This window comes from Sinohyriopsis cumingii, chromosome 16 (assembly GCF_028554795.1).
Source record: "Sinohyriopsis cumingii isolate HCF-2022 chromosome 16, ASM2855479v2, whole genome shotgun sequence".
In the NCBI taxonomy this organism is placed as follows: domain Eukaryota; kingdom Metazoa; phylum Mollusca; class Bivalvia; order Unionida; family Unionidae; genus Sinohyriopsis; species Sinohyriopsis cumingii.
The window spans coordinates 63,592,435-63,726,851 of record NC_142976.1 but is presented as its reverse complement, the minus strand read 5'-3'; the positions used below and the strand labels follow the sequence as shown (position 1 = coordinate 63,726,851).

General features: G+C 35.3%; 2 protein-coding genes across 3 annotated transcripts; one reads left to right on the top strand and one right to left on the bottom strand.

Moving 5' to 3' along the window:
- The first annotated feature begins 14,118 nt into the window (after positions 1-14,118).
- Positions 14,119-57,497, top strand: LOC149780584 (sodium-coupled monocarboxylate transporter 1-like). The gene is made up of 14 exons (XM_089936399.1): positions 14,119-14,463; positions 19,041-19,106; positions 19,710-19,761; positions 20,959-21,026; positions 21,647-21,801; positions 31,309-31,449; positions 35,734-35,863; positions 36,229-36,317; positions 39,697-39,824; positions 44,621-44,778; positions 45,766-45,971; positions 46,842-46,945; positions 55,112-55,287; positions 55,794-57,497. Exons 1-14 carry the CDS (start codon positions 14,119-14,121, stop codon positions 55,848-55,850), a joined length of 1,875 nt encoding a protein of 624 aa, XP_089792525.1. The 3' UTR covers positions 55,851-57,497.
- Positions 57,498-58,675: 1,178 nt separating this feature from the next.
- On the bottom strand, positions 58,676-78,464 carry LOC149780583 (uncharacterized). 2 transcript variants are annotated; one of them, XM_089937699.1, is made up of 5 exons: positions 78,368-78,464; positions 70,855-71,042; positions 65,011-65,087; positions 63,508-63,619; positions 58,676-62,310 (listed from the first exon to the last, which is right to left on the bottom strand). In XM_089937699.1, exons 3-5 carry the CDS (start codon positions 65,068-65,070, stop codon positions 61,913-61,915), a joined length of 570 nt encoding a protein of 189 aa, XP_089793825.1. In that variant the 5' UTR covers positions 65,071-65,087; positions 70,855-71,042; positions 78,368-78,464; the 3' UTR covers positions 58,676-61,912. The 2 variants fall into 2 exon arrangements, with proteins under 2 accessions (XP_089793825.1, XP_089793824.1); XM_089937698.1 differs by lacking the exons at positions 70,855-71,042; positions 78,368-78,464 and having other exon boundaries at positions 65,011-65,270.
- Between the last annotated feature and the right edge of the window lie 55,953 nt (positions 78,465-134,417).

Here is a 134,417-nt window from a genome sequence, read left to right as displayed (position 1 = left end):
AATTTTCTCGTGACACTTATAAAGTGAAGAGCCTGTGCAAGTGTCAAAAGCCAAAGTCATATTAGTTTTGTATTTTGTACGGCTTGTAAAGATTTCCACTTTAGAAAATGTGAAGTATCACAAGTTATTATCACAAACAGGAGTGGAACATTGGGGCTTGCAAGAAAGAAAATAACCCAGACAGTTGGTGTCATCAAGAGTGCTAGAGACGGTACCCGAACATGCTTGCTTGCTTACTTGAATTAAAGTGATTTTCGCTCTAATGGAGCATATATCACTGGTTTAATAACGCACCGCGTGATTTTTAATTACTCCTGGGGAAGGAAAGAGAGCCTCATCCCCCAGGCTTTTATGTACTCACAGACTACTTTTAAATTTAGCCACTAAGGTGTAGGACTAACTAGTCCTTAACAACCTGACTGAAAGGCTTTAAACATGAGTGGGAATAGTCTCACCACACACTCATTTTTCTGTCCGAGCGTGGTAAAGGAGGGAAAAGGTGCTCAGCAAGACAGCCATGGGTGTTAAGTACTCAACAAAACGCTATCCCGTACTTATTTCAAATCAAGTCCCGTTTTTGCTAATGGACACTAAAAAGTACCAATAATGTGTTAACCACTTGTGCAATTAGTTCAAATCTAACGATTCTGTTAAATTTCCTACTTCCTAACATATCTATCTAATATTAGTACTTAGTGTACATAAAAATAGCCATACTGATCTTATTTAAATTATTATGTCTAAGCGACATATACCAGTTTGGTCACTGTTAGGTTTAAAAAGTTAAGTTTGTTGCGGTGTTCCAATGGGTCAAGTTTGTTTCGAGAATAGTTTAGTCAAGGAGGGATACCAAGTCAAATATGGTTCCCTAGTTAATAAAAAGCAATCTTTTGGAGCCCTAAAAATAGGCTGTTTTTTCTGTTAGAAGGTAACACGTCTCTCTTTTGCTTTCACGTTCTTTCCCGCACTTCTAGTCTCATGATTCTTGATATCAGGAAATGCGTAGCCATGATGGGCGGCAATGTAGGCAGCGGCTTCTACCAGTTGACTGAGGGGGTATCCAGTGTAGGTTTGTCTGTAGAATTGGGGAAGAACTCTGACCCTAATCCCCATTGAGAAGGTCTTGGTTTAAAGGTGTCTAGAGATTTGTAGGCAACGTATTGTATGGCTCTAATAAACTACCCTGCTTTGTTGACGTCATACAATGCTTGATCTAGTCCCATTTCGGTGTACTTCTCAACGAGTGTCAGCGTCCCCCTCCTCCTCCTCCTCAACCGCCTCAATTTCCTCTTCTGGTTCTGATACTAATTCTTTAGTTGAGGTAGATAGTTTCAAATCCGCTGTTATGGTGTCTGTCGCTGTTATTGTTGCTGTGGTTGTTCTTTCAGCTGAGATTGCCTGTAGTATCGGAGTGAGAAAAGAACGTTGTTGTTGTTGTAGGGTTTAACGCCATTTTTCAGCACGCGATAGGCTATACATGGCGGCCAGTATTAATGGTGGAGGAAGAACCCGGGAAAAACCCGGAAAGAACCACCGACCCACGAGAAGCTACTGGCAAGCTTTCTCACATACCCACATTAGCCGAATCCGAGACTCGAACCCACGCAGACAAAGGTGAGATGACAGTGATCCGTAACGGAGAGCGCTTTAGACCACTCGGCCACTCGGGGCCCCAGAAAAGAACGTAGTGCCTCCGATAATTACATTTGAGTTTGCCATACCGTTTGTCTAACATAATTGGCCCTTTGTTTTGCCACCACTCTTTCCGGGGCAGGTTGTTTGTTAGGTATAGTCGGATGTTGACTAGATGTTATTTGTGTTCTCGAGGTGGGTGGAGTGCTAACTGGCTAGGTCTGCATTTCTCGCTCCCGCTACTGTTGCGTATATTTCTTCCCTCCACACCGAGTTCTGGGCCTAATTCTTTTAATTTCGTTGTACCCGAACTTACATTATCCATATTATCACCAACAAAAAAAAAACGCACAAACCTAAAAGAAACACTCACTTTTTTTACAGAACATTACTATTTTTAAAATTTTGATAAGCGACGGAAACGAAGGACTTAGAGTCGCACTTTCTAACCAAGATAAAGAAATCATGTGCTGATAGACTCACTTCTGTATTTTTTCTTCTAACTGACTAACATATCATAGGCAATGGAATGTTATTTCTTTTCGAGAGTATGGGGTAGCCCTGAATATTTTTTTTTGGAACTTGAAGCTATGGCGGTCGCTTAGGTTATAAGATGGCGACCTCCTCTGACGACAGGCTTTCTCACAGGATAAGGTCTGCTTCTTCGGAAAAGAGAAGAAGAACTCTTTGGTGTCGATACAACTGTTGACAAAGCCTCTGTCAGGTTCATGCTGCTGCTGTTGCTGCTCTCTCTCTCTGCTGTTTATGAAGTCTGTACTTCTCCATCCATTCTTCTTTCTCCTTCTTGAATTCCTCCTTGAAGAGCTCTTCTTTCAGGTCTTCAGTGACTTTTAGCATTCTCACATTTTCTATCTCTTCTGGCTTCGGTATCAGACTGTGTCTGACCCTATGCAAATTCACGTAGGCTTCGTTTAGCTTAGCTAGTTTGGAGCACATCTTCGTAGGAGGATGAGTTAACAAGGATGGGCAGACTGGAAACTTCCCCGGTTCTTAAAGTCAAAGCGCGGACGTGAAGGAAAACATTACTACACGGTTTTCTAGCCGGAACGTTCAAATAGTGTTATGGGAGGGATAGAGAGAAGTCAAAGAGCTTGAATCAACATTTCTATAGCCAAACAAACCACAAAGGCATTTTTTTCTTCAAAACACAACATTTTTTTATTCATACTAACAAACAACTCTAACATTTTTTTTAACAATAATCCAACACTATAACATCAAACATTTTTTTCAAATACCAAACATTTTTTTTCAATTCATACTCTACTTTAAACAGGGCTGACAACGTTGTGAATGAAATTGTGATTTCCACTGTTGGAAGTCATTAGGCCATTGATGGACACTACGTTTCCTAGTTAGAGACAAAAGATAAGCATACTGGTCACAAAACCATCGATCTACTTTCACATCGTTTCTAGAAGAATGACGAGGATCAAAATGAGTCACTAAATGTTCTAAAGAATAGCCCAGGCTGCAATGATGCAGAAAATACACACAGTACTGTCCACACACCAAGGAATATGTGCCTTGTTATTTCACATTATTGAATCGTGTGGTCTGAGCATTTCTTCTCATAAAGTCAATGATATCGTCTTCCAAAGGGGGCAGTCCATAGGAATCAAAATATTCCACACATACTTCTTGAGGAAAGTAGACGGCTACCCAGTGGGTTCCCGGGAGATGACTGTCGTCCGTGTTGATCACATAAGCTTGATGGATTTGAGGTGTGCAATGAGGGAGTTCATCTTTAGCACAGACGACAGGATTCCAAGAAGCAGTGTACAAACTGTGGTTCAAAAGGTAATAAAGTTCTCAGGTATCCATTTTTTGTTTTTTTTTCTTCTTCACAGGTAATGATAAGTCATCAATTCGATCCTGACTTTTTGCTTGAAAATGTCTGACAAGTAACCGTTTCTTCACCTTGTCTCCTCACTCTGATCCAACAGAGCTTCGATGCGATGGATCTCTTGAGTTGTTAATGGAGGACAATAATGTTCACGCAAGCCTTTATACCACTGTTGTAACACGTCTTCTTCCGAGATGAGACTCCAAGCTTCGTCCAGATATTCGTCCAATTTTTCTTCTTGACTCAGCATCAGGCATTTATCGTGTTGAATTTCACTGGGATGATCGTTATGACATCCATAGCAATCTTTCTTGATCAATTCCTTAATTTTTTTTCTGTCAAGACTATAGCATAACAGGAAACTAAATGTGATTCTTGTTCTGGCCATCTAGACTTCATCATGACGACTTCTTCGTCTTTGTCGTGGGGTTCTCCTTCCTCAGGACCTTCACATTCCATGTCCAAAGAATCCCTACTATACAAACATTGATAAAAGTCTTCCATGACTTCTAATAGTCTGGAATGACTTCTCTCAAACTGTTGGTTTATATCGTATTGTCCAATTCAGCATACAGGATGACGTTCACCCAATTATCTGCGCGTAGATTTTCTGCAAACTGAAATTCCACACGCATCTGGCCGGATTTTATAGGGTGAAAATGTCACTCGTCGCTGTCTTGACTTACAATTCGTTAGAGAACAGTTTTCGAAAATGGAGTTTCACTGTAACTTTCCCTTTGGAGAAGGGAATATTTTGTCCCAGATCTCCTTTTATAGCAATGTTGACAGTGTCTAAATACAACTTACTGACGGACAAATAGTGAGGATGTACAAATTCACGGTGTACGTGATAGGTGTTTGCACCTTCCTGGTCATTGTTTGTAGTACTATCCACTTTGAAAGGAATGACACGCAGTAACGGAATAGAGGTGTGTCCCACCACGTTGTACTCCACCACATGGGAATACACAAAGATCAAATTAAGTCCTTGGTTCAGTTCTACCGGGTTTCCAAAAGCTCTGTAAAAATCCATATTACTTTTGATCTTGGGGCTCATATTGTTTGCGACCATTTCTGCATGTCCACCCAAAATTTCAAACAAACTACCATTGAACCTGAGGGACAATGTGTCCGTATCTTGAAATTTGATCACGAGACGATGAACCACTTTATGGTACTCAATCTTCACACTTTTTTTTCGCTCTGTTCAGTGCTTTGCCAAAGGCTAAGTTGAACCTGTCCGCAATAGTGTCCACCAAATGTTCACCACTAAAATAATAACCTGAAGGAATTTTCAAGGTGTAGATAATGAAGGCTGGATTGCTGGCTGGTCTTGTGTCCCCTAAAAACCCGATTTGTTGATTTCTTCCTCCAATTGGGCATTCAGGATTTCCACCTCGAAAGTGTTTTGCTTTTCGGTGATGTTTTTGATTTGTGTTGGGTGAATGATTTCCACTAAAGCCACTTCCCAATGGGCTTCATGATCTAAATGGATGGTCTGAGGTAATTTGACCGTGTAACAGCACAACGTGTTCTTGGGAAACACCTCCATGGAACTGTGACTGGGTAAGGTTAAGTAAAATTGGTTGTTATTGCTCATACTTCCAGAGTTTTGTGGCTCTCCGAGGCGATACTGGAAGTTAGAGGAGTGTCTCCGCCCAAAATGGGGTTGTTGTTGTTGTTGTGGTTGTTGTTGTTCGACTGGTGACTGGCACTGGCACTGGACACTAGGTTCCCGTGGTTCCCGTTCGAGGAGAATTTCAGGGAGGGATTAGGAAGCAGGTAACCGATGTAACTGCTCAATACAATGGTCCACAAGTGTTTGTCTCCTTGTTGCAAACTCAAATTGGCAATGGATGCACCGATGACACAATACACCACGAAGGTTTGGCAGAAAAAGACGATTTGCGTTTTAGGCACACGTTTTCCATACCACACCCACAAGGGTTGTGTTTGTAAATCTTGCAGAGAAGACTTGGGTGAAGGAGTGATCGCAGTAGCTGAATCTGTGTGAAAGGGCATGATGGTCACTTCTTTTTAAAGTGCGAAGCGTCGATGCAAGAATCAAAACGGTGGATATCCTTTCCAACGTACTTTGACTTCTTTGACACGTCGTTTGCCCACTTTACGGTTTCTGCGTTTGACAATGCCTTTGATGTCGTACACGTCGTCTTTTTTGGTGACACGACTTGATTTGAAATAAGTACGGGATAGCGTTTTGTTGAGTACTTAACACCCATGGCTGTCTTGCTGAGCACCTTTTCCCTCCTTTACCACGCTCGGACAGAAAAATGAGTGTGTGGTGAGACTATTCCCACTCATGTTTAAAGCCTTTCAGTCAGGTTGTTAAGGACTAGTTAGTCCTAGACCTGAGTGGCTAAATTTAAAAGTAGTCTGTGAGTACATAAAAGCCTGGGGGATGAGGCTCTCTTTCCTTCCCCAGGAGTAATTAAAAATCACGCGGTGCGTTATTAAACCAGTGATATATGCTCCATTAGAGCGAAAATCACTTTAATTCAAGTAAGCAAGCAAGCATGTTCGGGTACCGTCTCTAGCACTCTTGATGACACCAACTGTCTGGGTTATTTTCTTTCTTGCAAGCCCCAATGTTCCACTCCTGTTTGTGATAATAACTTGTGATACTTCACATTTTCTAAAGTGGAAATCTTTACAAGCCGTACAAAATACAAAACTTACATGACTTTGGCTTTTGACACTTGCACAGGCTCTTCACTTTATAAGTGTCACGAGAAAATTGTATATCCAATTTTTACCAATTTCAAAAACACGCACACACTTACAGCTTGACCAGAAATATGTACATCTTGTTTTGTGGATAAGTCACAGACAAGTCCAAGCATATATAGGTGGTTATGAACGTTAGGAATATCCCCTCATTTTTTCAGAAATATCAAAGCTTGTATGTGCATTTTCCCTTTTCCACTCTATATTAGTGCTTAGATTTGTTCCAAAAAAGAAAAAAGAAACGAAACAATTTTGAAGAAAAAACATCTGAATTTTGAATTCAGGTTTCTCTCTGTTTATAATTTTTTTCAAGTTGATGGTGCATGACAGAGTACATTCGCCTACCTTTCCAAAGTGAGAGCCATTTCTTCACATGTCACTGCCTTTGTTAAATTCGGTTTCATTGGTTAGTTATCGTTAATCTTTAATTTTTTGATGCATTTCTTTTTGATAGAAGATTTAAAGCTTTCTAGTGTTGTAACGGTATTTATGTTGTTTAGTCTGTTGATAAAATTATCTATAGCAAAGTGCTTAAGATTTTTTCAGGTTTTTTATTATTTCAAGCCCTACAAAAGGAGACCAAGTTTGTCTTCAAAGAGGATTGAAGCTCTAAATTACACGGGCGTGAAGGAAAACATCGTTATGTTCATTCTAATCATGCTTGCCGTATCTCTTTGTGTTTTAGAGGTCATATTTCTTCTTAAGTAAATACACGCATCAATAGACAGACAGATTGGGTCATCATCCTTGAGTTTCACTGTACTTTCGGTTCTTTACTTCATACAAACCCCAAATTTATTAGTTTGAAAAAAAAGATAACATGCCCTCAATACTGTAACACATCTGTTCTGACTCTACCGATGTGAGTGTGAGTGTTTATGTTAAAATGTTTAAGTGAGACATAAAAAAATGGTCAGCTTGAAAACGCGAACCAATACTGTGACGCTCAGTATTTTGATGTGGTAAGAAGAAATGGTACAACACACACACAAAGAGGGCTTGTAAGTTCACATTTCAGTCTGTCTGCACTGTAATGGTAACAACGCAAGAACATAGGGATTATTATGCCACACAGTCCTAGAACAAAACAATGCATCACCCGTTGTAAGCCATTTCATTGGCTATACTTATTTTCTTACCGCGTTCACTTCGAATTGACTTGAGTAGCTATTCAACAGTGACGAGAATGGCCATGCTTTACTGGGTCTATCCTATAGGCGATTTATATAAAAAATATTTTTAAAAATTAAACTACCATGGAAATTGTGTCCGTCTTATTGCAAAATACATCAACATTTAATTTAACCGTGCAGATCGCTAGAACAAACCTCTGATAATATACATTTTGAAAAGTGTTGTGTGACACGGATTGCCATTGTCGCTTGGTGTCTGCTTTCTTGTTCGAAAAGAGATCGTTTCGTCTTGACTATAAAAATTTAATTTGACTAAGTTTTACGCACTACTTGAACTCATACATTTACGTTGTAGGTGTAAGCCGTCGTTCTCAGTTTTCTGGAAGTTCGTTTTTGCGTTTCTCAGAGGTGATACTATTTTTTATGGACCGAACGAAATTTCTTTTGGCGTGAATCAGGACTCGTGGTTTTGTGGCATAATTGGAGAGCATTGATGAAAGCTCAGTTATGTCGTCTTCGAAATTGCTGACACGGATCTGAGCTAACACTTCAGGTTTTGTGTGAGGCGATACGGTACATCATTGCCTTTGCAAAATTACATTTGACTAGGTTTCATACGCAGCAGGTCCCTGTATATAAGGAGAGTGTCTTAGCGTCAGAGTATTCATTCCGCTCTCAAACGATCACGAAGATGGAAGAGTCAGCACAGATAGACCTGCTGGTCAAATATTTGCTAAAAGTCATACGAAAGCATAATTCACAGGCGAAAGTGGCAACAAAACTTACTCTTTTGGTCGTTGATTTGATGAGAGTCATACGAAAGTGTGTGCTAATGAAGTTTGCTATATCTGCAAAGGTAAATGGGTATTTGTCTCCAAAATACCTGCTTCGTCTAAGAAAGAGAGACAAAAGTCAAGATACCTAATATCGTTGTCAGGGGAAAGGACACTGGAATTCAGAGTGCCCTACGAGAAAAGAGAAGAAACAAAAAACAAGGCGAAACAGAGAAGAGGGATTCAGAAGAAGAAAAAGAAGAAGAAATTGAAGATGATGAAGAACTTGTGCCAGTAAAGACATGGAAATGGAAAAATTGACAATGTGAGCCGATGCGTTGGCCCTGATGTGAAATTTCATACTACCTTCTAAAAGAGAATAGACCAGAAAGAAAACGTAAGTGTCTCTTGGTCTTGACATTGTATAATAAGGATGGCGTGTTTTGCCTTTACTCACACTTTATGAAATTGTGCTCTTTCACCTCTCTCTATCCCTCTGGATCATGTTTTAGTTAGAATTGAAATGGAAGGATGTTTTCCTTCACGCACGCTCTTTAGGCATGCAAGTCCGTAAACAATAGTCAGTCTATTCATCCATCATTTTTGTGTCTTGATGTTTCCTAAAGCACACACTGATGCCATAAAATAACGGGTTAAATGGGTTTTGTAGTGTTGGGAGTGGGGGTGGGGTGGGGTGTAGGTGTTTGGCAGAGTTGGTCATTGCAGGTGAGGGCTTAGGTGCTTTCAAAAAACTTTTTCTTCTTCACTCTGTGTTGATGGAATATAATGGGTTATTTTCTTCACTCTCTGTTGATAGTATATATAAAGTGTTATTTCTTCACTCCGTGTGGATAGTGTATAATGGTTTTCTTCTTCTTCCCTCTGTGGTGTGCGCGCGTGTGTGTGTGTGTGTGTGTGTGTGTGTGTGTGTGTGTGTGTGTGTGGTGTGTGTGTGTGTGTGTTAGCGTACGTTGTGTAGATCGTATATTTGGTTGTTTTTTTTCTTCCTCCCGAGTGTGGATAGTATATTTGGGGTTTGTTTTTTCCTCTTCCCTCTGTGTGTGTGTGTGTGTGTGTGTGTGTCTGCGCGCGTATGTTGTGTGTGTGTGTGTGTGTGTGTATTGGTCTCTGTTTGTCCCTATAAAACTCACTTTATCCCTATCAGATACACTCTACCTACCTACCTACAGTAGCGCGTATTCAGGTCAGCCACTTGCAACACTGTTGCCCTTTATCCCCTAGTGTTCAGTACAGTGACGTCACTGACGCTGGAAATTTTGAGACTATAAATATCGACTTGGGGATTTCCACATTTTGTAGCTATACATATATACTAGAATTCATAAACAGGAACGTCACTCAAGCTTAGGCTATAAAAAGATAGTGGGATTTTCCAAAGGAAAAACCCACAAGTTGGAGCTATAAATAGATAGTGGGATTTCATAGGAATTTCAGCTGATTATAGATACATAGGTATTTATCCACGATCGTCACAGAAGTTGATATTGTAAGTAGTTACTAATTTTATCCATTTTAGTCTAAACCATTGTAACTTAATTTTCAGGGATATGTTTATTTTCCTTTAAATTCTGGGACAATTTCGTCATTTTAACGTTACTTTTAGTCACATCCATTTTGTCGTTGAGCATTTCCTTGATTATAGCTATTTATAGCATCATTACAATTATGCAAATTTTTGAACACCCCAGCAAGATTTCAGGTCTTGGTAATGCTTTATATATAAATCCCACGCTTGTACTAGTGTATGTATGTTTCTGTCTCTGTTGTGTTTGACCCTCTACCATCATTGTCCCTAGATAGTCCCACCATGTTCAATTCCCCTTGACGCTATACAGATCCACCATGTTCAATTTCCATATGTTAAATTCCCTTGAGGCTATATCCCCTAGGGGTTTCCGTAATGTTAAATTTCCCATTGTCCCTAGACAGTCCCACGATCTATTCCCCATGTTAAATTTCCCATTGTCCCTAGACAGTCCCACGATCTATTCCCCATGTTAAATTCCCATTGTCCCTAGACAGACCCACACTATAGTCCCCTGTTCCATTCCCCTTGTCCCTAGACAAGCCCAAACTCTATTCCCCATGTTAAATTCCCCTTGTACGTAAAGTGGTCCACGATTTATTCCCATGTTAATTCCCCTTGTACGTAGATTTGCCCACGATTTTTCGCCATGTTAAATTTCCATTGTACGTAGATTTGCCCAGGGGGGGTCTGTAATGCTAATTCCCATTGTACGTAGGGTGCCCCTACATACTACTACTCTACAACGTGTTATATTTGACAGGTATGCGGCGAGGGTTTTATATATTTGTCAATTTCACGTTTTAATAAAAGCAGCCGCTATTACGCTCAGTCGTAAAAGATAGTATTATTTGTAATGTTTATATGGCTACATAGCGTTCATGGTTTACACGAAATAACCTAGAAGGACGAAGCAATGTGAATAACCCGATAGCACTTGCTGATCCCCAACGACATCGAAAGAACTAAAGATAGATCTTGCTAAGTTGTGTATAAAGCAGTCAGATATGGTATAAAAAGAAATTGTTTTAACAAAGCTGAGTAATCTTTTATTTTGTTCAAATTTTTATAAGTGGCTTGTGCAACAAAACAGTGTAGGTTTCCTTCATAAGTAACCGCATACCTGGGACTGACCTGATAATCTTTTTAAAATTTTGCTTAATGTCATTCCTCAAAGTTATTTCTAAGTTGAAATGTTACAATGCACATATACCCAGGGTCACAAAATTGTATTCGACCAGATAATTCTTTTAAAATGGTAAGACTTGTAGTCCTTCCAGTACCGTCTCCTGTACTCTGTCAGTACCCGGAACTCCGCAACTTCAAATGTCCGACTGATTCCTTTTGCATGTTTCGGGTATCTTTCTTTTCTACCCGTTCTTACATACGTTTAGCATGCACGATTTTGTTCTTGACAACGGTATGAAAACGTCTGCAAGGAAATAAAGACTCGAAACAATCAAGTAATACTCAACCCATTCTTTAGTTTGAAAAATAATATTTGTTTTAAAACGTAGTGACAATAGAACACAGAAATGGAAATATTTTTCATTCATAATTGTATTAGCATTAAAAATTACTGCCCAAAGCATGTGTTTCAAATTAACTATCAATGAATTAATTCATTCATTTTAATATGAAATGCACTGACGTTAAATACAATTCATAAAATGGTTCCTAGAAAATATTTATTACTAAATTTGTAAGAATTGTCTTACCAAATGTCTTATGAAAAATCGTACGAAAATGTTGGGCTGATTTCGTAAAAATACGATACATTCCGAAAGACACCGATACACATGATATAATTAGCATTGGTATTTTGTATTGTCGTGGGTATTTATTACTCCGATCGCTTAAGCCGAGGGAATTCTGTAATCACCCCTGCAAAACGTTTTGCATGTGCATCCGCACTTGTGAGAAAAATAACTCTAGTACTGTTTCATGTAATTCAGTCAAAGTTTAAAAGAACATTGAGGAAGATATCCGGACAATATTATAAAATTATCATGCTTGTTTGTGTGCAGCTTCTAGTGCGTTACCATTTTGAAGTTTACAACAATTTTACAGTTGCTTTCGTCACCCGGTTCGCCTCGGCTGTCATTGATATGCAGTAGAAACCAAATACACAAACAGCTTCTGGGCAGTCCGAGACTAGTATCAGTCCCCCAGAAAACACATATGTAAACTCTTGGAAGAGAATCAAGTGTACGTCCTTTATAGTGGATAATGACTCACAAACTATTAATTCTAGCCCTTAAAGGTATGAAATCTTCTCAGACTTTTTGAGGTTATGTATGTGGAAAAACTGGCAAATAGAGTAAGATCTAATGACTAAGATGGGATATGGAGATAACTTACTCGTTCAACATGGAAAAACTAACGCAAATTGAAACAAATGCTAGTATTTTAATCACGTCTTTTCGAACACTTTTAATCCATGTTAAAGGGAGTAGTCTCCTTCGTTATATGCATTTAATAATTTGGCGAAATTGACCGATTGTGGCTTTGCCTCCTGCCTTCGTATTGTACCATGTGAACAAAAGTAGTTCAAACTATAGTTCTCAATGGCGGAGAATTACATTTGAGATTTCTTGTACCACTTCTCGGATAAATCAGGGGTTGTTCCGATAGTAATATCGTAATCCAAATACCATACAAATACATGTATACTCTCGTTATCTTTTGAAGTAGCGGGGTCAACTTTTCTTACAACACTACATCTTACAATGCTATACGGCTGTAATTTTAAAATACAACTCAAATGTTTTTGATCCAGCTGTTAATAAGAAGGTTTATGGATCAAGTCAAAATATGTGAAGATTTGCACGAAAATAATAGACGAGTTCAAAAGCATGTGATAAATTATTTAATGTTAATAATATATGATTTATTAACCGATTTGAATATTGTATGGCTTGTCCTTTTACCGATCTATGTCTTTAACCACGGCATTTACACATTTATGTTCTTTGATGTCGTCATGCGAAAAAATCTGGATAACTGTAAGTAAACTAGATGTCAAGAACTTCACATACCTGTGAATAATACAAATCTGAATAATAAATCTATTCAAGGTAAGCAAAATTGTAGACTTCCTTTAAATGTATATGAGGTGGTTCCTAAGATCAGTAGCATAAAGGCAAGCTAATGAATCTTGTTGTCCCTTCGAATTTATAAAATACGTTTTCTTGACACTCGGCACGCAATTAAAATTTACGAGGATTAGGGTTAACTAAAAACGTATAAATATAGCATAATATTATCATAATTATTTAATGGATTTACTACAACTAAGGTATTTAAAGGTCTTAATCAAATGTTTAAAATTATTTTTGACATTTTTTTATTAATTGCCGCGGTAATCGGACGTTCTTTTTAAATTTCCTCCAGTTAAGGTCATCTCGGCGTATCCAGAACTTTGGTGGTTTCGTTGATTAGAAACTAAATTCATTCACCGCACCACACGTTGATCCCTGATGTAGGAGGATACAAATGAAAAAGGAAGTAAAGTAAAACCTTTCTGGATATGTTTTCTTTATTGCAAGGTGGTAATAGAATACCGGCCCAACGTACGGTATCCAGCGAGTTTCATAAATTTATTATCATATAGCTTCAAAAACGTTATCCATTGTAATCAGTTAATGGTGCTATCTGACGTTTCTTAGCGTTATGCCACAACGTATCACGCTATTTGCAAGATATTAATCGTAAACCAATAAAAACGAATACTTCACAATTTACTTACCGCGTCTGCGTTAAATTGCCTTCCCTTTGCCCAACTTTCCAGACATGTCAGTGCAAATGAGACGTTATCTAGGTGTGTATGTAGAGCAGTTCTGATAATGTTCACAGAGGAGCGTTACGACAGGCGATTGTGCGCAATGAGCTCCTATATATTGTCTGTTAGTTCATGCTTGAAATTCTACGTTAATTTTGAACTGCCCTATTGACTCTAGCCCGCAGTTAAGAGTCAACCGCATTGGAGATATAGAATCATATTTATACAGTTAGATCAGACGTAATTCCATATAAGCATTCTGGCATGGTTGAAAACAATGATAGTTCATAGTTTGAAATTCCAACATTGGACGGACTCTATAGTCAGTGTCGATAAGTGTTAACAATAAACTTATCTAGGTACCGTTTAATTAGGTCACTGACATAGAACCCGATCACATAACCCCAAGTTTAAGAATCTAGGCAGAATTGCTAGATATTCGGATATCTGATTAACCATATATGCTATGAGCTTAGATGATAACAGAGACTAGTCTTAAACGCCCTTTAAATACCCGTTAACATCAGACGATAGTCACACTACGGGTATGCTCGCTGTAGTAAGCGTATATCAAACGATCCTGACATAGAAGTAAACGGACACATACTTTCTTACTTACTGACAAACTGACACGAACATAAATGGCTTCTCCAAGAAACACCTTCCATTGGGCAGATTACCTTATTTTCATATTGACACTGGTCATATCAGCTTTGGTAGGAATATTTTTTGCATGGAAGGATAAACGGGATCAATCCACGGCCAATTTTCTGCTCGGAGGACGACAGATGTCAATCTTGCCAGTCACTCTGTCACTGATGGCCACTTTCCTATCCGCTGTTCTTGTCCTTGGAGTACCAACCGAGATCTTTTACAATGGAACCATGTATTGGCTGATTTGTTTCAGCAACTTTCTCACTTTTCCGATCGCAGCGCATGGCTTTCTTCCGGTATTCCACAAACTGGAGCTTACCAGTGCGTATGAGGTAAGTAAATTTCCAATTCAGTTGAAACGCGTAATATTCAAATGGTGTTTTACGAGGGTCTCCTGGATATAACTTTTTCAAACGCAGCAACTGATGTGCTCAGCTCGAATCAACTACAATAATTTCACATTAGGAAATTTACTATAAACGAACTTGTATCAATTTACTTTTATGAAATTGTTTATTAACTCAGTTAATGTATTGATTTATTTAGTGCTTACATTGTATATTTGTTTCCAAGTACCGTCACATTTCCAATATCGTGTCAAGTTACCATAACCGACGGTTTTTTTAGGCTAATAAATAACCAAGCGCTTTATTAGATTACAGTCTTGCAACAATGACGTCATTTTTCCGTAGTCGAGCCTGCCAAAATGCCGACACTACACAATATTTCTGGACGCAACCGCCAGATCGAATGAAGGTTAATTTTTTTTTACATTATAGCATAGTTACCAGGTTCGAACACGGTTATTCAATAAAAATTCCGGATGTTAATTACACAATTTATCAAGCAGTTGTCAGAAGTCTAGTTTAAATATATGGTTTTGTTTTGTTACAAAATCTTAGATACACAAAGTTTCGCATATTTTTAAAATAGCGTTGAAGGTGCAGCATCAACCATTATACTGTGACATCTTCCCTGCCATTCAACCAATGAAAAACCGCTTTCTGACTCATTCGAGTGACTCGTCTTTGATCCTCTTATGCCATTGAATTTGATTGAAAATAAAATCTTTTCCGGCTGTCATTTTTGTTTTAGAACTAAATATTTGTTGCTAATAACATAATGACACTTCATTCCGAGATTAATTGCCAGAAGTTCTGTGATAACGGAAATGGACAATTTTTAGATATAAAAAAAAGTACGACCCAAGTAAAGCAAATGTTTTCATAAACCGGAAACTGGGGTCTAGTCCATTGTAGCCCGTATACTAAAAATATGAAAACTGGATCATCGGAAGCAAAGCTTTTCTGTAAAGAGGTCAATCAACCAGATTGGCATTAAATATTTAAGTATATAAGTAAATCAATATTAGCATGTTCTGATTACATAATTTTTGGACATCAGTTGTTGAGACTAAATCGAATAATTCCATTTCAGATCATTACAAGTAAAGTTAAACCAGTGGGATAACTTAAATATGTCCCCTCCCCCCAAAATTGAGCCCCTTCTTGACGCCCCCCCCACCCCTCCATCACTCCCGTAATTTATTGATCGCTAAGGCGATATGTATGTCCTTAGGTCAAAGCAATGAAATTTGAGAGAGATTACTTGTATCATCTCCCAAGGAAGTCGCAGTAGCTCAGCTGACAGTGTCGGACTCGCAATCCGAATGTTAAGAATTCGATGCTCGCACACGTCAGCCTGGTTTGGTTGCTTTCGTATGTCCATGGAAAAGGCACTTAGCTCTCCTCTCCTCTCCTCGTCATGATATTGCGAATAATGTGAAAAGGTGCAACACAAAACCACTCAGTAAATCAATAAATTACTCATTGTCATCTACCAACCCACCCACATACATACATACATACATACATACATACATACATACATACATATGTGCATTGTTTTTTTTATGTTTTACTCTCACGTCTTAAATTAAGATTCTGCACGCTTGTTTTCCTAAATAACAGATTGAAAATTTTAGACAAGGCTTTCATCCAACATCGAAATGTGTCTAAATATTTTCTGGATGTGGAGGGATAATTTCAGTGATGGACAATACCAGTGTTATTTATTTTGTATACATATTTACATTTATATCGATGCCTTTGCCATGAAAAGTAGTGGATAGTTTAGTCAACTTTTAGTGTCAATTTTTTTATATATAGTTCTGGACATCTACTGACCAAACATTTGTAGCTTATTACCATAAATTACAAAAGTCCTTTTCCTTGGAAAAAAAATTGCTACAAATTGTTTATCATGTGACGTGGTTTGAGATTAAACTCGTGCCTTGTGTCCATAGTATTGCAACAACTTGCAGGTATATACGAGAAATATCACATGTATATGACGCTGATATCGCAAGAAATCGCGTACGTCGTGTATGATATCATTTCTTGGAAAAAAAATCATAAAATAAAAAATATATAGAATGAATTTAATTTCAGTCTGATTTAGATTTCGGTATATGCGAAATCTACTCTTCATGTCAATTTGACAACCCTTTTAATTTACGTCATTATATATAGAAAGACCAATGTCGAAACTTCTTTTTTTTATTTCAATTTTATGTTTAGCCTGCACTGGCTGTAACGTATTTGTTACACGAGTCTTCCAGCATAACATATTCATATGCAAAAAATTGTGGCATATAAACATTTTCTTATAAGTTCATACGTCTTCTATGATAGAATTTCTTAAATAATAATGCATAAGAATAATGCATTATTTTGCTCTTCAAAATTCAAAAAAAAAAAAATGCCGTTCCACCATTCTTTAAAGCTGAAAAAATTATAAACTGATAGGTCTCAATATTGTCATGATATGTTCATAAACCTAGTTAAACTGCTAATTTGTGGATGAAGTAAATGCACAAAGTTTTTTTTATAGATTAAAATGCATATAAAAAAGACAAAAATTACTAAATTACCTGCACCTGCATTAATTGCATCTTGTGAGGCCACTATATGTTATTGTTATTAGATGGAGATTTGCGATAATTAATACCATCCTGATCATGGATCTGTGGGATATCGACAGCAACGGGCAACTCAGTTGGAGTGTCACACTGCCATGGATAGAAATACCCATATATATTGGGGGCCTGTCCTTAGTATACACGTATGTGAGCGAGTCTATATTTTCAGTATAAGAATGGGTATTTTAGGACTCAAGCACTAATTCAGTTCCCATAGTAAACCAACGCCAACACCATGATATCAAAATTTAATAACTTTAATTTCTCGTGCTCATGATCAAACTTATATTTATCAGTATAAATGGATCCTTGATGGCAGCTTCTGTATAAAGAAAATCATATGAGCCGCGGCATTGTCTGGATCTACATGTGTTTGCACCATCTGCTTTCAATTCCGCACCAAACAGTCAGGTTTTTTTCAGTACTGCACCAAAGAGTCAGGTGCTCATTTCAGTAATGAGTCTTCCAAACTCAAGACTGTTTAAAGACTGAAATTCCGTAAATAAAATATTGTCTCTATTGTTTAAGTTACAACTAGGATAAGCTCTCAAAATATCAATGTTACTATCATTTAACTTTCATTATCAACCAATCATGGACAGCCAAACCCACGTATACTCTATTTAATGTTCCTTAGCATTAGTACCCTAAGTCCTTTTGGGAGCGCGTTGAAATTTAAAATGTCTACTGTAGATCATGAGCTTTTTCGGACCATAGTGAAATTTAAAATAATTTCTATTTACATGCTATTGGGCGACTTTTTTTTACAAAAAAAAATTCTTTTGCAAATTTTTGACAAAAAACAAATAGTAGCGCACTTGTTTTAAGCAATCTGGTTAAATACAAATGGTTTATAATATTTGAGCACATGCGTAGAAAGAAATGAGAAAGCAAAATATAAAGTAAAAGGTGATAAAAGGACTGTGCCTGAAAGCAGATTCGCACACTCGTAGGGGCTGCAGCTTACGTTGTTGTTTGAAATAAAAATGACGACATATATCATTATGCTCGTGGATCTAAACTAAAACTACACGTCGTTTTACAAATGCAAACAAACAACACATTTTTGGGAAAGAGATAAATATGAAAAATGAAAAATTTCCCCCCCAAAAATCTTATTTTACTGTAGAAGTTTTAATGTCGTGTTGCAAATATTATTCTAGGATTACAGTGAATTTATTCAACGGAGTCCTGAACATTGCCATTATGCTAATCAAGTCTGTTGGCACAACAGCACATTCTAGGACGTGGAGTGTATTTGGAACACTCGATTCTTTTGGACTTGTGTATAACTTGTTACGATTATGTTGGATTTAATTCGTAATACAGCAGTTTCTTAAATTTTCACTTAATAACTTACAAAATTAATATTTTTTTAAAGTTTTACCAAACTTGTTGGTTTTGTTTCTTCTATTACTTAGTTTAAGACCCCAAAATTATAATACTAACACATAGTATGTTGCAAAGTTTTGTGGATGGTGTGGAAATACACGCGTTTTACTGCCCTGTGGGACTAACTGGTGCAGGACAACACTGTAATAAAAAAGGCTTACTTAGGGCCACTCCCTCCTGAGAGCGGACGTGGGCATGCATTCAGAGTCAGCCAATGGAGAAGTGGTTGAGCCGAAAAGTCAGCCCTGAAGTAGTTTGGATTATATGAGATCTTAATTTTACATCTACTTTAGTGGGGTGTAAACTCTCTGGTTACCGAGCCGAACTTGAGACCGAAAGGGTGCGAGTTCGAATTCTACCATTGGGTCAGCCCAGACCAGCTATTGTAATGCGTATTTGCGAAAATGCACTTTACTTCAATTGCTTCAGCACTAAATGACATCATTTCGTTGCTATGCCATAAAATTCGCACCAAACCAAGCCGAATGTACTACTGCTTCTTCGTATTATTATTATTATTATTATTATTATTTCTAGTATCTGGCTCTGAGGTTCAGCAAGTCTGTTCAAGTTTTAGGCAGTGTCATCTTCATTCTTCAAATGGTAAATCCACGACTACCATTTTGTTTTCTTGAATCTTGCGTTAACAATTTAATTTATAATGTCTATTTACCATCATTCAGTTTTAGTACTTAACATTTCAAATGTATACTTGCTTTACAGTCTTGTATTGTCTCACCATATGTCTGTGCACATTTTCCTCAACGTCTCGGTTTTCGAACCATTAGGTTTTAGTCAGCCATTTTCATCTATACTTTTGAGCTGTATCCAAACCAGACAACCATATGGGCATGTCAAACTGTCCTTAACAAAATATAAAATATACCTTGCGATAATGTGTCCTTTTTACATGGACCGATACTATCTTTATCAATCAATTTTTATTCTGAATTTTACATTTAAGTTTTATAAAACACGAATGGTCAGAAATGGTACATTCTGCAAATATAATTTAGCAATTTTTTGCATGTATTCTCTATGATTTTTTTTCTCAATTAACGAATGCACAGAAACTTCAACTTATGAACAGATTTTAGCTACAAGAATTAATTCTTCTTTCTTCTTTCTTTTATGTGAGATTAGGCCATTTTAAAATATTGTATTTATGGAAGTTCGAGGAATTACTGAGTTGTATTTTTGTTTCAGATTCTATATATGGCGGTTGTTCTGTATGCGCCAGCAATTGCGTTAAATCAAGGTAAGTTAAACATAGATGGCTGATGCTCTGGTTGACGAAATTTAGCATTTTGATTCCGACCACCGTACTGTTAGTCAGAGATTTCGCAGAATTCGTAGATTACAATATATATCACAATATTGATATCCTTCACATAAACTTGCAAATTAATATTATTCAGTCTATTCGCAACACACATTTATCACGCATCTATATGCAGTAGTTCGTTCGTTAATTCCATATTGCTTTGTTTCTTACTATGAGCTTAAAATTGTTAAGATTTTAATATAATCGCAAATTCGAGAAAACGGTTTGCCCTTGAAAACTGTACGAGTTTCACCATGGAGATCTATTTTTTTTTTTTTGGACCTCGTATATAACAATCGGAGAACGTCAACGAAATATCTTGTCATACACACTGTATGCAAACACCAAAGTTCAGAATTCTTCCTATCTTACATTTATTATTTGCAGATGATCTACTTCCAACACTTGTCTTTGATATTTAAATTTAAATTTGCATATGCAACTCTCTACATTCAATGACGGTATCATTCCAATGCAATAGAAGCTTGCTTATGACTCATGTAGGTCACACATTAATCTTCCGGATGGCGCATGTGAAGCTTTGATCCTTTGGTGCCCTGATTTGGAAATTTGATCATTAGTTTGAGTAAAAACTCCTAACCAGAGATCCTTTGTAGCGAAACAACTACACACACTCTTCACTGATAATTATGCCACTCTTTCTGTGCTAGTGAGACCGCAGAAAACTATTATCCACCATCTTAAGTGCAAGCACCGATGTGAAGTCTCCAGACCAATCACTGCAGTTGAGAGTGAAGTCTCCAAACTAGCTGCAATTGGAATGACATCACCGTTGTGCAAATGACGTCAGTGTATAACCAACCTGGAGACAGATTTAATAGTCACTGGCCTATGATATTAGCTTTCCAATTAAGTCTCGAAATTTACACTCACGCCATCATGCGAAAAACTAGACCATCGAAATACATACTCACGCCATCATGCCCCCCCCCCCCCAGTAATTACCGACTTCCGAGAATCTCGAAACTGCACCATAACGTTATAAAATTTGTAAAAGACCTTCACACTATTTGTTATCACTTCTGTTTTAGTTATGCCTTTTTACTAACAGTGTTAATGAATAGTCCCTGGGTTAATTATAACACAGCTGTCTATAATGTATATTTTCAGTAATGGGAATAGATCTTCTGGTATCTATCCTGGCAATTGGCTTAATATGCACATTCTATACAGCTATTGTGAGTACATTACTAATTACTACTACCACCACTACTACTCCTCCTACTGCTGCTAATACCACTACTACCACTACTACTACTACCATTAATACTACTACTACGACTACTACCACTGCAAATACTGCTACTACGACTACTACTACTAGTACAACTACTGCTACTACCACTTCTACTACGACTACTACTACTACTACCACTACTACTACTGCTAATACTAATACTACCATTACTGCTACTACTACCACTACCACTTCTACTACTTCTACTACTATTACTAGCACTACTTCTACTACTACCACTACTACTACTATCACTAGTACTACTACTACTATCGCTACTAATACTACTGATACTATTACGTGGAAGAAAGATAGGAAGGGAGGGAGGGAGTAAGAGCGAGATCCCATTACTTTATGATCCTGTGTACAAAATTTATCTATCCCGTCCATGTTGATTTGGCTACGAATCACAATTAATACAATCTCGGCATTAATTAGAAAATTCAACTTAATGTAAATATAAATTTACAATTAGTAAATAAATGTTCATAGGAGTATAAAAAAATATATACAGTCATTAGGATGTTGTGTATCTTAATGCATTAAGAAATAATTCTACAGGGTGGACTGAAAGCCGTGATGTGGACCGACGCATTCCAAATGGTGATAGTGTTTGCTGGTGTTCTGGCAGTAGCTGTCAAAGGCATGCAAGAAGTTGGCGGGTTCGATGTTGTCTGGGAAACAGCCAAAAATGGCAGCAAGCTGCACGCCGATAAGTACGTGGGCTTTTCCCATAATATATAATCATTATTTATACCTATTCCAAATAACGCAATAAACGTGCTCGCTTTGCGAATATGTGGTCCTAACTTCGATCCAAATCAAAAGATCGGCGTTACCTATCGCCAATGGAATTTTGGTAAGTTGTTACGTGCTACACATTTCTACTACATTAATGAACGAGTAAGATTCTAGTAGTTCCTTAGTCATACAGCGTAAGACACATCACCTGATATTTTTGTTCTCGGGGGTGGTGGGTCTTATTGCCTAAATAACGGAGTTGTGTAGCGTGTTTTGATGTCGACTAACAGCTGAACGAATGTAAAATTTTCAGAAATATTACACACAACTGGCAATCAATAACAACGGTTTCCTACAAAGAAAAGTTGTAATGTAACTTTACTTACTCTAATAAATTCTCACGAAAGAAATGGACCTGTTTTCAAGTTTCGTTGGCCTACATTTCATTTGGCTGGAAAGCGATGAAAGCCAAGAATGCCAAAATCGGGTTAAATTGAAATATTATCCTTTAACGAAACGAATAAAAGTATATTATGCTTATTGGAACTGAAAAAGCAACGTTTCGTTTCGTTCAAGAAATATATCCGCCACATGAACCTACTTAACATACTTCGGCATACCTCGACTACCGTCGCATTGCAGCAAATTCAAATGTATGTCATTGGAACACGAAAATACGTCCATTTGCTAGTGTCATATTTTCATTCCGCCAGGATAAAGACAGCACAGTAAGTATATTAATTACACATAAATTAGTGGAAGAGTGTCGATATATGCTGCCAAATGTGTGAGATATTCCTGAAACTCTGACTACTCGTTCCGATGTCAACGACATCGGAACACACTATACAAGCCCATTATTTGGATAGTAAGACATAGCACTTAAACAAAAACAACATTATCTATGTCTTACATTGTAGGACTAGTAGTTCCTCAGTTTCCTGGAGGTATTGCGGGCCGGAGATAAATGTTGGACGAGCTGGATCAGACCCGTAGGCCGTATTTTGCCTATCACTGCTTTAAACTCGAGCGTGTCTGAAAAACATCATTTTAATTCTGTTTGATATAAATTATTTTACATATAATAACGCTTTTAAACCTCTAACGTTTGAAAATAATCTCTATATAAATTGCGGCAAACGGGCCTGTTGACTGTGCGTTTTGCCTCTGATAAGTCGGACTTTCGTCAGTATTAATATCAGTCTGGATTCGTATGTGTGTGCTTGCTAGATTCCTATAGAATTTTTGTATGAATATCACATGAAGATACCACTATGTGAATCAAATTAACGCTCATTATATGGTAGGGGTCCAGGAAACAAATTTCCCAAGCACTCGTCGTTTCGATGAGCGATTTGCAAGAGTTACTCGCCCCTGTCCTCATACTAAACAAAGTAAAAACTTTTTCAATACACTACCCGCTCTTTTACTAAAGAATCACAATTATCTGATGCAAGCTTGATACTAAAATGAATCAAAGCCGTGAAATTGGTATGTTGTAATATATGGGTCCTTAAATAAACATAACATGAGACAAGGTTTGTAACTAGAGTCATTGAAGTTGCATACGGAGCATTGATTTCTTAATGGTATTTACGTTTACAGTGAAACCTTTCAGTAATCTAAATGTTGTGGTTTTTCTTTTCAACGAGCTTTCGCACATCTTTATGATTTAGTTATGTCAGAAGATGAGAAACTGAGACTGTCTACATTTTATGAATTTCCGTCTGGCCAGACATCGTTGCAATTTCCTCATATGACCAATAATTTCAAAATTGAGAAGTAGTATCAATACATCTTCACGCCAGGATAAAGACGCCAGTAGATATGTATATATATATAGATAATTACTTATCACAAGATAAATGCCATTAACTTGCATTGGAAAGAAAAATTACAATCGTCTTAATTTTCACAAACTTTCGTAAAATTTATCCATTTTGGTTAAACCTACATTCTAGACGGCTGCACCCAGAAGTCATATAATGGAAGACTGTTGATTAGCCAAATGATCTGGAACATGTCTAGGTCATTTCTCCAAATAGATTTCGACCAATCGGCTTTTGTCTCAATATTATCTGCCTTATGAATAGATTACAACAGCATGCATAGGGGAAAAGTTGGTGGGATCTGGACGAGACACTTAAAATACTCGTGTCGAATGTAAGTTAGAAACATTTTTCTTGTCAAATGAAATTTACATGTTTATCGAAAATATCTGCTGCTATCTTCCGTTTGGCACGACAATCTATCTATAATGCTTCAGTCTTGAAAACAACGGTGCCCTACGGCAAAGGTTTCATTGCCTGACCAGATGAAAATTCACATAAATTTTGACATTCTCTATCTTTGACTTCGAGGTCTGACTCAAAAGCATGTGTGATAGCTCATTGAAAGGAAATCTCTCTCCACTTCAAAATAATACCTACATGCCTGAAAAGTAGGGGTGAGCGATTAATCGAGACATCAATGTATCGATATTTTTTCCATATCGAGACAAGAGGTGAATAATCGAGGCAAAACGATACTAAACCTAAACATGTTGCTCTTGTTTTCATCAGGCACGAATCATTATTAGTCACTTGCCTTTCTTTAAGTTTATCATTCGTCTGAGACAACTGTCTCAAGCATATGCACGCAGTGCTCTCAGATTAAAAAACTAACAAATTTTAACAATATCCACTTGCCTTGTACAAATTAACACAAGGTGGCTTATTTATGTGGTTTGAAATCTCCCATCAGGCCAATTCAATGCTAATTATTTCATCCCGTCAGCATGTGTAGCCACTGAAAACACATATCAGCGTAAAGTATACATTCCAGACTTGTTCTTTAAGTATTTTTTAAACACTTTACCGACTATTTAATAACCACTTTTGCGCGAAGCTTCTCTGTTGCTTGGTACCTTGTTTGAATGGATTGAATTTGAAGGCTACATTTCGGTGTGTAACGCAGTAAATTATGATACATTCAATTCTGATTGGTGGTTATTATTTAGTCCAGGGTATAACAATAACCACCAATCAGAATTAACTATAGCTTATTTATTGTGTGACACACCGGAAACATTGCATCAAAACTGGATCCAAATATTACAAAAATAAAACAGATAAGCTTCTTGCAAGAGTTGATATTAAACGATCTGTAAAGTATTTAACTTGTACATGGGGAATAGGTGTGGAATGTATCTTTGACATTGATATATCTACTCAGTGACTTATCGTGCTGAAGGGAAAACTAAACAATTGCACAGAATTGGCAAGGGAGTTGATTTAAAATCGCACTATGTCGTAAGTGCAATATGATAGTTTCTGTTGTTAGTCATCTCCGCTCCCACACGCGGACTTCTGTTTTGAAGATAATATGTAATACCTTCCAAATTTAGGTGAAGACGTGTAATAAGATGCTTTCAAAGTATTTGCGCAGTGCAAAACAATGGTCGTAGTGACCTAGATGAGCCCTACATCCAGGGCCGGCGCTACCATATAGGCAAACTAGGCAGCCGCCTAGGGCGCTGATTTCAGGGGGCGCATATTTAATTTTTTTTATTGTTTATAAATTTGGAAATTGATATTTTCCGGGGGGGGGGGGGCAGAATCTAATCTTGCCTAGGGTGCCAGATAGTCTGGCCGGGTCTGGCGCCGGCCCTACCTACATCTAATCAAATGGAGCATCCTGAAATGGCCTCGAAAGTTGAGTTAAAACCACTGACAACTAACAGTATCGTATCAAAACAAGGCGCAGTTGTAATCGTTTCCCCCTACTCAAAAGTGACACTAAATACAAGCATTCTTAAGAAATCTAAGGCAATGTATGAATCTGCAACATACTATATTCATAACAATCGCCCATTTTAGTATAAAGCTTCCATCGGGTATCTGCAGAGGCGTAGCTGGGGGGGGGGGGGGCAGGGGGGTACATATGTCCCCGGGCGCCAAGGTACAGGGGCGCCAAAATGAGGCTTACAAGTTACATTATAATAAGTAAACAAGGGTAATATTAAAAAATGTGATTAAACGGGGAGGGGGCTGGGGCGCCAATTTTATAGTTCGTCCCCGGGCGCAAAATATCATAGCTACGCCTCTGGGTATCTGTATAAAAAAAAGAAGTCCTTTCTATTGCCACATGTTCTAAACTGATAAGTGCTCAAATGAGGCTTGGGTTATTTATAATTGACACGTGCTGCAAAATGTTAATCCATCGTGGAATTCTGCGCTTGTTAAGGATAGGAAATGCGCTCAGATTTATTCTCAAGGTGCGAATTTGAATCTGCGTGACGCTTGACCGGGTATGTATTAAAGTTTTACTCGGTCTTGCAAATCCAGGCAGGACGAGTGGAAGAGTGTTTTTCTTGACCCCTGTCTGGGATTCGAAATTTAATGATTGAATTGTATTTTTACTAGCATTCTGGCAGAAATATGATTTTTATAAGGTTTTACGCTTGTCACAACAAACACAGTTATATATATGTAAAAAATCCAACGTTAGACATTTGATTACAATTTGTGAGGTCATGAGAATATGTTTGTATCATTGATCAATGACTGCTAAATCACCATGCATGCATACGATTTTATATGCTCGTGTTAGCTACGATGTCGTAGCCTCAACTTGATTTGTTGTGGTTGAGGCTACGAACTGATCCCATATCATATAATGGAGCAAAAACAATCATCACTAAAGTCAGAAAAACAAACAGTGTAGAAAACTACTACATAAGTATAATCATCTTGTGAAAGAAGTTTGGTTTATTTTGAATTTATTTAGCCCTTACAAGATAAAATAAATTGGCATGGTTACACTAACCTCACCGTGTCCGCCATGATAGATATCACGAGACTCTCGCCGTGACCCATTTTCTATATAACGCTTGCCAGACCATATTTGGATATTCTACGCTATGTTATTATCAATCAAGTGGCGAATAATGGCGCCTAGGTGGAATTTCAAAGTTACCGATCAACCGTATTTACTTTTAGTGCGCAGAATTTCTGACTCAAACCGCGCCATATTTTTACTACGATTTGTTTACGTTTCCAAATAAGGCCTCAATGTTCTCATAATGCACACAAACAAACGAGGCTGAGAACGGAAGTAATCATTATCTGAACTAATATGGCGGACGATCTAAATGAAAATATTGGATAAGAAAGGTAAATGAGATTTTACAACTATTTCTACAATGATTTGCAATACTTCCGGTATAAAATAAGAGTACTACTCAATTTATTTCATTATATACAAGGAACATGTTAAAAAAAAATTATATTAGGCTAAAAAAAAGTGCCGGGTGTAAATCACACCCGGCTTGCTCCATTAACACATATATGTTCATGTTAGTACTCCGCCCACGAGGCAGGAGTTGGGGTACCAATATTAGTACTAATGTCGTGTTTGTTTACACATTTTACGTCATAGTGACATACTATTTCTTGTCTGTTCCTGACCCATATCTTTAAGCTGATAAACCCAAATAAATTAATGACTTATCCACGTGTTGCTGATGTGATATAATGACCCCATAGTGTACTTAGAATTGAAGAGAACATTCATATATGATGTATGGTCAGACATGCATACAGGGCCTGAAAGGGCGACACATTCCCATGTATCAGCATATCAAAAGTTACACTCCTCATCTCTTCCTTATCACTACTTCAACGATGTCCTTAAACACTTGAATATAATGCAGAATAAACTAATTACAAGGATTAACCTTCACATAACCTTAAAGGCTTCTCCATATTCATATATTTTTTTAAAGAAATATATTTTTTTAGATTTAGATGCAAGGGACATGAGAAGTGGGGTTATGTAACAATGTTGAAAGCATACATTTTCTTTTCATCTGAACACTATACCGAACACGAATTCGATCTAAATTTGCGTATGGCTGTCGGGTGTACGGATCAGAGAAGCGCCACCGTGCCTTAAAACCCCAACATACTTCAAATTAAAGTGATTTGCGCATGCGCCTGATTACTCGAATGCACATGGACAGAGGAAGTCGTCATATTAACAGGATAAACAGTGATAGGGATCCCCTGGCGAGTCAGGTTAAACATTATAAAGTGATGAATGCGATGACTATATTTTGTGAATTTATTTATATCTTTGATGCTTTTCGCTTTTAAAACTGGTGGCTGGGATGGTACAATCAAACAGGAGGGTTTGGGAATACTATACCAGACGATTGCACTTCCATCAGCACTGAACTACGACCAATCGCAACGGGCGTTACATACTGCTTGGGTCGACACCTATTACAGAAAATACGGACTGAAATCAACTCATTGTTAACATGAGTGTGTGTTGGGCCCATTCCCACTCATAAAAGCCCTTCATTCAGGTCTTTAGAGACATATAGTCCTAAGAACTGACGGCTAAATTAGCAGTGCACCTTGAGCACATAAACGCCTGGGGGATGTGGCACTAATTCCTTCCCCCAAGAACATTTATCATCCCGCTGTGCGGGAATAAACCCGTCGCACATGCCCTTCTGGGCGCACGCGGCGTAAATCCAATCAATCAATCAATCAATCAATCAATCAATCAATCAATCAAAGCACTGAACTATAGGAAAAAGAGCGAATGTCATATGCCGGTTCATATATAGAAAAAGATGAGTAAATTCAGCAGAATATCAGTTATGCTGGTCCTTTATTATTTCAAGTGCTTTCACGTCATCATTATGGGTGCGATTCAGTAAATACATTTTACTTTCAAAAGATTTTTAAATCAAGAATTTTACGTCACTGTTATGTCATTTGCGTCATTGATTATAGGGTGAGATATAATCAAAGTAACACACACACACACACATACAACACAAGAACGCAAAAACAGATTTATGAACCTTAAGAAATGAATAAAAATCCTTACATAAAATAATAAATAAAAAAGAGAAATGCGTTCAATAAAGTGTTTAATAGTGCGTCATTGTGTGGATACAATTTATAAAGTGGTACATACAAATTACAACAACCAATACTGGTTTCCTATAGTCATATTATAAGATGCGTCAGTGTCTTGATACAATATACAAATATTCACTTTTAAATTTTTCAGGAATCTTCTAATATTATTTTGAAGTTTTCTTTTTTTAAACATTCATCATCAGTAAATAATGTATAGTAATGGAGGGACATTGAAGTGTCGTCCTAGACAATTATGCAGATGTGTATTAACTTTTAATAATATGAGATCTTCTGTTTTTGTTTGCTGTCTATGCACTATCATTGTCTTTCTTTGTTCATTTTCGTTCCACCAATATAAAAGGCTTCACGTTTTGTACATCTCAAGGCATAAATCTCCACGTCCTCTTTAACTTTAAATCACTTACCGTTTTTTAGTTTAATCGTCCTTCCGGTTTGTATCTACTGGTACTTCATTTGGTTATCCGGGTCTCTCGTTCAATGAAGTTACATTTAGACCTGGCAAGAGTTTCACAAATTTGGGTTGTCTCTCGCTATCAATAATTTTATAACTGGTCAACTAAAAAGCGACTATTGACATGAGAAAGGATGAACATATCTGATATCATGTTGAATATATATATATATATATATATATATATATATATATATATATATATATATATATATATATATATATATATATATATATATATATATATATATATATATATATATCACTGTGTGTGTACAAAGAGAGAGAGAGAGAGAGAGAGAGAGAGAGAGAGAGAGATACTGAAACAGAAACTTCTCGGCATACCGGCATCTCCTGAAAAGATTGTTTTACTTCAAATTAGTAAATTATTGTATAAATATAGGGCGCCACGTCCAGTATGTCACTGGTGCACGAAACTTAAGGGATAGGTGACGTTTCAAGAGACACCGGTTGGATTTCTGCTCGGAACAAATTAGAACTCTCAGGCCTGTTTTTTGGGGGGGTGGGGGGTAAATGGCTCAGCGGGATTGGGATGAGTCAATATTGCCAGTCAAATAATGAATAAATGTCTTCAGATTCTCGAATATAGATGCAAACAAACAAACTAAGATCGACGATACTAATGATTATTCGAAATACAAATTCGATGAGACTCGTCATCATTAAAAAGACACTCAGCGGGACTGTTATTACAGCATTCATAAAACACTCAGCCGGACTGTTATTGGAGAATTCGAAACACACTCGGCGGGACGGCTTTTTTGAGCATTCTTAACACACTCAGCAGGACTGTTATTTAAGCATTCGAAACACACTCGGTGGAACTGTTATTTGAGCATTCGAAACACACTCGGCGGGACTGGTATGCTAACTTTGTTATGACAGTTTTACGAAAAGGACACTTCAAATGGTAATTATCAACGGTGCTAAACTTTCGAGATCATAAACAAACAGTAATCCGGTGTGCGCGCGCGCGCGTGTGTGTGTGTGTGTGTGTATGTGTGTGTATGTGTGTGTGTATGTGTGTGTGTGTGTATGTGTGTGTACACATTCATTTCGTCAAATTGGTAATGAGTATAACGATGTAGCAATATCAAGAAGCCGGACTTTGAATTTAATATAACGTTGACATCTGACTCAAGAATTATTTATCAGTCAGCAGCCACGGAGTTACTATATCTTTTGACATTTAATAAAATTTTGCATATATGAAAAGCAAACAGAATAAAGCAAATGCTGACAGTCGTAAAATTCTATATTGCTCTGAGTGTTATTATTGAAAACTCACAGTGAGATTTAATCTGCGTTGATATTTTGTGCTGTAGTCAATTTGTGATAAAAGAAGCAGACTAAATAACAAATTGAGATTTTTGACAATCATCATAATTGCTTTATTGATAACAATGTTGTTGTTTTTTATTCACGAAATATTATGCAGTCATCAGCGATTAAAGTACATTGATAAAACTTTGTATTTCTTCTAACGGGAAACTTGTGTAATGTCACTGAAAATTTTAAACATTTCCTAAAATTTGAGGAAACGCTAAACTTTTTTAAATAACCAAAAGGTTTTGCGTGTGTTAAGTTTTCAAATATATAAAGTGACTTTATACCCTCTCCACAATATCTACATTTGACCAAAATATTGATATTGTCAGAGAATCTTAGTCAAAGTAGTGTAAAATCTCAATTTGAGGAGCATTTTGAGAAATTTAGTAAAACCAAATACAGCTGCATTTCAGCAAATTTGATTTAAGTCTGTACTCAACTTTAAGCTCAAACTGAGTGAAACTAAAATATAACAAATTCAAATTTCCTTACTTTTAAGAAAGGTTGCAGAAGATGAGTCAGTGGTTCCAAGCTAATGATCAACCACGCGCATTGGGTAGCATCTATTTTTAGACGATACGTTTGGTGCTTTTTAAATCCTTGTTTAAAATACTCACGCGTCTTTATTTGAGATCTCCCCAATCTCGCATGGCGGAGATCTCACTGAACCACAAGAGTGGTTTAACCGAAGGAGGCTTCTGTTTTCTTTTTTTATACACTAGTACTAACATGTCTTTCTTCAGCTTTGACCCTAATCCGTTGGAACGGCACACATTCTGGACGCTTGTAATAGGCGGTTTTGTGACGTCACTGACGATTTACGCATCGAACCAAGCAATGATCCAACGCTACCTTAGTATGGAATCCGTTAAGAGAGCGCAGATGTAAGTATCTGGTTTACAAAATATTCATTTTTATAATACCTCAGATTTAAAATCCCTTAAGTGATTAGCTGAAGTTCAAATGTATAACATTCAACATTACGTTATATTTCTCGAACAAGATTCCGTGCCCTCATATGTTCTTACGTTACCCACAATGTCATGTCGTATTACTCTTAAGCGCCAGTGATGTCACGTAATATTACCCTCACGTTGCTGTGATGTTGCCGGATGAGTGTTAGGACTACTAGTATTTAAAAAACTGTGTTTCAACACTCAGACTGTAATTGAACATCCATGCCAAAAACATGTACATGCTTCTGTAAGCAAGTATCAGTGCAAATCAAAGAACTCAACGTACACGATGGCCGCTTTCGCTTAACCGGCTTGAGGCAGCTGTTCCATTTTTGTGTGTGCCGTTTTCATGATATATGTGCTTGTTGCCTGTCTTCGTCTACGTTATTGTGTTCATCATGTATTGGCTGTTCAGTTCGTATGTGTTTCTTCATCTCCTTGTTTTGGAAACGAGAACAATTACACTTTTTCTCAGCTGTCTTGCTGCACTGCTACAACTTCCTTTGTTTTTTAACAAACCGCTATCACGTAATACTCGCCAGTCAACCCGTTTATGCTAAGATGGACCCTCATTAATTGCTTTAAATGACCACTCATTGGCTCACCACACTACATTGTGCTCTAGACTAAACGAACTGGAACTACATTCATCATTACCTAAATGTAAACAGAAGTGGAAAAAAGAAACGTTGTTTCAAAGCTGGCCGGCTCAACAACAGTTTAAAAATTCTACCGTTAATTTAGATAACCTAATTAAAATCCCTATTAAATCGTCGACCTTTGTGTCAACTATCCAAGAGAGACCTCTACGTATTGCATTATTCAATGCCCAGTCAGTAGGACCACCGGAAAAGCGGACGGAAATAGTTAATTTTATTAACGACCAGAAAATCAACGTCTTTTTCCTGACAGAAACATGGCTAAAAACATCAGGAGATGAGCCCAAGTGCGTGGATCTAACACCCACTGGTTACTCCCATCAAGTCGTTCCCCCGTAACTCTCGCGGAGGTGGAATTGCTGTCATCACAAAGAACTCCATGATCAAACGTATTGATCACACCACAACATTAAATTTCGACCACACATCGTTTGAACTAGTCCAAACCACACTCACTCTGGAGCAAAGGTCAGTCCATTTTTTTCTGCCTATACCGCCCTCCTCCTAGTAGAAAAATGGCTGACTGAATCTCTCTTTTTGGAGCAGTTTCCGAATCTCCCAAAGTATGGAAATTCGATAGTTGGTAACCTGATTATTGTTGGAGATTTCAACTTTCACTTTGACTGTCCCGGAAACCCAAACACATAAAAACTCATAGATTCCATTAATGTTTTCAACCTCAAACAGTCAGTTAACCAACCCACCCATAAACATGGTCACATTTTAGACTGGATTCTTCATAGACCTGATGATAACATTCTACGGTCCTCCCTGGTGTCCCATGAACTTGCATCAGATCAGTTCTGCATTATATGCCATCTTGACGTATCAGTCCCTAACCCTCCACCTTTATCTGCTACTAAGAGAAACATCCGTATGATAAATAGAACCTTACTAATGCATGACATCCAAGCAAACCTAACAACTTGCTTACCTCCTACAGCAGAACAACTCAATAACTGCATGCGTTCTTTGCTCGACAAACATGCCCCAGCTACCAAGTGCAGAGTATCAATTCAAAAGTGTTCTCCATGGTATAGCAGTGTTAGGGGCCAGCTTCGCACTGCTAAAAGAGACCGCCGTAAAGCTGAGAGGGCTTTGGCTTTCCACCAGACTCACTATTCCTAAGCAAATCTATGAAGCCGCTAAGAAGAATATCACAAATATAGTCCATGCAGCGAAATCAGCCCACTACACTACTAAGATCATGGAAAGTTTCAGTTGCAAAGAGTTCTTCGAGATTACTAACAAGCTAATGTCAAGGAACAAATGTACACCACTTCCAACTACCTTCTCTCCAGTCGACCTTCCGGACATGTTTGCAAATTTCTTCCGTGACAAAGTACAAACCATTAGAGATAAGTTTGACCACAACAATTTCAATTGACTCGTCGTCACCATACAGTTGGGATAGAGAATTTGAGCGGCAACCATTAGCAGCATTTGAACCTGTCTCTATGGATTTCGTACGTACAATCCTGATGAAGTGTGCACCAAAGTCATGTGAACTTGATCCAATTCCAAAATAACTGCTGCTTGAGTGCTTAGATCCAGTATTGCCTTCATTAACTGATTTTATTTATACCTCTTTCTCATCCGGGGAAGTCCCATCATTTTTCAAATCTGCCATTGTAAAGCCTCTGCTGAAGAAACCAACATTAGACCATAATGATTTAAAGAACTAACGCCCAGTTTCTAATCTCCCATTCATATCAAAAATCTTACAAAAGGTCTTTTTAGCAATATGCAATCTGCATATCGCCCTTGCCACAGTACTGAAACTACTCTTCTAAAACTAGTTAATGACATTCTGTCTGCTTTGGATAGCGGAAAGATTACAGTCCTCACCCTCCTTGATTTCTCTGCAGCATTTGACACAATAGACCATAATATATTACTTTACCGTCTCCAGAATGTATTTGGCATTCACGATACAGTCTTACTGTGGTTCAAGTCCTGCTTGTCAACATGACACAAATTGTGTCTTCAAATGGAATACACTCCAGCCCAGTTGATCTATGTTGTGGTGTTCCACAGGGGTCTGTTCTTGGACATGTTCTCTTCATTCAATACACTCAGCCGCTCTCAAGTGTCATAGATCATCTTCCAGTGTCTCACCAATTGTACGCTGATGACACCCAAATATACAAATCTAGCCACCCAACTGAAGTTGATACTACCATCCAAGGTGTAGAAAGGGGCATTACTGATGTGAAATCATGGATGACATGTAACAAGCTGCAGATGAATGATGATAAAACTGAGGCCATTCTGATCACAACACAAAGGCTTTCTCATTCACATCTTTTACCTCAAAACAATGAAATAAGCAACACCAACATTTAATTCGCACAGTCAGTGCGAAACCTAGGTGTTACTCTGAACAGTACTCTCACATTGCACCAACATGTCATGAACATATGCAAGGCTGAATATCTTGAGCTGAGACGCATCAGCTCAATTCGCAAATATCTTTCAGCTGATGCCACTAAAACACTTGTGTGTTCATTATTACTTTTAAGACTGGGCTATTGTAACTCAATGCTGTCTGGTTCATCTCAATATCTACTCCAGAAACTTCAAAAAGTTCAAAACACAGATGCTCGGATCATACTTAGAGTACCACGATCAGAGCACACCTCCCCGCTGCCCTGAACCCTACACTGGCTATCCATTCGATTCAGAATCAAACACAAAATTTGTTCTTTGTGCTACGTTTCACTGACGGACTCTAGTCCAACATACCTATCCGACCTCAACCATGTGTACACACCAGCAAGATACGTATGCTCCTCTTTTGATAATCGTATACTCATTATTCCCACTATGAAAACAAAGTCATATGGACAGCGTTCTTTTGCATACCAGGACCCAGCAACATGGAATGAATTGCCCACTGAACTTAGACACAAAGACACAGTGATCCCATTCAAGAGTACTCTTAAAACTTATTTCGACTGCATGAACAAACTTAAAGCCCTAATAATTTTTCCGACCTTAAATATTTTCAGCATGTCTTTTTATGTTGTCTAATTTCATGGTGTTTGTTTTTTGTAATCATATCATTTTATATGTTTTTTATGTTATAGGTGTTGTCTAATGTTGTAAAGCTTCTAGAGATTAGGCGCTATACAAAGTCCTCATTATTATTATTATTATTATTATTATACTGGAAATTGAATGATCGTGAGACTGAGATAAGAATACATGTTTTATTCTCGTGTTGATTGCGGTTTAAAACAAGTGTCTAAGTGATAAAATTTCCAAAAATAAATATATAAAAACTAATGAAACGTATATCTCCAAATGTTAAATATTTCCTTCAATGTATGTGTTCTGTCCAGGGGTGCCCGCAGAATCATTTTCGGAGCGGGTGGGGGCAGACATGTAGCGGTCACCTGTTAAGTTTTTCAGATGTAGGCCAAAACATATTTAGAGGTGACACCCCCTCCCCTTGCCCCTATGTACGGACGTCCATGACTCTGTCATGTATGGGAACTCTAAAAGTACTGTATAACTTTGCAGAAAGCATTGAATGGTTGATTTGTTACAGTACCCTGTACCTGCAACTTCCGGGTGCCCTGGTGTTTACCTCCCTTCTTGTTTTCACCGGGATGGTGCTGTACGCGAAATACCACGACAATGATCCTATACAAGAGTGCCTCGTCAGCAAAAGAGATCAGGTAGATACACACGTACATTTAAAATAGTATCCCACTCATTTGACATTAAGTTTTACCTTTGGATTCGGTCATATTTTCACTAATCGCGCGTAAGGATGCGAACGGAAGAAGAACAAGGATAAAAAATGTATTCGTTCAAATGACTGTTATCCAATAACTGCCACTTTGGAAGTTGTAAAAGCACCCTCACCAATCGAGCTTGCAAGAAGACCTGAAATTTTCAAAGCAAAAACTGACTAGAAAGACAGTTTCACATCCTTTTCATGCACTTAATTAATATACTAATGTATTATTATTATTATTATTATTATTATTATTATTATTATTAATTTATTTATTTATTTATTTATTATTCCATCATTCAGCTGATCCCCTGGCTGGTGATGGACATTCTGGGGCAGTACCACGGATTCCCCGGACTGATGGTGGCTTGCATCTTTAGCGCTTCACTCAGGTATTGGTCCATCGGTCTGCTGTGGATCTCAGTTTTGGATAGGCTTATGCGAAAATTAGCAGTTTATGCAAGTTTGCTTTATTAAAATCTTGAAGCTTATACTATATTCAATTCATTGCTTGGTTTGAAAATATTTTTTTTAAATTTCAGCTTCGTTGGTGTTATAAGTTATTCTAAGTGGAAAATACATAATTTCATACTGAACAAGCGTGTAATAACTTTAATATATTGTTTTTGGTTTTGTTTTCTTGGGGGTGGGTGCTTTTGTTATTGATTTATTATTGTCATTGTTGAGCATGATTGGATTTATAAAGCTCGATAAGCCTCTGTTTAGTGAATTATCAGTGCACGGATCTGATTACCTATCGGTTAGAAATTTGACAAAGAACATGCAGCTTTACTCTAGTCGCATATATGCACTTTCTATTGAAGAATATAATGCCATACTAATTCCGGGTCCTTCTGTTAAAACATGGCTGACAGAAGATGGTACCTAGATTTTGTTTTTGAACATGCCACAATGCAAACTGCATTCCATTTTTCAAGCAGATCTTGATACTACATTACTTTGGCTAATAAACTTAATGTGGATTTTTTTCTCAATGAGAGCTGTAAAATGTTACCATGTTTACATGCGGTTTGACAGTGGACAATTTTAAGAGGCTATAACTTCAGTAAAGTACTGCAAAAAAAATCTTTTTTGTTTGTTTGCCATTATTTGTATTGGGAAAAATCCCGTGTATTGGAAGAATTTTGCTTTATTATTTTATCATTTCTTTCTTTTTAATAATTTTTAAGATGAAATAACATATATGACGACATTGTGTAAATTGAAATAATTGCGTGAGAAGTATTCGCTTGATTGGTTTTATCGCAAGTTACCTCCCTTAACCGTCCTTCGAATTGTATATGGACTCGGATCACAATCATTTCTCCAATATAGTCCCTACAAAATCCTTTAAATCAACGCCAAGAATGCCTAAATATATTTAGTGCATCACCACCAAAATGAGAGAGGAAAGGATGCTCTAAAAATGACTTGAGACTGACCTGTAACAGTAATTATGACCTGAGTCCATATGACCAACCGAACGGAACATCCACGACGTTTTCTCTCAAGCTGAGAAAAGAAACATCTGATGTAATTCGCCACCATGGAGAAGTATATTCGCAACAATTTTGTTAATATGGTACAATATGGCATCAGATCACAGTTACTGCCTTCTTTGTTATATATCAACCATTATTGTACATTTGTTACGATAACTGAAAGACTTCAACTTTCTCCACATACTAAGTCACTTTAGTTGATGTATCATGGATGGAAGGTCCATGTCTTGTTACTCAAGGGAGGTAACAAAGAGTACTTTTGACATGGCTAATATTTTGCACATCACCGTCTTCATTACAGAGCAGGCGGTGTAAATAATATATACACTTTTGTAAACTTTAAAGTCTTCCCTTTTATTCTCAGTATAGCTTGTGTCATTTCAAAACAAGCCAGCCCCAAAATACACCATTGAACTTAGTGCTATTTTTTTTCTGCTTAAATTCCTAACTTTCAACCTCGAGGGGAACTGAGGCCAAATTGCCACGGAAGGAGACAAAGGCACATTCAGAACATGGGTTGCCTTTTCTGTTGTGTCTTATGTGGCACGCTCCGCCAGACGCGAATCACCGTCAAACTGATGTGCATTCCTACAACCACTTCAGGTTATTTCTGTCCTTGACGGAAATGACCTAGCGATGTTCCGATTGATACCTAACATGCATCAGCTTTCCAAAACACTTGTTTGGTTGGAAAAGAAGGAAACTCCCCACTCTCCCCCCCCCCAAAAAAAATTTTGTTTTACATCAGCTGAATATAAATGCTTTGTGTGTAACAAAACAATTTAAAACATAAAATAAAAAGGACTATCGAACAATTTAATAGTGCACCGGTTTGCGATCGACACCTTCCAAGGGGGCAGGGGCCAGTTTTTATGTACAAATGTAATGCCGCAATCAGTGACCTAGTATAGCAATTCATCAGAAATCAAATATACAAGTGATTTTTAAAAAAATCCATATTTTATATATCTATATTAAAAATAAGTATAAGAATATTATCCACTTGACCAGAGAAGTCAATGGCAGTTTATAGCAGAAGTTTTAGCACCCCACCCCCAAATTTATACCTGCAATTTTCATGTCCGAAGATCATTTTTGACACCATGTGATGCTCACAGTGCAAACACTAGCCCATTTCCTAGATGACAATTGTGCAAAACAGTGTATACTAAACAGGCTGATGCAACTGAAAATAGTTTCATCCAAGCAGTTTTTGAGATATTCTACTTGCCCCAAACCCATGTGTTTACTACTATGGGTGGCTAGCTCTTCTTCCTAGCCGACTATTGGTATTTCACTATCAACATACTGCAGAGTAACTATGGAAGGTGTACATGCCTGGCATCAGTTTCAAGAACAACACAAGCCGGAAACACCTAGTTCACAAATATATCCATATCGTTAAATAGTAAACAATAATAGCTGAAAAAGTCGCACCATAGCCTTAAGTTAAGAAATTTGCCAGGGGCCAATTTACGAAACTGGACCCTGCTACCCAAGAAAAATTAAACTGTTATAACAAAAAAACCTGTATGCACAATCCTACATCGATGCAATACAGTAAGACAATAGTTTTAGTTACGTACGCGTATGTCAGTGTGTCAGTTCGACCATTGAGGTGTCATACCATATGGATGTCAGGTGACTTTCCATAAAAAAAGACAGAAATACCTTCTGAAACTAATATACTCCGCGCCTTGAAGCATGAGCAATTCAATGAATGGAAAGAAACAAAAATCGAATTCCATCAATGGGGACAGTTATTTATCTTATCTGCGTGTATGCATATGTGGTATGTGTTTCTCACAGTCTCTACACTATAGTATAGCACTGACGCCATTCCAAATTAAATGGAATGTTTCTATTTACAACGTTATTTCTTTTGTTATTTCAATTTCTCAAAGCAATTTAAACATGAAGGTTGTTACCTGGATTTTCGGGATTCTTAAATTTACACGCCGGTCATTTTTAAAAATACAAAATTAAGTTTTCAATTAACACCCTATTGCATCGTCATGACGGAGTAATGATTAGCATGATTCTATATCAATTAATACACTCTAAATTCTTATGGAAAATACTGAGTTTTATCTCCTGCAATACATTTTATCATCCTCCATCTGTAATTTGTCCGTATATATATATATATATAGTATGTCTGTTTTTTCCATTGGTATGTTTATCACTTTGTCTACATGTCTGTTCTTCATTCTTGTGTGTGTACCGTTCAGCGAATGTAACATTTCCTCATTTCTATCAATTATTATAGCACGGTCTCCTCAGGAGTTAACGCCCTTGCCTTGGTTTTCTTGACCGATTTGTTAAAGCCGTTGTATACAAGGATCACAAACAAATCTCTGGATGAGAAGAAGTTGACTGTCATCTCTAAAATTCTGGGTAAGTTATTCTTCCGTATATTATTTAAATGTTTCATCTTGCCCGCATCCATTTCTTTTTATGTTACTACTGTTACGTCTTTTACATAATCAGGGACGTTTGTGAGTAAAGGGAAATTTTATTATTATTTTTAATCGTCTGGAGAATAGATTTATTTCATTTAGTCGAGCCCGCCATGGAGAAGGCTCTATACGGTGATCATGTTGGGGTCCGTTTGCATATCCATCCCTCCATCCGCCTACGCCATAGATTAAAGTCAGTGATAGCATTTTTGATTTTAAAGATTTTTAGTGTAAATCCTTTTTTATTATTACTTTCTTGGAAGTCAGGCTTGACAAAAAGTGAATCTCTTTCTGCGGCGCTTTTCGTGATAAAGCAAATAAACATATGCACATGCGCTGATGTACTTCGAGTGCACATGCGTATCCGCCGAGAAATCCTTAATGCTGTTTTTTTGTAGGAATCGCTAACGTCTGGTCATTGATGGGATTCACCTTTTGACGTGTGTAGTTTTAAAAAAAAATCTTGAATCCTTTCCTGAGGTCCGCCAGTGAGGACTAATAACGAAAATATAATGTAAAAGATGAAGAAGAAATTGTTCATAATTTTAATTCAGCATCGATATATAACGCTGTTTCGCATAAGGTACTAAGTACCGCAGTAAGGAAGCTTTCAGCACACGTGACCAATTTAGCAAAAAAATTTGAAGAAGGACCTTGCTGTAAGGACACAAAGATTAAGAATTGTATCCGTCATCCAATATATCGGTGTCCGATTTTTTATATTAAGAACAGAGTAACATTCACACAACTTCAAAAAGAGAATGAAATATAACTAAACGAGTAGTAAAAGAAGCATGCCTGTACAGCATTATTAAGATGCTCCCTTTTCGAAAATTGGCGCAAAGTTTAATTATAATGCACATATCAATACGTTGACAGAGCCATAAAGTAACGAGTCATTTGTATTGTTTCTAATTTTATCGATCAGCTCTCCACTCCGTATTTCAGCTGTTTGTACTAAGTCCGTAACCACGACCAATACATAAGTAGTTTTTAATACATTGATACCAATTATCCATATTTAACTTTAGTCTTCTTCAAACAGACTCTCGCGTGGCTCTGTGAGATTTTCGCCATACGATGGTCTGGTATAAAATAATTAAAAAGAAACCAACGTTTTATTCTTGTAACCCAAGAACAAGGCTTTCCCAATATTGGTATGGCGATTTCATTGGCTAATGAGATGAGGTGAAGTCGCAAATATTGTGAGTTCAAACTTATGTTTTTTTTTATAACAGTGCAGTTGGGATGGGCTGATACGTTCGATGTTCACCTTTCCCCACACAAAGAATACTTTCAAATACAAAATATTTAAGATGGCTGGCATATATGCAAAATAACTGATGTCATAAGCAGAAACATTTTCATGACTGACCGAGATAGACCTCCTCTCTCGGTAATAGTGTTAAATTATATCCTATTAAGTTTTTAATATCATTTTATTATTATGAGTGTGGAAAATGTGATAGAAACATTTTGAAATAGGGAGAGATCTCTTTGCAGTTTTGTTTCTGCAGTTTTACCGAAGCGCCTTCTATTGGTAACAGTGATAAATGAAGCATCTTGCCATATCTTAGTATGGCGATGATTTCATGGAACCAACCAAGCTTTTGGTTGAACGAGATTAAATTAGCCTTGCATTCATCTGCATGTCTGTTTTATTTGGTCATTATTCAGCCATCTGGGATACATGCTCGCGTTTAACTTTCCTTTTCGTATTTAGTACGGTAACTCATTTCCCCCTACCCCGCAATATTAATTAAATACATAGATCGCAATCTGTTAAAATTGGTAAGAGGAGAAAATGGGAGGGGGGGCTTTGTAATGTTTCTCAATAGAAGGCATGGTGAACTTTTAATGCAGTTTCACAAAGTCAACCAGTTGAGATGCCTTAATTCGATGACCCCACCCCACCCCCAGATCGGTCATATATTTTTAGAAAATCGAAATAACCTCAGACGAGCAAAAGACTTCCGTGTATGTGACATAAAGTTTGATTAAAATATAGTTATTAATCTGAATTTATTTTCAAGTGTATGAAAATATAAAATCGCTCAAGCAGTCCTGGAGTTGCTATGCCAACAGCTTCGAAGTAAATCATTGACGATTTGAAGATTGTTTCTGACGCGACAGAAATATTCCATGAAACATAAATTCAAACCAAAATAATAATAAAAATTCTCTTCGTTTACGCTTGTATTTAGATACAAGTTTGAAGGTGCGTGCACAGAAAATTATGTTGAACGTTGTATTGCCTGCTTGGCATGTCTAGAACATAATCCCAAAACTGGACACAGCCAGTTTAGCAAGAAAGATAGATCAATACAACCCGAAGTTATTTGTATGGGTGTTAACATGAATCTGTATGACCATACATGCAACAGTATATAGTAAGCTGATAATACAAGAGATATAGATTGTCTGGCATATTTAATTAAAGCATCTATGATCATTGTATATATATATATATATATATATATATATATATATATATATATATATATATATATATATATATATATATATATATATATATATATATATATATATATATGGGGGGGGAGAGAGAGTTATGGCATTACACAAGAAATGACTTGCTTTATTTATTGCTCTAAGAGAATACATTACTGTACATGGAAAGCAATTTCATCCCGTTAGTAACACCAGTAAATAGTCTTCTATTTACCACATAAATTAACGTGAACTTATCTCGTGGTCTAACTGCTTTTTGCGTCCCAGACTATACATTGGAACATAATGTGACCATATTACTTGCAGTCAGGCTTTATTTTAAGACGGGGAAACCCTTACATAAGTCTAAACCTGTCCTTCGTTCATTGCGACATTCGAATTGAACACAATCGAACTTTCACGATTTTTTGAAATGTTGAATTTGATAGGAAAAAAAAAGAAATAACATTGAAAGATAAAAATTTACATTTTAGAAAAACATCTTGGAGGTGTAACTACTAATTGTGTACCTGCTAACATTAATAATGAAAATTTGAATAAATCTACTTGGAGCCGATACTATAAGGTGTCAGATTCATTTACACAGACACAATACAATCCTAACTGAAAAGAAATGTGTGCATGACGCATGTGAGGACAATCCATTTGAAGCAAATTATTGTTGGTTTCCTGTTCAGAGCATGCATTTTTGCATAAAAATGCTTTCTACGTTTCTGACGACACCCCTCATCCCCAACACACATTTACTGAGCATGCACAGGAAGCGGAAAGGCGGAATATCAATAACGATATATTTATTTATTTATTTATTTATTTATTTATTTATTTATTTATTTATTTTCTTTTGTTTTTCTTTCTTCTTTTTTTGGGGGGAGGGGGATGGTGAGGGATTATTTTTGCTTGTTTTGTTTTGAAATTTTAAAAAAAAATTTTTTTTTTGTACGTGTGGCTTCCATAGAAATGATCACAATATTCTGCTATTATAACATAACTTTGCATCTTGGTGTGAAGTTCAGTAATGTCAGCCCGCCATTCTGTTTAATAGCGTACGTACCCGCAACATCATTCTGCTATCTAGTATATCTTACTTTAAGAACCCGAGAAAGACAGTCCAGTAACAAAGTACTCGTTTACTTCAGGAAATAAAACAGCCTGAAAATACCCGTATGTAAAAAAGCGACCTAATAAAAGGGAAGTTCTGGCGTTCGCTAATTAGGCGTGTCCTCCTTTGGTGATATACTTGTCATGTCGTCTAGTAAAACCTCTGTTTGAAATAACATTAACATAGTAACGCACCTACAGGCAGATGCCCTTTCTTCAAATACAAATACTAGTCTGCATTATTTTAAGGTTAAAAAAATGAAAGTGAAAAGGTGTTCAAATTGCCCCGCGGTAACTATGCTCATAAAGTAGCAGTAAATTATAACCGATTTAGAAACCAAACACGAATTTGAGTGCTATGGTCCAAGCCTCCGAAAAAGTATAATAAGCCTCCACTTGAAAATCTTAAATTGGTGTGGTTATTTTTATACAGGCCGGCCATATGGACGGAATTTTCCACATTATAATAATAATAATAATGAGCACTTTGTATAGCGACTAATCTTTAGAAGCTCTAAGCGCTTTACAACTTTAGACAACACCTATAAGATAAAAAACATAATAATATTATTACAAAAACAAACAACATGAAATTAGAAAAACATTAAAAACATAAAATCAAAAACATGCTGAGAATATTTCAGGTAGGAAACATTATTAGGTCTTTAAGATTGTCCTTGCTGTCGAAATAAGTGAGCACCACATTATGCGACTTTTCGTCCGGATAATGACATTGTCCGACTTAAGATTTCTTTGAAATGCTGCATTTATTCCTAATTATTTTTTATATCTTTGAACGCATGTTTTAATTTGGAAGTCGATGGATAAATTAGATAAATTAAAGTTTAATACAATACAAATTGTAGCTAGCTTGAATTTGTAGTTATTTCGGTCGATGTTATTATCGAATTTATGGAAATTCCGTTGTTTTTTGTTGTTGTTATTTTCATAAATATGGTCCAACGTGTGAATTCTATGATGTTGCCATGCTTACTTGGATTTCATTTAAATACAGCACACCCACCTATTTGCTATTATGTTCGACTTTAAACCAAATCGAGCAATGTTAATATTAGACCGGACTTTGGACACGTGTTAGAACCTGTTGAAACATCAACCAAAAAATCTGAGTTTTTAATTCTGCGTTTCGTTTTGTTATAGCTGTCGTTTTTGGTCTCATCACAATTGGATTGGCTTTCCTGGCACAGATGTTCGGCAAGTTGATCCTTCAGGTGACGCTAAGTATTTTTGGAATGGTTGGCGGTCCACTGCTGGGGCTCATCATTTGTGCTATGTTTGTACCATTGGTGAATCATTGGGTAAGTAAATGAATAATGTATGATTCGCTTGATTCGGATTTTTAACGTTGCTTTAACAATTGTTCAGTCATATCGCTCGGATGTCTGCAGTGTGATAGTTTATAGTGATGTCTAACACTGGGGCATTTTGCCGCAGACATGTAGCATGATGTCCCACCCAGTCACATTATCTTGACACCGGGTCGACCAGTCATTGCACTCATCTCTTAATGCTGAGCACCAAGCGAGGCAGTTGCTAGTACCATTTTTTGTAAGGTTTTGGTATGACTCGGCCGGGGATCGAACCCGCGACCTCCCGCATCCGCGGCGGATGCTCTAAACCCTGGGCCACCAGAGTGGTCTCCATAAATAAATAAATAAATAAATAAATAAATAAATAAACATAAATATACATAGAGACCATGAAATGAAAAAGAATTCAAATAACACTGAAAAAGGGTACCCCGATTTCATAACTCAGAACCTATTGCTAACGTTTCTATTATTATGAAAAAGTTATGTTTCCCAACATAAATATGAAGTGTCTGATAGTTTATGACTGCGCATGTAAGCCTTCATGAGTGCTTAATACAAATTACGAGAAACTGCATTGCAATCGATGCCAAATATATTGTTTGAAACGTTTGATACAAAACATTTTATATTACCGTAAATATAATTTTTGCTATTTTTGGACAGAATAGTGAAATCTATTTTCAACGGCTTCTTTGTTCTCAGATAAACATCCACCATTTTCCAATATCTCTGTAATCGGGTGTCAGGCTCGGTTACATTTAAGTGAACCAGTAACGCAATTTAGTTATTAACAGTTGCGTCAAAACAGCGAAATAACTATCTGCTAATAATAGCCAAAATCAGTACCAATGAATCTGGTTCCCAATAAAGGAGCAATAGGTGGCATATCGGCATATAATTCATTATTTTGATCAAAATGTTTTGACAGAAGAATTGTGAGAGAAGAAAACATATTTTCTATTTGTTTTGCAGGGTGCTCTTGTGGGCGTTGTGACTAGTATTTGTATTACATCGTGGATTGCCATCGGCTCTATTGTTTACACATCTGGATTATCACCACCTAATCCATGCGATGTCGCACAGAACTCCACACTGCTAAACCTCACCACATACAGTACCGTCCACACAAGCACCATCAGTACAACACATTTATACACCACCAGTGTTGTCGATAACAGGTAATATGCTTCTTTTTAACAATATCAAAACCTTGTAAATCATAACCTCCTTTTACAAAAAGTTAGATAACGAACAGACTATAACGGGGAAATTTAATTCACTGAAACATCATGAGTCTAGAAAGTATTTTGATTCGGTCTGTTAGAAAACCTCTGCCTGGCAAAACTTTTCGAAAGTTATAAATAGCGTTATATGATTATATTAGAAAAGTAGCAAATTATTGTTTTTCTTCAATAGTACCTTTGGATGCATGTTTTCGGCTTGTTTAAACATTAAAAACAAACAAACAACAACAACAAACAAACAAATAAATTATTCTGATCATGCGTCTTACACCTAAAAATAATCAATAATGATATGGTGTCAACGCGGGAAAAGTCATGTGCACTCATCCGTTAACGAAAGTACTGAACAGTATTCCTTGTGATACAAAGCAAACTTTATTGATCACAACTCCAACGGTATTGATAAATGTATATATGGGTATGAGATAAATCTGTCATACAGCAAGTTTCTGGCAGAGATACCAGAGATGTATACGGTAGTGAAGAGCTATGGATTTTATTTTGAAAAATTCCTAGGTTACTTGTTGATGGATTAAACTGACAAATTAATTTTCTCGAGTTTAAACTCAGGTTTTCAGTTTGCTTGAGAACGTTGAAGCCTAAAACAGCGTTCTCCTTGCTGACTATCATTTTATCGACTAGGGTACAAGTCTATAAAGAGTAATAATTATTGTGTTTTTCTCCTATATTTTTATTAAATCAACAATATTACTATTTTCTATCATATAAAGCAAAAAGGGGGTACTGATAACAAACTCATAAAATGAGGTACTTATCTACCATTGAAAATCATATTCTTTACAGCTACGATCCCCTGTCCACCATCTACAGGCTGTCTTATATGTGGTATAGCACGCTGGCCGTGCTCGTGACGGTAGTTGTGGGTGTACTGGTCAGTTGTATCACAGGTCAGTTCTCTCTCTCTCTCTCTCTCTCTCTCTCCAGAAAGCTGTTCCTTAAAGGACAAAAATTACCCCAAAATCTCTATATGTACCACTTTCTACACGTACATAAAATCCCTCACTTACATTACTCAGAAACATACTAGCTATCCACACTGCATAAATTCTGACTTAATCAGATAGATCACAACTCTTGCATTACAGCGACCGACCATAAATTCACACGTGAGTGGTATCTCATGTTACCATATCTCTTTATCTACGCTACCGCATGCTAGATTAGTATTGCAAAAAATTCATAAAATGTTAGCTCGCAGCAATCCCTAACTTACAATATTATTTAAACATTACAAAATCAGATATAAATATCCGAGTATCGTTAACTCACGATAATCAGTATCGTGCTAAGAGACAAATAAAATTATTTCATATAACCTTATGAAAGTCTACACATACGAAAACTTGGATAGCATGCAATCGTCAATTTTATCAATAAACTAGTACTTGTAAAATAAAAAGAGATAAATTGCATTACAACTCTAGTATTAACAGAGTTCCATTAAATTGAATAAATGATACATAATATGGATCCTAGTCATATAAAACACATCTGCAAAAAACAAACAAGCAAAATAGAAGATTACGTGTAAAATCAAAATCGGTTACCTTAATGTGGTTCTCGTTCAGAAATTGTGCGTCCTAGCACTAAACCCCGTCTTTTCTTACAAGACAGCCACCTGTTCCCCTTTTCTTTTTTAACGAGGAAAGCACTATTCCTTTTAGGTTTTCTCGGAGTCACACTCCACTCTCTCAGGAATTTTAAGACTAAAGAATTTCGACCAGGGTCGTCACTTTAAATTCACAGTACTTCTAAATTGTACGCCTTAATTTACTCTGGCCAATCGTAAGCAGCGGTTCTTAAATTATCCCAAGATAATTATCTCTTTCGTCAGATTTTAAATAGCATATAATCTGTGAACTACGGTGTATATCAATGTCCCTTTGAAAAACGATAATTTGACTCGGGTTCCTATCAAGTGGTTATGGTTGGTAGCCCAAATGTTTACCTTCTCAGGACAGCGTTGCAATGCCCTGGTCAATCTCAATGAGTCATAAATGCTAGCTTTTCCAGTTTTAACATTGACATGGGGGGGGGAGGAAGAAAGATTGAAGTGAATTTATATTCAGGTATATCTCATCAAAGATTATTCCATTGCTTCACCTAGCATTTCGCAGCGGTGTCTGTTGAAAGAGACCTGATAAGCTATTGTTTTATTGCTTGTAACTCTCTTCCAGGATTCGATTTAATGTACTCCATTGATTTTAATTGTGCCTTTTTGTTGACGATCTGTAACAAGCTATTGTCACTAGCAAATTTAACTAGGTCAGACATTGTATTTACCCTGACTATTCGTTCGATCCTCATCTTCAACAATAAGTATACCCATGTTTGTTTTTTCGCTATTTAAATTCAATTTGCATTCCTCCTGTAATATAAAAATGTTTCTCAGATAGTTTCACATCATTTATCCCATTCTGAGCAGCCACGGCTATATATCCGAGACAAAAGTATCCCTCCGATATATGTCGGCGCAGTAATTGAAAGAAAAAGCATATATTTTGTTCGCAGGAAATTTTTCCACTACAATGAAACCCAATCTATTGGATGGATTGACTGTATGACTGACCGAGAAGATACGAATGAAACTAATAGTACTTTAATTTGTAACTTCTCCTTCAATCCTTCTTTCATAAATAATGGCAGCTCTCGTAATATATTCGAAGTATGCTCCTTATCCACATAGTTTAAGTTTATTATTTTTTAAATACTTTTCTTAAAAGGCCGTCGTTGTCGTTTGCCTCAATCATGTATTGTATTAGCGCTTCAAGAACCGTGTTCTTTACCAGGGACACTTCGCGAACTATTATCAACAACTGCCTCATTATGTTTTGTTTTCGTTTGGGGGTGGGGTGTTTTTCGTGTCCTTTTTATAATATGTTCTTTAATGATTTTACGCTTTCCAGGGAAAGAATTTACCCGCAAGACCAAAGACAGCAAGAAATTGTCAGTAATATCCCTCAGATTTATTTGACATATTCCAGTTTAATGATTGCTTGAAATTGTAATGACGTCACTCACATTTATTTGCCATATACCAGTCTAATTAATGACTGCTTAAGGTCTTCAGTAATGTCATTCACGTTTATTTAACATAAAAGAGTCAAAAACATCTTTACAACGGGTAGATCTGGTACATAAGACAGTTTGTTTAATAGATGAAACTGAGTCTTCAAAAGTGATGCATAACTACGCTGTTAGAACCAACGGTTTGCTCAGCTATGCTGGTAATCATTTGTACGATAAAGTATTGACATTGCTAACAACGTATATCTTGTCATCAGCACGTGATATGGTCACTGTGTTCATTTTCATCATGTATATGTTACGACTCTACGACATACACACCGTACGTCTTCGCTAATAAGTCGGGACCAACTGTAAACAACAACATTACTGATATGCCGTCATATAATGAGCAAGCAGATTGGAGTCTATTATGGTTGTTCTACTGATTACTCCTAACAAGCTGCATATGCCCAGACCTGCGCATTATGCCATGGCAGATCTGGGTCTCTGCAGTTTGCAATCGAATATATGGTCCATAAGAGAATTTAGACGGTAATGTAAATAAGTTGGTAGTTACCATAGGAACAAGTATACACTCCTTGTATATACCAAATTTTACATTTTGCTTGGTCATGAATTTCTTTATACCTGTGTGTGTGTGTGTGTGTTGCCCATCCACTTGTCGCTTCCGTCAAAAGAAGTGTAGTCCGTTTCATGCACCGATACACATGGACTGTATCAATCATCGAAATTTTCATGTTATGACAATATTTTTTTCATCCTGTGGTACGAATCATACATTTGCCATTTGGTTAACTCTGATACTGTAAATCCAGCATATATAGGATTGGTGAGTTTGGTCTCTTTGTATTTCATACTCACATGGATTTTGTCCCAACCAATTATCTGTTTGTCATCAAGTTTTCATTTTTATTTCCATCTATACATATTTTCACAGTAGTTCTCTTTGGTAGGTTCTGCCTAATACGATATTGTACACCTATACATTTTTACCCCCCCCCCCCCAAAAAAAAAAAAAACAGCCAGAATTTCTAACATTACACAAAACTCTAACAGCGACAGTATTCAAGAAACCTTGCTGTACACTTACAATATCTGAAAGGTTCTTACCATGTGTTTGTCACTACAGCATTATTTTTGAAGTAGTAAATAAAGCAGTAAATACAGCCGTAAGGTCCGTCAGAACTAAGATCATAATCGAGAATTGCCTACCAACATTACTATACAATGCAGTACATTTACGGAAGTTTATGATTGGTAACACTGCTAGGGTTCCCGCATAATGGATACATTTGGAAGTGTAAATATTGCAGATTTGTTTAGGGATAAGTTTGGCGTGCAGATTATAGATGAATAAAAGACTTTGCCGTAAAAGACAGAATTTGGAAACAGTCGGAGAAACATAAACCCAATGAGAAAACCTGAATGCCTTTTGAAGCAATTTCGAAACTAGCTACAACGTGCTCAAGGTGCTAATTTCGAGAAGTGTGTGAAATTTCCGTCGCAGAACTTGATAACCGTATTTGTTCATTTCCTCTATCCATCACGAGGTCAGATGGGAGCAACTACGAGCCTGATACTTTAACAAGCTATCACTGGTAAATTGACAGATACCTGCGTGAGAAGCATTATCCATTCAGTATGGTTATTGATAAGGAATTCAGCGCGCATAGGACAATTATTTAGCATCTAAGCGTAAGAAACCAAAATCGTGTTAGTATGATTCAGTATAACCTACTAGGGGCAGACAAATTATATTTTTATAAATTTTTGATCACATTTTTGTAACTTTCTGAAAATATTTTTTTATATACCTAAAACCTTATTTACACGAATAATAAATTTAAAAAGTACTTGAGGTAGAGAAATTTGGTTGGTTGACATGTTAAGAAGCATAAGTAGATGAACTGATTATATTCTCATGTCATCATTGGAGTTTATTTTAATGTATCGACATCTTAAAACGTTTTTCGACTTATTGTTTTAAAAACAAAAATCTTGTTTTAAATTTTCTAATCTAATCGTCATTAAAATTTCTAAATTCTAATCTCGTTCTATCACAGTTTTATGAGATTATTTTGTTACGCCCATTCAATTGTTTGTCAGAATTTACCAAAGAAAACCGAAGTCTTGATGACATTTGAGGAAGAAAAGAATTAGTTAATTAATTATTAATTCAAGAATTAATTTATTTATTAAACAACCAAAGAAAAGTGGAACCGCGGCAAAGGAAAAGTAAAGAACTAACATCTGTGTTAAATATACAATTCCCGGAAAAAATATATTTAAAGAATAAATTGGTGAAGAATGATCTTCAGGAAGTGTCACGTGTGAGAGTAAGAAGCGCTAATCAATTAAAGACCAATTATTTAAAAAGAATAATGCTAGAGAAGGTTGACAGGGGAAGTAAATCTTACTTGAAACTGATAAGCACATACAGACCACCTACACTTATTGTACTATGTACACTTAAGCACCTGAATTAGCTTTACTTTGAAGACAGAACTTGGGTTATGTCAAGGACAACGTAACGAATTTAATGTGGATGTTTTCTTCTCCTTTATGATAAAAATTAATATCGTGTACATTGAATGTCAAATGCAAATAAAGAAATTATCCTTTATTTGTATCATGTAAACCTGTTTTCATAATTGCTTGTTTTAATTATATCTAGTTATTTTTCAAATGATCTCTATCACACTTAGCTTGCGATACTGACTGTTACGGGATGGGGTGGGTGGAGGTTATCGTTATCTAGAGGATATTAACCTCCCTGGTGTATTTGACTGAATCGAGTGAATTATAAAAATAAAAAAAAAAAAAACTGATGGATGGTATAAAAGGAGATGTGAGCAGATGTATAGAATAGAACAACACGAGCCCCCCAATTATATAAACGAAATAAAATTGTACAGGACACTCGAACTATACAATTCCACCAGAAATATTTACCAAAAGCTATTTTTAAAAAAAATGCAAATAGCAGTTTCGGTTACACAGATAAGACAAATTTCGTCATAAAATCGAGTGATCGCGTCAGACTCATTTGTCCAGCAAGTCTACATAACCTGATAACGTGGTTGCAGTTCACTCAAGATTCAGCACTAGTAGAAGGTCGGGGTCGATTGCTCCATTGTACCGCTGCCTACAATGACAAATGTCTCGCCTCTAGCCTCTTACGGATCCTTAACTGCAACATGGGTCGTACTTCTTTTACATCCACGTGAAGCTGTTCCCTTTTAATATAGATAAATATGCAACTTAAATAGGTCTTTACTTCCTGGATAGAACATCATCTCTTCTCTCGTGACGTCAGATATCGTCGTATCGTAATTCAAACAGACACCACTTCTAACTTCCAGGTCACAGCTTGGCATTATACTGTATAAATTCTAACTCAGTTCCTTCCATAAAGAAAACATAGCACAGGAAGATTAATGTATTTTTCTAACAGAACTATTTAACATCACTAATCGATCTATATCATAGTCTGGTCGCGCTCATACAATTAAAAAGTAGGCCCCTGCACTGCGAACTATTAATCACTTCCTCGACTAGTGTCGGACACATGTACACATACGGTCGACAACAAAATCTGTATTGTCCAAACTGTGACTACAATGCTGATACAATGAAGCGTGTGTTAAGAGAATTCACATCTTAGTTATACAACTGAATTACACAAGATTCACTCATTGTCTTAACTACAAGAGTTGCTAACTACCAATTCATCAGCATAACATCCCACAGAACTAGTATGACATATAAACGAATAAATTCAACAATTATGTAAGAAATTATTAGAATACACGAGTCTTATAAACCCAAATAAATTCAATCAACTATCTTAAGACTCGTATCTAAGAAAAACTGTATGAAACTAAATTTACAGTACCTCTTGCTTTCGAGATACCCTCGCTGCCCACTTAGCAGAGTCGTCTCTTGGCCCTTTTGGTCCCGTGTCTCTTAAAGGTTTCCAACAACACGTCCCTTGGACAATCCTTACGAGTGACTGCGCCTTCTCCTCAAACAAAACCCAAATTGACTAGTTTTGCGGCGTAATACATTTATGAAACACGAAACTCCGTATGGACCCCCTCTAATTGTTAGATGAGCCAATCAGGAATTTAAGTTTATTTAACCGCCGCATAATTAATATGCGCCCATCGAGGTTTAATAAACCAAGCTCTGCAAAGTTTCATCTTATGACAAATACTTCAGCTAATACCAACGCTGTTTCTGCAACATTTCAACCCAGGACATTTTTTTTTATATTTGAACCCAAATCACCTCGTCTTGGACAATGCGCCTGGCACAACTTACAATGAAACGTCATTAAATTTCAATCATATATATACTAGCCATTATTGCACCGTATCTTTACCACTGTCATGGGTTTAATTCCTTGTCAAATCGCATACATCAACTTTAAATGGCAATGTGTCACGCGGACATATTACAAGCATCTGCGAAATTCATACTGTTACACTGACCATGGCACACAGCTGTTAACACCATGCCAGAATCAGACGTAACTTACCGGTAGTAACCAGAAGGACATGTATGCTGTCACAAATATAGACCATCAAGAATAAAAGTTACAAAATAAATTATGGAAATATCCAAAATGATTGAAACAGTTCAAAATGCAGTTAGTAGAACCAATGAGATTTTTCACTGTTTACTTAGACAATTTGATTCAAAAATAAAACAAAATTAAAGAAAAAGTGGGTTTAAATGGGAATCCAATGGTTTATAGTGGCTTCCGACCATCAAGAGTAAACTGTCTCTTTGAACTAGACAAAAATAGCAGTACCATATGTACTCGCTTATAAGTCGAGTCCAACTGCAAACTATATAGATTCTGCCGTATGGGAGTAATCAGTAGAACAAACAACATTGACCCTAATCTGACTGCGCATTATGCGACGACAGATCAGAGTTAATGTTGTTTTCATTTGGACTCGACTAAAAAAAGAGTATATACGGGGATCAAGGTGAACAAGAAGGCACGCCAATAAAAGACAGTATATAATGTTACGAGTCTATGCTCTTAAAATAAGTAAGAGAAAAGAGTGAAAAACAACAAGTTCTGTAAAATTTAACAAATATATGTACTTGCCTAGAATACAAAGTGAAAATGAGAATAAAGAACTTACGTTACTGAGGATTAAATCCACAAATAATCCAAGAACTACAGACACAAGTCCCAGTAGTTTAAAGTTCTGAATAAAATTTAGTAAAAGTCCAGAAAAAATCCCAAAGCTGAAGTCGATGATGTGTCTGTGGTAGCTACTATAATGTAGATGTGTCAACAGTCTTTTGCTGAATCACGGTAATATAATTCCAGGTTTAAATTCAGTACAAATTCTAGTGAATGTCTCTGTCCAAGAATTTTATCAGAGCACTTTTGTATTTCCAGAATAAATAATCAGTAGGTTCAATAATTTGAATACAAAAATGATTCCAGCCCAAAACTCTTGGTCACAACATATAATACAACTTAAAAGTGCTAGATGTTAAAGCATGAATGACCAAGTCATCACAATTACAAGATTATATAGTTCTCTACTTGACTTCAGGTCACAATTAGCATTTTAGCAGTTAACCTTCTAGAATGATCTTGATGTTTACAAAATCAAAAACCATAACTGTAAAAGTCAATTAGGAAAGACCAAAACCCTGATCCAAATAAACATATTTACTTTTTTCTATTAATAATAATTCTGATATTAAGCTCAGAAACATATATAATAATTTAGCTATGTATTAGTTGTTGACATAAAATGAAACAATTTTTTTAAAATCATGCAGGTCAAGCAGAAATGAACTCAGTTTTGGACAATGTCAAGTCCAGCACACAATGTTACATTACAATATCATGTAATCAAAAAAATAATAAAGGTAACAAACTTGCATTTAAATAAAATATACATAACAAAAAATGTATATCTCTACATTATTTTTCGGTTCAAGATGTAATTTCATAGGAGTTGTCTAGTCCATTGTTTTGTTTTTTTCAGGTGGAACGAAAAAAGCACCTGTCGATCACAGGCTATTATCTCCATTCTACCTTGCGTTTTCTAACATGGCTAGGGTTATTAACGTTCCGGAGATAGAGGAGACAGTGAAGAAGATGGATGAATATGACTTGGACAAAAAATACACAAAGAAAACTCAGATTTATGACGAGATAATGGTAAAGTACATCCAAATTAATTTGCTTGTTCTACTGTTTGCCAACTTTTAATTGTTTCCTTATATGTATGTATGTATGTATGTATGTATGTATGTATGTATGTATGTATGTATGGATGGATGGATGGATGTAGGTAGGTAGGTAGGGAGGGAGGGAGGGAGGAAGGTAAGGCTCTTTCTTCTGAATGCACCGGAAATAGTTTTCCTGCTTTACTTACTTTTGGGAAAGGGTAGTCACAGTCAGTAAAGTCTGTGATAAAGCTAATAGAGCCGTAAGGTAGAACCTGTCCATAAATGATAATAAAAAGACCACTAACTTTTGTCATTTTTCGACATGTGTCTTTAACATAGAAGATAAGTTAAAATTTAAATGTAGGTCCACACATTTATTTTTCAGCAGGTGTCCTTTATTTGGAGGTTTCTGTAGGGATATGCTTCACCTCTTGCGCTATACAAGCTATTATTATTATTATTATTATTATTATTATTATTATTATTCCATTTCAGGCGAAGACCAACATAGAAATGGAGATTGTACCCAACGGAAACATTGAAAAGTTATAATATTTAAGATGAACTTTATTTCTGTGTTCAATTATCCTAAAATATGACATAGACTAAAAATGTGTAAATATTGTGAGACTTTAAGATACGTGATTTGAAAATACACTGTTCAATATATTATGTACATCGGCAAGACGACTTGTTCCAAAATCCTTTTAATGAGGTGTCAAATTTTGTAGCATCTCTTGCTTCAAAATATGTATTGACCTGACTATATACGAAGATAAAAAGGTAAAATTGATCCATATTTTTACCTTTACATCGTCACTGGCATTCAATCATTCAGAAAATGTTTCCGGGGTTTCACTTGATCTTCCGTGGAGGAAATTTACCTGGTGTTATCCCTTTATGTCTTTGATGTTGAAGATTGATAAAGCCCTTCTTGAGGATAGCATGTTTCTTATATATATATATATATATATATATATATATATATATATATATATATATATATATATATATATATATATATATATATATATATATATATATATATATATATATATATATATATATGGGTGGGTGAGTAGCTGCGTGTGTACGTGTTTGTGTGTGTGTGCGAGTTTTAAAAATATGAATTGAAAACATAGAACGCAAATTCTTTCTCTCTCTCTCTCTCTCTCTCTCTCTTTCTCTCTTAAAATCCATTCTCGTTGAAGGAATATATATTTATTACTAATAGAATGTTTATTTCCAAGTTTTTTTTTTCTCACTCATCAGTTTTAAGAAACTCGGGGAGTATAACATTAATGATTAAAACCTGAGTCAACCGAATGTTTCTATCTACCAGAAACAGAACTCAAGCCGGTATGTTCAAATGGATAGGCCGCATATTCCTAACAACAGAGTAAGCAATAATTTATAATTGTAATTATTCCTTTTGACTTCAGACTTTTGGATTGGGTATTGCTACGAGAGTTAATAGCATTCCGAGAACGTTCTTCTTTATCTTTGTTGTCGTCGTCATTGTTATAGTAGTTGCGAGTGTTTGTTATTGCTTTAGAACTAGTGATATACCAGTAGTACTAATTGTTTTTGTTGTTTTTGTTGTGTTTTTTTCTCGAAACTATGGCTGAAGTTAGAAACTTCAAAATTAGAAATAAGTGTCATTGGAGTATATCAATGTCATTAACTTTTTTACTTGATATATACAAATAGATTAAGTCTGAAAATGCATTAAATAACTTTATAATATCCATTGACTTATTACGGTGCTTTTTATAGTTTTAGATTGGCTAAGCGTTTCGTATGCAATTAAAGTTTGATAATACAATACCCATTCTAACTTTTTTAAATTTCTTCAATGTCTCGGTTATATGGAATTGAATTTTAATTTGAAGCTGACAAGAAAAAAAAATGCTTTTTGAGTTAAGAGGCATACATATTTGCTCACCCAGCTATTTTGTTTAAATCATACAATGCACGGCTATTTAATTTGGGTTGCCGTAGCAAATGAGTGAAATTGGACCCACGTAAATCTGTTCATTACAATCCTACCATTTGCCTGAAATGTACATCTTTTGTACAAATCGAAAATGTTACCTTTTTCCGTTTTAATTCTTTTATGTTTATTTAAATGTATATAGTAGTATTTCGTGAAACTGCGAATTAATGAAATAATGAAATAAAGTCTTGTTTCCATACAAATGTTTTGAATGATGGATGGCAATGGGATACGTGCAAATTAGTAACTTTGAAAAGTTGGATGCTGCAAGTTCTAGTTCCGATCGTCTACGATGAAAACACAATAATGACACATTGGAGCCACGTTGGACGAGTTGATAAGAATAATAAGTGGGGGTTTTCTGGTTTTGAGATGAACCCCTGTAATTGTACACCAAACATTTCGCAGAATTTAATTAGTATCGTTTGGATACGATCTGTTATACAAATTTATTTTTAGGAAAAGAAAAAGCAAGAGAAAAGAAATGCATATATAAGTTCAACCTGAATGTACAATAGCTAGCTTTAATATGATAATTCGAAGACAGACAGCTGTTAATTTATGCCACCAAATCTATATACAAAAAAACAGGATATCAACCAGATCGGAGCCCGTCTCTTACGTTCAAATCCGTTGCATGACAGATCTCTGCCGCCATAGGTACTTCAGACCATAGTCTGATAAATCAAACACCCAACCAAAAGAAAATCTGCGTTAATACTGATGGACGATAAAAGGGTCTGATGCCACCTGTTCATTAAAATGTGCTATTCTGCTGCATGCAAATCTTTCCGGGCTATACTGTGTACACTTTAGACACTAACCGGTATTTGCTAACAGCCATATCTAGCGCGAAATTCAAAATGGCCACAGGACAGATGGTTGTGCTATTTCACGTGGATTTACAAGTCACCAAACATAGGATTTGCTCTGGAAATATAATGTTCTTGTCACTAAAAGAACCCTTCTTTCAATGGTAGCTCCACAGCCGAGAAAAATACCAGTAAGTGTATAAAATGTCCACCGATGTGTGCAGAAAAACTGGTTGCAGAATTTGTTTAAGGTTTTAATGAATAGGCGATATCAGCCCCCTAAACAGCCAACTAATATCATCACGAGATAGGAGCCAATTTATCAGCCTATTCAGGGCGTTACCCATGTAACATGACCGTGATCTAACTAGAAGCTGAACTAGGATACATCTAGGTGCAGAACTGACACGGACAGAATGTCGCATACTCTCATTCACATTAAAATGTGAGACGGATAAAGTATAAAAACAATAAAAAAGTATAAAAAGTATAAAAACAAGAAAAAAAGTATAAAAAGTATAAAAACAATAAAAAGGTATAAAAAGTATAGAAACAATAAAAAAGAAAAGTCGTTGTCATATTGCTTTATTCTTTGAGGTAGAAAAGATTATTCTAAGGTAAATACATTTGATTTTTAAAATTCTTTTATGCTGGAAAAAAACTGAACATTAGAAACGCACACGTACACAAGATGCAATACTTATAAATGTGTGTTACTATCCGAGTCTGACACGAATGCGTCGAGGTTCAAAGAAATGTAAGTTTATGAAACTTTTTGACACTCTTACCAAAGTCAGCCGATATCTATGAACTTCCGACTAGTACTGTCTTTGGTATATGTGCGAGGCATTACTCAATTTATACGTGCACTGGAGGCTTGTCGGACAGTCGGGCTTAAAGTCTGGCACCTAGCCCACTATTATTACATATCATACATAAATTAAAAACGTTATAACTTCAACAACTTTCGACAATTTTTCAATAAATTTCCAACATGCACTAAAATATTAACTCTAATTCACATCGAGGAAGTGCCAACATAAAATAGATTTTACATCATGTAGGAGTGGTTATCTAATGATTTAGAGGTCAAATAACGTATAAGGTGTTAACGGGGTCAAATAACGTTTAAGGTCATTAACGGGATCAAATAACGTCTCTGGTATTAACGGGGTCAAATAACGTCTATGGTATTAACGGGGTCAAATAACGTCTAAGGTGTAACGGTTATCAAGATATAAAGCGGTCTGGTTTACTGATGTTCTGTTTCTTTGACCAGTTTTACTACATGACAAGTACAATTTCAAACACTTACAACTTAACTTATAAATGATTTTAATTCAGTTTTCGTAAAATTTTACAAATTGATCTATAAGAAAAAACTATCAAGTTTCATAATAAAATTGTTGAGTGTAAAGAAAATGAAATGCTGGTAGGCGTGGTTATCTCTAATTTGAGGATTTGTCAATTTATTGTGCTTGGTAACTGTCACTGAATATTGTGAAACTAGATTCATCTTTATGTTCCCGCAGCATACCAAACTCTAAGTCCAGAAAGGCTTTTGTTGTCGAGACGGACGGACGTATGTATTTTGACAGGCAGTGGAGACAATAAAAATTGGGTGACATAAAATAAATAGCTGGTGTGACCTTTTTACAATATGGTGAACAGAAATGTAAACTGTTATGGATCTAAACCCATTTACATGTACTAATGATAAGATCTCTCTCTCTCTCTCTCTCTGAACACATAAGATAAAGAAATGGTATGTCATCACAAATAAATAACATATGTGATATGCACATGCACCCTTTAACGCTTGAGACTAAAATAGATCCAAATAATGACAGGCGTGTGTTTACAGTGGGGACATCGAATTTTAAACCCTTCTAATACATGGACCCTAGGATAAATATAGCACAAGGCTAGTATATAAGTTTATAATACGAGACAAGAGTGTTAACTCTAGAAATTCCTATTTCACTCCTGGCTCTTGATTTAATGATAATATTCACGTCTGCAATGACGCTTCTCGTTAACCTTGTCATCCTTTTAACGTGGATAAATGTTCCTTTCCGACGAGCTATCATCACACATCAGCTTAACTTAGACCCGTCAGGAGTTAACGGTCTGACGTTGACAAATTGCATGATCTTTCTCTCGGTCTGACATATTCACGCTCATCCGGGTCACCGCTATTTGAAAAACTGTATCTTCATTAATACATCTTCATTTCTAGAGAGCGCTTTGTATATTATTACATTAATTAAGTCGATTATTTTCTTCATTTTTTTAAATACATTTTTGGTGAAATCCAGTACGCTAGTTAAGTACAGATGTACCAAGACTATCTTACCTATGTTAGACAACAACCTGGATATAGCATACAACAAGTAAGCATATAGGTCACGTTACATTTTCTAAAGGTATTTACATTCTGAATAAAAGACAGAAATTTTCGTCTTTTCATAACCGGCCGAATCATACATGTTTGCTATGTCATTCTAGCAAAGAGAATGAACCAGTGGTGGTGTAAGGGTTCAATGCGCCCAGGGGAAATGTTCTTTAGCTGAGCCGAGGTGCACTAGAGATATGTTCTTTAGTGGCGCCTCTACTTTGCTACTGGGGGGCCCCGAGTGGCCGAGTTGTCTAAAGCGCTCACCGTTACGGATCACTGCCATCTCACCTCTGTCTGCGTGGGTTCGAGTCCAAGGGTCGGCTAGCGTGAGTACGTGGGAAAACCTGCTAGTAGCTTCTCGTGGTCGGTGGTTCTTCCCTCGGTTTTCCAGGGTTCTTCCTCCACCATTAATACTGGCCGCCATGTATAGCCCATCGTGTGCTGAGGAATGGCGTTAAACCCCACAACAACAACAACAACCAACAGCGACTATCAAATGCAAGATTGCTGATTGGCCAAAACAGTTCTAAAGCTGTTACGTCACGATCACAGTTAAATTTCGACCAATCAGATGTCTCGAAATTATGTGCTTTATATAAGGCCTAATGGCGTACAGCCAATGACAAAATGGTGCGATTTTGCGGAGACGCTTTGAAAGATTCTTACGAATTTAAGTTTGCGACATTTTTGTTCTGAAATGTGCTTACATACTTACAGAAATATGTGCTGGAATGCTCACTTTGGCGTGAAAATGTATCCCTAAAGCTGCACAGTCTTGAAAACTGTCTGACCGTCCGAAAATAAATTATTTTCTATAGTTCTTCATTTCTCAAAGGCCTAACTAATTCATAAATATATGTAATAACTTGTTGAAAAGGAAACTTCTCCTCACTAAACTGACACATAGTTTATTTGAATGTTTCAGTGTAAACACGAACACCATTAAGAAATTTAGCGCAAAGTGTGAAACTGCAATTTCTCAAGATACAATTTTCGTCTCTCAGTATATACTTATCTAAAGGTCCATATAACTGGAAGGGTTATAATCCTCTGTCGTCACTCTACACATACTGTTTTTATCATTTGACCAAATTTAGTATCAAGCTTGCATCGGGTACCTGTACTTACATATTAATACGATGCTATTTAATAAATATCACATGAGACTAGAACCATACATATATTTGGAATTTCACTGCTTGCAGATCTCTCTCTCCCTCTTCACCCCTTACCTCCCTTCCTCCGTCTCTCTCTCTCTCTCTCTCTCTCTCTCTCTCTCTCTCTCTCTCTCACACACACACACACACATGCGCGCGCGCAAACACACACAAAATACACACACTATCGGTCTTCTGAAGCTACCTTACTGCTAAATATCATTCTTTATTTTATTTCGTTTCGTCTAACTCTAGAACCGGTGTAGGTTGAAAGTAGTCGCCCTCTGTGCCCGTAGAATCAGAGTAATATGCTCAGGAGGCATAGTAATACAAACAATATCGCTGACGCTTAGTTGGAAGTACCCGAAATTTATCCTTGAAAAATATATCCGTCTTCCATTGTACTCCGGAAAATCAAACCGGTCATACACAACAATCGGGTTCGTTCGGTTCTGTTCCTTGATTTGTATATTTACATAACTGTCTTTGCTGGAAATGTCACCACTGATATTGAACATTACTTTGAACATGACGAGGTAATACCCCGGTGTGGAGATCTGCAGACAGCCAAACTCTTCGTAATATTGGTACGCAAGGTCAGATGACTTTGAAGCACCGGGTACGTTGTAAGTCCAGTGCAGTTTATTGTCTATAATAATAATAATAATAATAATAAATTAATGAACTAATGTTATGTTTAGCTTCTGCCTACATGGGAGAGGTAATGTATATGTGCGTGTGCGTGTGTGTGTGCAGGGCCGGATTAAAGCCTTTGGGGGCCCTGGGCACAGCCAACAGAGGGGCCCATAGCTATCCTGCCTTGTCCATACATATGGTTGCAGTACTATTAACAACACTGCCTGTGAAATCAGACGATAGTATACGGGGACCCTTGAGCCTCGGGGACCCTGGACACGTTGCTCACTTTGCCCTATGGATAATCCGGCACTGTGTGTGTGCGATTTGGTCGGCTGGTGTCAGGATAATGTGATTGGGTGGGACATGATGTTACATGTTTGCGGCATGATGCCCCAGTGCTAGACACCACTATAAACTGCCACACTGTAGACATCAGTGTAATATGACTGGAAAATTTTAAAGCTACTTTAAAAATCGATCACATACACACACACAAACACACGGAACACAAAATGTTTCCTTCTGACCATGAAACTATGTCTTGGAATGTGACATTCAATGGTAGTGATAATAAATGTACCAAGTTTCATAGATTTGTATCTAAGATCACAAGACTAAAGGAGGATTGAGTGAAACTAACTAACGTTGATCAATGACGTATTTAAAGATACGGCATAGACTATGATACACAACATATCGTATAGTAAAGATATAAAAATGAGGTGATCTTGATGACAAATGTGTACCTAATTATGATGTTGACGTTGATAGCAATAAAGTAGTAGTAGGAGTAGTTGCAGTAGTATTATTAGTATACCCGACTGACGTTTTCTAGGAAAATTTTACTTTTAACATTTATATTTATATATTTATATATTTGTTTTAAAACAAAAACCAAAATGTCGTAAATTCAGTCTCTACGATGACTGAAATAATTGTGCCTCATTTACGTAACCTAGTGAGTGAAAATATATTTATTTTTTTACAAATGTTTAATACAGTCTGGTTGAAGTGACCGCTACAAAATCAACTGATATGCAGAGATAAGCCACAGAAGAGTATTCATATCAGGGTTGACAGAGAGATAAGCCACCATATCAAGGTTGACATTAGAGATAAGTCACTATATCAGGGTTAACACAGAGATAAGCCACCATATCAGGGCTGACATTTTTGCATATTTCGTTTTCTTGAGATGCATAATTACCTGCTTTCTTTACATCGAAAAAAAGTTGTGCTGATGATCCAGCCGTGGCAGCCATGTCTTTGAGCGTTGTATTGTCAGTCAACATCATGCTTGCTGGCATCGGTTCTGCCGCCTAATAATAAAGAATAAAGCATTTTTTAAATCTCTTATTACATGAACATATCCTTACTTGTAAGTCGAAATGCTCTATTTATTTATTTATTTATTTATTTATTTATTTATTGGAATTAATGTGGGAACTCGTGAAATATTAGGCGCTAAAGTTCGCCATTCACTACACAGGAACTACTTTTGTCGTGCATTCTCGTTTTTAACTTATTGGATATAACCTACTTTTAAGGTTATACCTTATACAACAGCTAATATTGGAACAACATGAACAAAGCAGTAACCGGGTAAACAACTCTGTTAGATATTCTATTCAAGAGTTAAGAGTTAATTCCCTTAGATCACAAAACAACAATTCTACTCAATTTACTCGCTGTAAAAGCCCCAACTCAATGTATATATTCCAATAAACAGTTTACCTGTTTGGATGCGTATATTCCAATAAACAGTTTACCTGTTTGGATGTGTATATTCCAATAAATAGTTTACCTGTTTGGATGTGTATATTCCAATAAATAGTTTATCTGTTCGTTACTCATTCATCACTGTTCTAACCAAAGTAAGTTTTCCTAATATGTTTACTATGTAACCTTCGGTATGTATTCAGTAGTAAACAATGCAGTCTATTGATATAGTGCATGACGTATTTTTGTCGGGATATACCATTCATGTTTTCCCTCTTTCTCCCTTCAGCTTTTTGTTGTTGTTATTGTTTGGGAGGTGGGTTTGTGTTGTGTTTTGGGGATGGTATCTTTTTATTTATTGGTTGGTTGGTTGGTTGGTTGATTGCCACCAATTCAAGCGCTAAGTAACCAATACTAATTCACACAATTAAAATGTGCTGTTTTCCTACTAAAAACAATCTTCACTTATAGAAGAAAATTAGGATTAGTCCAGTACAAGATAAAGCTGGGCGACAGCAGCGATATTTTTATGTTTTGTTGTTGTTTTTTCGGGGGGGGGAGTAAATAAATTTTCTTTGATTATCAAATCTCCATGTGAAAAGCAAATGAAGAAAGAAGAGTCTTTTGTTTAATCATAAATGTGAAGATCACTACGAAGTTTGCAAACATCAGTCAAATGTTTTGACTCACTAGTAAATCCAAATCAGATTTATGCTAACAGCTTAGCTCATCAAGGAAGAAAAACATTAAGTTTAGCGGATTTACATCTAATAAGGTTAATAACAATAATATAAGAACATACACAATTTTAAATGAATTTCAGACGGTCGTATAACACAATGTTTCTATGACTGACTGACTGACTCTCTCTCTCTCTCTCTCTCTCTCGCTCTCTCTCCATGTTGCTTATTGTCCGAATTACTAAGTCTTCTGTTTTTTTTTGTCGTTGTCGTTATCGACGTTGTACTCATCATTTTCTTCGTTATCTCACCTGAAGTTTCTCCTCACAGACGTTTCCTTGGCATAAGTTGACGACATTTAATATGTCCATGTAACGCACAGCCAGGACTACAATAGACAAAAACACTGTTACACTTAAACAAGGAATAAAACACAGCTGGCAGCAGTGGCGACACAGCTTGGATAAAGTTGACCGTTTTTTCGAACTTATCAATTCTGGAACCACTAAGCATCGTTCATTTTCATTTGGCCACGTTGACATTTTCCTATTGATTTCGTCTTCGTTCAGCTTTGTTTAAATGTATTACCACGATGAAATCTATCAAACTTATATAAAACGTGATATAAGTCGGTACTACTTATGTATACTTAAGTCAGTATTACTTATGTATATCTTCAGTTGAAGAAACGATTCAAACGTCTCAGGACATAACATCTGCATTGTCTTTTATACTGGGTCGTATTACTATTTGTGTCTAAAGGGAATCTGCTTGACCTAGTTTTGTATGTATCTTTTAGTTTCGTTTTAATACATGTGGGTGGAAAGTAAATGGAATTTTAAAATTGATATTTATAAAATTACAACTGTTTCTTTCATATACATAATATTATATTTTCAATATTATACTAAATGGTTTTGGACTTTTATTGAATATATGTTGTGTCTGTCTTCACATGATACATTGAATCAGATATAATGGTTCTCGTTTCAAAGTGTAATTTATTAAACTTGTCGATTAATTTCCAATCCCCACCACCAACACCAACACCAACAAAACCATTTCCGGGACATCTTCGAAAACTTAAGAAACTCTATATTCGCAATATCTCTAGTATTTTGTTTAGACAAAAGCAGTTGTTTTTTTCTGGGGGGTTGGGGGTTGGGGGGGTTGTCGTTAACGAATGTCATACTTCACCACTGAGAAAAATATGTGGAATCGTGCATTAAAGTCTGTGGAACCGTTGGAAAGCTTAGTATTCTACCCTGGTATTGCCCTGTAAAGTCTTTGTGGTCAGGCGGAGTTGGGGGGGGGGGGGGGGGGCGAGGGTAGCGGAAGAATTTAATGATGAAAATGACGCTTTCTTCACGATAACTTCCTACAGAGGCATCATTGGGCATTATTAGGTCAGCATAAACAACAACTAAAAGTGGTTGAGACTGGAAAATATAATAAATTCATTACATTACCATCTCTCGGTATTGGATACAGTCTATCTAGTTATGCATTTCATTACAGCTATATAATACAATGGGATGCTTAGAGATTTCAAAATGTCCTACAAGTTCGAGTTTTCTGTTTCGACGTACTGACTGTCATTGCACCTGTGATCTCAATATTTGGGTTTATAGACGGATTTACAGTTTTAGAGCTTGGATACCACCTCAAAAGTGTACAAGTGTACACAAGTTTCAACTTTATGTTTCGGCGCATTGATTGGTCATTATACATTAGATTGATCACTATACAATAGATTGATCATTATACAACAGAACAATGCACACATCAAGACCGTTTCTGGTTTGGTTGATTTATTTGTTTCTGTTGTAGAAATAACGTTTTTGCCAAATAAACCAAAAACATGCTACAACTTTTGGGGATCCTTGCTGTAACAAATATTTCTGAGGAGAAAAAGGGGCTGAAGGGTGTGAGAGCTTAACGGCCAATCAGTACAATCCAGGCTACGTAGTGACGAGTAAATTAGGCATACAGAATAAAGATAAAGGGGGTAGAGCAGAAGTGGTGGTGGTGACCCGATAGGTAGTAATAGTAGTAGCATCAGCAGCAGTAGTGGTAGTTCGATGGTGGTGGTGAACAGTTTCTTGAACCAGAAGACTAATTATAACAAATACTACAACAACAACAGCAATACTACTACTACTACTACTACTACTAATAATAATAATAATAATAATAATATCAATAATAACAATAATAATAGAGGGTGATGCTATGCAATATCGGGAAATTTTTCCTGTATCTCACTAAATTTGATGGTTACACAAGTAATCGCCTAGTTTGAAAACTGTACAAGGGTCACTGTCCGCAGGCTTCTTGAAGAATGTGGAATTTGAGTGCAATTTTAATTTAGACGCAGAAACTTTCATCATTCAATTCTTCCGCTAACAAGATTGAATTCTTGTGCAGAATCTTCCAAATTTATTCTGCTTGGAAGGTTTACTGAAACTAACCTGTTGACTGGATGATGTTTCGTAAATGTACACAACAGAACTATAGAGTGTGTTGTCATGAGTTATGTTTTTTCAAGGTTCGTAAGTGCTGGAGTTTTGTAGTTTTGGGGGCAAATTATTCCAGCGGCCCTACAACCCCAAAAAAATAACATGAGCAGTTTTTGAGTTTAATGCAAGCAGGAAAAAATATCTGAATTAAGTTTAACCTTCCGGTTACTAATTTCTTTTCACTGATATTTTAATCAAAGACTTGAAAGCCATTCTTCGTTCTGTTAAAGCATAATTCGTTTACCCCTTGATAATTCGCTTCATTTTTTGGGGGAAACGAGTAAAGAGTTACGACCTGTTAAAACTATTTCCACTTATACCATGAAGTTGAGGGCATATGGGATTTACTTTGTCTATGTCTGTCGATCCATATCTCTTACTTGTTCGTGCCACAACTCCTATACAGCTTTACTTGTTAACATTAAACTTCCACTGTGAGTAAATCTTAGATGAGTATGTGTATACCACATAAACAAATTGACGGTTCGTCATATTTTTCCGTCATCTTGCGATTGAGAGAGGGGGATGGAGATTATAACGTAAAGTTTAAATCGGTGACACTTCGGAATCCTCCGATCCTATTTCATCCCAGTGGCGACAGCAGCACATATATATGTCACATAAATTAATGTGAAAGCATTACATCCATTCTCACACCGTTTATGCCCTACAATAAATTACTTTATTGATTTTTTTCACGTGATAATATACGTCGAGCTCTATTTTTAGACGAGGAGAGCCCCAAGTACGTCGATGTATATACACGCGATTATCAGCTTCTTATGTCGAACACACATTTCAACATTTTTCGACATTAAAGTAAATTTGTTGAGAGAAAAAAAAGTATGCAGTAGTGCTCCTTTAATAGTCTACATGATTGCTTTTCTTCGTTCTTTCTTTCTTAGACATATATCAGTTATCAGTCAGTCACAATGTGATGAATACAGTATAAAACGACTCACCTGATACCTGGGAACTTCATAGGCAATTCATATCCATAGTACGTAAATGCGTATAGTACATGGAAATAACTATGACTCTATGACTCCACCCCTGCTCACTTTCTCTACTCACTTTACTCTCGAGTAATAAGAGCTACATATTCCTAATTATCACACACACACACACACACACACAGACAAGCAGACACGGAGACTTACAGACAAAATAAAATGGGGACGAGGCAGTACTAGTAATAGTGGTAGGGGCAGCAACCTTAGTAGGAGTACTATATTAGTAGTGGTGGTAGTGATGCATATAATGGTGTCGGTGATTTGTTGATGTACATCTGTATTTTCTCCCACTAATTAATTTCGAATAACATATGATATACAAAGATTTTGAAATTACCTGTAAAAATGTCAAGTTTTGTTTTGTTTCGGTACATGGGTTTGTCATTACAATAGAATAATAGACACCAGGATCGGTATTGGTTTTATTAATTTATTTGTTTATGTTATGACTATAACGTTTTGGTAAACAAAGAAAACATGCTGAAACTTCCAGGGATCCTTTTTTGTAAAATTGGCGGGTCGTACGCGTACATTTATTGAGATGCATTGGATTTAATGGCACATTAGCACAACCCAGGCAAGGCAGTGCCGAGTATGGTTAGGTATCCCTCCAAAAGGCACACAAAATAGATTCAAAGGTGAAGGAGGGAACAATACTACCACATTCAGACTACACAATATTAATTGATTGTGATGGAGATAGAAGATATAGTTGCCTAATGGGGTAGTAGATTTCCTGGGATATCTATAACACACACACACACACACACACACACACACACACACACACACGAGTGCGCACGCGCGTGCGCGGAGTGGATTCCTGGCTAATTTCAGTCGCCCCACTCCCAATTACATGGTTTACATGAGATGGTGCCGGTGGAGTACTTCCTTTTCCTCTACCCATCACAGAAGTTGAATCACAGGGTATGAGAGGGTGGAAGGAGCTTAGATTTTTTTATATAGGTGAGAGGAGATTATATTATTTTATGGGGGTGAGAGGAGGATAGATTTTGTGTATTGTTGGAAGAGATTATATTATTTTATAAGGGTGATTGTTGTTAGATTTTCATGGAGGCGGAAGATACGACTTCATACATCGGCTCAGTGTTGTTATTGTTACTTCACTGATACTGTTTGAAGGAGATCTCATAAAAATTAATCATACATGTATATTTATCACTAAATACAGCTTTTAAAATCACAACATTGCTATAATTTTGGACTTCGTTGACAATTTTTATGAAATTATTTGTATACGCTTTATATTTTTTAAATACAAGCAAAGCTGTCCCAACATGTTTGCAACCGAACACGGTGCCTCGCTTGCCGATGCAAACCCTAGGCTAGCCTTAGGAAAAAGAACTTTACATAGCTCAGATGTCATATGAAAAGCTGTGTGGGTAGGTGCACTGGGAATCTCTTAAATATACTCCATTTCCAATTTCCGAATCAATGATATACACTAACAACTTTAAGATTAATTTTTTTTCCAGAATATTATTTGAACCAAAAAGTTCGTCGTAACAACAAACACAGAAATGTTATTATTATTATTATTGATGATGATGATGATGATGATGATGATGATGATGATGATAGTAATCGAAGTAATGGTAACACAAATACATTTTTGTTGAACTTATGTTAAAATACTTTAATTGTGTTTTGAGTTTTTAAACATTATGCCACAAGTATGATATAGTATTTCAGAAGGCAAAGACCATGATTTTTAGAACCTTTCGATGCATATAGTTGTAGAAAGCTCCTCGAGTGTTTATCCTGAGTGATAAATATCGTCATGTACATTGGACAGCGCACCAAACATTCTCTGAGGAAAGTAATAGGAATTCCAGTTTGGATTCCATACAGTCATCCACAAAATATCCAGTACTACTCCAGTATTTCGGAATTTCCGATGGAATAGATATGGATTATAAACTCAAGGCCAGTACTGGTATCTCCAAAACTGAGATAAGAATCCAGATTATCTGTGTTTTTTTAAAAGAGCCAGTATTAAGTTAAATATTGTCCAGTGTAAAACGTCAGTAGTCGGACAATCACTCTGCCTTTTTTGTCTAAGTCGGAAAAAATGTTCCAATTGATTTGTCAATGAGTTTTCAGTTACAGTTACTTGACCATGAATTGAATTGAGTTTGAACTTGACCATACTTGAATGTGAACTTGACCATAATTAAATGTAAACTTGACCATACTTGAATGTGAACTTGACCATACTTGAATGTGAACTTGACCATACTTGAATGTGAACTTGACTATTATTGAATATGAACTTGACCATACTTGAATGTGAACTTGGTTTTTAATTGCTTCTGATAGTACTGACATTCAATTATAAATAATCTACACCAATAATTTAATATCACGTGATTCGATATTACCAGTCTACAATGTGATTGTTTTAGTTGTTTCTTAGATATATGTTAGTTATCATCAATCACCACATGACGACTACAGTAAAAAAAAACCGACTGACCATAGTGCTTGAAAAATTCAAAATGTAAATTCTTATAGTTTCGTTCAACTTATGCAAGCACCCAAATAACTATGACTCCATCCACACCCCCATTTCTGTATCCCTTTTGCACTCGAATGACTTTACCTTTATATTCTGAATTCCACTACCACTACTACTACTACTACCACTGCGACTACAACCAGACGTCTTGAAATTTTCGAGTGCTCGTGACATTTGTATCACTTTCCAGCAGAACAATAGTAGGCCCCAGTAACAAGTGTTTTCTTTCCTCAACTTCTCTGTTATCAGTTGTTTCAGCCTTACTTGACTTCCTGTAATAAGCAGGTAACTATCATTAGTACATAGAGTGATGCCACCAGGAACCTGTAAACGGGATTGGCTGAGACTTATTGTTTGGACCAGTTTAACTCATCCCAAAGATTGGGGTATGTTACGTTTTGAGCCGAATAGTTAAATGTTGCTGGATAACTTTCTGTTAGGTGCAATTATAATATTAAGCTAATCAACCAGAATGGTCGAATTTGTATTCCTAAAGCTGTTATAATTTTTTTTTGTAGATATATCGAATTATAATATATGTGTGATTCCAGCAATATCAGTGGGCAAACCATCAATTATAAAGTCGATTGACAGGTGGGCGAAGGGTTTTCATGCGGCCTAGGAACAAGTCATCATTCGCATTGACTCCTTTTATGTTACTTTTTGTATCAAATAAATGTGCTTCTTTTGAAGTTTAAGTTTTCAAATATTAACAACATATTGACAACTGAAAATTAAATAGATGTTAATTGTACAAAATCTTTTGTTTTTGCTATTTCAAATATTAATTATTTTACGTAATTAACAATGGGCCCCGCGACAAGGTGTAAATTCGTGCATGCGGCACTTGCACTGGAAAGTTTGCCCACCTCTGGGTTAAAGGAAGTCCTAAATTTCGAATATGTCATCGGCGAGATGGCTTCTGTCTGTGTGTCTGATGACGCAAGGGAGGATAGTGTCATTCTAACTGAAGGGAAAAACATCGGGATCGGTAAAGAACACCAGTTTTCCGATTTTATTGAAAACTATCTATCACAATGTTAACACAAATAGCAGCACAATGTCTTTCCAATCGCATACATACATTAAATTTTCCCCAGCAATATAAGACATAGCGGTTTCGGATGACTTGTTATACTGAAACACCCGTCAACATCAAAACCGCTGAAAACGGTCCTTCAAAATACATACTGACTTCACTAGCAGCTGACAGGATTTCCGATAACCAATCAAAAAACAAAGTGGTCGAAAAACGCAAGTGTGATTGGCTGTTAGCAGACAAAGTGTAATCATCACGTATCCCCAATTCATTTTTACCTATTGAAGTGAGCCAGAATTTCTACACGGATTCCAGAAGCGGAATTGTTTAACTAAATTAGACTGATACAGCTATGTATTGTTCAATGTCCAATAAGAGAAATCAAACTGTGTATTGGTTGAAATAAAAGGTAGTGGAAACAGGAGTTAGAGATTATCCTATTCATTAGTAGCGCAAATTAATTGTGTTCAGAAGTACAATTAATGCAACAGTAGTAGTGGTAGTGATCGTTGTAACAGTAGTGATGTTAGTTTTTTTTTGTATTGCTGACTAGCAGCGGTTGTGACTGTAATCATTGAAGTAGGTCCTGCAAAATAGGCAATATTAGAAACAATTAGAAATGTATGTATGTATGTATATATATATATATATATATATATATATATATATATATATATATATATATATATATATATATATGTGTGTGTGTGTGTGTGTGTGTGATATGTCGACAGTCGCAATAGGGAAATTCAACCACACCTAGACAGCACCAACAATAACTGATAGTTTAAGAGTTATGGTGGTCTGGTGCGATATTAGATTTCGTGGGAGGTGTATCATAAAGCACGCACGCATACACAGACAAACTTGAGAGGAGAGATTTCGTTTCTACTTCCTCCCCACCCCACCCCGACTACATTTATTTTATATGTTTTACATGAGGTGGTCCGAAGGAGGTAAATTGGATATGTATTTGTGGTGTGAGGTAGAGATTTCCTGATTCACTGGCTCAGTGATTATTGTTACCTCACTAGTGCTGTAAACATGAAATTGCTCCCATAAAAACGATCCAACATTTAGTAAATGTTTTAGTGAAAATAAAATGAAATTTTAATAGTTCAACTTCACATGTTTCATCGCCTGAAAAACCTAGTTTAGCCATACTAAAAGAACTTTAAATACATTAGAAATCTTCGGAACTGTAGAATCAGCTGGATAGGTGGGTGCATTCCAATTCTAATCTCTGAATCAATGGGTATATTAATTTTTATATTATTTATTCCAGCTATTTACTTTGACAGAGAGAGAGGGAGACACCTTCAATTTTCTTTGAAACCATAAATTTTAAATATAAATATTACCAGAAGATAGTTGATTTTTAAAACAAATTTAATTGTACATAATCAATTCTTTTTCAACAAAAGAGAGTGAGTTTTTTTCTCAAGCTTCCTGAGGGGTGGAAATTTGTAATTTTGGGGTAAAATATTCCAGCGACCACCCCCACCCCCCAGTTAAAATGGCCAGTCTTTGAGTTTAATGAAAGCAGGAGTAAAATATCAGAATCAAGTTTAATCTGCAGGTTACTGTTTTTTTTTTTGTTGTTGTTGTTGTTATTTCAATCTAATCCTAGTCAGTCATTCTTGTTTTTTTTAAAGCATGTTTCGTTTATCCCTTGTTAATTCACTTCATTTTTGGGAAAGGATGCAAGAGTTGCAACCTGTTTGTATATATTTCCGTTTATACTTTCATGCCATGAAGCTGGCGGAACATGTGATCTACTTTCTCAGTCGATATCTCTGGATCCATGTCTCTTACTTGTTATTGCTAAAAACCCATTACAACTTCACTTATTTTCATTAATTTTGCACTGTAGGTGAATTTGGGAGGAATATGTATTCAACGTGCACTGTGGGTGAATTTGAGATGAGTATGTGTGTACCATATAAATAAACAGATAGAGGGCGCAACGTTTTCTTCTGTGTGTGTGTGTGAGAGAGAGAGAGAGAGAGAGAGAGAGAGAGAGATTATAAAGTACATTTTAAACGTTAACGCCTTGAGACGCTCCCCCGCCACCATAATCCCATTTCATCTCATTAGCGACATTAGCCTTTTTAGATTTAACTCAGATTTCAACCTTTCTCGACATTTCGAATCAATCAGAGAAAGCGAAAGGAAAGTAAAATGTATGCAGTATTGCTCCTGTAACAGCCTACAACATATTTTTTTATATATAAAAAATCTCCCTTAGACATATATCAGTTATCAGTTAGTCATTATGTGAGGACTATAGTACAGAACGACTCACCTTCACATCTGGAAACTTCAAAGACAATTCTGATGTAGTACGTGTAGGAAATGGAAATAGCCATGACTCCGTCCTTACTCACTTTCCGTACTCCCTTTACACTCGAATGACAATACATTCATATTCATAATTACCACACACACACACACACACACACACACGCACACACACACCGTTCTGGTGGCCTAGTGGTTAGAGCGTTGACCTCGGATGCGGGATGTCGCGGGTTCGAACCCAGGCCGAGTCATACCAAAGACTTATCAAACATGGTACAAACAGCTGACTCGCTAGTCGCTCAGCATTAACATGTTAGTGTTGGGACTGATCGGCCTGGTGTCAGGATAATGTGACTGGGTGGGACATGATGCTACATGTATGCAGCTTGATGCCCCATTACTAGACATCACTATAAGCTGCTGACATGGTAGCGATATGACTGAAAAATTGTTAAAGCTACGTTAAAAATCCAAATCAAACACACACAGCACACACAGAGACAGACATAGTAGAAGCAGCAGCAACCGTAGTAGTAGTATACCAGTAGTGGTGGTGGTTGGCCCTTCTAATTAATTTCAAATAACCTGTGGTATCAAAAGATTTTGTATTCAGTTTTTGTTTCAGTGCATGGGTTAGCCTTTATATAACAATACGGAACATCAGAACCGTTTCTGATTTTGATGATTTGTTTATGTTTTGACTGTAACGTTTTGGTAAATAAAGAAAACATACTGAAAATTCCAGGGATCATTATTGTAACAATTGGGGGGGGGCAGGCGTTGTGTTTTAGCATTTATAGAGACGTATCGGATTTAATGGCACGTCAGCACAACCCAGGCTAAGCAATGCCGAGTATGTTTAGGTATCCCCCAGAAGGCATACAAAAAGGGTCAAGGAGGGAAGAGAAAAATGTATAGTGTTGTCCCGATGATAATGTTGTCGTTGATGGTGATGGTGTTAGTGTCGTTGATGGTGAAGGTGCTAGTTCAACTGATGGAGATAACTTGCAAGTGTGAACTTTATTTTATGTTACTATATTTTGTAAGGTACCATAATGTTTCACGCCTTGTTAAATATTGTTTCTGCAGGTCACATGTGAGAGTAATGTGATGGAAAAAGAAGGATCCTGTAGAAGTCACCGAACTGGATGTAATGTGTTAATAGATTTCCTGGGATATCTATAATAATCACACACACACACACACACGAGTGGAGTGATTTCTGACTAATTTCGCGCCCCAATCCCATTTACTGTACATGTTTTACGTGAGATGGTGCGGGGGAACTATTTCTTTTTCTTCTAACCGTCACAGAAATTAGCGCATGAGAGGATGGAAGGATGTTCATTTTTTATGGGGATGGGATCATGGGAGGAGATTAGATTATTTTATAGAGGAGAGATAATTTTTTATGTGGGTGGAAGAGGTGACTTCCATATATGGCGCCATGTGATTATCGTAATTTTACTGATACTGGAAGGTTGAAGAAAATCTCAAAACAATGATCAGACACTTGTGTTCATTTATCCACAAAAAAAATTAAAAAAAAAAAAATTAAAACAAAAAAATTAAAACAACAAAAAAAACCAAACAAATTTGTACAAAATTAAATTTGTTATAATATCAACTTTGTAGACAATGTTTATGAAATTATTTGTATATACTTTATTTTTTAAATCACAAAATGTTTTCAGACGGACACAGTGCCCTGCTTGCCGAAGCGGAACCTAGGCAAGCCTTAGAAAAAGGACATTTACTTGGTTCAGATGTCTTATGAGCCGTGCAATCAGCTGGGTGGGTAGGTGCACTGGGATTGTCTTAAATATATTCCATTAAAATTTCTAAGTCAGTTGTATGGACTAACAATTTTGGTGATATTTTCATTCCACAACAGTTATGTGAACCAAAAGTTTCATCGCAAAAACAACCACAGAAATACTAATATTGCTACTACTACTACTACTACTAATAATAATAATAATAATAATGGTTATAATAGTAATTGAAGTAGTAGTAGCGAAAATAAAATTTTATGAACCTATGTTTAAATCGTTTGTTAGTGATTTGAAAATTAAAACATTTTGCCAAAACCATGATGTTGTATTTCAGAATCAAAGGCAAAAACAACGATTTAGAAATTTTAAATTGAAAGTATATAGTTACAGAAAAGTTCCTGAAGTGTTTATCCTGAGTGATAAATATCATCATGTACATTGGACAGTCCACCAAACAGATTTTCTAGGGAATGTAATAGGAATTCTAGTCTGGATTCCATAGGTTATCTAATACTACTCCAGGATTTCGGAATTTCTGATGGAATAGATATGGATTATAAATCTCAGGGCCAGTACTGTTAATCTTGAAAATATAAAACCAAGTAGAGAATCCAGTTTATATTTTTCTTTTTAAAAAGTGGGTACTACGTTAAATATTTTCCTGAGGATAACGAAAAAAGATCGGACAATAACTCGGCCTTTTGTGCAAGTCGGAAAAAAATTGTAAAATTGCTTTGTCATTGAGTTTTTTTCTTCTCAGTTACAATAACTTGACTATGAATTAAATTGAATGTGAATTTGACTATAATTGAAGGTAAACTTGACCATGAATTGAATGTGAACTTGACTATAATTGAATTCGATCTTGGCCACGATTAAATGCAAACTTGATCATGAATTGAAGGTAAACTTGACCATGAATTTATTGCGAACTTGCTTCTAATTGAGTGTGAACTTGACCATAATTAAATATGAACTTGACCATAATTGAGTGTGAACTTGACCATAATTTAATATGAACTTGACTATAATTGAATATGAACTTGACCATAATTGAATGTGAACTTGACCATAATTGAATTTGAACTTGGCTATACTTGCTCTTGTTATTACTGACATTAGTTAATGCATTATAAAAACCAAAACATATTATACCATGTGATTCGCTATTACTATTCAATTATCGTCAATCACCGCATTATGGCTACTGTATAAAACGACTGACCCTAGTGCCTGAAAATTTCAAAAGGCAATTCTTAGAGTGTTCGTTCAACACGTACAAGTGACCAAATAACTATGACTCCATCCTTACCCCCCCCCCCCAATTGTTACGACCCATTTGCACCGGAATGATTTTACTTTGATATTGTAAATTCGATTTAACCTTCTTTACCACCTACAAGGGATGGGATTAAGGTGGGATGAGGGGGCAAGAGGTTAATGTTTACCATAAATGATAAATGTACAAAACTACCTTCAAACAACCTTGTTTGATTCAGACATTTAATACAAATTACATGTAACGGTAATCGCAAGTACCCACAATGACCTGTCAAGGTCATACGTAAATACCTTTGAAAACATCTATCACTCTTTACGATAATCGTCACAATAAATAATCAGAAAAGTTAACAGATACAAACGATAACTTGAATTTCGATTGTAAGTAAATTAAAACAAGCCCAATCTCTCTGTCTCTCTTTCGCTCTCTGTCTGTCTGTTTCTCTCTCTTACCCGCACCGCCCCCCTCCCCTCCCCAAATCTTTCTGGAAACGACCCATTGGTCACTACGGTCTTCGACAAAATAATTAGTACCTACCCTGAATATGAAAGACAGTGTATTTTATATTTTTAAAGCGATTGCAGCAAATTGGCATTACTCTAGAGTCTAAATTCTTACTCGAAATCTACAGGTACAACATACTGCTTATCCAAAAGACTCTAGAGTGATATTACAGTCGAGTAAATTTATTACGAGTAAGGTGGGTGGGTGAGCGATTTGTAGGCTCATCGCGGCCAAAAGCAGCACCACTACTGCTATTACTTCCACTATTGCCACTACTACTATTGTGCCTACCACCAAAATACTGTTTTTGTATCACCTTCCCGCAGAACAATGTTGAAGAAAACATATTCCAATAATAGGCCTCAATAATGAATGTTTTCTCTCTTCAACTTACCGGCTTCTCTGTTAGCAACTGTTTTAGCCTCACTTGACTCCCTTGAACAAGCAGGTAAAAAAAACTCATTAGTATATTCAGCGACTTGACCAGGAACCTCTAAAAGAGGTTGACTTTCTAATCTTTTCAAGTGTGCCACAAACCTGCGATAATTGGTACTCTTAAAATATGTTTACAAAATCTAACAAAAAGGCTGGTATCAGTCACTACAATTTTTCTCAGAAAACCCCTTAAAATCTAAGCTGAAATAATACTTGTATAAAAAAAAACACAACGATCTCGATCACAAATATTTGTCTTACATATTTGATTCATGATTCTCTTCATTCGCCAATTCGAGCTACTTATGTGCATTGTATTCTCTTCGATTTTCTTCTCAGTCTTCCACTTTGCTGTTTCTAAACCTTTGCAAGCATTGAAGAAGTTCTTCGAGACATGCAGTATAGGTACTCCATTTCAACACGTCATTCATTAAAATAGAATTCAGACGTTCCAGGAAACAGAGCTGATGCATTTTATGTCCCTGACTAAGCCTTGCACAATACTTCGTATGCGTATAAATGAAGTAGAACACATACCTCTCAACTCAAACACGACTGTTGCAGGGTGTAAATCGTTAGTCTATTCAGAATTTCATCAAAACCCGTAATATTCGACTCTTAAATATTCTGCACACGTACCGACCTACAGACAAAAAGGACGGTTTGCATAATTATCCTGTAAACAAACCGTTGTGACTTTAAAGGTTTATCTTTATACCCATGTACATGTACATTAAATACATACAACAAACATTGGTTGATTATCAAATGTTACACATACAATTCTAAATGTAAACTCTAGAATAGTAATCAGAAGACAGTGAGTAGTAATTGAATGTGTTGAAGTCAAGAATTGTATTAAAAAAATTAATTAACAAAACATTCATTAACAAAAACTAACTTAGTAGACAACTGTTTTAGGCGACAACCTGTCAATTGTTATGAGGCAACTAATAAAAAATATCATGTTACTCATCAATTAAGTTTTTACTCACCTGATAATTTTTTTTATCTTTATGTTTCTTTTCACCTGGCAATTTTATCTTTACGTTGAAATAAATTTATGTTTTTCTCTTCTCTTTTAGATGCTTGTGTTTAATTTGCGCATAATTCATCCATTCTTTTGTGGTTTGTCATGTATCCTATAAGCTGTTTGTGACAAATAGAAGAATTGACTTCAAATTAATTTATGATATTTATTACATTTTGTGATAACTTTTTCTGAGATAAATCTGCTTTGTGAAGTTTTAAGTCGACTGACTTTAGCTGCTGTAGAGGTTATTGTTATGTATGTGGCTGTTTTTTGTTGTTGTTTTTTTTTCTTCTTGATTTTTTGTGTGTTGTTTTTAAGGTAATTACACATTGTAACTTGGTCATACGGCTTCAAACAAACATAAGAGAAACTATACATTGTGATTCATTATTGTAATTACAAAATGCGTAAAGCGATTTATTCAACGGAAACAACAGCCAGCAAATTAACTGGAAAACGGAGAAAAGGTAATCTTTTGGACCAATTCAAATTTATTTAAATAAATTGGAGAATGTTTTATTTTTTAGCAGAAAAGTTAAATGTTGGATGGCTTTCTGCTATTTTGTCATGTAAATTTAAACTAAATGCAATTATAATTTCATTCCAATCAATCAGAATGGTCAAATTTCTTATTCCGAAAGCTATGATAATTTATATTGATATTATATGAGCATGCGTCGCGAATTAGACGAAATGTGTGACTCCTTCAATATCGGTAAGCAAGGCCATCGCTTATAAAGTTGATTGACAGATTGATAGAGTCTAGGATTCATCAGTAAGAGGCAGTGTTGTACAGCAATAAATTATTAAAGTACTGAATTACGTAATTGATTACCTGAAATATAAAAAATTGTAGTTGTCAGCAGTTCCAGCAAAAAAGGTAATCCGTAATTGTAATTGATTACAAGTTCTGGAAAAGTAATACAAAATCGTAATTACTTTTAAATCACAATTACTATTTTTCATAATTTGTTTTGATCTAGTCATACATTTTAGGAACTGTTCTATTGTAAAATAAAAAAGCTGTTTTCAAATTTTGCGAAATTAGTTATGCAGTATTGTGTTCATTGAAAATTTCAAAGAGCGATCCTTATAGTGGTTGTTCAACTTATGCAAGTAACCAAATAACTGTGACTCCATCCCAACCCCATTTCTGTTTCCCATGTGCACTCTAATGACTTTACCTTTATATTATGACTTCCGTTTCACCTTCTAAACCATCAACAAGGAGGGGGAGTTGGGTGCGATGAGGTAGCAAGAGGTTATTGTTTGCCATAAGTGTACACAATTACCTTAAAAGAAACCTCTTTGAATAAGACAGTTAATGTAAATTGCATATAATGATAATCGCATGGGCCCATTACCATCTGTCATGGTCAATTATAAATACCTTTGAAAACAGTTATCACTCTAGATGATGATCATCAGAATATATAACCAAATAAATGAGCAGGTGAAAATCACGACTTGAATTTCGATTGGAAAGCATATTAAAACAAGCTCTCCCACCCACCTCCTTATTTTTCTGGAAACGACCTATTGGTCACTACGGTAGTCGAGAAAATAATTAGTACCTAAAACACGGAAGAAAGTGTGTTTGATATATTTTTTCTTCTTCAAAAATCAATTGCTACAACATTAAACTATTTCAGAGTCGAAATTCTTACTCGAAATCGACAAGTACGACATGTAGTTATTACTGGAGTAAGATGTAGTCGAGTAAAGTTAAGAGTGTGTGTATGTGGGTGGGCGATGTGTAGGCTCATCGCCACCACAAGCACGACCACTGCTATTAATATTTCAACTATTGCAACTACTACTACTACTACTACAATGGCTACAACCAGACGACTTTTTTAAATTTTAAAGTGCTGATGAAATTTGTATCACGTTCCCGCAGAACAATGCGGATGAGAACATACACTAATAGCAGGCCCCAATAACAAATGTTTTCTTTCCTCAACTTATCAGCTTCTCTGTTACCAATTGTTTCAGCCTTACTTGACTTCCTTTAATAAGCAGGTAAATATCATTAGTACATACAGTGATGTCACCAGGAACCTGTAAAAGAGGATGGTTAAATTTTGGACCAATTCTAACTCATCGAAAAAATTGAGGTATGTTATTTTTTCAGCTGAAAAGTTAAATGTTGCTGGATGATTTCTGTTATTTTGTCATGTAAATTTAAACCGGATGCAATTATAATATCAAGCCAGCCAATCAGAATGGTCGAATTTGTATACCTAAGCTGTGATAATATATTTTTAGGCATGTCGTAATATAATATACGTGCGATTCCAGCAATACCAGTAAGCAAACCATCAAACAAAAAGTTTATTGACAGGTGGGCGGAGGCTGGGGTCAATCAATTAAAAGAGCAGAATTATGAAGGAAGGGAATGCTTATATTGACACGGTCTGAAAATTAAGAATGGTGTAAACCTCTTCAATTGAGTTATTTGTACATATTTTAAAGAAATATTTCTTGCTTTAATATTTAAATATTTTAAGTTCATATTCATATTGAAAAGATGGCATGATACCGTGCTATCGGAGAGATGGGGGATGCTTGGTTTTACGACGATATCTGAAAATCAAAGTGGATAAAGGTCAAGTTTGTTAGATGTTTTCAAAACAAAATACTGTTCGGTACATAAAAAACATAAAGGAGTTTTTATAAAGCTTCATAAATGTGTAACGCAATTTCTTAATTCACACAGAATTTCACAGTCTCAAACAGGTTAGAAGAAGTCCTAATTTTCGAATATGTCATCGGCAGTATGGTTCCTGTTCGTGTCGGATGGTGTCTTGCTAATTAAAAAAAAATCAAGATTGGTAAAGACCAATATTTTTCCGAATTTAGTGAAAACAATCTATCATAATATCAACACAAATATCCGTACAATGGTTTCGAATCGCATACGTACATTAATGTTTCCCCAACAGTATAAGACAGGTGGTTTTGGATGACCCATTAAAATGAAAACACACGTGTCAACATCAAAATAGTTGAGCACGTCGCCTTACAAATACATATGACTTCACTCGCAGCTGACAGGATTTCCGTCAACCAAAATAAAAAACAAAGCGGTCGAGAAACTCAAGTGTGATTGGCCGTTAGCCGACATTGTGTAATCATCACGTATCCCCAATTCACTTTTACCTATTGAAAAGTGAGCCAGAATTTCTACGCGGATTCCAGAAGCGGAATTGTTTGACTAAATTAGACCGATACAGCTATGTATTATAAAATGTCCTAATAAGAGGAATCAAAACGGTGTATTGGCTGAAATAAAAGGAAGTGGAAAGAGGAGTGAGATAATATCCTATTCATTAGTAATTCAGATTGTATTCATAGTTACAACAAATGCAGTAGTAGCAGAGGTAGTGTTAGTATTCGTTGTAGCAGTGGTGTTATTATTCTTATTGTTGATAAGCAGCGGTTGTGACGGTAATAGATGGTAGTCATTGAATTAGATCCTGCAAAACAGTCAGTAATATAATTTTTTAAAATATTTAATGTTTATAGTCCCTTTTCACGGTAAAATTTAGTTATATCTGTCTGTTAGTCTTTCTAAATAGCATATAATGTGAGTTTTCCGGACCAGAATGGAAAATATATGACAATGTACAACAGTGTAATAAACAAGGTCAAAAGTGTACCAAGAGTCCTTTATTTTTGGCTAAATAAATATATTATTGATCAATGATAGCTTTCACAAAGGACATCAGCCACACAAATATAGACAAAATAATAAAAAAATTCAGAGTGCATTATTGTGACACCATATGCAGTCAGGAGTGTGAAAAATTTAATTCGTTACATAGGTAGATTGCAACATGATTTACAATTCATTGCACACTTTTTGCAATGTATCAGTTGTTGCGAGAATAGCGAGAGAGGCTACATAAATGATCAGCCACTGGAACTGCACGAGAATAGAAGTCCAAGGAACTATTCTTCCATGTATCACACTGTGTCTAGTTAATTAGCCTAGAGTGAGATCGGTTATAGCAATGGGTATAAGAGATTCCAGAATCTCTTCAATAGACATATAAAATGGCTGACCTGTCTTGTACGTGTATATTTCTTCCAAGCAACATGCTTTACAAGAAACTTTGTAGGTAACATTGCTTGCTAAATGATATTTATGATGTTCATTCTCTCAGTCATTTTTTTAGCATAAATGTAGAGTTATCAGTGTTGTTTGTAGTTTTTTTTTTCCTTCTTCAAATCGGCATTTGCTGTGACAATACCACTATGTTTGAAGCTTCAATAGTTCTGATGAATTACACATGTAAAGCCAGCAAACAAAAACATTACATGGATACGATAGTAAAAATTATTATTTTCATTGCCAGGATGTAGGATCCAAAGTTCATCTCTGCATTTTGTTCTTTATTGTTTTGTGTACATTGCTTACTTCTCAGGTCGTATTTGTCATTTTTGTAAATTATGTTACCGAATCGGATAAGCAATAGCAACAATATAAATAATAAAAAGACCAATGAAGTGTTTCAAAGAAAACCTTCCCATCTTTCTTCTTTTATTTAGGTTCCCTCACCCTCATCATTTTATTTATTCTTTCAAACCATTTTGCACGTTATCATCTATTTGTTCCAATTCATGTCATACGATCTTTTCCCAAAACGTATTCAGACAGTCGTAGATTTAATGTGGATTGTCAAATAAAGTGTCTGATTATTCACTTTTTAAACGTTTTTAGACGGAGCTTATTCTGTTGTCATTTTTGTCATTTCTTTCCCCAAGACTTTCAAAGACATTTGCTTCAACTTCAGTTGCTGAATATTTGTAGGTTTTTTTAAAGGTATCATAGCTGTTTAAAAAGGAAAAAGCAAGTGCTACTGACTTAGGTAGTCAAAATGTATTTCTCACAAAAAGTTACGAATAGTCACTTTATGGTAGGTGTACACTTTAGGCACTAAAGTCTTAAATTAAATAATTTCATCGTTGGTAATGGAGGTGGACACAAAAATATATATCTAGACTTTTACTAATGATGATAAACCCTTACGTACGTAAGATCAAAAGGACCTGTAAAATGTGATTTTCATATGCATTTTCACACGAATCTTCAAAACGAAAAGATTGATGAATGTTATGCAAATTTAATCAGATGGCAGCAGAATAGAAAAGAATAGCAAAAACACCCAGCGAAGTGCAATTGCTGAAAGAGATAAGAAAAACACAGTAGTTCAAAATTAACATTAAATAAAAACCAACAACACACTGGTGTCTGCATATGTGTGTGTATATATATATATATATATATATATATATATATATATATATATATATATATATATATATATATATACTGAAGGGGGGATTATAACGTAATTTTTCAAACGTTGATAGTTTGAGACGCTCACCCGTCCCCTTGATTCCATTTCATCCCATTGGTGACATCAGCCTTATTAGTTACAACTCAAATTTCAACCATTTTTCGATATTTCGAATCAATCAGAGAAAACGAAAGGAAAGTAAAATGTATGCAGTAATACTCCTTTTTGTAGCATACAATATAGTTTTAAAAAAAAACAATTTTCTTAAACATATATAAGTTATCAGTCACTATGTGATAAATCCAGTACAAAACGACCGACCCTGATAACCTGGAAACTTCAAAGGCAATACTTTTGTAGTCCTTATAGCATATGGAAATAACCATGACTCAATGACTCCATCTCTACTAGTAGAAGTATTATAGTAGTAATGGTGGTGGTGCTGATAATGGTGGCGGTGACTTGGTGATGAACATGTGTAATTGATCCTTCTAATTAATTTCGAATAACAAGTGTTATCAAAAGATTTTGACATCGCTTTAAAAATGTCTTAAGATTTTAATTCGGTTCATGGGTCAGTCTTAACAGTTTAATAAGGAACATCCGGACTCTTTATGATTTTAGTGATTTGCTTAGGTGATGACTATGATATAGGATTAAATGATCATGGTTGGGTATTTATCGATGTGTAAATTTTACCTCATCACTCACAAAGTTAACATAAAGTCCGAAAGGACTTTATTTACTTTGTGAGTGATTAGGTAAAATTTACACATCGATAAATACCCAGCCATGATCATTTAATCCTTATAATTCCAATTTCGTCCTTTCTTTGTCAAATCAACTTATTCCATCAACAATGCATTCCAATTTAAGTAGCGTGTACTTTCCTTTCATTCGCTTCTTCACATCGCCCCATAATACACGACATGTACAGAATTACACGAACATATTGACTACTGTCACATTTACGTTTATTCAGAAACTTCATACTTTATATCTTAGGCAATGGCTACCGGTGGTTTCAACACATTTATTTCATTTACGACATTCTTGTTAAATTTTAGCCAGTCCCATCTGCTACGTCAGATGACCATGACCTTACATAATGACGGCTGATAAGGAATGAATTAGTGTGCTAGAATAAATTTACAATCAAACCTTAAATCATAATGGATTTTATCAATGAACAACATGGAAACGTGAACAAGATGATGCTATTCCTTACTAACATAAGGGAAACAATTAAATAAATTGTATACAGTAATAACATTTTATATCATTCTCAACAGCGTTAATACTTGCGAAGACCGGTTCAGTGATCTAATGTCAAATGAAATGTAACTACTGTCATAGTTACGTTTATTCGGCAACTTCATACTTTACATCTTAGGCAATGGCTACCCGTGGTGTCAGCACATTTCTTTTCATATAAAAAATAACATTCTTTTTTTAAAAATTATAGTATGTCCTTTACAGGAATAACATTTTATATCTTTTTCATCAGCGTTAATAGTTAAAAAGACCCTTTCAGTTATCTAATGTGAAGTTAAATGTACACTTGTTAAATGTAGAGTTGCTCGCAAAACCGGCCATATGTTTTGTTTGGTTGCATAGTTGAGTGCTGGAGTGCTGGAAGGAATTAATGACTACACATCCGAAATAATTTAAATTAGCAAAACAATCACCTTTATGGATTATTATATACATTTTTTCAATGTGTTAAGTCACATTGGTGGAGATGGTATTTTACCATTTAAAAACTTTATTCAGTCTTTGAATAATGGTCTCATATATATTTGTTTTTTATTTTTGTGTAAGTGATCATATTCACCAAACCACCAACATCCACACACGTTTCACGTTTTTAAATAAGCAAACAGAATTAAAATTTAATTTGAAAAAATACCATTGAAAACGCCACTACCCCATTTTGTGTTTCGTTTAGTAGCCTCTGAGTATTGATTTATTTCAATAACTTTTAAGTCCTCCTCAGATAATTTCTCGAATCTTGGTTTATATCCCTCAGCGGCCTCAAAATTGATTGGCCCAGTTCCCAGGCTATTATTGTTGTTGTTGTGTATGGCTAGGGTGAGTGAGGTCATGGGGTGCTTTGTGAGGGAATTTATCAATCTCTGTTGTTCTGTGTCATTTTCAGCGTTTCTAACATCCATCACATTATAGTCAAATCCATCTTCATCTGCTTCAATCGCTGCTATTATGTCTTTTAACTCCTTGTCATCTAATTGTTCAAAAAGGCCGCAGAAAATTACAGTGAAAAATCACCGTAATCGGCCATTTTGCGTGACTATGTAGCAGACGAACGCCAAATTGTAAACTATGCATTTCAATCAAAGAATATTTTAAATTGTATAAAAAGGTACAATTTATATTTATTTGCTGAATACAAAATTTAAAAGATGAAACAATCGTTCACAATTAGGTGTCTGCAATGTTTATTTATATTGCAAAAAGTACAAAAACCGAAAGTAGTCCCAGAATTTATCGATGTGTAAAAAAAATTCCAGATCAGTGTCACGTGACCGTTTACAGCCAATCGTATTGCAGAAAATCCGTTTCATTTATAAAAATTGGAATTATTAATTGGTAAATAAATAAAGTATACTAAAATTTCCAGGGATCTTTATTGTAAAAATGGCCGGGTAGGTGGGACGGGCAATGTAAAAATGGCGGGGTGGGAATGTAACAGGAATTCCAGAGTGAATTAAAAAAAAGTGTCACCCACACGGTTATCTAAGACTACTCTAGGATTTCGGAAAATCCAATGGAAGAGATATGGAGTATAAAACCAGTAATGTTAACCTTGAAAACACAAAACCGAGTAGAGAATCCAGTTTTTTTTCTTTCTTCAAAGGAGCACAAAGTTAAATATTTTCAAGAGTATAACGTCAATAGATTTGAAATATCACTCGGCCTTTTTGTGGAAGTCAGAAAAAATGTTAAAATTGCTTTGTCAATGCGTTTTTTTTTTCCAGCTACAATAATTTGACATGATTTGAATTGAATGTGAACTTGAGCATAATTGAATATAGACTTGACCATGAATTGAATGTGAACTTGACCGTAAGTGACAGAAAACATGACCATGAATCGAACATGAACTTAACTATAATTGAATGTGAACTTGGCCATGATTAAATGTGAACTTGACCATAAATTGAACTTAAACTTGACCATGAATTTAATGAGAACTTGACCATAATCGAACGTGATCTTGACCGTAACTTGACCTTGAATTGAGTGTGAACTTGCCTATAATGAGTGTGAACATGACCATAATTGAATGTGAACTTCATTATAATTGTTCCTCATATTACTAGCATTCGTTAATACATTATGAACACCAAAAATTTGATACCATGTGATTCGCCATTACTAGCATACAACGTGATTATTTTGGTTATCTATCATAAACATATATCAATTATGATCCATCACCGCATGATGACTACAGTATAAAACGACTGACCCTAGTGCCTGAAAATTTCAAAAGGCTGTAGTGCTACTTCAAAACATGCACGTGAATAATGACTCCATCCTTAACCCCTTAACTACTACCTACACGGGAGGGCGTTATTGTCTGCCATAAATGTACAAAACTACCTTCAAACAAACCTGTTTGATTAAGACATTTAATACAAATTACATGTAACGGTATTTGCAAGTACCCACAATCACCTGTAAATACCTTTGAAAACATCTATTACTATTTGCGATAATCGTCACAATAAATAATCAGAAAAGTTAACAGATGCAAAAGATAACTCGAATTTCCATTGGAAATATAAAAAAACAAGCTATCTCTCATCCATGTAGCCCCCCCCCCCATTTATGTGGAAACGACCCATTGGTCACTACGGTCTTCGATAAAATAATTAATACCTACCCTGAATATGAAAGATAGTGTGTTTTATATTTTTAAAGCCATTGCAGCAAAATGGCATTACTCTAGAGTCTAAATTCTTACTCGAAATCTACAGGTACAGCATACTGCTTATTCAAAAGACTCTAGAGTGAGATTACAGCTGAGTAAATTTATTACGAGTAAGGTGGGTGGGTGAGCGATTTGTAGGCTCATCGCGGCCAAAAGCAGCACCACTACTGCTATTACTTCCACTATTGCCACTACTACTTTTATGGCTACCACGAAAAGACCCCCTTGAACAAGCAGTATATTCAGCGACTTGACCAGGAACCTCTAAAAGAAGTTGACTTCCTAATCTTTTCAAGTGTGCCACAGACCTCCGATAATGGGTACTTTTAAAATATGTTTACAAAATCTAACAAAAAGGCTGGTAACAGTCACACACTACAATTTTTCTCAGAAAACCCCCATAAAATCTAAGCTGAAATAATACTTGTGAAACAAAACCCACAACGATCTCGATCACAAATACTTGTGTTACATACATATTTGACCCATGATTCTCTTCATTCGCCAATTCGAGCTACTTAGGTGCATTGTATTCTCTTCGATTTTCTTCTCAGTCTTCCACTTTGCTGTTTCTAAACCTTTGCAATCATTGAAGAAGTTCTTCGAGACATGCAGTACTCCATTTCAACACGTCATTCATTAAAAGAGTCGATACGTTTTCTGTCCATGTTTAAGCATTGTATCATGTTTCGTGTGCGTATAAATGAAGTAGAACACACACCTCTACTCAAACACGACTGTGACAGGGTGTAAAAGGTTGATCTATTCAGAATTTCATCAAAAACACGTGACACTCAGCTCTTAAATATTCTGCATAAATACCGACCTACAGACAAAAGGATGGTTTGCATGATTATCCTGTAAACACACCGTTATGACTTTAAAGGTTGATCTTTATATACATGTACATGCACATTAAATGCGTACAACAAACATTGGTTGGTTATCAAATGTTATACGTACAATTTACTGTGTTGAAGTCAAGAATTGTATTTAAAATATTCATTAATAAAAACTAACTCTGCAGACCACTATTTTAGGCGACAACCTGCCTGTAAAGTGTTGAATTTTGAATAGTATTGGACCTTAAAGTTGAATGCAATGAGCATTAAAATTAGTATCGCGTTTAAGCCAGAAAAATCTTTGTGAAGGGTCACTGCGACCTGTCTTCTTTTCACACACACACCCCACTAATGTCAGTGTTGAACTTGAAAGGCCAACATCTTCGACTCATTGAGAATTGACCAGGGCGATGCAACGCTGTCCTGAGAAAGTTACCAACCATAACCACTTGATAGGAACCCATGTCAAATTATCCTTTTCAAAGGGAAATTGATATGCAACTTCGTTCAGAGATTCTAGTCTGTCCAAAATCTGACGAAAGAAATGATTATCTTGGTAAATTTAGGAAATGCTGCGTACGATTGGTCAGAGTAAATTAAGGCGTACACTTTGAAAGAAATGTGAATTTAAAGTGACGACCCTGGTCGAAATTCTTTAGTCCGAAAATCCTGAGAGAAGAGAAGTTCGATCCTGAGGAAGCCTAAAAAGAATAGTGCTTTCCTCGTTAAACAAGAAAAGGGGACCAGGTGGCTGTCTAGTAAGAAAAGACAGGGTTTAGTACTACGACGCAAAAGTTCTGAAAGAGAACAGCATTAAGGTACACAAGTTGAATTTTTCACGTAATTTTCTATTTTTTATTGTTTGTTTTGTTGTAAATGTGTTTGATATAACTAGGATCCATATTATGTATCGTTTATTCAATTTCATGGAACTCTGTTGATGCTAGAGTTGTTATACAATTTATCTCTTTAATTTTACAGTTACTACTTCATTGATAGACTTGACGGATTGCATGCTATCCAAATGTTCATATGTGTAGGATTTCATAGTGTTATATGAAATAATTTCCTTTGTATATTAGGACGATACTGATTATCGTGAGCTAACGATAATCGAATATTTATGTCTGATTTTGTAATGTTTAATGTTAAATAATCTTATAAGTTAGGGATTGCTTTGAGCTAGACTTTTCTGAATTTTATGCAATAGTAATCGAGCAAGTGGTAGCGTAGGTCAAAAGAGACGGTAATGTTAGATACACTGCTCACTTGTTAATTTATGGTCGGTCGCTGTGAAGCGAGAGTGATAATCTATCGAATTAGGTCAGAATTTAGGCAGTGTTCGGATAGCTAGTTATGATTCTGAGTAAGGTAAGTGTGGGAATACTATGTATGTATAGAAAGTGATACGTACAGAGATTTAGGGGTAATTTTGTTCTTTAAGGAAACAGCTTTCTGGGAGAGAAGGACAGTCGGAAGTCCGTAAATAGATGACCTGTTCAGAATAAAAGACTAGGAAGTCCAGGAGCAGATAGGTAAGTAATAAAAAAATATCATGTTACTCATCAATTAAGTTTTTCTCACCTGGTAATTTTTGTATCTTTATGTTTCTTCTCACCTGGCAATTTTATCTTTACGTTGAACTATATTTATGTTTTCTTCCTCTCTTTTAGATGTTTGTGTTTAATTTGCCGATAAGTCATCAATTCTATTGTGGTTCGTCATATATCATGTAGGATGTTTGTGACAAATAGAAGAATTTTCTTTAAATTAATTTGTAAAAAATTATTGCATTATGTGATAACCACTTTTGAGATAAAATCTGGTTTGGGAAGTTTTGGGTGGACTGACTTCATTTGCAGTAGAGGTGTATTGTTGAGTATGTGCTTGTTTTGTTGTTTTTTTTGTGTGGGGGGGCGGGGTCATTACAAATTTTAGCTTTGCCATACGGCTTCAAAATAAGCACAGGAGAAACTATGCATTGTAATTCTTTGTAGCTGATAGGTATTAACTATGCATTGTAATGTATTATAACCGATAGGTATTACCTATGTATTGCAATTCGTTGCAACTGATAGGTGTTATTGCAATTCATTACAACTGATATGTATTAACTGTGCATTGCAATTCATTGCAACTGATAGGTGTTAGCAATGCATTGCAATTTATTATAGCTGAGAGGTATTACCTATGTATTGTAATTCATTATAGCTGATAGGTGTTAGCTATGCATTGCAATTCATTATAACCGATAGGTATTGACTATGCATTTGCAATTCATTATAGCTGATAGGTATTGAATATGCATTTGCAATTCATTATAACCGATAGGTATTGAATATGCATTTGCAATTCATTATAGCTGATAGGTATTAACTATGCATTGTAATTCATTATAGCTGATAGGTATTAACTATGCATTGTAATTCATTATAGCTGATAGGTATTGACTATGCATTGCAATTCATTATAACTGAGAGGTATTAGCTATACATTGTAATTCATTATAGCTGATAGGTATTAACTATGCATTGTAATTCATTATAGCTGATAGGTATTAACTATGCATTGTAATTCATTATAGCTGAGAGGTATTGACTATGCATTGCAATTCATTATAACTGAGAGGTATTAGCTATACATTGTAATTCATTATAGCTGATAGGTATTGACTATGCATTGCAATTCATTATAACTGAGAGGTATTAGCTATACATTGTAATTCATTATAGCTGATAGGTATTGACTATGCATTGCAATTCATTATAACTGAGAGGTATTAGCTATACATTGTAATTCATTATAGCTGATAGGTATTGACTATGCATTGTAATTCATTATAGCTGATAGGTATTGACTATGCATTGCAATTCATTATAGCTGATAGGTATTGACTATGCATTGCAATTCATTATAGCTGATAGGTATTGACTATGCATTGTAATTCATTATAGCTGATAGGTATTAACTATGCATTGTAATTCATTATAACTGATAGGTGTTAGCTATGCATTGTAATTCATTATAGCTGATAGGTATTAACTATGCATTGTAATTCATTATAGCTGATAGGTATTGACTATGCATTGTAATTCATTATAGCTGATTGGTATTAACTATGCATTGTAATTCATTATAGCTGATAGGTATTAACTATGCATTGTAATTCATTATAGCTGATAGGTATTGACTATGCATTGTAATTCATTATAGCTGATAGGTATTAACTATGCATTGTAATTCATTATAGCTGATAGGAATACATAGATTACCGTATTGCGATTACAATTAGGTAAAGCGGTTTTAATCAACGGAAACAACAGCAAGCACATTACATGGAAAATTTAATGAAAAGTTATCTATTAAATTTGAGCTGATGATTATCGTTTGGACCAATTCAAATTTACAGAAAAAAATGGGTATGTTACTTTTTGAGCCGAAATGTTAAATGTTGCTTGATGGCTTTGTTATTTTGTCATGTAAATTTAAACTAAAACAAAATAACGTCATTTTAATTTCGTGTCAATCAATCTGAATGGTCGAATTTCCTATTCCGACAAATGTGGCAATTTATTTTAATTTTTTTTTATATATGTCGAATTAGACGATATACATGACTCCAGCAATATCGGTAAGCAAAGCCATCAATTATAAAGTTGATTGACGCGTTGATGGAGTCCGGGATCCATCAATTATAAGCAGTGTTGTACAGCAATGAATTATTAAAGCAATTAACTGAAATATAAAATTGTAATTGTAAACAATTCCTGACCCCCCCAAAAAAAATCAGTAATTGTAACTGATTACAAGTTCTGAAAAAATAATGCAAAGTTGTTCAATCACAATTTCTATTTTTCATAATTCGTCTTCATCAAGTTATACATTTTAGAAACTGTAATATTCTAACTTGAAAAGAACTGTTTGCAAATTTGTGAAATATATTCTACAATATTGTAATTTATGTGTTACATGGAACTCTAGTGCGAAGAACACTGATATGTGCAAACCATGGATTAACCAATCAGAACTGAGTTGTGTCAGACGCAACAGAAGTAATTTAATTGAACTCAATTATCCGGATAAAAAGTAACTGTGTTTGATTACTTAAGTAAGACATAGTAATTGTAATCAACTAGTACAATTTTATAGCAATCGTAATTTTCATTAAACACTTTTACAACAGTAATCTATATACAACACTGGCTACAAGGGTGGAATGAAGTAGGGTGGAATGATTACATTTCCGCTATCTAAAAATTACTGAAGGTGTAAACCTATGCAATTGAGACTTTTTAAATATTCCAAAGAAATATTTCTAACAGAAATATTTTAATTTATATTTCAGATTGAATAGATGGTATGATGCCATGCTTTCGGAGAGGTTGTGCATGGATGTTTTTACGACTATATCTGAAAATCAGAGAGGATGAAGGTCACGTGTGTTTCAAGTCTTGAAAGAATACTGCCCAGTAGATGAGATTTTAAAATAAATTCATCAATGTCATGGGATGGATGGTTTCCGTCTGTGTGTCTGAGAAGGGGAAGGAGGTATGTGTGTGTTTGTTTTGGTTTTTAACGTAGCTTTAACAATATTTCAGTCATATCGCTATGATGTCTGCAGTGTGACAGTTTATAGTGATGTCTACCACTGGGACATCATGCCGCAGATATGTAGCATCATGTCCCACTCAGTCACATTATTATGACACCAGGCCGAACAGTCCTAACGCAAACCTCTAGCGAGGCAGCTGTTAATACCATTTTATAAGTCTTTGGTATGACTCGGTCGAGGTTCAAGCCCGCGAACTCCTGCATCCGAGGCGGACGCTCTAAACACTAGGTCACTGGAGTGGTTAAGGAGAGGGAGGAAAGTGTATAATTGAAAACCTGATTTAGTAAAGGCCACTATTTTCCCGAATTCAGAGAAAAAAGTATATCCTAATGAAAACATAAATAGCAATAGGGTTGTTTCCAATCGCATTCATACATTATTTTCCCCTCAGTCTTTTAAAACATGTCGGATAGTATTAAAAAGGAACGTGTGGGTATGTTGATTGTACCACAGTACACTTTAATTTTGTTTATATATACATTGGATCAATATCAACAAAAACAACCGTTAATCTATCAACAAAAACAACTGTTAATCTATCTTCAAACAACCGTTAATCGCATGCCAATGTTTTAAGTTCAAACTTAAAATTGTTTATACATCACTGCCTGAATATGAACAAAAACATGGTTTAATTTATTTGTCTTCTTGTGCATGACTATTATAATGAAAACAATATATCAAAACCAAAATCGTTGAGCACTTCCCCTTCAAAATACATAATGACTTCCCTATTAGCTGACAAGATGTTTCCGACAACCAATCAAAAACAAATCGTTCGGAAAACGCAAGTGTGATTGGCCGTTAGTCCACATTGTGTAATGATCACATATTCCCATAGTATTCATACCTATTAAAGTGAGCCAGAATCTCCATACGGATTTAAGAAGCAGGATTGGTTGACTAAAATAGACTGATACAGCTATGTATTATTGCCCAATAAGGGAAATCAAAGCTGAGTATTGGTTAGGAAGTCGAAACAGGAGTGAGATAATATGCTCCTATTCATTAGTAAGCAAACTGTGTTGAGAACTACAACAGATGTAGCAGTAGTAGTGGTAGTGATGGTTGTAGCCATGGTGCTGTTATTTTTATTGCCCATAAGAGGCAGTTGCGACGGTAATAGATGGTTGTCTGTAAATTAGGTCGTGCAAAACAGTCAATAGCAGAAAGTGTTAATATTCTCATTTTAGGGTGAAATTTAGTTATCTCCGTCTGTCTGTCTGTCATTCTAAAAAAATACAGAATATGAGTTTTCCGGACCGGACTACTATGTTTGTGTTTAAGTATTAATTGAAATACAGCGTTATTTGCTGCAAATTCAACCATTGCCAATAACACAAATTTACCACAAAGTGTCCCGGATAATCTCCAGTTCTTTACAACATAATCTATACTGCCTAAATAACTGACGATCAACACTATTACTGGTCATGTAAGCTAAGAATGACAGAATGTTAAACATATATACATATTTATATATTTAACAAGTGGTTTCTTTGGCTGTATTTATTTACTGTTTGAAGTTACATACAAATTTTGTGCATTTTCTCTTGTCAGTTGACTCTTTTGGCATTGCGAATTGGAAAGACCTGACATGCATAATAGTGTATTGAAGACGGTCAAACTTTTACCATAGTTATATATAGATAGCTTTCGCCAATGAAAGTGCATCATCTACACAAATGTAGACAATGTTTTTTAAAAAAAAGTTCAGAATGCATCGTAGTGACATCATAAACAGTCAGGAGTGCGAAAAAGTTAAATTCATACATAGGTAGTGTCCAATAATATTCAAAATACATTGCACACTTTTTACATGGTATCAGTTGTTGCATGAAGGAAAATGTAAGTAACTATTCGTGACTTAGGTAGTCAAAATGTATCTATCACTAACGGTTATGAATAGTCACTTTATGCTACGTGTACGCTTTATGTAATAAAGTCCCTTAACCAAGTTGTAAAATCCTTATTTGAAATAATTTCATTGTTAATAACGGCTGTGGAAACAAATATAATTCTAGACTTTATTAAGAATGATAAACCCTTGAATAAGTAAGATCAAAATGTCTTCTAGAACACTGCTTTGAACTGTTAAAACGATTAATGAATATTATGCAAAAATTATTCAGTTAAAGGCGGAAAAGAAAACAATAGGAAAAACGGCCAGCGAAGAGCAATTGTTGAATAAAGAAAAAACAACAACAAAACAACAACCAAAAACTCAGTCGTACCATTATAAACAAATCAACAACACCTTGGTGTCTGAAAAATAAATGACCAGTAAATATATTCAATTTCAACCTTAGAGCAACAGATTTTATGTGAGATATTTTCAAGCGCACGCACGCATTTACTGACACATTTGAGTGGAGATATTTCGTGGTTCCTCCCCCCACCCGAATACTATTTACATGTTGTACATGAGATGGGACGAAGGAGGTATATTGAAGGGTTGAAGGGGGGGGGGTTGCTTGTGGGGTGAGGGAGATATTTCTTTATACATTTGATCAGTGATTATTGTTACTTCCCTAGTACGTACTCATATATGTTGATTGTTTGAAAGAAAACAAACCAGTACATAAAAATGAATTTTGAAAAATTTCAAAAGAACGTAACGAAATAATTGCCCCTTTTCATGCGGAATATCAGGATTTCTCACAGATTTAGAGGAAGTTCTGATTTACGAATATATTATTGCGTGGTTCTGTCTATGTGTCGGATATCTGATAATCTATATTGAGATAAAAACCCGCTTTGAGACATTTTGGGTCGACTTACTTCACCTATCACAGACTAGTTTTTTTAATTTTATCTATGTGCCTATTTTAGTCATTACAACATGACCATGGTGTTTTAAATGAAAACAGGAAAAACTATAAATTTGTCATTCAGAATAACTGATAGAAATACCCAATATACATAATTGTAATTACAAATAGGCATAGATGTGTATTCAGTTGCCAATATAAAAAGGAAGTTAATTGGAAAATGGTGGGAAAATGTTGTTTATAGACGTTGAGCTGAAGTTTGTATTTGTTACACATTTTATTAAAAGTGGGGACGTTAATTTTAAGGTGATAAGTTAAAAGCTGCTGTATTTCTGTTTATTTTGTCATGTAAATTGAAACTAGATGTAATTATAATGTCAATCCAACCGATATGAATGATTAATTTCTTACTCCGAAAACTAGTGATTTATTTCTAGATAAAATTATTTTAATGTGCCTCTGTGTGTGTGTGCGTGCGTGCGTGTGTGTGTGTGTGTGTATGTGTGTGTGACTCAGTGCCAGATCAACCATTAATCACAAAAAGCACGTGCTTAGGGCACCATCCCAACATGGGCACCCGAAAAAAATTCAAATTAGTTATTGATGATAAAATGTAATGAATTATATATGACCATTTCGATCTGCATGCAACACTGGTATTTTCCCACCTTTTTAGCTCTTTATCTTTTTTTTTGTCTTTTTAGTTTCACCGGGGTGGGGGGCACTATACTATTTCCAGTGCTTAGGGCCCTGAAAGGCCTTGATCTGGCCCTGGTGCGATTCCAGTAATATCGCTGAGCATTAATGATACAGTATTACAAACGGGTGATCGAAGTCTGCGATACTAGAAGGGTGGAATGATGTAGACGTGGAATGGTGAGAACCTCTTAACTGTGAGGTTTTATATAAATATATCAAAGAATATTTTTAAGATAAAAGTGTAAATATTTTTCAGTTATATTTTAAATTTAAGTGATGATACAATGCCACACTATTGAATAGGGAGTAGGGGTGGGTGGTTTTGCGACTATTCGAAAATCAAACAGGATGAAGGCCACATTTGCTGAACATTTGAAAGAACACTGTCCAGTTCCTAAACAAAAATGGTTCATAGATGCGTAACGCAGAAATTGCTCTTCGATCATACATAATATTGGGATCTCACACAGGTTAGAGAAGTCCTGATTTACGAATATATCATAATTCGTCTTCATCAAGTTATACATTTTAGAAACTGTAATATTCTAACTTGAAAAGAACTGTTTGCAAATTTTGTGAAATATATTCTACAATATTGTAATTTATGTGTTACATGGAACTCTAGTGCGAAGAACGCTGATATGTGCAAAACATGGATTAACCAATCAGAACTGAGTTGTGTCAGACGGAACAGAAGTAATGTAATTGTACTCTAATTATCCGGATAAAAAGTAACTGTGTTTGATTACTTAAGTATGACATAGTAATTGTAATCAACTACTACAATTTTATAGCAATCGTAATTTTAATTAAACACTTTTACAACAGTAATCTATATACAACACTGGCTACAAGGGTGGAATGAAGTAGGGTGGAATGATTACATTTCCATTATCTAAAAGTTACTGAAGGTGTAAACCTATGCAATTGAGACTTTTTAAATATTTCAAAGAAATATTTCTAACAGAAATATTTTAATTTATATTTCAGATTGAATAGATGGTATGATGCCATGCTTTCGGAGAGGTTGTGCATGGATGTTTTTACGACTATATCTGAAAATCAGAGAGGATGAAGGTCACGTGTGTTTCAAGTCTTGAAAGAATACTGCCCAGTAGATGAGATTTTAAAATAAATTCATCAATGTCATGGGATGGATGGTTTCCGTCTGTGTGTCTGAGAAGAGGAAGGAGGTATGTGTGTGTTTGTTTTGGTTTTTAACGTAGCTTTAACAATATTTCAGTCATATCGCTATGATGTCTGCAGTGTGACAGTTTATAGTGATGTCTACCACTGGGACATCATGCCGCAGATATGTAGCATCATGTCCCACTCAGTCACATTATTATGACACCAGGCCGAACAGTCCTAACGCAAACCTCTAGCGAGGCAGTTGTTAATACCATTTTATAAGTCTTTGGTATGACTCGGTCGAGGTTCAAGCCCGCGAACTCCTGCATCCGAGGCGGACGCTCTAAACACTAGGTCACTGGAGTGGTTAAGGAGAGGGAGGAAAGTGAATAATTGAAAACCTGATTTAGTAAAGGCCACTATTTTCCCGAATTCAGAGAAAAAAGTATATCCTAATGAAAACATAAATAGCTATAGGGTTATTTCCAATCGCATTCATACATTATTTTCCCCTCAGTCTTTTAAAACAAGTCGGATAGTATTAAAAAGGAACGTGTGGGTATGTTGATTGTACCACAGTACACTTTAATTTTGTTTATATATACACTGGATCAATATCAACAAAAACAACCGTTAATCTATCAACAAAAACAACCGTTAATCTATCAACAAAAACAACCGTTAATCTATCTTCAAACAACCGTTAATCGCATGCCAATGTTTTAAGTTCAATCTTAAAATTGTTTATACGTCACTGCCTGAATATGAACAAAAACATGGTTTAATTTATTTGTCTTCTTGTGCATGACTATCATACTGAAAACTCTGTATCAAAACCAAAATCGTTGAGCACTTCCCCTTCAAAATATATATTGACTTCCCTATTAACTGACAAGATTTTTCCGACAACCAATCAAAAACAAATCGTTCGGAAAACGCAAGTGTGATTGGCCGTTAGTCCACATTGTGTAATGATCACATATTCCCATAGTATTCATACCTATTAAAGTGAGCCAGAATCTCCATACGGATTTAAGAAGCAGGATTGGTTGACTAAAATAGACTGATTCAGCTATGTATTATTGCCCATAAAGGAAATCAAAGCTGAGTATTGGTTAGGAAGTCGAAACAGGAGTGAGATAATATGCTCCTATTCATTAGTAAGCAAACTGTGTTCAGAACTACAACAGATGTAGCAGTAGTAGTGGTAGTGATGGTTGTAGCCATGGTGCTGTTATTTTTATTGCCGATAAGAGGCAGTTGCGACGGTAAATAGATGGTTGTCTGTAAATTAGGTCGTGCAAAACAGTCAATAGCAGAAACAATTGCAAAATATTCAGTGTTAATATTCTCATTTTAGGGTGAAATTTAGTTATCTCCGTCCGTCTATCTGTCTTTCTAAAAAAAGTACAGAATATGAGTTTTCCGGACCAGAATACTATGTGTTTAAGTATTAATTGAAATATAGCGTTATTTGCTGCAAATTCAACCATTGCCAATAACACAAATTTACCGCAAAGTGTCCCGGATAATCTCCAGTTCTTTACAACATAATCTATACTGCCTAAATAACTGACGATCAACACTATTACTGGTCATGTATGCTAAGAATGACAGAATGTTAAACATATATACATATTTATATATTTAACAAGTGGTTTCTTTGGCTGTATTTATTTACTGTTTGAAGTTACATACAAATTTTGTGCATTTTCTCTTGTCAGTTGACTTGTTTGGCATTGCGAATGGGAAAGACCTGACATGTACAATAGTCTGTATATAAATATATCACTGATGACACGAATAGATAGCTTTCGCAAATGAATATGCATCATCTACACAAATGTAGACAACTTTTTTTTAAAGTTCAGAATGCATCGTAGTGACATCATAAACAGTCAGGAGTGCGAAAAAATTAAATTCATACATAGGTAGTGTCCAATAATATTCAAAATACATTGCACACTTTTTACATGGTATCAGTTGTTGCATGAAGGAAAATGTAAGTAACTATTCGTGACTTAGGTAGTCAAAATGTATCTATCACTAACGGTCATGAATAGTCATTTTATGATACGTGTACGCTTTATGCACTAAGGTCCTTTAACTGAGTTGCAAAATCCTTATTTAAATAATTTCATTGTTAATAACGGCTGTGGAAACAAATATAATTCTAGACTTTATTAAGAATGATAAACCCTTGAATAAGTAAGATCAAAATGTCTTCTATAAAATTGCTTTGAATTGTTAAAAACGATTAATGAATATTATGCAAAAATTATTCAGTTAAAGGCGGAACGGAAAACAATAGGAAAAACAGCCAGCGAAGAGCAATTGTTGAATGAAGAAATAACAACAACAAAACAACAATCAAAAACTCAGTCGTACCATTATAAACAAATCAACAACACCTTCGTGTCTGAAAAATAAATGACCAGTAAATATATTCAACCTCAACCTTAGAGCAACAGGAAATATTTGATGGTTTAAGAGTTATAGTGGCATGGTCGGATAGTAGATTTCATGTGAGATATATTCAAGCGCACGCACGCATGTACAGACACATTTGAGTGGAGATATTTCGTGGCTCCTCCCCCCACCCAACTACTATTTACATGTTGTACATGGGATATGACAAAGGAAGCATATTGAAGAGGTGAGGGGGTTGCTTGTGGGGTGAGGGAGATATTTCTTTATACATCGGATCAGTGATTATTGTTACTTCCCTAGTACGTACTCTTAGTATGAAATTGCTCTGAAAGAAAACGATCTTGCACTTTAGAAACGGTTTTAGTTAAACTAGCTAAAAAAAATGAAATTCGTATAATTTAATTTCTTTTAGACAGTTAATATAGAATTATACTTATATCCTTTATGTTTGTTTTAAATATATAGCAAGCGTATAACACGTTTCAACCTCAGACGGTTCCTCGCCAGGTGGAGCAAAACTTAGTTTAGCCCTGGAAAAAAAGAAAAAACTTTCAACAGTTCCAAAGTCTTTGGAACCGTAGAATCAGCTTTGTGGTGGGTGCACTGGGAGTTTCCTTCATATAGCCAGTTCCAATTACTGAATGATGTTATTTTTACAGAACAGATATGTGGACCAGAATGTTCATCATAACAACAGCTGCAGAAATAATAATAATAATAATAATAATATTATTATTATTATTATTATTATTATTATTATTATTTATATTATTATTAATTTTATTATTGCAGTAGCATCAGTAGTAGTGGTGGCTGTGCTGGAACTATTGGTAGTAAAATATTGTTAATTAATTTATGTTAAAGGGATTTAAATTGCTTTTCCCGAGAAATTAACGGTAATTCCATTTTTGGATTCCATACACTGCCACCAAAACGGATATCCAATACTACTCATAGATTTTGGATTTCTCGATGGGAATTATATGGACTATAAGCGCAGGTTCCGTAATCATAAGGAAGAAAATAGGAAACTGACAAGATGTGGGATATAAACGCAACGCCAATGATCTTAATCAAGAAAATACGAAACTGACAAGATGTGGGCTATAAACGCAACGCCAGTAATCTCAATCAAGAAAATACGAAACTGACAAGAACAACCAGGAATGAGGCTAGAAGTTAATTGTCTTCCAAGGTATGGCTTTTGCCCAACTCGGAAAATGTTACGGTTTTATTTCAATGTGTTTTTCAGTTACAAAATTTTGAGAATGAATCGAATGAGAACATGACTATAAATGCTCAAGACCAATAATTCGGTTCCCACCCCACCCCTTCCGCCAGCCTTTGTTGATATTGATGGATGATTTGATGATACGATTTCACCTTACCATAAAATCGAAGAATTTATGCAGACACACCCGTCCGGAACACATCGGTGTACATTTTAGACACTTACTGGTAATGTATGATACGATTTGTTTAATGTAGACATGATTTAAAACAGCAAATCAACGTAAATTCTAATCAGCTTTTTACTAACATTACATATAAATAACTGAGTTATTCAAACAAGCATGATTTGTATGACATACAAGCACAGCATAATGCATAGATACAATCAGTCAAAGCACGTGGCGCAGACCGTGAAACGTGAGCAAGCAAGGCATTTAGAAAGGCAGCGATTAACATTGAATTTATTATTTGGGTAAATGAAAACCACAACATAGGATAATTTGTTTTAATTTTTTTTTAAACCCCTAACATTTGTGTGTATTAGGACTAAAGAGCACGCTGCTGCGCAGCTTATGCCTTATTTAAAAAGGATGGAGCTAACAATAGGGCACTTCATATTACATATGACAAGGACAGATATAACAAAATGGTAAAACAAACTTTAGCAGACGTCACCATGGCGGGTTGTGGGTATTATTTGCAGATTTTACATTTACAGTCTTTGCCATCACATGATACAATTAATGATCAAAACGAATTAAAAGTTCGTTGTTCATTGTTGGCAGCTCATTCCACAGAATGGCAGATGAATATCTAAAAGATATTTTTTTAGACCAAAACGTTAGTGTTTTAATTCTTGGGACATCTAAAATATTTGGAAATCTAACATTTTATTTATTGTGTTTATAATATATTAAGTTATCCAAACATTTGTGAGCATGCTTATTCGGAATTTTAAAAGTCTCAAGAGCCATAACCCGAAGTCTGCGCACCGTTAGGAATCGAATGTTTGCCAAAAGTAAGATTTTATGACCGCTTTTGTGTAATCATCATACACAAATATCAAGGCACGTTCTTGTATTTTTCCAGCTTAACAGTGTTCATGTCGTTGCAGAAATGCCAGGCTAAGGGACAGAAATTTAAGCTACATAAGATAAATGTTTGGAAGATTGTCAGTTGTTGAGTCTAGTTAACTTCTAACCAATAGGTTTTAAGACGGTTACCTTGAAGCTTACCAACATATGTATTTTTGTTTGCATGTTAATCGAATTGCACTTGATAGTCAATGCCAATTTTAAAGGTATAACAATTTCTTCACAGTTTATAACAGCACTGCTAATGTTTAGTACAGGCTTCATACTAGAATACATTATTGTAATTACAAACAGGTAAAAATGCTTATTAAGCTGCCAATACAACCAGAAAATTAATTGGAAATGGCGGAAAGATGTTATTTATAGAAGCTGAGCTAAAGCTTTTATTTTGGACAAATTTATTTCATGGTGGAGAAGTTAATTTTTGAGGCGATAAATTTAAAGCTGCTAAATGAATTTCTGTTACTTTGTCACGTAGATTTTATATATATATATATATATATATATATATATATATATATATATATATATATATATATATATATATATACCCAACCATGATCATTGAATCCTTATAATTCCAATTTACTTCCTTTCTAACATCAGATCAGCAGATTTAATCAACAAAACATTCCCTTTTATGTACATGGAAGTTTTCTTTCATTAGCTTCTTCACTGCGATAGAATACATAACCCGATCTGCGCTAGACAATATTCATCGATTCTTTATACATTGATATGGGGTAGAATGTCATAACGGGTCGTGCCAGTGAGATATTGTTATAATCATTAAGTTCATATATAAAAAATGGTTGTTCCGGTTAAACCAGGATATTCTCTTTTTTTCGAAAATTACGCTTGCGTATCTCACGTGTTGTTATAGCAACGTTGTTTTTACTTTCTACGCATTTCGATCTTTCAAAAGCAAAATCGTGTCCATTTTTAGTGAGATCCCTTGCTAGACATATGACTCTGGCCTTTAATAACCGCGGATGTGACATGTTGTCGAGGTGAAATGCAATGATTCCCGAAGATTGGCTCGTAAAGCCTACCATATACCTTCGTCGGCAAAAGGGATGAGTGACGGAGTGCAAGAAGGTCTACAATTACAATGTTTTAACTTATAATGGTCCATGTACGATGGCCGATAGCCGTCGATATCCATGTTTATCTCTGCTTTGTAAATTTTGATTGGAAATCACAGGAGTGTGTGTGTGTTGGGTTTTATTGTTGTTATTATTAGGGTGTAATGGGTTGATATAGATAAAACTTTACATCAAATGACATGGAAACAAGGAACCAAAAGTAGTCCGCAGAATGTATCGATGTGTAAATAAAAAGAAAAAATCCAGTTCGGTATCAAGTGACCGTTTACATCCAATCAAACTGCAGAAAACGCGTTCAATTCATACAAATTGGAATTATTTTATATTTCAAACAAAATAGATGGCATGATACCACGTTCTTAGATGGGTTGGATTGTTTTACGACTTTATTTGAACATCAAACAGGATGAAAGCCATATTTGTTGAACGTTTGAAAGAAAACAGTCCAGTACATAAAAACGAATTTTGAAAAATTTCAAAAGAACGTAACGAAATAATTGTCCCTTTTCATACAGAATATCAAGATTTCTCACAGATTTAGAGGAAGTTCTGATTTACGAATATATTATTGCGTGGTTCTGTCTATGTGTCGGATATCTGATAATCTATATTGAGATAAAAACCCGCTTTGAGACATTTTGGGTCGACTTACTTCACCTATCACAGAATAGTTTTTTTAAAAACTTTATCTATGTGTCTATTTTAGTCATTACAACATGACCATGGTGTTTCAAATAAAAACAGGAAAAATTATAAATATGTCATTCAGAATAACTGATAGAAATACCCAATATACATAATTGTAATTACAAATAGGCGTAGATGTGTATCCAGTTGCCAATACAAAAAGGAAGTTAATTGGAAAATGGTGGGAAAATGTTGTTTATAGACGTTGAGCTGAAGTTTGTATTTGTTACACATTTATTTAAAAGTGGGGACGTTAATTTTAAGGTGATAAGTTAAAAGTTGCTGTATCCCTGTTTATTTATTTTGTCATGTAAATTGAAACTACATGTAATTATAATATCAAGCCAACCAATATGAATGATTGATTTCTTATTCCGAAAACTGTGGAGATTTATTTCTAGATAAAATTATTTTAATGTGTGTGTGTGTGTGTGTGTGTGTGTGTGTGTGCGCGCGCGCGTGTGTGTGTGACTCAGTGTCAGATCAACCATTAATCATAAAAAGCACGTGCTTAGGGTACCATCGCAACAGGGGCACCCGAAAAAATTCAAATTAATTATTGATGATAAAATGTAATGAATTATATATGACCATTTCGATCTGCTTGCATGAGCATTTTGACTTGGAATGAAGGCAACACTGGTATTTTCCCACCTTTTTAGCTCTTTATCTTTTTTTGGGTTCTTTTTAGTTTCACCGGGGTGAGGGGGGGGAGGGCACTATACTATTTCCAGTGCTTAGGGCCCTGAAAGGCCCTGGTGCGATTCCAGTAATATCGCTGAGCATTAATGATACAGTATTACAAACGGGTGATCGGAGTCTGCGTTACTAGAAGGGTGGAATGATGTAGACGTGGAATGGTGAGAACCTTTTAACTGTGAGGTTTTATATAAATATATCAAAGAATATTTTTAAGATAAAAGTGTAAATATTTTTCAGTTATATTTTAAATTTAAGTGATGATACAATGCCACACTATTGAATAGGGAATAGGGGTGGGTGGTTTTGCGACTATTCGAAAATCAAACAGGATGAAGGCCACATTTGCTGAACATTTGAAAGAACACTGTCCAGTTCCTAAACAAAAATGGTTCATAGATGCGTAACGCAGAAATTGCTCTTCGATCATGCATAATATTGGGATCTCACACAGGTTAGAGGAAGTCCTGATTTACGAATATATCATAATTCGTCTTCATCAAGTTATACATTTTAGAAACTGTAATATTCTAACTTGAAAAGAACTGTTTGCAAATTTTGTGAAATATATTCTACAATATTGTAATGTATGTGTTACATGGAACTCTAGTGCGAAGAACACTGATATGTGCAAAACATGGATTAACCAATCAGAACCGAGTTGTGTCAGACGCAACAGAAGTAATGTAATTGTACTCTAATTATCCGGATAAAAAGTAACTGTGTTTGAATACTTAAGTATGACATAGTAATTGTAATCAACTACTACAATTTTATAGCAATCGTAATTTTAATTAAACACTTTTACAACAGTAATCTATATACAACACTGGCTACAAGGGTGGAATGAAGTAGGGTGGAATGATTACATTTACACTATCTAAAAGTTACTGAAAGTGTAAACCTATGCAATTTTGACTTTTTAAATATTTCAAAGAAATATTTCTAACAGAAATATTTTAATTTATATTTCAGATTGAATAGATGGTATGATACCATGCTTTCGGAGAGGTTGTGCATGAATGTTTTTACGACTATATCTGAAAATCAGAGAAGATGAAGGTCACGTGTGTTTCAAGTCTTGAAAGAATACTGCCCAGTAGATGAGATTTTAAAATAAATTCATCAGTGTCATGGGATGGATGGTTTCCGTCTGTGTGTCTGAGAAGAGGAAGGAGGTATGTGTGTGTTTGTTTTGGTTTTTAACGTAGCTTTAACAATTTTTCAGTCATATCGCTATGAAGTCTGCAGTGTGACAGTTTATAGTGATCTCTAGCACTGGGGCATCATGCCGCAGATATGTAGCATCATGTCCCACTCAGTCACATTATTATGACACCAGGCCGACCAGTCCTAACGCAAACCTCTAGCGAGGCAGCTGTTAATACCATTTTATAAATCTTTGGTATGACGCGGTCGAGGTTCAAACCCGCGAACTCCTGCATCCGAGGCGGACGCTCTAAACACTAGGTCACTGGAGTGGTTAAGGAGAGGGAGGAAAGTGTATAATTTAAAACCTGATTTAGTAAAGGCCACTTTTTTCCCGAATTCAGAGAAAAAATATATCCTAATGAAAACATAAATAGCTATAGGGTTGTTTCCAATCGCATTCATACATTATTTTCCCCTCAGCCTTTTAAAACATGTCGGATAGTATTAAACAGGAACGTGTGGGTATGTTGATTGTACCACAGTACACTTTAATTTTGTTTATATATACACTGGATCAATATCAACAAAAACAACCGTTAATCTATCAACAAAAACAACCGTTAATCTATCTTCAAACAACCGTTATTCGCATGCCAATGTTTTAAGTTCAAACTTAAAATTGTTTATACGTCACTGCCTGAATATGAACAAAAACATGGTTTAATTTATTTGTCTTCTTGTGCATGACTATCATATTGAAAACTATGTATCAAAACCAAAATCGTTGAGCACTTCCCCTTCAAAATATATATGGACTTCCCTATTAACTGACAAGATTTTTCCGACAACCAATCAAAAACAAATCGTTCGGAAAACGCAAGTGTGATTGGCCGTTAGTCCACATTGTGTAATGATCACATATTCCCATATTATTCATACCTATTAAAGTGAGCCAGAATCTCCATACGGATTTAAGAAGCAGGATTGGTTGACTAAAATAGACTGATTCAGCTATGTATTATTGCCCATAAAGGAAATCAAAGCTGAGTATTGGTTAGGAAGTCGAAACAGGAGTGAGATAATATGCTCCTATTCATTAGTAAGCAAACTGTGTTCAGAACTACAACAGATGTAGCAGTAGTAGTGGTAGTGATGGTTGTAGCCATGGTGCTGTTATTTTTATTGCCGATAAGAGGCAGTTGCGACGGTAAATAGATGGTTGTCTGTAAATTAGGTCGTGCAAAACAGTCAATAGCAGAAACAATTACAAAATATTTAGTGTTAATATTCTCATTTTAGGGTGAAATTTAGTTATCTCCGTCCATCTGTCTTTCTAAAAAAAGTACAGAATATGAGTTTTCCGGACCAGAATACTATGTTTGTGTTTAAGTATTACTTGAAATATAGCGTTATTTGCTGCAAATTCAACCATTGCCAATAACACAAATTTACCACAAAGTGTCCCGGATAATCTCCAGTTCTTTACAACATAATCTATACTGCCTAAATAACTGACGATCAACACTATTACTGGTCATGTATGCTAAGAATGACAGAATGTTAAACATATATACATATTTATATATTTAACAAGTGGTTTCTTTGGCTGTATTTATTTACTGTTTGAAGTTACATACAAATTTTGTGCATTTTCTCTTGTCAGTTGACTCTTTTGGCATTGCGAATGGGAAAGACCTGACATGTACAATAGTCTGTGAATAAATATATCACTGATGACACGAATAGATAGCTTTCGCAAATGAATATGCATCATCTACACAAATGTAGACAACTTTTTTTTTAAAGTTCAGAATGCATCGTAGTGACATCATAAACAGTCAGGAGTGCGAAAAAATTAAATTCATACATAGGTAGTGTCCAATAATATTCAAAATACATTGCACACTTTTTACATGGTATCAGTTGTTGCATGAAGGAAAATGTAAGTAACTATTCGTGACTTAGGTAGTCAAAATGTATCTATCACTAACGGTCATGAATAGTCACTTTATGCTACGTGTACGCTTTATGCACTAAGGTCCCTTAACTGAGTTGCAAAATCCTTATTTAAATAATTTCATTGTTAATAACGGCTGTGGAAACAAATATAATTCTAGACTTTATTAAGAATGATAAACCCTTGAATAAGTAAGATCAAAATGTCTTCTATAACATTGCTTTGAATTGTTAAAAACGATTAATGAATATTATGCAAAAATTATTCAGTTAAAGGCGGAACGGAAAACAATAGGAAAAACAGCCAGCGAAGAGCAATTGTTGAATGAAGAAATAACAACAACAAAACAACAATCAAAAACTCAGTCGTACCATTATAAACAAATCAACAACACCTTCGTGTCTGAAAAATAAATGACCAGTAAATATATTCAACCTCAACCTTAGAGCAACAGGAAATATTTGATGGTTTAAGAGTTATATTGGCATGGTCAGATAGTAGATTTCATGTGAGATATATTCAAGCGCACGCACGCATGTACAGACACATTTGAGTGGAGATATTTCGTGGCTCCTCCCCCCACCCAACTACTATTTACATGTTGTACATGAGATGGGACGAAGGAGGTATATTGAAGAGGTGAGGGGGTTGCTTGTGGGGTGAGGGAGATATTTCTTTATACATCGGATCAGTGATTATTGTTACTTCCCTAGTACGTACTCTTAGTATGAAATTGCTCTGAAAGAAAACGATCTTGCACTTTAGAAACGGTTTAAGTTAAACTAGCTGAAAAAATGAAATTCGTATAATTTAATTTCTTTTAGACAGTTAATATAGAATTATACTTATATACTTTATGTTTGTTTTAAATATATAGCAAGCGTATAACACGTTTCAACCTCAGACGGTTCCTCGCCAGGTGGAGCAAAACTTAGTTTAGCCCTGGAAAAAAAGAAAAAACTTTCAACAGTTCCGAAGTCTTTGGAACCGTACAGTCAGCTTTGTGGTGGGTGCACTGGGAGTTTCCTTCATATAGCCAGTTCCAATTACTGAATGATGTTATTTTTACAGAACAGATATGTGGACCAGAATGTTCATCATAACAACAGCTACAGAAATAATAATAATAATAATAATAATAATAATAATAATAATAATAATATTATTATTATTATTAATTTTATTATTGCAGTAGCATCAGTAGTAGTGGTGGCTGTGCTGGAACTATTGGTAGTAAAATATTGTTAATTAATTTATGTTAAAGGGATTTAAATTGCTTTTCCCGAGAAATTAACGGCAATTCCATTTTTGGATTCCATACACTGCCACCAAAACGGATATCCAATACTACTCATAGATTTTGGATTTCTCGATGGGAATTATATGGACTATAAGCGCAGGTTCCGTAATCTTAAGGAAGAAAATAGGAAACTGACAAGATGTGGGATATAAACGCAACGCCAATGATCTTAATCAAGAAAATACGAAACTGACAAGACGTGGGCTATAAACGCAACGCCAATAATCTCAATCAAGAAAATACGAAACTGACAAGAACAACCAGGAATGAGGCTAGAAGTTAATTGTCTTTCAAGGTATGGCTTTTGCCCAACTCGGAAAATGTTACGGTTTTATTTCAATGTGTTTTTCAGTTACAAAATTTTGAGAATGAATCGAATGAGAACATGACTATAAATGCTCAAGACCAATAATTCGGTTCCCACCCCACCCCTTCCGCCAGCCTTTGTTGATATTGATGGATGATTTGATGATACGATTTCACCTTACCATAAAATCAAAGAATTTATGCAGACACACCTGTCCGCAACACATCGGTGTACATTTGAGACACCTACTGGTAATGTATGATACGATTTGTTTAATGTAGACATGATTTAAAACAGCAAATCAACGTAAATTCTAATGAGCTTTTTACCAACATTACATATACATAATTGAGTTATTCAAACAAGGATGATTGTATGACATACAAGCACAACATAATGCATAGATACAATCAGTCAAAGCACGTGGCGCAGACCTTGAAACGTGAGCAAGCAAAGCATTTAGAAAGGCAGCGATTAACATTGAATTTATTATTTGGGTAAATGAAAACCACAACATAGGATAATTTTTTAAATTTTTTTTAAAGCCCTAATATTTGTGTGTATTAGGACTAAAAAGGAAGGAGCTAACAATAGGGCACTTCATATTACATATGACAAGGACAGATATAACAAAATGGTAAAACAAACTTTAGCAGACGTCACCATGGCGGGTTGTGGGTATTATTTGTAGATTTTACATTTACAGTCTTTGCCATTACAGGATACAATTAATGATCAAAACGAAATAAAAGTTCGTTGTTCATTGTTGGCAGCTCATTCCACAGAATGGCAAATGAATATCTAAAAGATATTTTTTTTAAAACCAAAACGTTGGTGTTTTAATTCTTGGGATATCTTAAACATTTGGATATCTAACATTTTATTTATTGTGTTTATAATATATTAAGTTATCCAAACATTTGTGAGTATGCTTATTCGGAATTTTGAAAGTCTCAAGAGCCATAACCCGAAGTCTGCACACCTTCAGGATTCGAATGTTTGCCAAAAGTAAGATTTTATGACCGCTGTTGTGTAATCATCACACACAAATATCAAGGCACGTTCTTGTATTTTTCCAGCTTAACAGTGTTCATGTCATTGCAGAAATGCCAGGCTAAGGGACAGAAATTTAAGCTGCATAAGATAAATGTTTGGAAGATTGTCAGTTGTTGAGTCTAGTTAACTTCTGACCAATAGGTTTTAAGACGGTTACCTTGAAGCTTACCAACATATGTATTTTTGTTTGCATGTTAATCGAATTGCACTTGATAGTCAATGCCAATTTTAAAGCGTATAACAATTTCTTCACAGTTTATAACAGCACTGCTTATGTTTAGTACAGGCTTCATACTAGATTACATTATTGTAATTACAAACAGTAAAGATGCTTGTTAAACTGCCAATACAACCAGAAAATTAATTGGAAAATGGCGGAAAGATGTTATTTATAGAAGCTGAGCTAAAGCTTTTATTTTGGACAAATTCATTTCATGGTGGAGAAGTTAATTTTTGAGGCGATAACTTTAAAGCTGCTAAATGAATTTCTGTTACTTTGTCATATATATATATATATATATATATATATATATATATATATATATATATATATATATATATATATATATACCCAACCATGATCATTGAATCCTTATAATTCCAATTTACTTCCTTTCTAACATCAGATCAGCAGATTTAATCAACAAAACATTCCCTTTTATGTACATGGAAGTTTTCTTTCATTAGCTTCTTCACTGCGATAGAATACATAACCCGATCTGCGCTAGACAATATTCATCGATTCTTTATACATTGATATGGGGTAGAATGTCATAACGGGTCGTGCCAGTGAGATATTGTTATAATCATTAAGTTCATATATAAAAAATGGTTGTTCCGGTTAAACCAGGATATTCTCTTTTTTTCGAAAATTACGCTTGCGTATCTCACGTGTTGTTATAGCAACGTTGTTTTTACTTTCTACGCATTTCGATCTTTCAAAAGCAAAATCGTGTCCATTTTTAGTGAGATCCCTTGCTAGACATATGACTCTGGCCTTTAATAACCGCGGATGTGACATGTTGTCGAGGTGAAATGCAATGATTCCCGAAGATTGGCTCGTAAAGCCTACCATATACCTTCGTCGGCAAAAGGGATGAGTGACGGAGTGCAAGAAGGTCTACAATTACAATGTTTTAACTTATAATGGTCCATGTACGATGGCCGATAGCCGTCGATATCCATGTTTATCTCTGCTTTGTAAATTTTGATTGGAAATCACAGGAGTGTGTGTGTGTTGGGTTTTATTGTTGTTATTATTAGGGTGTAATGGGTTGATATAGATAAAACTTTACATCAAATGACATGGAAACAAGGAACCAAAAGTAGTCCGCAGAATGTATCGATGTGTAAATAAAAAGAAAAAATCCAGTTCGGTATCAAGTGACCGTTTACATCCAATCAAACTGCAGAAAACGCGTTCAATTCATACAAATTGGAATTATTTTATATTTCAAACAAAATAGATGGCATGATACCACGTTCTTAGATGGGTTGGATTGTTTTACGACTTTATTTGAACATCAAACAGGATGAAAGCCATATTTGTTGAACGTTTGAAAGAAAACAGTCCAGTACATAAAAACGAATTTTGAAAAATTTCAAAAGAACGTAACGAAATAATTGTCCCTTTTCATACAGAATATCAAGATTTCTCACAGATTTAGAGGAAGTTCTGATTTACGAATATATTATTGCGTGGTTCTGTCTATGTGTCGGATATCTGATAATCTATATTGAGATAAAAACCCGCTTTGAGACATTTTGGGTCGACTTACTTCACCTATCACAGAATAGTTTTTTTAAAAACTTTATCTATGTGTCTATTTTAGTCATTACAACATGACCATGGTGTTTCAAATAAAAACAGGAAAAATTATAAATATGTCATTCAGAATAACTGATAGAAATACCCAATATACATAATTGTAATTACAAATAGGCGTAGATGTGTATCCAGTTGCCAATACAAAAAGGAAGTTAATTGGAAAATGGTGGGAAAATGTTGTTTATAGACGTTGAGCTGAAGTTTGTATTTGTTACACATTTATTTAAAAGTGGGGACGTTAATTTTAAGGTGATAAGTTAAAAGTTGCTGTATCCCTGTTTATTTATTTTGTCATGTAAATTGAAACTACATGTAATTATAATATCAAGCCAACCAATATGAATGATTGATTTCTTATTCCGAAAACTGTGGAGATTTATTTCTAGATAAAATTATTTTAATGTGTGTGTGTGTGTGTGTGTGTGTGTGTGTGTGTGCGCGCGCGCGTGTGTGTGTGACTCAGTGTCAGATCAACCATTAATCATAAAAAGCACGTGCTTAGGGTACCATCGCAACAGGGGCACCCGAAAAAATTCAAATTAATTATTGATGATAAAATGTAATGAATTATATATGACCATTTCGATCTGCTTGCATGAGCATTTTGACTTGGAATGAAGGCAACACTGGTATTTTCCCACCTTTTTAGCTCTTTATCTTTTTTTGGGTTCTTTTTAGTTTCACCGGGGTGAGGGGGGGAGGGCACTATACTATTTCCAGTGCTTAGGGCCCTGAAAGGCCCTGGTGCGATTCCAGTAATATCGCTGAGCATTAATGATACAGTATTACAAACGGGTGATCGGAGTCTGCGTTACTAGAAGGGTGGAATGATGTAGACGTGGAATGGTGAGAACCTTTTAACTGTGAGGTTTTATATAAATATATCAAAGAATATTTTTAAGATAAAAGTGTAAATATTTTTCAGTTATATTTTAAATTTAAGTGATGATACAATGCCACACTATTGAATAGGGAATAGGGGTGGGTGGTTTTGCGACTATTCGAAAATCAAACAGGATGAAGGCCACATTTGCTGAACATTTGAAAGAACACTGTCCAGTTCCTAAACAAAAATGGTTCATAGATGCGTAACGCAGAAATTGCTCTTCGATCATGCATAATATTGGGATCTCACACAGGTTAGAGGAAGTCCTGATTTACGAATATATCATAATTCGTCTTCATCAAGTTATACATTTTAGAAACTGTAATATTCTAACTTGAAAAGAACTGTTTGCAAATTTTGTGAAATATATTCTACAATATTGTAATGTATGTGTTACATGGAACTCTAGTGCGAAGAACACTGATATGTGCAAAACATGGATTAACCAATCAGAACCGAGTTGTGTCAGACGCAACAGAAGTAATGTAATTGTACTCTAATTATCCGGATAAAAAGTAACTGTGTTTGAATACTTAAGTATGACATAGTAATTGTAATCAACTACTACAATTTTATAGCAATCGTAATTTTAATTAAACACTTTTACAACAGTAATCTATATACAACACTGGCTACAAGGGTGGAATGAAGTAGGGTGGAATGATTACATTTACACTATCTAAAAGTTACTGAAAGTGTAAACCTATGCAATTTTGACTTTTTAAATATTTCAAAGAAATATTTCTAACAGAAATATTTTAATTTATATTTCAGATTGAATAGATGGTATGATACCATGCTTTCGGAGAGGTTGTGCATGAATGTTTTTACGACTATATCTGAAAATCAGAGAAGATGAAGGTCACGTGTGTTTCAAGTCTTGAAAGAATACTGCCCAGTAGATGAGATTTTAAAATAAATTCATCAGTGTCATGGGATGGATGGTTTCCGTCTGTGTGTCTGAGAAGAGGAAGGAGGTATGTGTGTGTTTGTTTTGGTTTTTAACGTAGCTTTAACAATTTTTCAGTCATATCGCTATGAAGTCTGCAGTGTGACAGTTTATAGTGATCTCTAGCACTGGGGCATCATGCCGCAGATATGTAGCATCATGTCCCACTCAGTCACATTATTATGACACCAGGCCGACCAGTCCTAACGCAAACCTCTAGCGAGGCAGCTGTTAATACCATTTTATAAATCTTTGGTATGACGCGGTCGAGGTTCAAACCCGCGAACTCCTGCATCCGAGGCGGACGCTCTAAACACTAGGTCACTGGAGTGGTTAAGGAGAGGGAGGAAAGTGTATAATTTAAAACCTGATTTAGTAAAGGCCACTTTTTTCCCGAATTCAGAGAAAAAATATATCCTAATGAAAACATAAATAGCTATAGGGTTGTTTCCAATCGCATTCATACATTATTTTCCCCTCAGCCTTTTAAAACATGTCGGATAGTATTAAACAGGAACGTGTGGGTATGTTGATTGTACCACAGTACACTTTAATTTTGTTTATATATACACTGGATCAATATCAACAAAAAGAACCGTTAATCTATCAACAAAAACAACCGTTAATCTATCTTCAAACAACCGTTATTCGCATGCCAATGTTTTAAGTTCAAACTTAAAATTGTTTATACGTCACTGCCTGAATATGAACAAAAACATGGTTTAATTTATTTGTCTTCTTGTGCATGACTATCATATTGAAAACTATGTATCAAAACCAAAATCGTTGAGCACTTCCCCTTCAAAATATATATGGACTTCCCTATTAACTGACAAGATTTTTCCGACAACCAATCAAAAACAAATCGTTCGGAAAACGCAAGTGTGATTGGCCGTTAGTCCACATTGTGTAATGATCACATATTCCCATATTATTCATACCTATTAAAGTGAGCCAGAATCTCCATACGGATTTAAGAAGCAGGATTGGTTGACTAAAATAGACTGATTCAGCTATGTATTATTGCCCATAAAGGAAATCAAAGCTGAGTATTGGTTAGGAAGTCGAAACAGGAGTGAGATAATATGCTCCTATTCATTAGTAAGCAAACTGTGTTCAGAACTACAACAGATGTAGCAGTAGTAGTGGTAGTGATGGTTGTAGCCATGGTGCTGTTATTTTTATTGCCGATAAGAGGCAGTTGCGACGGTAAATAGATGGTTGTCTGTAAATTAGGTCGTGCAAAACAGTCAATAGCAGAAACAATTACAAAATATTTAGTGTTAATATTCTCATTTTAGGGTGAAATTTAGTTATCTCCGTCCATCTGTCTTTCTAAAAAAAGTACAGAATATGAGTTTTCCGGACCAGAATACTATGTTTGTGTTTAAGTATTACTTGAAATATAGCGTTATTTGCTGCAAATTCAACCATTGCCAATAACACAAATTTACCACAAAGTGTCCCGGATAATCTCCAGTTCTTTACAACATAATCTATACTGCCTAAATAACTGACGATCAACACTATTACTGGTCATGTATGCTAAGAATGACAGAATGTTAAACATATATACATATTTATATATTTAACAAGTGGTTTCTTTGGCTGTATTTATTTACTGTTTGAAGTTACATACAAATTTTGTGCATTTTCTCTTGTCAGTTGACTCTTTTGGCATTGCGAATGGGAAAGACCTGACATGTACAATAGTCTGTGAATAAATATATCACTGATGACACGAATAGATAGCTTTCGCAAATGAATATGCATCATCTACACAAATGTAGACAACTTTTTTTTTAAAGTTCAGAATGCATCGTAGTGACATCATAAACAGTCAGGAGTGCGAAAAAATTAAATTCATACATAGGTAGTGTCCAATAATATTCAAAATACATTGCACACTTTTTACATGGTATCAGTTGTTGCATGAAGGAAAATGTAAGTAACTATTCGTGACTTAGGTAGTCAAAATGTATCTATCACTAACGGTCATGAATAGTCACTTTATGCTACGTGTACGCTTTATGCACTAAGGTCCCTTAACTGAGTTGCAAAATCCTTATTTAAATAATTTCATTGTTAATAACGGCTGTGGAAACAAATATAATTCTAGACTTTATTAAGAATGATAAACCCTTGAATAAGTAAGATCAAAATGTCTTCTATAACATTGCTTTGAATTGTTAAAAACGATTAATGAATATTATGCAAAAATTATTCAGTTAAAGGCGGAACGGAAAACAATAGGAAAAACAGCCAGCGAAGAGCAATTGTTGAATGAAGAAATAACAACAACAAAACAACAATCAAAAACTCAGTCGTACCATTATAAACAAATCAACAACACCTTCGTGTCTGAAAAATAAATGACCAGTAAATATATTCAACCTCAACCTTAGAGCAACAGGAAATATTTGATGGTTTAAGAGTTATATTGGCATGGTCAGATAGTAGATTTCATGTGAGATATATTCAAGCGCACGCACGCATGTACAGACACATTTGAGTGGAGATATTTCGTGGCTCCTCCCCCCACCCAACTACTATTTACATGTTGTACATGAGATGGGACGAAGGAGGTATATTGAAGAGGTGAGGGGGTTGCTTGTGGGGTGAGGGAGATATTTCTTTATACATCGGATCAGTGATTATTGTTACTTCCCTAGTACGTACTCTTAGTATGAAATTGCTCTGAAAGAAAACGATCTTGCACTTTAGAAACGGTTTAAGTTAAACTAGCTGAAAAAATGAAATTCGTATAATTTAATTTCTTTTAGACAGTTAATATAGAATTATACTTATATACTTTATGTTTGTTTTAAATATATAGCAAGCGTATAACACGTTTCAACCTCAGACGGTTCCTCGCCAGGTGGAGCAAAACTTAGTTTAGCCCTGGAAAAAAAGAAAAAACTTTCAACAGTTCCGAAGTCTTTGGAACCGTACAGTCAGCTTTGTGGTGGGTGCACTGGGAGTTTCCTTCATATAGCCAGTTCCAATTACTGAATGATGTTATTTTTACAGAACAGATATGTGGACCAGAATGTTCATCATAACAACAGCTACAGAAATAATAATAATAATAATAATAATAATAATAATAATAATAATATTATTATTATTATTAATTTTATTATTGCAGTAGCATCAGTAGTAGTGGTGGCTGTGCTGGAACTATTGGTAGTAAAATATTGTTAATTAATTTATGTTAAAGGGATTTAAATTGCTTTTCCCGAGAAATTAACGGCAATTCCATTTTTGGATTCCATACACTGCCACCAAAACGGATATCCAATACTACTCATAGATTTTGGATTTCTCGATGGGAATTATATGGACTATAAGCGCAGGTTCCGTAATCTTAAGGAAGAAAATAGGAAACTGACAAGATGTGGGATATAAACGCAACGCCAATGATCTTAATCAAGAAAATACGAAACTGACAAGACGTGGGCTATAAACGCAACGCCAATAATCTCAATCAAGAAAATACGAAACTGACAAGAACAACCAGGAATGAGGCTAGAAGTTAATTGTCTTTCAAGGTATGGCTTTTGCCCAACTCGGAAAATGTTACGGTTTTATTTCAATGTGTTTTTCAGTTACAAAATTTTGAGAATGAATCGAATGAGAACATGACTATAAATGCTCAAGACCAATAATTCGGTTCCCACCCCACCCCTTCCGCCAGCCTTTGTTGATATTGATGGATGATTTGATGATACGATTTCACCTTACCATAAAATCAAAGAATTTATGCAGACACACCTGTCCGCAACACATCGGTGTACATTTGAGACACCTACTGGTAATGTATGATACGATTTGTTTAATGTAGACATGATTTAAAACAGCAAATCAACGTAAATTCTAATGAGCTTTTTACCAACATTACATATACATAATTGAGTTATTCAAACAAGGATGATTGTATGACATACAAGCACAACATAATGCATAGATACAATCAGTCAAAGCACGTGGCGCAGACCTTGAAACGTGAGCAAGCAAAGCATTTAGAAAGGCAGCGATTAACATTGAATTTATTATTTGGGTAAATGAAAACCACAACATAGGATAATTTTTTAAATTTTTTTTAAAGCCCTAATATTTGTGTGTATTAGGACTAAAAAGGAAGGAGCTAACAATAGGGCACTTCATATTACATATGACAAGGACAGATATAACAAAATGGTAAAACAAACTTTAGCAGACGTCACCATGGCGGGTTGTGGGTATTATTTGTAGATTTTACATTTACAGTCTTTGCCATTACAGGATACAATTAATGATCAAAACGAAATAAAAGTTCGTTGTTCATTGTTGGCAGCTCATTCCACAGAATGGCAAATGAATATCTAAAAGATATTTTTTTTAAAACCAAAACGTTGGTGTTTTAATTCTTGGGATATCTTAAACATTTGGATATCTAACATTTTATTTATTGTGTTTATAATATATTAAGTTATCCAAACATTTGTGAGTATGCTTATTCGGAATTTTGAAAGTCTCAAGAGCCATAACCCGAAGTCTGCACACCTTCAGGATTCGAATGTTTGCCAAAAGTAAGATTTTATGACCGCTGTTGTGTAATCATCACACACAAATATCAAGGCACGTTCTTGTATTTTTCCAGCTTAACAGTGTTCATGTCATTGCAGAAATGCCAGGCTAAGGGACAGAAATTTAAGCTGCATAAGATAAATGTTTGGAAGATTGTCAGTTGTTGAGTCTAGTTAACTTCTGACCAATAGGTTTTAAGACGGTTACCTTGAAGCTTACCAACATATGTATTTTTGTTTGCATGTTAATCGAATTGCACTTGATAGTCAATGCCAATTTTAAAGCGTATAACAATTTCTTCACAGTTTATAACAGCACTGCTTATGTTTAGTACAGGCTTCATACTAGATTACATTATTGTAATTACAAACAGTAAAGATGCTTGTTAAACTGCCAATACAACCAGAAAATTAATTGGAAAATGGCGGAAAGATGTTATTTATAGAAGCTGAGCTAAAGCTTTTATTTTGGACAAATTCATTTCATGGTGGAGAAGTTAATTTTTGAGGCGATAACTTTAAAGCTGCTAAATGAATTTCTGTTACTTTGTCATATATATATATATATATATATATATATATATATATATATATATATATATATATATATATATATATACCCAACCATGATCATTGAATCCTTATAATTCCAATTTACTTCCTTTCTAACATCAGATCAGCAGATTTAATCAACAAAACATTCCCTTTTATGTACATGGAAGTTTTCTTTCATTAGCTTCTTCACTGCGATAGAATACATAACCCGATCTGCGCTAGACAATATTCATCGATTCTTTATACATTGATATGGGGTAGAATGTCATAACGGGTCGTGCCAGTGAGATATTGTTATAATCATTAAGTTCATATATAAAAAATGGTTGTTCCGGTTAAACCAGGATATTCTCTTTTTTTCGAAAATTACGCTTGCGTATCTCACGTGTTGTTATAGCAACGTTGTTTTTACTTTCTACGCATTTCGATCTTTCAAAAGCAAAATCGTGTCCATTTTTAGTGAGATCCCTTGCTAGACATATGACTCTGGCCTTTAATAACCGCGGATGTGACATGTTGTCGAGGTGAAATGCAATGATTCCCGAAGATTGGCTCGTAAAGCCTACCATATACCTTCGTCGGCAAAAGGGATGAGTGACGGAGTGCAAGAAGGTCTACAATTACAATGTTTTAACTTATAATGGTCCATGTACGATGGCCGATAGCCGTCGATATCCATGTTTATCTCTGCTTTGTAAATTTTGATTGGAAATCACAGGAGTGTGTGTGTGTTGGGTTTTATTGTTGTTATTATTAGGGTGTAATGGGTTGATATAGATAAAACTTTACATCAAATGACATGGAAACAAGGAACCAAAAGTAGTCCGCAGAATGTATCGATGTGTAAATAAAAAGAAAAAATCCAGTTCGGTATCAAGTGACCGTTTACATCCAATCAAACTGCAGAAAACGCGTTCAATTCATACAAATTGGAATTATTTTATATTTCAAACAAAATAGATGGCATGATACCACGTTCTTAGATGGGTTGGATTGTTTTACGACTTTATTTGAACATCAAACAGGATGAAAGCCATATTTGTTGAACGTTTGAAAGAAAACAGTCCAGTACATAAAAACGAATTTTGAAAAATTTCAAAAGAACGTAACGAAATAATTGTCCCTTTTCATACAGAATATCAAGATTTCTCACAGATTTAGAGGAAGTTCTGATTTACGAATATATTATTGCGTGGTTCTGTCTATGTGTCGGATATCTGATAATCTATATTGAGATAAAAACCCGCTTTGAGACATTTTGGGTCGACTTACTTCACCTATCACAGAATAGTTTTTTTAAAAACTTTATCTATGTGTCTATTTTAGTCATTACAACATGACCATGGTGTTTCAAATAAAAACAGGAAAAATTATAAATATGTCATTCAGAATAACTGATAGAAATACCCAATATACATAATTGTAATTACAAATAGGCGTAGATGTGTATCCAGTTGCCAATACAAAAAGGAAGTTAATTGGAAAATGGTGGGAAAATGTTGTTTATAGACGTTGAGCTGAAGTTTGTATTTGTTACACATTTATTTAAAAGTGGGGACGTTAATTTTAAGGTGATAAGTTAAAAGTTGCTGTATCCCTGTTTATTTATTTTGTCATGTAAATTGAAACTACATGTAATTATAATATCAAGCCAACCAATATGAATGATTGATTTCTTATTCCGAAAACTGTGGAGATTTATTTCTAGATAAAATTATTTTAATGTGTGTGTGTGTGTGTGTGTGTGTGCGCGCGCGCGCGTGTGTGTGTGACTCAGTGTCAGATCAACCATTAATCATAAAAGCACGTGCTTAGGGTACCATCGCAACAGGGGCACCCGAAAAAATTCAAATTAATTATTGATGATAAAATGTAATGAATTATATATGACCATTTCGATCTGCTTGCATGAGCATTTTGACTTGGAATGAAGGCAACACTGGTATTTTCCCACCTTTTTAGCTCTTTATCTTTTTTTGGGTTCTTTTTAGTTTCACCGGGGTGAGGGGGGGAGGGCACTATACTATTTCCAGTGCTTAGGGCCCTGAAAGGCCCTGGTGCGATTCCAGTAATATCGCTGAGCATTAATGATACAGTATTACAAACGGGTGATCGGAGTCTGCGTTACTAGAAGGGTGGAATGATGTAGACGTGGAATGGTGAGAACCTTTTAACTGTGAGGTTTTATATAAATATATCAAAGAATATTTTTAAGATAAAAGTGTAAATATTTTTCAGTTATATTTTAAATTTAAGTGATGATACAATGCCACACTATTGAATAGGGAATAGGGGTGGGTGGTTTTGCGACTATTCGAAAATCAAACAGGATGAAGGCCACATTTGCTGAACATTTGAAAGAACACTGTCCAGTTCCTAAACAAAAATGGTTCATAGATGCGTAACGCAGAAATTGCTCTTCGATCATGCATAATATTGGGATCTCACACAGGTTAGAGGAAGTCCTGATTTACGAATATATCATAATTCGTCTTCATCAAGTTATACATTTTAGAAACTGTAATATTCTAACTTGAAAAGAACTGTTTGCAAATTTTGTGAAATATATTCTACAATATTGTAATGTATGTGTTACATGGAACTCTAGTGCGAAGAACACTGATATGTGCAAAACATGGATTAACCAATCAGAACCGAGTTGTGTCAGACGCAACAGAAGTAATGTAATTGTACTCTAATTATCCGGATAAAAAGTAACTGTGTTTGAATACTTAAGTATGACATAGTAATTGTAATCAACTACTACAATTTTATAGCAATCGTAATTTTAATTAAACACTTTTACAACAGTAATCTATATACAACACTGGCTACAAGGGTGGAATGAAGTAGGGTGGAATGATTACATTTACACTATCTAAAAGTTACTGAAAGTGTAAACCTATGCAATTTTGACTTTTTAAATATTTCAAAGAAATATTTCTAACAGAAATATTTTAATTTATATTTCAGATTGAATAGATGGTATGATACCATGCTTTCGGAGAGGTTGTGCATGAATGTTTTTACGACTATATCTGAAAATCAGAGAAGATGAAGGTCACGTGTGTTTCAAGTCTTGAAAGAATACTGCCCAGTAGATGAGATTTTAAAATAAATTCATCAGTGTCATGGGATGGATGGTTTCCGTCTGTGTGTCTGAGAAGAGGAAGGAGCTATGTGTGTGTTTGTTTTGGTTTTTAACGTAGCTTTAACAATTTTTCAGTCATATCGCTATGAAGTCTGCAGTGTGACAGTTTATAGTGATCTCTAGCACTGGGGCATCATGCCGCAGATATGTAGCATCATGTCCCACTCAGTCACATTATTATGACACCAGGCCGACCAGTCCTAACGCAAACCTCTAGCGAGGCAGCTGTTAATACCATTTTATAAATCTTTGGTATGACGCGGTCGAGGTTCAAACCCGCGAACTCCTGCATCCGAGGCGGACGCTCTAAACACTAGGTCACTGGAGTGGTTAAGGAGAGGGAGGAAAGTGTATAATTTAAAACCTGATTTAGTAAAGCCACTTTTTTCCCGAATTCAGAGAAAAAATATATCCTAATGAAAACATAAATAGCTATAGGGTTGTTTCCAATCGCATTCATACATTATTTTCCCCTCAGCCTTTTAAAACATGTCGGATAGTATTAAACAGGAACGTGTGGGTATGTTGATTGTACCACAGTACACTTTAATTTTGTTTATATATACACTGGATCAATATCAACAAAAAGAACCGTTAATCTATCAACAAAAACAACCGTTAATCTATCTTCAAACAACCGTTATTCGCATGCCAATGTTTTAAGTTCAAACTTAAAATTGTTTATACGTCACTGCCTGAATATGAACAAAAACATGGTTTAATTTATTTGTCTTCTTGTGCATGACTATCATATTGAAAACTATGTATCAAAACCAAAATCGTTGAGCACTTCCCCTTCAAAATATATATGGACTTCCCTATTAACTGACAAGATTTTTCCGACAACCAATCAAAAACAAATCGTTCGGAAAACGCAAGTGTGATTGGCCGTTAGTCCACATTGTGTAATGATCACATATTCCCATATTATTCATACCTATTAAAGTGAGCCAGAATCTCCATACGGATTTAAGAAGCAGGATTGGTTGACTAAAATAGACTGATTCAGCTATGTATTATTGCCCATAAAGGAAATCAAAGCTGAGTATTGGTTAGGAAGTCGAAACAGGAGTGAGATAATATGCTCCTATTCATTAGTAAGCAAACTGTGTTCAGAACTACAACAGATGTAGCAGTAGTAGTGGTAGTGATGGTTGTAGCCATGGTGCTGTTATTTTTATTGCCGATAAGAGGCAGTTGCGACGGTAAATAGATGGTTGTCTGTAAATTAGGTCGTGCAAAACAGTCAATAGCAGAAACAATTACAAAATATTTAGTGTTAATATTCTCATTTTAGGGTGAAATTTAGTTATCTCCGTCCATCTGTCTTTCTAAAAAAAGTACAGAATATGAGTTTTCCGGACCAGAATACTATGTTTGTGTTTAAGTATTACTTGAAATATAGCGTTATTTGCTGCAAATTCAACCATTGCCAATAACACAAATTTACCACAAAGTGTCCCGGATAATCTCCAGTTCTTTACAACATAATCTATACTGCCTAAATAACTGACGATCAACACTATTACTGGTCATGTATGCTAAGAATGACAGAATGTTAAACATATATACATATTTATATATTTAACAAGTGGTTTCTTTGGCTGTATTTATTTACTGTTTGAAGTTACATACAAATTTTGTGCATTTTCTCTTGTCAGTTGACTCTTTTGGCATTGCGAATGGGAAAGACCTGACATGTACAATAGTCTGTGAATAAATATATCACTGATGACACGAATAGATAGCTTTCGCAAATGAATATGCATCATCTACACAAATGTAGACAACTTTTTTTTTAAAGTTCAGAATGCATCGTAGTGACATCATAAACAGTCAGGAGTGCGAAAAAATTAAATTCATACATAGGTAGTGTCCAATAATATTCAAAATACATTGCACACTTTTTACATGGTATCAGTTGTTGCATGAAGGAAAATGTAAGTAACTATTCGTGACTTAGGTAGTCAAAATGTATCTATCACTAACGGTCATGAATAGTCACTTTATGCTACGTGTACGCTTTATGCACTAAGGTCCCTTAACTGAGTTGCAAAATCCTTATTTAAATAATTTCATTGTTAATAACGGCTGTGGAAACAAATATAATTCTAGACTTTATTAAGAATGATAAACCCTTGAATAAGTAAGATCAAAATGTCTTCTATAACATTGCTTTGAATTGTTAAAAACGATTAATGAATATTATGCAAAAATTATTCAGTTAAAGGCGGAACGGAAAACAATAGGAAAAACAGCCAGCGAAGAGCAATTGTTGAATGAAGAAATAACAACAACAAAACAACAATCAAAAACTCAGTCGTACCATTATAAACAAATCAACAACACCTTCGTGTCTGAAAAATAAATGACCAGTAAATATATTCAACCTCAACCTTAGAGCAACAGGAAATATTTGATGGTTTAAGAGTTATATTGGCATGGTCAGATAGTAGATTTCATGTGAGATATATTCAAGCGCACGCACGCATGTACAGACACATTTGAGTGGAGATATTTCGTGGCTCCTCCCCCCACCCAACTACTATTTACATGTTGTACATGAGATGGGACGAAGGAGGTATATTGAAGAGGTGAGGGGGTTGCTTGTGGGGTGAGGGAGATATTTCTTTATACATCGGATCAGTGATTATTGTTACTTCCCTAGTACGTACTCTTAGTATGAAATTGCTCTGAAAGAAAACGATCTTGCACTTTAGAAACGGTTTAAGTTAAACTAGCTGAAAAAATGAAATTCGTATAATTTAATTTCTTTTAGACAGTTAATATAGAATTATACTTATATACTTTATGTTTGTTTTAAATATATAGCAAGCGTATAACACGTTTCAACCTCAGACGGTTCCTCGCCAGGTGGAGCAAAACTTAGTTTAGCCCTGGAAAAAAAGAAAAAACTTTCAACAGTTCCGAAGTCTTTGGAACCGTACAGTCAGCTTTGTGGTGGGTGCACTGGGAGTTTCCTTCATATAGCCAGTTCCAATTACTGAATGATGTTATTTTTACAGAACAGATATGTGGACCAGAATGTTCATCATAACAACAGCTACAGAAATAATAATAATAATAATAATAATAATAATAATAATAATAATAATATTATTATTATTATTATTATTAATTTTATTATTGCAGTAGCATCAGTAGTAGTGGTGGCTGTGCTGGAACTATTGGTAGTAAAATATTGTTAATTAATTTATGTTAAAGGGATTTAAATTGCTTTTCCCGAGAAATTAACGGCAATTCCATTTTTGGATTCCATACACTGCCACCAAAACGGATATCCAATACTACTCATAGATTTTGGATTTCTCGATGGGAATTATATGGACTATAAGCGCAGGTTCCGTAATCTTAAGGAAGAAAATAGGAAACTGACAAGATGTGGGATATAAACGCAACGCCAATGATCTTAATCAAGAAAATACGAAACTGACAAGACGTGGGCTATAAACGCAACGCCAATAATCTCAATCAAGAAAATACGAAACTGACAAGAACAACCAGGAATGAGGCTAGAAGTTAATTGTCTTTCAAGGTATGGCTTTTGCCCAACTCGGAAAATGTTACGGTTTTATTTCAATGTGTTTTTCAGTTACAAAATTTTGAGAATGAATCGAATGAGAACATGACTATAAATGCTCAAGACCAATAATTCGGTTCCCACCCCACCCCTTCCGCCAGCCTTTGTTGATATTGATGGATGATTTGATGATACGATTTCACCTTACCATAAAATCAAAGAATTTATGCAGACACACCTGTCCGCAACACATCGGTGTACATTTGAGACACCTACTGGTAATGTATGATACGATTTGTTTAATGTAGACATGATTTAAAACAGCAAATCAACGTAAATTCTAATGAGCTTTTTACCAACATTACATATACATAATTGAGTTATTCAAACAAGGATGATTGTATGACATACAAGCACAACATAATGCATAGATACAATCAGTCAAAGCACGTGGCGCAGACCTTGAAACGTGAGCAAGCAAAGCATTTAGAAAGGCAGCGATTAACATTGAATTTATTATTTGGGTAAATGAAAACCACAACATAGGATAATTTTTTAAATTTTTTTTAAAGCCCTAATATTTGTGTGTATTAGGACTAAAAAGGAAGGAGCTAACAATAGGGCACTTCATATTACATATGACAAGGACAGATATAACAAAATGGTAAAACAAACTTTAGCAGACGTCACCATGGCGGGTTGTGGGTATTATTTGTAGATTTTACATTTACAGTCTTTGCCATTACAGGATACAATTAATGATCAAAACGAAATAAAAGTTCGTTGTTCATTGTTGGCAGCTCATTCCACAGAATGGCAAATGAATATCTAAAAGATATTTTTTTTAAAACCAAAACGTTGGTGTTTTAATTCTTGGGATATCTTAAACATTTGGATATCTAACATTTTATTTATTGTGTTTATAATATATTAAGTTATCCAAACATTTGTGAGTATGCTTATTCGGAATTTTGAAAGTCTCAAGAGCCATAACCCGAAGTCTGCACACCTTCAGGATTCGAATGTTTGCCAAAAGTAAGATTTTATGACCGCTGTTGTGTAATCATCACACACAAATATCAAGGCACGTTCTTGTATTTTTCCAGCTTAACAGTGTTCATGTCATTGCAGAAATGCCAGGCTAAGGGACAGAAATTTAAGCTGCATAAGATAAATGTTTGGAAGATTGTCAGTTGTTGAGTCTAGTTAACTTCTGACCAATAGGTTTTAAGACGGTTACCTTGAAGCTTACCAACATATGTATTTTTGTTTGCATGTTAATCGAATTGCACTTGATAGTCAATGCCAATTTTAAAGCGTATAACAATTTCTTCACAGTTTATAACAGCACTGCTTATGTTTAGTACAGGCTTCATACTAGATTACATTATTGTAATTACAAACAGTAAAGATGCTTGTTAAACTGCCAATACAACCAGAAAATTAATTGGAAAATGGCGGAAAGATGTTATTTATAGAAGCTGAGCTAAAGCTTTTATTTTGGACAAATTCATTTCATGGTGGAGAAGTTAATTTTTGAGGCGATAACTTTAAAGCTGCTAAATGAATTTCTGTTACTTTGTCATATATATATATATATATATATATATATATATATATATATATATATATATATATATATATATATATATATATACCCAACCATGATCATTGAATCCTTATAATTCCAATTTACTTCCTTTCTAACATCAGATCAGCAGATTTAATCAACAAAACATTCCCTTTTATGTACATGGAAGTTTTCTTTCATTAGCTTCTTCACTGCGATAGAATACATAACCCGATCTGCGCTAGACAATATTCATCGATTCTTTATACATTGATATGGGGTAGAATGTCATAACGGGTCGTGCCAGTGAGATATTGTTATAATCATTAAGTTCATATATAAAAAATGGTTGTTCCGGTTAAACCAGGATATTCTCTTTTTTTCGAAAATTACGCTTGCGTATCTCACGTGTTGTTATAGCAACGTTGTTTTTACTTTCTACGCATTTCGATCTTTCAAAAGCAAAATCGTGTCCATTTTTAGTGAGATCCCTTGCTAGACATATGACTCTGGCCTTTAATAACCGCGGATGTGACATGTTGTCGAGGTGAAATGCAATGATTCCCGAAGATTGGCTCGTAAAGCCTACCATATACCTTCGTCGGCAAAAGGGATGAGTGACGGAGTGCAAGAAGGTCTACAATTACAATGTTTTAACTTATAATGGTCCATGTACGATGGCCGATAGCCGTCGATATCCATGTTTATCTCTGCTTTGTAAATTTTGATTGGAAATCACAGGAGTGTGTGTGTGTTGGGTTTTATTGTTGTTATTATTAGGGTGTAATGGGTTGATATAGATAAAACTTTACATCAAATGACATGGAAACAAGGAACCAAAAGTAGTCCGCAGAATGTATCGATGTGTAAATAAAAAGAAAAAATCCAGTTCGGTATCAAGTGACCGTTTACATCCAATCAAACTGCAGAAAACGCGTTCAATTCATACAAATTGGAATTATTTTATATTTCAAACAAAATAGATGGCATGATACCACGTTCTTAGATGGGTTGGATTGTTTTACGACTTTATTTGAACATCAAACAGGATGAAAGCCATATTTGTTGAACGTTTGAAAGAAAACAGTCCAGTACATAAAAACGAATTTTGAAAAATTTCAAAAGAACGTAACGAAATAATTGTCCCTTTTCATACAGAATATCAAGATTTCTCACAGATTTAGAGGAAGTTCTGATTTACGAATATATTATTGCGTGGTTCTGTCTATGTGTCGGATATCTGATAATCTATATTGAGATAAAAACCCGCTTTGAGACATTTTGGGTCGACTTACTTCACCTATCACAGAATAGTTTTTTTAAAAACTTTATCTATGTGTCTATTTTAGTCATTACAACATGACCATGGTGTTTCAAATAAAAACAGGAAAAATTATAAATATGTCATTCAGAATAACTGATAGAAATACCCAATATACATAATTGTAATTACAAATAGGCGTAGATGTGTATCCAGTTGCCAATACAAAAAGGAAGTTAATTGGAAAATGGTGGGAAAATGTTGTTTATAGACGTTGAGCTGAAGTTTGTATTTGTTACACATTTATTTAAAAGTGGGGACGTTAATTTTAAGGTGATAAGTTAAAAGTTGCTGTATCCCTGTTTATTTATTTTGTCATGTAAATTGAAACTACATGTAATTATAATATCAAGCCAACCAATATGAATGATTGATTTCTTATTCCGAAAACTGTGGAGATTTATTTCTAGATAAAATTATTTTAATGTGTGTGTGTGTGTGTGTGTGTGTGTGTGCGCGCGCGCGCGTGTGTGTGTGACTCAGTGTCAGATCAACCATTAATCATAAAAAGCACGTGCTTAGGGTACCATCGCAACAGGGGCACCCGAAAAAATTCAAATTAATTATTGATGATAAAATGTAATGAATTATATATGACCATTTCGATCTGCTTGCATGAGCATTTTGACTTGGAATGAAGGCAACACTGGTATTTTCCCACCTTTTTAGCTCTTTATCTTTTTTTGGGTTCTTTTTAGTTTCACCGGGGTGAGGGGGGGAGGGCACTATACTATTTCCAGTGCTTAGGGCCCTGAAAGGCCCTGGTGCGATTCCAGTAATATCGCTGAGCATTAATGATACAGTATTACAAACGGGTGATCGGAGTCTGCGTTACTAGAAGGGTGGAATGATGTAGACGTGGAATGGTGAGAACCTTTTAACTGTGAGGTTTTATATAAATATATCAAAGAATATTTTTAAGATAAAAGTGTAAATATTTTTCAGTTATATTTTAAATTTAAGTGATGATACAATGCCACACTATTGAATAGGGAATAGGGGTGGGTGGTTTTGCGACTATTCGAAAATCAAACAGGATGAAGGCCACATTTGCTGAACATTTGAAAGAACACTGTCCAGTTCCTAAACAAAAATGGTTCATAGATGCGTAACGCAGAAATTGCTCTTCGATCATGCATAATATTGGGATCTCACACAGGTTAGAGGAAGTCCTGATTTACGAATATATCATAATTCGTCTTCATCAAGTTATACATTTTAGAAACTGTAATATTCTAACTTGAAAAGAACTGTTTGCAAATTTTGTGAAATATATTCTACAATATTGTAATGTATGTGTTACATGGAACTCTAGTGCGAAGAACACTGATATGTGCAAAACATGGATTAACCAATCAGAACCGAGTTGTGTCAGACGCAACAGAAGTAATGTAATTGTACTCTAATTATCCGGATAAAAAGTAACTGTGTTTGAATACTTAAGTATGACATAGTAATTGTAATCAACTACTACAATTTTATAGCAATCGTAATTTTAATTAAACACTTTTACAACAGTAATCTATATACAACACTGGCTACAAGGGTGGAATGAAGTAGGGTGGAATGATTACATTTACACTATCTAAAAGTTACTGAAAGTGTAAACCTATGCAATTTTGACTTTTTAAATATTTCAAAGAAATATTTCTAACAGAAATATTTTAATTTATATTTCAGATTGAATAGATGGTATGATACCATGCTTTCGGAGAGGTTGTGCCTGAATGTTTTTACGACTATATCTGAAAATCAGAGAAGATGAAGGTCACGTGTGTTTCAAGTCTTGAAAGAATACTGCCCAGTAGATGAGATTTTAAAATAAATTCATCAGTGTCATGGGATGGATGGTTTCCGTCTGTGTGTCTGAGAAGAGGAAGGAGGTATGTGTGTGTTTGTTTTGGTTTTTAACGTAGCTTTAACAATTTTTCAGTCATATCGCTATGAAGTCTGCAGTGTGACAGTTTATAGTGATCTCTAGCACTGGGGCATCATGCCGCAGATATGTAGCATCATGTCCCACTCAGTCACATTATTATGACACCAGGCCGACCAGTCCTAACGCAAACCTCTAGCGAGGCAGCTGTTAATACCATTTTATAAATCTTTGGTATGACGCGGTCGAGGTTCAAACCCGCGAACTCCTGCATCCGAGGCGGACGCTCTAAACACTAGGTCACTGGAGTGGTTAAGGAGAGGGAGGAAAGTGTATAATTTAAAACCTGATTTAGTAAAGGCCACTTTTTTCCCGAATTCAGAGAAAAAATATATCCTAATGAAAACATAAATAGCTATAGGGTTGTTTCCAATCGCATTCATACATTATTTTCCCCTCAGCCTTTTAAAACATGTCGGATAGTATTAAACAGGAACGTGTGGGTATGTTGATTGTACCACAGTACACTTTAATTTTGTTTATATATACACTGGATCAATATCAACAAAAAGAACCGTTAATCTATCAACAAAAACAACCGTTAATCTATCTTCAAACAACCGTTATTCGCATGCCAATGTTTTAAGTTCAAACTTAAAATTGTTTATACGTCACTGCCTGAATATGAACAAAAACATGGTTTAATTTATTTGTCTTCTTGTGCATGACTATCATATTGAAAACTATGTATCAAAACCAAAATCGTTGAGCACTTCCCCTTCAAAATATATATGGACTTCCCTATTAACTGACAAAATTTTTCCGACAACCAATCAAAAACAAATCGTTCGGAAAACGCAAGTGTGATTGGCCGTTAGTCCACATTGTGTAATGATCACATATTCCCATATTATTCATACCTATTAAAGTGAGCCAGAATCTCCATACGGATTTAAGAAGCAGGATTGGTTGACTAAAATAGACTGATTCAGCTATGTATTATTGCCCATAAAGGAAATCAAAGCTGAGTATTGGTTAGGAAGTCGAAACAGGAGTGAGATAATATGCTCCTATTCATTAGTAAGCAAACTGTGTTCAGAACTACAACAGATGTAGCAGTAGTAGTGGTAGTGATGGTTGTAGCCATGGTGCTGTTATTTTTATTGCCGATAAGAGGCAGTTGCGACGGTAAATAGATGGTTGTCTGTAAATTAGGTCGTGCAAAACAGTCAATAGCAGAAACAATTACAAAATATTTAGTGTTAATATTCTCATTTTAGGGTGAAATTTAGTTATCTCCGTCCATCTGTCTTTCTAAAAAAAGTACAGAATATGAGTTTTCCGGACCAGAATACTATGTTTGTGTTTAAGTATTACTTGAAATATAGCGTTATTTGCTGCAAATTCAACCATTGCCAATAACACAAATTTACCACAAAGTGTCCCGGATAATCTCCAGTTCTTTACAACATAATCTATACTGCCTAAATAACTGACGATCAACACTATTACTGGTCATGTATGCTAAGAATGACAGAATGTTAAACATATATACATATTTATATATTTAACAAGTGGTTTCTTTGGCTGTATTTATTTACTGTTTGAAGTTACATACAAATTTTGTGCATTTTCTCTTGTCAGTTGACTCTTTTGGCATTGCGAATGGGAAAGACCTGACATGTACAATAGTCTGTGAATAAATATATCACTGATGACACGAATAGATAGCTTTCGCAAATGAATATGCATCATCTACACAAATGTAGACAACTTTTTTTTTAAAGTTCAGAATGCATCGTAGTGACATCATAAACAGTCAGGAGTGCGAAAAAATTAAATTCATACATAGGTAGTGTCCAATAATATTCAAAATACATTGCACACTTTTTACATGGTATCAGTTGTTGCATGAAGGAAAATGTAAGTAACTATTCGTGACTTAGGTAGTCAAAATGTATCTATCACTAACGGTCATGAATAGTCACTTTATGCTACGTGTACGCTTTATGCACTAAGGTCCCTTAACTGAGTTGCAAAATCCTTATTTAAATAATTTCATTGTTAATAACGGCTGTGGAAACAAATATAATTCTAGACTTTATTAAGAATGATAAACCCTTGAATAAGTAAGATCAAAATGTCTTCTATAACATTGCTTTGAATTGTTAAAAACGATTAATGAATATTATGCAAAAATTATTCAGTTAAAGGCGGAACGGAAAACAATAGGAAAAACAGCCAGCGAAGAGCAATTGTTGAATGAAGAAATAACAACAACAAAACAACAATCAAAAACTCAGTCGTACCATTATAAACAAATCAACAACACCTTCGTGTCTGAAAAATAAATGACCAGTAAATATATTCAACCTCAACCTTAGAGCAACAGGAAATATTTGATGGTTTAAGAGTTATATTGGCATGGTCAGATAGTAGATTTCATGTGAGATATATTCAAGCGCACGCACGCATGTACAGACACATTTGAGTGGAGATATTTTCGTGGCTCCTCCCCCCACCCAACTACTATTTACATGTTGTACATGAGATGGGACGAAGGAGGTATATTGAAGAGGTGAGGGGGTTGCTTGTGGGGTGAGGGAGATATTTCTTTATACATCGGATCAGTGATTATTGTTACTTTCCCTAGTACGTACTCTTAGTATGAAATTGCTCTGAAAGAAAACGATCTA

What these genes read in the sequence shown, in the direction of transcription:
- LOC149780584 (XM_089936399.1), top strand. Translation starts at nt 14,119, where the DNA reads ATGGCTTCTCCAAGAAACACCTTCCATTGGGCAGATTACCTTATTTTC. An exon ending in AGCAAGCTGCACGCCGATAA is followed by an intron (nt 21,802 to 31,308) that starts GTACGTGGGCTT and finishes GTCTTTCTTCAG; the next exon opens with CTTTGACCCTAATCCGTTGG. An exon ending in TACCATTGGTGAATCATTGG is followed by an intron (nt 44,779 to 45,765) that starts GTAAGTAAATGA and finishes TTTGTTTTGCAG; the next exon opens with GGTGCTCTTGTGGGCGTTGT.
- LOC149780583 (XM_089937698.1), bottom strand. Translation starts at nt 65,241, where the DNA reads ATGTCAACGTGGCCAAATGAAAATGAACGATGCTTAGTGGTTCCAGAA. An exon ending in TCTGTGAGGAGAAACTTCAG is followed by an intron (nt 63,620 to 65,010) that starts GTGAGATAACGA and finishes CTTTATTATTAG; the next exon opens with GCGGCAGAACCGATGCCAGC. An exon ending in TTTCGATGTAAAGAAAGCAG is followed by an intron (nt 62,311 to 63,507) that starts GTAATTATGCAT and finishes TTATTATTATAG; the next exon opens with ACAATAAACTGCACTGGACT.